Source organism: Cuculus canorus, chromosome 5 (genome assembly GCF_017976375.1).
Source record: "Cuculus canorus isolate bCucCan1 chromosome 5, bCucCan1.pri, whole genome shotgun sequence".
In the NCBI taxonomy this organism is placed as follows: domain Eukaryota; kingdom Metazoa; phylum Chordata; class Aves; order Cuculiformes; family Cuculidae; genus Cuculus; species Cuculus canorus.
In genome coordinates this window covers 29,105,730-29,249,908 of record NC_071405.1, presented here as the reverse complement: position 1 = coordinate 29,249,908, position 144,179 = coordinate 29,105,730, and the positions used below count along the sequence as shown (strand labels likewise).

The following is a 144,179-nucleotide window of genomic DNA, read 5'->3' as shown; positions in this document are numbered from 1 at the left end:
CTCTTTCTCCTCTGGAGACTTTTATTTGTTCTCCCTTTCTTGGTGAATTTCTCTAATCTGAAGAACAAGATGTACTTAATGAAAACAGATGTTCTGCTCCCTTGCATATGGAAAAAAATTAATTTCCCCAAAATAGAATAAACCCAAAGAATGCAGAGACCAAGGATGGGTTTCCACAAAGTCAAGAGAACAAACCTCTTCATTAACGACCTGATCTGGCTGCTCGGTTCCCGCCAACATGCTGTGGAAGCTGTTGATGCAAAGGTCCATGGTAAGAGCTTGGTCTAAGAGAGGGTGAGCTGTGTGCCTCTGTAAAGCATAAACACCGCACTAAGCTGGCTCACAGCTTTCCTCATCCATGATGTCCCACTGCGAGATCCTGGTGAATGGCAGCTTTTGTCATTGGCTTCAGCATAACCAGGAATTGGTTCCAGTATTTAATTTAAAGCACAGCACACAAAGCCCCAAAATCATAACATCCCTGCTACATTTATAGAGCTGCATAAGCCACTGATTAACAAACGGATGAGATACTGAACTTTGCTTTGCCATCTGTCTTTAATTACATAAAATAACTTGAAGCAATTAACAAGAAAGAAACTGTGACACAAATAAATAAACCTTATTAATAGAAACAGATGAGGGAATACTTAGGAAATTTGAATATATGGATAAAAGTCACTAAAGCTGCATAATCTGCACCCAGTGATATGACAAGTATTATGTACTGGATTTACACAGCCATTGCCAATTGTTTTTTAAAAATAATGGTTACCTGCAGAGATACAGAGAAACAAAAGAAAAGCTCTATGTGAGTGTGTGACTAGAAAAGAAAACATGTAGTCCATCCAACTGCTGTGATATCTTTCACAGATAATAGAAACTCATATCAACAGAAAAACACACAAAGCATGAGGTTTCATAACTGCAAACCTAAAACCACTTAAGTCTTCATGCTTATAAGTGTTTCGGCACCAGTGGGGATTAGGCTCTTTAACAATTTGCAGGATTTAGGTTCTAAGGCTATTTTTTTCAGCATTCAAATACACTTGTTTGCCTCCTTTGGCTTAGGCACTTCAAAAAAAAAATGAAAGCTGTACAATAGCTATTGAGTGACTACTGAATGGATTAAGAACTGACTATCTGACAGGTGTCAAAAAGTAGCTGTCAGCTCTGGAGTCAGTTTACAGAAATGGGTGTTATGCCTGGCAGGCTACAAAATTGCCCTTAATGATTGAGAGATAAGTGCATCCCCAATAATACAACGCTGAGTAATTTAGGGAAGAAATTAAAGTTGGTGAAATGAAAAATAAATTATGAAGATAGAACAGCCCAAATTCAACGAGCAAGACCTCTGCAGACGAGCTGAGTTTGAAGGCATGCAGCAACAGTGGCTGTATTGATGCACTAAAACTGTATCCCAAGGGTGGCACTTCAAGAGGCCTTTGTATCATTGTGGGGAAGCAACTGGATACGTGTGAAAGAGGACTAACGTCTTTAAATGAGTCAGCAGGGACATATGAGTTGAGCGTAATGCTGACTATCTGGCAGTGGTGTGTTACAGTGCTGTGGGTGCTAGAAATCTGAAAAAGGGTGGGAGAAAAGGCATAAGAACCACTTGTAGATTGGAAAATACTCTTTGTTTCCCTTTTCAAAATGACATGACTGGATTACAGTTATTACTACCTTCACAACAAGCAAAAAATTCTCTTGCATCAAATGAATGCATTACAGAACTAGTGGGTGGAAATGTAAGCCAAGCAAATTTAAACAAGCACTGAGGCTTGGATTTGTAGCAGCAAGTGTGCTGAAGCAAACTGCCCAAGAAAGTGATAGCACACATATCAAAACTGGATCCGTTCATGGAAAATACGTGTCAGCCAAACAAAAATTGTTTGGCTCAGTATATGGGACATGGGGCAATGCTATAGTCTGTGACACAGAAGAGGTTAGACAGGATAAGTTAATGGTCCTTTCTGGCCTCAAAAGTCACAAATCAAGGAAAATACCTCAAACATTTTGGCCCAAATTCGTCTTATTTCATACTGCTAACTCATCCACTAATTCCAAGGAAACTCTGAAGCAAACAGTCTCAGGACTAGCAAGCCATATGATCTTGGAAGCTATAAAGCACATGTGCCTTTCATGTTAATATGCACCATTTTACATTCCATGTGTTATAGATTCAGGGACCAAGGCTGAAGGCTGTGGTCAGCACGCTCCGACATAGTACTCAGAGAGCAAGGAAGCACACCTAGCAAATGAACCGAGAGATATATGGACCAGGTGGGAACACAAGAGAACGGATACAAGGAACACTCAATATGTAATTTGCTGCTGTTTCAGAAATTCACGCTTTAATTGTTTTGGCGGGAAACACTCCAGTGTAGACTGAAACGAGAGAAAGAATGTAAACAAAGGGCAACGATCAATTGCTGTGTTATCATAGCTTGTAGAAATGTCTTGTGGGTCATGACGGGGACTTTTGACAGACATAGTTTTATTTAATATCTCTACAGTAATCTCATAGTAGAGGTAAACAGCGCCATAGTGAAATGTGTTGATGATACTAAACCAGGAAGGAATGCAAACAGGCGAGAGCAGATAAATGTTATCAAAGGACAGGCAGATATTCGAAAGTTGGATACAAAGTCCCTCAAACTGCTCACAAAAAATAGAAGAGAAAAAAAAGAAAATGAAAAAAAAGAAAATAAGATCTACTGGAATGTACATGGCTGGCCATCAATATTGCAGATAGAATTTCAAAGTATATTGGACAGCAGATCAGATGGCAGTGAAATGTGAATTTACATAGTGATAAAAGCTATGCACTTACAGGCATGTGTCATGAAGCAGAGAGGTAACGGTTCACGTGCAAAGCTCTGTGTTATTACACTCAACTCTGTGTTCAATATTGCCAGCCACTCATTGACTGGAAAGACTTGGAAGAAATCCCACAATGACTCAAAGGCTAGAAAAATCACTTTAGGGTAAAGACTGAGGCTCAAACACAGCTTCTCATTAAGCATAAACTTAACGTGCACAAGCTGTGCTGCTGATTTACAACTCCCTTTATAGCTCTGCTAGGTGGCTTTAACAAAGGAACTACGTATCAGCTTGAATGGTGCACATGTTTAAGCACTTCATTACACTGAAGCACAAAGGACTTGGTTAGACCTACAAGAAAACATGAGAAAAGCCCTTGACCACAGGAAGGTATGTATCGGCTACAGAGAAATCAGCAGGTAGTCACGTATTTCCATGAAGCTGGGCTATTGCATTCTTATGCACGTCAGAATGGTCTGCAAAGGTTTAAAACAGCCAACATTATTTAACTGTAAGGGAGGAAAGGCAGTAAAATCAGGCCTTTTTGGGTTCATTTTTTTAAGGTGAAAATTTGAAGGCTGTCAGGTGATCTTTTAAGGGGAGTTAATATTGCTGAGGGTTTTAGGATAGGTTTGAAAAAAGCCCAGAAGATTGCCTATAAAACACAGCTTTATGTCTTTACATTGGAAGGCTGGGAGTTCTTCCCTATCCTAAGAATTCCTGATCATATGGAGTTGCCACAAAAGCTCCACAGTTCAAGGTGGGAGGAATGGTTCCCTCCTGAGCTCCGAAATCTCTGCAACTGTTCATAAAATAGTTCCTGTGAGCCTGAATTCCTGATGCTGATTTTTAACCAAGGAAAATTTATCTTTAAAGAATAGGGCTGTGAAATGCTGAACTGGCCTCACAGATACAGTGGGAATATCTCTTCTGTGTAACCATTTATTGTGCTTATAACAGAACTATCTGAAACAGAGAGCATTTGTTCTCTAAGAATGGTATTTGGGAGGAGATAATACTTGATTCTTTTTGAAAGTCAAGACAAGGTGAATAGTCAGCTCTGCGCGATATTCCAATCATTGCCACAGGCTAAGGAGGGTTTTGTTTGTTTGTTTGTTTGTTTTTTAAAATTTTCCTCAGAAATAAGAGAGAACTACTCTTTTCTGAAAAAAAATTAACACCTCACTTAAATAAGTGTTTCATTTAAATAATTATCCTAGACTTATAATGCAATTAGTATCACATGATTTCATAGTCAGTATTAGCAAATCACTGTAAAAGAACATGTAATATTAAATTTTATCTTTTAATAGTGAAATTTAATTTAATAGTGAAAATAAAAGTATTGACTTTGGCAGGGATTTGGTCTTGGAAATTCAGCAGATGCCCTTCTGGGCACAACTAGTCAATACCCATAAGAATTTAACAAAACCCCTGCACAGATTATGAAAAAAACAACAGGGGAAGACCAAGGGAATGATAATTATGGTGGAGCTTCCTTTTCAAATCTTGATTGAACAAATACTTCAAAGTCATGTTTATGATCACAGGATAGAAGTAAGGATACAGGGTTAAATTATTCATGAGTGAGTATCTGCTGATCCTTCTCTTTTTTCTTCTTTCTTGTTACCCTTTATAGTTCAGTTTTATACTATACTACTTCATTCATTCCTTAGTGCTTTCTCTGTCCTGATAGGACGACTTTATAAGCTAATTGAAGTCCCTAACTTGCAACCCATTGATCTTCTCATACAGCTACATAGTTCTAACAGTCAGCACTTAGTCCCCTCTCCATGCTGAGTTGCTACAGCAGTTGTTAAAATTTTTATGTGCAGTACAGTACAAAAGCTACCAAAAGAGGGCAACATATGAGCCAACAATGAGAAATGTATCCTGACAAGTTTACAGTTGTGTATTCATGACACCCTCCCCCCTTTCTTTTTAATAGAGCAAGAGACTTTAGCAGAACTGCTCAGGAAACATAATTTCCATTCTATGGAAAATTCAAACACTGGGAAAAAAGTAAAGGTGCTGAAGTTTTCACAGGTTGAAAATTCAGAGAAAATATATTTGTCATGGTGAAAATGTTCCATAAGTGTCAAATCAAATCATTCTCACACCAGAAAGCCCAAAAGATATAATGACATTAAAATATTCAATTTAGTAAGAAAAAATGTTAAATATACGAATGTAATACAGTTCAAAACAAAGTTAAATGGAAGAAGGAATGACTTAAATGTTTTCACTTCACAGAATATTTTCTATATTATTGAATGAACATATTATTTTAATTTGTCTCCATGTTGTCAAAATAACATGCTTTCAAAAAAGCAAGCTGATTAAGACCAATCTGTATTTCCCAAAAGCATATATTTCCTCTGAACATCATTTAATTATGTTTCCCTTTGGTGAAACGCCTGAGAGAATTTCAAAATATTCTTAATAATCCTGCAAAAGACTAAGGTAAACTGGCCACATCCCAGGACTGTCCCAAAAGCTATGTTTGTGAAGCCAGACAAAAACACTATCCCAAAAGCCAGGCATGTGAGTTCAAGAGCAAGTAAACCCTGGACAACACCTAACTGGCAAACAGTTTATTATAAACAAAATTTTTTTCCAAAGTATTCAATAATATTCCAAGGAGTTAGTCTTGAATGCATGCCAGCATGGCAATGGATACAGTAAGCAAATATCTACCCTCTATTACGCTAAATATTTGACTACAAATGTACTGAGAGCTCTTTAATTTTTTGTACACTTCTATGATGAGAACCAGAGGAAAGGCAGGGGAGATGTAAAGACTGGAGAGTGATTTTTTTCTTATCAGCTGCCCAGATAGGCTAGCTGCCAGTCAAATTAAAAACCTCACTGGAGGAAATGAATGAAGGCCTGTAGGTGTAGAAATCTGCTGTTTATACAGCTGCACCAAGTTCTGCTAATGATCAACCAGAATCAGCCAAGTCTTCAAGGAGATATGCAAAATTCTTCAGCAGTGTCCAGGAGGTTGACTACAGAATTCAGGACGTCCTCAGGGTTTGTGGGTTTTTTAACTCCTTTACTTGTCTCATATCTTTTTTTTCAAAACTAACTTCTGTTTTCTGCTTGCTTCTATTATGGCTTAAAATGCTGGAAAATATCTGTGAAGGAGCAGGGGGCAGACCTATGAGCTATCTGGAGGGCTATGAAACATTTTGAAAGTTTGGAAGTACTCACCCATCTCGAAGACAGGATGTTCTACTTGCAGGACCAACACCGTATCTTCTCTCATTTATCCACATCCTGCTTTTGCATCTGTATTTCTGTGGATTCAAAAAGAAAGAAACATTTATTTTTCCTACCCAGAAGCGAGTAGAGGTTTCAGTCTGGAGGGTTTCTCCATTGTCTCATCTATCACACAGGCAACAACTTCACATCATTCACCTGATGAAGGGCTGCAGAATCACAGGGTATTAATTAAGATGTTCAGTATGGAATGACAGCTGTGCATACTGTCTCTGTGGCTGGATCGAGTGTATTAACTCTAATCACAATGTTTCCAGACAGCTCCTGTATTCAGGAAGCTATTAATGCTTATCTGCTTGCCCTTCATTTCTTATATTGCACGTCTATCTTTGATTAATGTATTAATACTCCCTCCCAGACAACGATGCTACTTTTGGGATACAAACAAGGACAGTTATAGAATATGATGCGTGTATTTTAATGACACTGGGAGGTGTGGTTCATTATCTGGTTGTGTTTATTTGTAGGAAAAAAAGGTAAATTGCATCCTTATATAGCTTTGCCTCATGGATTTGAGCCTACACATGTCTGACTGCCATCTTATATTGCCACTTTACCCAGCAGTCCAGTGACTGGTGTTTATTTAGGAAAGAATCGGCCCGTGCACAGAAACGCACTGATCCTCACAAGTGGTTCTGTGTATGCCTTTGCTTCTTGACTTCTGCCAAATTCAAGTCTAAATTCTAGGAAGCAACAATAACACTAACAGGAGTCATGTCAGACATGAAAGAGATTGCTTTAGCTCTGTGAACACAAACCAGACTTCTTTTTCTTCCTTAGAAATGATTTTTAAACATGCTTTGGCTTCTCTGAGCTAGCATAGTTTTGCCCTGCAAATCAGATTCTGAAGAGGGATATGTTACTCCCTTTGCAGATATAGTACACGAGCCTAGTTACATCACATTTCAAGGCAGAGGGATCTCTGAAGGGAACTACAGTGTCCAGTCATGTGCTTTCTGTCTCTTGTTATTGATTTTTGTGGTTAGTCTGTTTCTGATTTTATTTCTCTGTGTAGTTTAAGGGCAAGTCTGTGGTTTCCCCCATGTGCCCAAGTGAGGGAGTAAGGGCACTGAAGACTGCCTGAAAATAAATAAATCAGAAACAGATAGACTAATTACAGGGACAAATATCAAGGGACAGAGAACACACAGCATCCCCATGATTAGATACACCTGGCCTGTTGGAGGACATACGGATGTTTCACCATGCAACATAACTCTGTACCACACTGGAGAAGAGAGTCAGAGTGTCCTCTTCCTTGCCTGGCCTCTTGTGTGGTTTGCCCACATGGCGTGTCCCAGCATGTGAAGGAACAGCTTCCCTGAATAAGAGGTGGGGAGAAGCAAGGCTAAGAAATGAGAGGCTGCTCTTGCCTCCATAGTGCCTGCCCCAACATCTAGCAGGGCTAAGCTAACATGAGGAAGGATGTAGTCTACGCCTGGTTGTTCTATGCTCAAAGCACACTGCCTCCTTCCATGGAATAAGAGGATAGTCATGGATGCCGTTGTGACTCATGGTCTCCTGGGACAGCATGGCCCTGTGCCATGCCTACAATCAAATGACCTGGGGGGTGAATTAGGAAGGCTTTTGATGTCATTCTCTGAGTAGTGCACCACCAGAGACAAAGACTTCCTAATGTAACGTCAGGCTCTCTCTTAAACATGAGCATGAAACTAACTCTGACTTGCCAGCAGCTGGTACAGGCAGTGGCCTCCCTACACCACTCTGGCACTTAGCATAAGAAATGTCATTATGTAGGTGGATTAGGCAGAACTGTCAAAGTTTTGTGCGTGTTCTTTGGCTGTGTTTCCTTCCCTGGGCTAATAATGCTGAGGAGATGGGGAGTGGGTTGACACATTTTCTGGCATGTGTCATGTAACCCAGTAAAGTAGAGGACATGTCAGCTGCAAGACTTTTCTGCTTTAGTAAGATGCAGGCAGAAGTGACATGCTGCAGCGGCTAGCAGTCTTAATCCTATATGTATTCACATTGCCAGCATCTTCATCATGGTTTCAGCTTCCCCACGGCTCTCTGATGGAGCCAGAGGTATGTCTCGAGGAAAGGGTAAGGAAATGTATGCAGACAGATACTGTTTAAACTCAGGCAAGCAGCAGTAGGCTAGGCATTTGCATAACATGTCACCTACAGTCCCAGAAGAGCTTTACAAGTTGACTGACAGGATCTCCATAAGAACCACTGAATTTGCCACTGATAAGAGGGGGAAATATTAATGGCTCTTTTGTGGTGGGTAAAATGTTTCACACCAGTTTGGCAGAGGATAGAAAGAATACCTTAATAAGAATACCTTAATAAGAATGAATTTTTAGGACAGAAGATGCTAGAATAAGAAAACTAAATACTGAAGAAATTTAGGACATGGTCACTGTTTCTGGCTCCCTCAGCTGGTGTGAGGAACATTTATATGAGTACAGCGCAGAAGGAATTTCGAAAGTCTGGTTTTGCACAGATCCCTGCTTAAAGTCTGTGCTGAGGAGACGCAGTTTAGTCCCTAGGTTGAGGCAATACACCAGCTGGGCTCCTCACAAATCACCATCAGAGTAGCAGAAGATGGTATGAGCACTTCTACCTGGTATGACTGAAATGCCATCTCCTGTCACTGCCAGTATGTTGCAGGCTGTGTTTGGTTTTCAGGAAAAGACATATTGGCGGAGTGTCAGCTGTGTCCCACAAAACACACAGGTCATAGGCCTGATATGATCTATAGCAGGGACAGCACCCAATTCACAGGGAAGAGTTACTGTAGGGTGTTTTCCCTGTAGCTTGTCATTAAAAAAATATAGGCACGTAGGTGAATGACAACTGCTACTCTGTTGTAGCACCTCAAGGTAAGAACTGCCATGCCCAAGTTCTGGTTCCCTGTAAAACTGAAAAGCAGTAGTTGCATAAGCACATATCCTAAGTGGTGAAAATACAGCTTGGTGGGCATGGAGGCAGCCCACAAGGACAAGGGAACTGCACAATAGACCCACAAGGGAGCAAGAGACAGAGGATAATGCCAAGACAGAAGATGACTCTGCCACTTAATTTGTGCCTGCCTGCACTGCTTGATGTTTGCATGAAGTTTGAGACAAGCTGCATCAACATGATGCCTGACATGGAATTTGTATTGTCCCATGATCAGGATGACCCCGCTCAGATTAGCACATAACGTCACATCTCAAGTTGCATAACACACCAAGTTCTCCAGGTCCCGGGCCTACAATCATTATTGAGCTGACTGTTTGTGCACTGGGGAGGGAATTCAAATATTGTTAATCAGTGGAAATGTTAGCTACGTGTCCTTTGTTGGGAGTAAAGCAACCTGATTCCTCTTATGTCCACATAGTGAAAGTAGTAACTCATTGGAGAGAAAAAATATGTGTCAGTAGGAATAAAAGAAGAGCTTTCATCTGTGTATGAGTACCTGATGTACAGGGTACACAGCAGTGTTTAGGTAGATACCAGTGTTATGTAATTCAAGGATCATGTAACTTTTTTTAAAAACAAATCCACTGCCACCATGACTTAAGCTAAACTCTGCATGTTCATTTATTGCTTTTACTTCCTTCTACCTTGTTCATTTGTCTCCTTCCTTGTACAGTAGAGTAAATGCTGTTCGGTTGCTTGTTTGTTTTTATTTGAAAGAATTTTGCATGTAGTTTTCTGAACTCTTGCAGAGGAGAGAGAAAAGTAAATGCCTGTTTATGCACTTTCTTGCATGTACAAAAACTGAAAGATAGCTAATAAAATGCACAACCCTGTAATTCTCTCATGCTTAAGATCCCCAAGAAGTTGTGAGTATTCAAATAAAATAGAACCAACCCAAAATATATCTGTCTAGTTTAGATAATAGCAGCCCCCAGCCTCTCCCTGCAATTGGAAATCTGTCAGTTGAACAAAGAGCAGGATATAGTGTTAATCAGGCTGTCCTAAAAGCTTTGTGTGAAAGACACACTTCATGGAGTTAGTTCCATTTCTCTCACATTTCAAAAGCAGTCTGAAACCCTAATTATCATGAAGACAAGTTCCACAAAATAATTTTTTGTAGTCAAGTATTACAATGTGTTTTAACTGTCAGAATATATGTTACAAGAACATAGTTTATCCCAAGGCTTATGGTTTAGCTGTACAAAGTTTCTTCTTGTTGCTTCTTTCTTAAAAGTTATTCCTGAAAAGTCATTCTGCAGTTTTCTTGTGTTTTTTTTTTTTTTTTCTGTTTTTCAGGGAGAAAAAATATAAATGAGCTGTAAAGCTCGTGTTGTTCTGAAGTCCTTCTCTCCTCTTTCACTCAGGAGTTCATCAAACAAAATTCCACAAGAAACAAATGTTATTATGAGATTAGCAGAATGAATGCCAGAGTTCAGATACTAAACATTTTTTTTAAAAAACAGTGGGCTTAATGACGTGAAGGAAGTTGTAGTTTAAACATCAAGGTCAATTATTTCGTTAAATATTATTTAAAAGTTACTTGCCTTGAAACAAAAACAGAACTATCAATTTCCCAAAAACACAAACAGATTATTCTGCCCCTGTTTGTCAGCTTCACTGTGTAACTTCTATTTGATCTTCAAATGAAAACAGTTTCTGGTTCAGATTTATACAACAGCCTGCCTCTAGAAAGAAAAAGATCTTAAGGTTGGACTGCTGTTTACTTTCCCTTCTAATCCTGTGAGAAGATTTGCATAAGAAAAGCAAGTAGATTTGAGTCTAGGTTTTCTGTCTACATCAAAAGCACGAAGATCAGCTAGTCCTCTCCATTTATTCAGAAAGAAAACGTTTGCTTTTGTAAGCCAGGTGAGCAGGAAATCTTTTAGTAAGTTCAGCAAGATTCTTCTAAAAGTAGCAGGAATTACTTATCAAGAGTAAATGGAGCTTAGTTAAAGCATTGTAACAGCCAAACACGGAGAGTCTAAAACCTACACCTTTCAGTTCCAGGTATGTTTCCTGACACTGTGTACTTATCTTTAAAACAACATCCAGAATTGATATTTCCTGGGTCTTGCAAAGCAGCCTCTTGTATTTGTGGGTAGTCTTCTCACGGTTTCTAACAGCATCGGTCTCATTTGGAACCTCAGTGAGCAGAAGAGTGCCAGGTGGTGATGTGAGCTCTGGCTGTCATGACTGAGCAAGTGTCCACAGCTCTAAGCTTCAAGTGGGACTCCTGGCGCAAACCACTTCACTCTGCTGTAGAATGAGAATATAGACTCATACCTACAAGAGTGCAGTGAAGCAGAATAGTTTAATGTGTGCAATATACTTGGAGACTCTTTTGGTATTCATAAAGGTAAAATATTTCATAAGAAGAGGATTAGAAGGGATGTTTTGGATCATGGGGTCAAGTCTCTCGCTGTAGGTGCTAACCACATCTCAGAAGCTGGTTCACAAACCAGTCAAAATCCATCTTCCAGCTGCTTTGATTCCTTCCTCCCTGTGGAAGGCCTTTCTTGGTCCTTACCACTATGGTGAGGTGAAGGTCCTTTTCTGTTTCCAGCTTGAATTCCTTCCTGGTCAGTTTTACCAACACTTGCTCTCGTAATTATTTTATTTGGGAGGAGGGGAGGGAAGTTGTCTCATAATTTTAAGATTCTCTTGAATTTTCCTCTGAGCCCTAGGTACCTGGTGGAAAGATGCCAGCAATGCTGTAGGCTGGCTGGATGTACCAATAAAAATAAAATAATTTAGAAAAATAACCCACGAGTAAGAAAAGCACCATTCTTAGAAAGCCTCCAGCGTTCCAGCTTCAGCACAAGCAGCTTCTTATTTGGGGCTTTCCTCGGGTAAATCAACAGCCCTGAGGCTAAGGGGCCGCAGATCTTGTGGTCTCACACAAGCCCAGACATCCCCCTCCCCCCGTGTCGGGGAGCGGGACACACTGGGGAGGGAAGGAGAGAGGAAGAAAAGGGGAAGAAGAGGGAATCATCCTCAAAGTACGGCTGAGACCTCGCCCGAGGGGTCCGAAGCTCCACTGAGTCGAACCTCCTCGAAGAAACGCTCTGGGACGCACGTCCCTGCCCTCCTCTAGGGTGCCCAGCTCCGCGCTCCCTCCCCGTCCCGCAGGGGCTCTGCCCCATCTCTGTCCGACCCCCCCGAGGCTCTGCCCGGTGTCTGTCCGCCACACCGGGGCTCTGCCCGCGCCCCCGGCCCCGATGAGGCTCAGTCCCTCGCCGCCCCCGGGGCTCCGGGCGGCCGGGGGGGCAGCAAGGCTCGTCGGCGAGGCCGAGTTCGGTTTTCCCCCTTGGCTCGGGTTCCCCCCCGCCCAGGGAACAGGTGCCTTTGCTGTAGCTGCGCTCCTCGGGGCTGGGGGGTTATTTTTCGTTTAGTTGGTTTTGACTTCCTTCCGCCGCGGTCTCCCGCGGGCCGTCCCGTCCCCGCACGGGCACGAAGAGGAGCAGCCTGCGGGATTGAAACGATGGCGAGCGGGAGGAATCCGAAGGCTCTTTTCCCCCCACCGTGTTGGGGGACAGACAGTCTGTGCTTGTCGCTCGTCGGCCCGTGATCCCGCTTCCCGGGGGTGAAAGCAGCGCGTGTTCCCCGGGAAAAGGCGGTGCGGCAGCCGCTTTTTGCCCCCGCGTTGCACTCGGGAACAAGCGACGGGGAGCAGGTTGGAGCCCGGGGCCCGGTGGGCCATCGGGAAATGCCACCTTCAGCCTCGGACCCAAGAGCTTCCAGTCCGTGGCTGCCCTCGGCTCGTCGGGGAAGCAAACGGCACTCCTCATCCCCCCCCTAACGACTACATCCTCAGCGGCCCCCAAGCCCAGTAAGACTGAAGGAACAACCACCAAACACCCTCGAAAAGCCCCGACCAAAGCTCGGCACTCCCAAAGAAAACTGACACCCCTAAAAAGCGAGCGAGCCATCAGCACCACTGACGAGCACCCCGGGTTCGGGTGTGCGGAGAGAGCCCGGCAACCCGCACCATCCCGGGGAACCCTCGCCCTCCACCACCGTCTGCTGGTTCTTAATTCCTACGAATTCAGCCAGATTCCCCAAGGAATATCGGGTGTGGGATGGGGTTTAACCCCCGAGGCCAGTTACAGCAGAACCACAAAAAAGACAGATGCAGTTTAAGATGAGACCGCTGCGACGGGCGCTGCCGCAGGACACGGGGAGCCTTGTTTCGCGGGGTGCAGCAAGGCGAGAGCCTCTCCCGAGGGCTGCGGGAGTGAGAGGAGAACGGGGGGAGTGGGGTCCTTTCCCCCCTCCGCAACTTCGCCTCCGCGCATCTGCGCGGGTTTTTCCAATCGCTCCTGGTCGGCTCGCATCGAGCAAGAGACTTTCCGGGAACAGGCTACTAAAAGCTCAGCAGCGGGAGCGGGGTGGGAGGGTGGGGGGAGGAATGAAAGAAAAGGCTAAAGAAACAGTGTGATTTTGGGACGAGGACCAAATCCTAACGTGTTACATAAAAGCCACGGGCGGTTCTTATCAGCAAACCCGGCCTGAAGAGGAACAATCCCCAGGAGCGGCTCCAAAACAACCCTGTTAAAGGAACAATTGTGAAATGCCAGCTTCCCACCAGTGTATGAACAGCAGGAGCCGGGCATGTCCTGTCTATAACCGGGCTTCTGACAACCAACAGAGGGGGGGGGGGGGGGGGGCGGGGGGGAGATCCTCTCTTGACAAGATTTATCAAGAAACATTTAACTGGGCTTTAATCATATTAGCAAGAGCCCAATTAGGGCTGAGAGCGAAGCGAGGCGGCCGGCGGGCTGGGGACAGGAGGAGGGGGAAGGAGGAGCAAGCGATGGAGTCACTCGAGGATAAAGTCCTTTCATCAGGCTGCGCTCTCGGCAAGCAGAGGAGTGCGAATAATCAGTGCCCTTCACTGGGGGGACGGGGGAGGGAGCGGGCGGGGAATGTGTGTAAAGGATCATTAAGGCCAGGCAGAAGGGGGTTTTCGTTGTTGTTGTTGTTTCTTTTAATCATTACGGCTATTAAGGTGCTGTCTCCGGGTTCTCTCGGGAGTTGTTCTCAGGGACTCACGAGAAGAAGCTAAGGAGCCCGAAGGCACCTGCTGTAACGCGACGACCCTCTCCACGTGTGCAAATAGGGCTCTCCCTCCCGGGACCCCGTCCCTCCCATCCCCCCTTCCTTCCCCGAGGGAGAATTTCCTTAAAAGCCCTTTCCCGGGTCGCCTGTCCCCGATGCCAAGCGCTTCCCCGGCATCACCCGCCTCCCAGCGCGGCTGCTCGGGGTGCACGCAGCCCCTGGGGGGTGCCAGCCCGGTAGCCAGGTCTCGCCGAAAGCCCCGGGAGAAGCTGGGCAGGGGCAAGAAGGTCTTCAAACTTTCCATTCTTTCGTGTGGGCGACCTGCCCCGTGCTTAGGGACTCGCCCGCTCCAGCTGTCGGGGATGGGGAGGGTGACAGCAAAGAAATGAAGAAAAGATGACGGTGGGGACAAAAGAAGAGGCTGGCGATGAGGTGTGTGTCGTGTCCCCTCCCGGGTTAAGCCACCTCGGGGACAGGCAGGTGGGGAGAGCGGCAGCGGAGGCGGCCGTGACTGCCGCGGCTTTCGAGACACCGCCGGCAGCTGCCAGCAGCGCCCCGACTGCCCGCGGTCAGGAGCGGTGAGATAAGGCCGTTGGGCAACGATACACCTTTCGCCTAAGAGAAGCCTGATCTTAGCAGAGGATGCGGGTGTTTTATTTCTTTTTGCGGGGCAGGGCCGGGCGGCGTTTGCTACTCGCATCCATCAGCATCCCCGCTGTTTGGAGCGACCCCCTCACCTCCCCCGCCGTCGGGGCTCTCGCCCCCTCTCCTGGCTCCTTGGGGCGGCGGGACCCCTCTCCGCGCCCCGGGCAGCCGCACCGCCTCCTCGGGGACACGGAGCAGCGCCTTCCCCCGCTCCCCTCCCCCGCCCCGTGCCCTTTTCGTGACCGTGCCCCCGCCGCACCTTCCCCGTCCCACGCTTACCTCTCCGGCCCGGCCGCCGAGGGGCTCCCTCCCCGCTCCCGCCCCCCGCCCCGTCCTCGCCATCCCCGCCGCAGGGGTTGCCGCACGCCTCGGCTCTCGCCTTTGCGAAGCGGGAGCTGGCAGCGCCGCCGGGTTCACACGAGGACAGCGGCGGCTCCGCGGCGCGGCTCGTCTGGCTGCCAGCGCCCCGGCTCGGCTGCCGCTGCTGCGGGGGACTCGGGGCGGCAGCCGCCCGCGGAGCCGATCCGCCGGTCCAGCGGGGAGCCCCCTTCCTTCCCCGGGCACCGCATCCCACTCCTCCCCCCCCTCCCCCGCCCCCCCCAGCTCCATTCCCAATCCCTGCTCCTGCAAATTTGGAATAAACGCCCGTTTTCCCAGCAAATATTCACCCTTCCGACACCGAAAGGGAGGCAGCTCCCGCCTCCTTGCTGGGGTCCGGCCCCGCGGTCGGCAGCGCCCTCCCCAACGTAAGTGACCACCGGGGCTGGGAGGGGGTGGCCGTCCTTCGTGTCCCTGTCCCCAGGCATCACCCAGGGGCTGGGGCCGTCCCTCATGTCCCTGTCCCCAGGCATCACCCAGGGGCTGGGGGCGTCCCTCGTGTCCTTGTCCCCAGGCATCGCCCAGGGGCTGGGGCCGTCCCTCGTGTCCCTGTCCCCAGGCATCACCCAGGGCTGGGGTTGGCGACGCGTGCTCGGCTTAGTCGGACTCGGTCCCGCCGAGCGCCCTCCCCGTCGAGGTGACCCGGAGGGAGTCCCCCGCGTTCATTCAGGCGAAGGCAAACACAATCAAAAGGCAGCTTAGCGGCGGGATCGGGGAGGAAAAGAGGGACTGAGACCTGGAGAGGGCGAGTGCCAAGGGAGGAGCATCATCATCGGTGTGATGCTTGCCCTCGTTGATTGTCTGCCCTGTTTCGCAAACAAGCTGCAGGGTTTCAGCTGCATATGGTTTCCATGGAGTCCGCGTGGCGTGTCCCAGCTGGAATGTATGGCAGATGTCTTTATGGTGAGCGTGCAACGGCTCTCTGGCTTCTGCTCAGAGGTCCCAGGTGGAGCTTTTTCACTGCACAGTTCGGCACCAGCGATGCCTTTGAGAAACATGCTTTGTGCATGACATCCTTGCTCTGAAACACATTTTTGAAGTGACGCTGTGGCAACACGTCTTCCAGTCCACTCTGTTGGTTCTGTGCACAGTTCCAAAAGCAGTGGCTCCCTAAAATTAAGGGACTATTGAAAGCTCTTTTATTAAGAAACTTGAGCTGTGAAGGCAGTGGGAATGAGTGCTGTTCTCTGGATACAGGCTCAAGTTTTGAGTGTAGGAAGAAGGCATGACTGGGCCTGTACTAAAAAATACTGCAAAGCTACTCGTCAGAAATGTGCTAAAATGATAAGCTGTGGACTTATGGACAGGGTTTATCTTGTCAATACTTGAACCTTAAGTTAATTTTTAAGTCCAAATTTCAGTCCTTTGAGAAAAGAGAGGAAAAGGAGGAAGGGACTGTTGTAATAGAAATGCTGACACTGCTAACCCTGACGGTGTGAATTCACTACTATAATAAGACCTCAGCTAGCAGCCTAATTCCAAAGAGGTGACGTTATCCAGTAATAATGTAATCAGTTCGTTGGCTGTAACATAGGAAACTGGGAATTGGTCTATTTTATTGCAATTTTTGGCCAATTTTTTTTCTTTTGTTAAATAAAAATCTCTCAGATGCTAGGATCAAGGTTGGAGAACTATTTTTGCAATTTAAAATAATAAAACAGAGTTCTTGGTGAACATTTTTTTCACTTTAATGCTGTTTTACAAAAGCATATTTAAAAAAGGGACAGCTAATAAGAATGCAAGCTTTCAAGCTAGGGATGGAAAGGTCCAAGGGTGGAACATTGTCAGAAGTGTTCAGAGAGGTCCCGAAAGCACAATGTTCACTTTACAAAATAGAAGTTTTCTCCTGGGCAATGACTGGATGAGTTTGCATTGAGCCACAGCTGCAAATTTAAAGAAAAAAGAAATTAAAAAGGCAAATGCCCTGTCAGTAATTTAGAATTATGCTGCAATCATTAAGAAAATTGCATCAGATATATGAAAACTTGGAAATGACCGCTTAAGATTTAAGCTTATATATTCAGTATTGTCCAAACCCCGCATCTTTTGATAATTATTTGTAAGGAGCAAACATTCTGACAATTTTCTAGGTGACTTGTTCTCAAATTAGAAATCACAACGTAAGTGAATTAGCTTGTAAGGTGTATGTATCAGTGAAACCTTATCGGTGAAATCTGTTGTAGAGGGTTAGTCAGTGATGTTGGCAAGGTCAGAATTTCCCCCCACTGTGAAGGCTGCATTGTTGCAGAAAATTACAAGGATAGAGACAGACCATATTATCTCTCTAGTCCAGGTTTAGATTTTGCTATTGCTCTTGATGGTGCGTGTGTTTAACCTGATCCAAAATTCATTGATACCAATGGGACTCTTTGGATTGGGTTCATTAATTCTTTGAAGGATGAAGTCTTAAGCTTATTCCTGTTGCTATGAAGCCCAGCAGTTCTGAGACCAACGTGTGTAAAAGTCTATAAAGACAATTAAAACCAAGTAATGAGTACAAGTAAAACCGTAACTGCCATTTTAACAAAGTGCCTTGTGAAAAACAGAACCCTACAAGAATACGTGGGTGTGTCTGAGTCAAATCCTTCTGGAAATCCTATGATATGCAGCTGCAGAAACTATACAGATTCTTGAAAAACTGTCAACAAAACCTGAGAGGACCCTAAGGGGTTTCATTCAGATTTGTTGAAATTTCTTGAAAATCATGTTTCCTGCATAATATATGAGCTCTGTTCTGCTTACAAATATATCACACGTTGTCCGGTAACTCTTGAAAAGTAGGTTAAAATGACTACAGTGATTACCTTATTCATCTGATCATCTTAAGGCAACATTAAGCATCTTTTTAGACTTAAGTTTAACAAAGCATTATCATAAGTATTGCAGTCAGTTGTGAATATATGTACCCGGGGATGTGGAAAATCAGAGGCTGGCATTGCCATCAGGCTCACCTCCAAAAACATACCAGTTAATTTGCTTTATACAGCCACTGGCACTAGAGTGATGAATTTGAAACAGTATTTTGGGAAGCATTGATGGCTCCAGAACTGCCCTTTAAACACTTGTTTAAAGTTAGAAAACAGATGTGATGTAATGACAGTTGTTTTGGTTTTATTGTTGAAGATAACAGCAGCTTGTGATTACTGACTGGATGTGAAACAAAACTTTATGGGGTATATGAACGGGATGTAGCATGTCTGCAGTCAGACAGGATGTTAGTGGAAGCATTGAGTGTTAGTTAAAAGAGTAGTAAGAAGAGTCGAATAATTATTAATCACTGTTTCTGACAAATACGAAAACGAGAAGGCACTGAAAAATTCATTGAGGAAATTAATGCATGGATGCAGAGTATTGTTATCTGGATGCCAGATGCCACACAGGAAACCCTCAAGCCACTCTCAGATAAAAATTTTAAGACCTTATCAGGTTAAGGATTGCTCCAAACAATGTATTTTCACATTATTTTCCTAAGTGGCCACCACAGAGAGATTACGTTAGCTCAGTAGAGACATTGTTCTTGAAGTCCTATCTCCTTCTTTATCATTAGTCACAGTTACTTAGCTTTTTAATTCTGACACTAAATGTCAGCTTTATTATTGACAAATTGAGTATGAGTTTAGTAGTGTAGCGCAGAGGTGTGTCCTTGTGTACATAGGAGAAAAAGAAGCCAACAAAAGAGTAAAAGGGAGAGAAGAGGGTGTTTGGGGACCAGAGAAGGAAAGTAGGAAATGTGAGACTTGCAACGGAGTGACTGGGGTTGCAATGGGACAGGAAGAGAATGGACTGTTGACCGTGCAGTAAGCAGTGTTCAGAGACTGTGGCTTGATTGAACTACCCCTTATTTAATATGCACTGCATTTCTTTGTGGGAATGCAGCTTGCAACCTATATGCAAGATTGAAAAAGTAAGGATAGAACAAAAAAGCAAGAGGCTATTTCCTAATTTGTTTCTTCCCTATTTCTAAAGTCTCTCTAGCCCACACATTGAGTAGAGTACAGTGAGAGAGAATCTTGGACAAAACTAACCTGGAGCTAGAATGAAGTTGGAAATAAATTCCAGTAAGTGTAAAGATGACCCAGAAGGTATTTAAAGTCCAGCAAAATCATCTATCTCTAGGCAGATGCCTGACAAGAACATGGTATGTGTATCTACTCAGAAATCAGAGTTCAGGTTATACATATATATATATGTAGCTGCAACTCATACTTTGTCTTTCTGATATATTGATGTAGAACTTTCACAATGTCATTATTTCCCAGTTTCTTTTTCACTCATTTTTTCGTTTTTGCTTTTGGGACAGAGAATACCTCATGGAGTGTGGTCCAGGTTCTATTAGATGTCTCATGCAGGGCAGTATCTTATTCCGTGCATGACTCACTCATGTTGCAAAAGACGGGTGAGTAGTAGGTGCTGGAATTTAGCTCTATATTGTGTTTTGCATCTGGGGTTTCCGTAATAGGTTCATGAAGTTCAAAGACTACTGCTAGTAATTTTTCTACCTCCCATTCCTGCTTTTTTTTCTGTTTCTCCAGAAATTTTTGTGGTCCCAGAGAACTTTGCGAAATGATACAGAATTATATCAAAATTGTCCAAGCTCTGTATAAACACATACAATGTATTTGTGATGCACAGAGAGAAAGAGCAAGGTGTGACTGGGTACGAAACCTTATGGTTCTAGGTCTGTGGGTCAGCATTGCACCCTTAGCAGCAGCAAGGTTTGCAGCCGCTGCAAGTCTCATAGATGCACTGTATGTGTAGGGAAGTAGTGCTGGATTTCCATAGCAAGTGGGATGCCTTAGATGGTACTCTGCAACATCGCCCTTGGGTCCATCTGCCAGAAGAAATATTGCTTTCCATGTGCCAGTGATGCTCTCAAGTGCATGCCATAGGACTCCCAAGTATAAGGCCAAATTTGAAGTTAAAAAAAAGCTATCCAATGCACTAAATTGCAAATTTAGTGCTCACAGTGAGTTATAGTCCTAGTCTAGATATAACTGTTAAGACTACATGCAGATTCTCAGAAAGAGCTGCAAAAACCCCAAACAAACACAAGCGTCCAAAATTGCGAACAACTCATTATCTCATCTGCCAGTCCACACCATTTATGCCACACTCTGGACTTAGTGGGTTTTCTTAGTGATGATTCTGCAGCCTCCCAGCATTCCTGGGGCCAGGGGAGATCTAGTGTACCAGGGTGTGTTTGTACAGGGATCTCTATTCAGTGCAAAGAAGTGGTGGCAGAAGTGGTTGTTAATTGTTGCTATATGGATAAAGTTTGAGTTTGCTGTGCAAGTGAGTCTCCTCTGTTCTGCTTCAGTTCAAAGTCAAGCCATCTCAATGAAACTATGAAAAATGTTAATACAGGTAGTGCTTAGTCTCAAAGGAAGAGAGGGAGAGACAGGGAGGAAGGTAAGCATCAAAATCTGTACACAGGAATGATAAGTCTGTTAGGTTAAGCCCTGACTTCAGACCCAGAGTGTGCATGCACTATAGCTGTGCTGAGTCCAGCCCTGTGTTCTTCTAATCAGATAACAGTCAGTTGTGAAAAAGGGTCTAATGCTTTCCAGGCTAACTTGGCCATTTAGTTTGTCTTTCTAAGTAGTCAATAAAGCTCAAACAATGCTCTTGCAGAAACTCTTTGTATTAAAATTGCCTTATTCTTATGTGTTTCAGTCAATATTTGGATGCGAGTAGTAGGATCTTGGACATATATTTAGAGGTCAGTTAAATTTTGACACAGGAGCAAATCCATTATTTTCCTATTAAATTATGTAAACAAGCTTTTGTGTAAGGCTTTTGGCACTGTAAGTCTGTTTGAAATTGAGTTGTGGAAGTGCAAGAGTTCATAACCCTTCTCCTGCAGCAGCTGTCAGTGCCATCTGAATACTGAGTGCCTGCCTTAGGGAAGGGTGGTGAGGTGTTCCTCAGCTGCTTGGGCAGCACCCTAGGAGAAAGCAACATTGCTGCCAGCTACACGACAAAGGACATACATAGTGCATACAACATCCTCCTCTTACCTCTGCCAGGGAGAATGAATGAGACACTTTATTACTCAAACTCGTACCAAGGCTGGGGCTTCAAACTCTCTAATGTGAAAATGGATTCAGAAGCATGTATTTATAAGTGCTTTGCAGCTCACTGCGTTCCACTTTTGACAGCAATAGAAGAGTTTTCCATTGCAAGCTTTTACTTTCTTGTTTATTTAATATGCATGAATCACTGCTGCTGGCTTAATGTTAACAGCTATTTAAATAATGGTCTGGTAAATGCTTTAGTGTATGTACGGATTATAAAATACTATATCTTATAATATATTATCTGGCCAGTCACTTTATGTTAAGATTTCATTAATATGCTTTTCCTAAATAACAAACAGCCCCTGCAGAGCTTGCTAGCCATGTGAGGACCATGCGGTGTAAGCAGTTATAAATACAGCAGTAAAAAACATTCCAGAGATTTATAAATCACTATAACATTCAGCACTAGTAGGTCGATGAATAGTATCTTTATGAACTTACTAACCACTTATCAAATGATTTGTCTTGTACTTGAACTTAATTTTATGTTCAGTGTGAATTTTATATAAAGCCTGCCTTTGTTCTCTTTTGCCAGATGTATTTATTTCTGAGTCAAAACTCGGCTTCTTTTGCGAAAAGGAGGAAAATCAAAGAGGCATGATAATCAGCCTAAACTCATCCAAAGCACTTTAAAAATAGCCAGCCCACCTACTGCAGTGGTAGATTATATAGTGCAGTGTACAGAAGTACAATGTGGAGTAGCTAAGGAACGGTAAGACATGTAAGCTTTTGAAAATGTATTTGAGGCAGTGGCTGTCTAAACAGTACCAGATTTGCTCGACCTAGGGCATCCAAATGCAGGTCTCCCATTCCATTACAGCTTGCTGCCGAGGATGTTGAATTCTGCTTTTCATGAGAAATTGCCCTGCAGAGATTCTTCTTTCCAATTTGGTGGCTTCGGGAGAGCTGTGGCAGAAGGTGGTCAAGAAGAGTGAGACGGTGGTGGTGTTCAATCACTGGTGTGGTGGGTGGTGGTGCACTGGTGTTGTCACTTGGGCTGTTACACAGGTGGCCAGTGTGAACTTGAGAAACATTCTAGCAGATAGGTCTGTACAAGGACGTAGGCACACAACTGCCCTCTGTGGGCCTTGACAGGATCCACAAAATCACGCCCAGCTGTCATCTGACTTTGGAAGTGTCTTCGCTCTGCCCAGCAGTGCATTGTAAACTGCCTGTCGGTACTGGTTGGGGTCTCAGGTCAGACCTTTCATGGCCAGTTTTCTCAGCAGACCTCTGTACAAAACTGTTGGACCCTTTGGGCCTCTGATCATACTATTTCTTGATGGATCCTGTGATTATCATAGTGATATGTAAATACATGTTGTAAACATACACTGATTAAAAATTGGTATAATTTACAGACACCATTTTTATATTTTTTCTTTCCATCAAACTTACTATCTCATTACAAATCCCTGCTTGTCTGTTCTTCTAGCAGGCTTTTATCAGTGTTTTACCTTTAATTGCTGCATACAGTTGGTCAGTCTATCTAATTTCTCAATGAGGAGTCTATTGGTGAAAGATCTTTTGGCATGTGGACAGCATACATTGCAATTGATGCTGTGGGATAAAGAGTGGCATGTATGTCTGTTACCACACTATGGCTTAGGTCAGGTTGTCACATCACTGTATATAAGGGGAATTTTGCACCAACATAAACTTCAAAGGGAAAATAGAAAATCCAGTCTCATGGTTTTCAGTATCACTGGTTTTGAAAGGGTTAACCACCTGCCAGTAACTGCATCTGATTAATGTAATGTATAATGGCATTTCCTTTGCATATCTCCATTACAGAATCTGATGAAACAGCTTTTGTTTGTTCACACTTGTCTCTCTTAATATTTGTATATCATCAGTAAAAGTTATTTTTTCTTCAACAGCTTGCACTTTCTTCTCCATGCAGACAGAAGTCAAATAATCCTGTTGCTTTGTATTATCATTTTCTGGTTGCTGATTAAAAAAATAAATATGTAGACTACTACTGCTCCTGACAACAAGGATTGTAACCAATTTATATGCTGAGATTTGTTAATTTATCTGTCTGCAGAAGCTGGTCATTACAGGAATGGAGGGGGACCTACAACATGATGTTTGGCCCTTACTGCAATTTCGAATGCATTTTATGCAAGTAGGAAAAAGCAACTGATAGTGTGAATCCAAGTTAACACATGGAGTGGCCTTCATTATTTTTAAAGGGAAGGAAATTCTCTACGTCTTTACAATATTTTGAAGAGTTTTGGTGCCCTTCGGTAGCAAATATGTTCATAGCATGGGGGTTATCTAGACTGTGCACTTTGGATTATTTTAAGCACTTTAGCTGAGAGCTGGAGTTCCTAAATGGTTGGTGGGATTTGAAAAGACTTCAATGTGCACAAGGAGAGAGGAACCTGCTATAGCTCTTTTGGGTCCTGAGCTGTCAAACATATAAATAATGGATAAGCATGTCCCACTGACTGCAGAAGAAATTCAAATTAAGCTGTTTCAGAAGTTTTTTTCAGAGTTGAGATTTTAAGCAATTACTGTGCGAGGCTACAGTATAGAAAAGAATATGTGCTCACACAGTGAGCTTCCCTAAGCCAATGCAGAAAATCACATTATTTGGTTAATATTATAACTTGAAATATAGTCAATATTTGTGTAGTAACAGTAGAAGAAAAACTCTATATGTAGAGAAATGGCATTAATTAATCCTGTTGTAGTATAGGGTAATAGCCACTGCATTTTTTTTTCTACCAGCATTTGTTCCTTACTAACCAAATAATGTTTAGGAATGACCTGTTGTACTTTTTCAAGTGCCTTTTAAGGGTGGCAGAGAGAAAGTCTCGCAGGGAGGTTGTTAAGCAGTAATTGCTGTGTATCTTCCTGTTTGTAAGCCTTATTTCTGCACTCGTTTTTTGTGCTTTTGTTTAAATCCTTGAAAAGATGACATTCTCTCACTGAATGCATTTTTCCTCCTAAACACAAGCTGTAAATACATACATAGATAATATTATGTGATACTTTGAGTCAGCTGCTTGCAGTTCTTGTATTCTATCCTAGGCAACTTTAGAAAATTATCAAACCTCATAAGCTCAGATGTAAAAGCTCCTTGACTGGTCTTTGCCATGGAAATTGCAAGTTTTAACATGTAAGTGTATACATAAAAGAAAAATCCCAGAGGTAACTGACAAGTAGAATTTTGCAGGGTTGTTATAGACACAGTGACATCTGTTTTTTATTGCAGTTAATGATTCCTAATATTATGTGCCATTTTGTGTTATGTAACCACTTATTATTAAACTGCATCTCTTATTACAAGTCAGTTTTCAACACTTCTTTCCTAATGATCATATCTTGAGATAATATGTGGGTATATATTTATGCTTACTAAAATAAAACTAAAGGTATTCTTCTGTATTCAGGGTTTTTTTAAAGTACTTGGAGATGGCTTCTGTGTTCTCCATGAAGTAACTGTTGTCCTAATCATTACCAGGAATTGAACCTGGAACTACCAGAGCTAGAGGATAGCTTGACAACTTGAGCTCAAAAAGGCTAAATCTTCTGGCTAACAGTTGTAGGAGAGTCATGCCTTTTGTGGCTCTGGCAGAAGTTACTAGTTGGAGAGGGAATTACGCTTGTGCAACTCAAAATTGTCAGTGAAAACCAAGGGAATTTGGGGGTTTGCAGGGAATGCAAAATAGGGCCCTTCCAGGAGCTTCCCAGTAAGCATGAAAGAGGATTTTTTTTTTTTTTTTTTGGTATGTGTGATGGGTAGTGAGAAATCCTACTGTCTGACATCGTTCTGGCTAAGTGCATTCTTCAGTTTTCCATTAGTGGTGGTGGAGTCCACCAGTGAATCCTTTCAGGAGTAACCAGCTGGCATTTCCTAAACCCTTGTCTGTTTATCATGTAAAGCTTGGTCCTACCACTCTAAAGAAAGACCTTGAAAAGTTCAGTGCCATTGGAATTTATTAATGTAGGCCACAGTGTAAACTGTGGTTAAGTTGAGCTGAGGCCTGCTTTAGAGAAAGAACCTGTAATTGATTAAACCCTGCCTCTAGCTAGATAAAAATTAGTTTGAAGTACATTAATATAAAAACAGTTAAAAGCTTCCTCGTTGTTGTCAGTTTTCAAAATGAAACTTGTCAAGAGTTTGGCAGAAAGAGCTCAAAGGCAGATCTGATTCTAAACTGAGAAAAACAAACCCAGAAGAGCAAACAGCAGTATGGAACTTCTCAAGTTTGGTTGATTTAAATGGATTTTCTCAGTGAAGGCTGTGACTTTATGGCCTTCATTTTCACTTGCCAAGTCATTTTTCTCCAGACTACAGTCCTTCGTGAGTTGTGTCTCATAGCTTTGTCTAGCACAGAAATTCCTTCTATACTGCTTGGCGTATCTTTTCTTGGTCTTTGTCAATCTCCTCTGACATTTACTGTGTGTAATTATCATAAGAACATAAACCAAGGGCAAAACTCAAAAGATAGTCTTGGATTCAGTAAGAAACTGTCTGAGAGAGAATTTAAATGGAGACAGCTCAGGCTAAGAGCTAGAATGATGTCAGACTTTTTGCTGGAATCTGTTTCCATCTTCAACTTTGGATGGCACGTGACCTGTTTGTGCCACACAGACAGTTTGGCCAGCTGCAGCACAGGCACAGTTTGGTGACAAAGTGGTGCAGTTTACTGTTACTGATTCGGACATAACTTCTGTGGTCCCAATAATGAATGAAAAGTGAGACTCGTAGATCAATTCCAACAAATGCCACCGAAGTTTATATCAAAAAGTGATGTTGATTTTACTTAATGTCACACTGGAAAGTAATTTTAGAGCATGTTTGGGCTTTGACACCCTTTCTTAATGTTTTTTTTCCCATCTCCTTTTTCATATACAACTAGGTCACGTTAGTGACCACAGGCATGAGTCTCCATTCCATCGCACTGGTTTCATGCCAGAGTAACCCCACTGTTTTTCACAGTATAAAAGACTGATGACATGTGGTGAAAAATTGATCCCATACATATTCCAATTTCTAAGTGACTTAATATTTAGCGCTAAAACATTTTCAGCCCTTAAAACAACACTTCTATCAGTCATGTTACAGATTTAAAGTTTGCTGTCTCATGACTTGCCAGAATTGCAGCAAATGCTGGGAAATGAGCACGGCCTTTATCATGGCAAATTATGGCATATTTGATCTTAAACTTTGACAGTCCTGTAGGAGGGACAGCTAGCACTCTTGTATATTGACCTCAGTGTTGAAACATGTACCTTTTCCTCTCTATTTTAGGGTAAAATAATAGAATAATTTCCATAGATGAAGGTTATTTGTTCCTTTTAGGTTGCAGTAGTTTGAAATTTGTGTCAGACTTGCCACGTTATGGACTAAGAGATAAGTTAATGGAGACCTTGAGAAAGTAAATGAGGCAGAAGTTAGATGCAAGATGTTTCATTGCTCTGTAAATTGTTCCATGGCTACAGAAATGAAACTTAAGTCTGTTGTTTCAACAACATACATGTTATAAATACATATGTTTCTATTATTACATACATACATACATAGTGCATCTAATTGGCTACTAACTCATCTACTGCCCTCTTTGCAATACAAGGGAAGCGTTGTGGTATCTTTAAATTTCTGAGCATAACATCCCTGTTCCCATTCAAATTGCAAGGCTCCAGTGGATAGTAATAGGAGTAATGTTGTTATTTTCAATGATCATAAGATAATACTCCTGACAACAAACTTAGGAAGCCAAGACAGACCGTAGTCTCAAAGAACAGATCATGGAGGAGGTACTGGTGTGTAAAAGGGATGTAGGGGTCTGTTGTATTTGACACTTCGTTACACCACAGATTACCGCCACGATTGTAGATTAGTTAATATGGTTCACTTATCAATCTTTAAACTGGGCATAGCGGCCTCCTTACTTCAAAAGGGGTGATATGCTCAGATGAAGTGATCAGTGGCACATTTTGCTGTTCAGAGAGATTTCTCATAAGACTCGGGCATAAGCTTGGCTTGTAATAGTTGGGTATGTAGTCCTAGTAGTTAATTATTAGTTAATTAGTTCAAATAATTAATAACTGTTAGAGTAACAGCTGTTTCTGTTGCTCATTATGTAAGACAGTTGTGAGTCTTGTGATGCTTCTAATGGCACTGCAGTAGGGCTGCAAAGTAATGGTGCTGCAAGTCAATTATTTCTTCCTTTTTACATGTATATTCAAATTGCTGCAGATTAAAGACATGCTGTGTATCAAATCTCTTCCAACTTGAGATATTCTGTGAATCTCTAGGTGAAATGTGGTAAGTGTGTAAACATTGAGGCTGTGGCGTAGGAAAGACAATGAAACTTGGTTTAGCCTGTAACAAAAATGGTTATATTAAGCTGCATCTTCTTGTTCTAGTTAAAGGCTGAGGATATACAAAAACTTCTTGATTCAGCTGACATGTGATAACTTTTTAAGCCTAGGTAATTTGACCTGAGCTTGTATGAAGGCTTAGATAAGAAACTGTGGTTGATCTTTCTGGTATCAAAACCTCTGGTTACATGAAAACAAGTCTGGCATTATAAAGGTCTCAAGAAGATTTATAGTGGTTAACAGTATTCCTACTTCCTTTTCTCCCTTCCAGTTTTTACCAATTTAAACAAGCCAAAGTACAGAATTTCTGGCTCATGGGAAATACTGTTTTCTTTAATTTTTGTGTGTGGGCTTTTGGTTAAAATTTATGTGGGGAAAAAATTATCATTTTCTGCCAACCAGAAATGTTGAGACAATTTCATTCTGGAAACAAACCCCATTTTATTTCTGAAATAACTGTGCTTCCTGATTCCTGCAGCTTCTCAGTGAAAATGGCATTTGACAGGTGACTGATCAGCAGCTCTGTAGAGCAGTTGTAGGGCTGTTTGGGATCAGTGGTGCTTTGGCAGCCCTGCTCTGTGGGTTGCCTGGAAGTCCATTGTAGGGTTTCCAAGCTCTCAGTTGATGTTTACTGGTAGGTGATTGGAAAGTCTGGAAATGCTGGAAATTACTGGGATTTCCGTATTTTCTGTATCCTAAGTGGAAACTCACTCCTTTTAAGGTCACAGTTTCAAGGACTTTCATGGTTTCAGCCACTAAGATGGAAGCTTGATCTTCTCATGCTCTGGGATACTCTGTTGAGAAAATCTGCCTCCCGATTCCTTACAAAATTCACCTTCATTTCGAGAGAGCCATTTCCCACCTTGTTTTCCAGCATCAGGGTGTCATTCTGTGCTGTTGGAGGCAGAAAGAAGGGGCTTCTGTCTGAATATTTAATCCTCTTCTCACTGGAAATGTACCTTCCTTGCTTTCAGCTAGCTCGCTGGGGTATGGGTAGTGATCCAGCTGTGGAAACGTGGAATTTAGCGTGGGCTAGTTTCTGCATACAGTTTACCCAGCTTCTTTGGGTGCGTCCTGCATGGCTGCTAGACCACAATGGAAACTACCCACGCAGCTTCAAACAGCTAATGAAGTGGCCTTGCACCCACCACACCCAGCGTCTGGAAGATTCTGGCCAATCTTGCAGAGTAACACTATGTAGAGTTACAGCATCTGGCTTTGGCAAGTCTGCAGGCACAGACAGTCTTTGAAACAAAAACAAAACCATGCATCCTCACCACCGTTTCTTCCTTTACTTACATGACTAAATGCTGCAATGCACACATGTGGAAGAATGCACCCCATCGGTGATTGTAAAGGAACTGTAGTGGCTCAGCACGCTGCAGGATCTGCTGCTTGAGCTGATCCACAGCTTTTTCTAGCCAAACCAAGTTTCACACATCTTAAGCAGAGTTGACACTTGCGGTGTGAAAGCTACGTCAGAGGTGTCAGATTTGGCCTTCAAAATTGAAGGAGTTTTATCAGACATTTTTACAGGCAGATTGCAAGTGCACCTATCCTTAAAGCCTGCATATCCATACATTTCACCAGAGAAGCAACTCCTTTCCTTGTCGCCTTCATAGATGAATGATATTTATCTCCTTTGATTGACATGCAGGCACGGAAAAAATGGATTTCTCGTTACAAGTATACTTGATGGGGAACTGAGCACCTTCAACTCCTTTTATTGCCATGGCTTGCACTTCACAGTTGTTGGTCTATAGGTGTCTACAGATGGCAGGAGTAGCAAATGTTTTAGATGACAGAAGAGAGCAAGAATTGTTTTTAAGTTCTCTTTGGCACAGCAGGTCATTTCCATCTGAAATGCTTTGGCAGAAAGCCTTACCCTGGGAGTGTTAACACTGAGTGTACCTGGTCTTTCATGGTTCAAGTGATTTCTACATGAATGTATTGTATTCTCCTTGTGCATATACTTGTACCTGTGAACAGATTGGATCTTTCCAAAGACTGTTTTAGCTCATCAGTTTGTCTTTGAAGATGTCTGCCAACCTTAGGCTTCCACAGCAGGAATCTTGCGTAAGACCACATGTGCAAGAAAGTAATCCATGTAACATTTAAAATCCATTGTTTCTTCCATTAGTTAAGAGGAAGCACAGTTAGACTAGTTTCTTACTGAATGTGTTTTTTATGGCCTTCTCTCAGCTTTGATGATCTTGTAGGAGCCTGTAATCATAAATTATTACAGGGAAATCAAAGCTACTTGAAGATAAACACATTAGTTGTCTTCTTAAGGGGAAATATGTGTGTGAATGGATCAGTAGGATTAAATCACTGCAAGATGCCGTAACCTGCTGTTGTGATTGCATATAGAGAACCTGATAATCTTAGTTGTCTCTGTCATAATGGAGCAAAAAGATATTTTTGTGCATACATTTTATTATGAAATGAAACATGGTGCTCCAGGTGCTAAGCGGAGTGAGAGAGTGTGTGTAAACACATAGGTACATACTCACGTATACACATACATTCTTTCAGTACATGCATGTTTTCTTCCAGATACAGTTAAGAGTCCTGGCTGCTGTGAGTGTTGGGCAGTTTTCTTTTGCAGTGTGGTTGTTTATCATTCTGCTTTGATTATTCATGTTGTGATGAGTTTCCTCTTGGGTGCAATTTTCAGGCACATGTTCCTGTCAACCAAGGTCAATGCTGAGCCAGAGAAGCAGTGCACAGGTGGTATGTCAGAGTTAGCCTCTTCTTTTTGGCTGCAGACAGTGGCACTTCTTAATTTAACTTATGATTGAACCATTGCCCTGATACAATACCAAAAATGTTAAGTGTCTTTCTGCCTGGATTTCAGAGAAATAGTTCTTTAAATAAACAGGGGAAAAAATGAGTGATGCATGAAAACAGGCTCTCAGGACCTGATGAGCAGCCGGTTGAAGTCGATGGAAAGACTCCTTGGACTTCAGCAGGCTCTGCTTCAAGCCATTAATACATGCTTGGATGTCTGTAATCCCAGGTAGGATTGGCTTTTCATTAGGCAGGAGGTGGCTTCTTCCTTTACTTTTGTAAGCAATAGTGCTGGTGGCAGCGGAGAAAGTTCAGGGTGATGGGAGAGTTCATGGCAAAGAATGATTTTTCTCTGTTTAGGCAGCAACTGGGCTCTAAATAAAAAAGCCCTGAGTGGAGAAATGCATCAGAGTCATTACAACTGTCATTTGGCAGTTACTAATGTATTCTTAAAAGAAACTGTTAACATAATTTTCCTGTTTCTTGCCAAACAGCAAGGGCAAGCCGACTATGTTTTGGAGCCAAAATTGGACTGCAGGCTGTAGAAATCCTGTTTAGGATCAGCTGATCAAAAAATATGGGAAACTGAGCATGATTAACCCTCTGCAGAAATCCATGCTTGTTCACTCTAAGACACATGCTATATTTCTGTCAAACATCAGATCTGCAGTAGGAAAGTTACATCAGATTTTTACCTGTCCTTGGATGACAGTAATAATAACCTGTGATGAAGTAATACTTTAAGATCAAGGATGCTGATGTTGACTTGAAAGTAATTTATTCAGCTGTTTAGACTATATAATGGTTTTGATTCCACTCGGAGTGGATAAAAGCCAGATTTCAGCCTTGTTGCTCAGATTTTCCTGTAGCACCTCCTCTCCCGAGTAAAGGGATATTTCTCTGTTTGTCCTATTTAGGTTGGAACAAACAAACCAGAACTTGCCTCTTACTGTGTCTAAATTGCCAACATCCGTGACCTTTTAGAAATTCAAGGCCTGAGAAAGGACGCCATTCCCTGGGGTCTATCGCAACTTGGTATTCGCTGTGACTCCATTTGGCAGTACTACTGCCGTGCCACGGCTAGTAGCAAATTAATGGTAGCCTGGAGATTAAAATCAGCAATAAAACCTGAAAAAAGGACAAACTCTCTATATGGCGGCAGAAGTAATTATAATGTTCCACTGAAACTGGACAGAGACAGATATATAAAAGACAGGGTGGAATCTAACGCACTGTGTTTTCCCATCACTGCCTTGATTCACTTGGGCAGTTTAACTGTGATTCTATATAACTAAGTTGCATAAAATAAATATTGCTTAGATGCTTGACTTCTGCAAGTTCCGTACAGTCCAGTTCAGCCAATACAGTAAGTGACCTCTGTTGTTATAGAACAATTTTCCTATTGCTTTGAGCCACTTGTTTTGGTGAGACTTAGTTGGTACTTTTTGTCATGCTTTTGAATTTGTTTGGAGCGTCTGACTGACAGAAGCTGACATGGAAGCTGAATTAGTTGAATTTGCTGATCTCTCAGATTATTTCATATGTTTCTTGCACACATAAAGAAAAATATAATTTACTTGATGTCATTCTGGAATAAATCTCCTTTAGTCAATTATTTTAAACTACTAAGCCATGCTACTGCATTTTATTACCTGCTTCATGCCAACGATGAATAATACAGAGAGTACTAGCTACGTGATTTTAGTTTCAGATGCAGGATGTGTGATGCAATCCACTACAGAGTTTAAGCACATATACACTAAGCATATTTTTGAGCTACTGTACTTTGAAATCTGTGCCAGACATCTATGCAGCCAGACAGTAAACAAAGAAAAGGATACCTTAGGCCAGGAACCTTCAACAGCGCAAAGGGCTTACCTCAGAGACTGCAAATGGGAAGCGTAGCGTGTGTTAAACCGCAAAGGTTAGTAGGCCAACTGAGAGCAGTGCCGTGCCTGTGAGCAACACGTATGAGATCTGAAGTCAGTGGGAGTTTTGCCACTGATTTCAAAAGGGGGAGGACTGTCCCAAGTGTTTCTACAGCGGTTTCTTTCCATTGGCATCCATGGAATTGCTTCAGATTTAGTCAAAGATGCAAAAGGTGAATTTGATCTGCTGTCAGGTTGTGAAATTTTATATTTATTGCTTCATTCAGAAAATTTTCCTCCCACTATCAAATACTTCATGAACATTTTGCATTAATCTATGTCAAAGTGCTTTTAAACTAAACTCATATTCTGATGCCATTGAACACAGATTCCACTGGCTGATAAAGTATTGTTAAAGTATTGTAATTGCAAGGGATATTAACTGCAGACTCTTTCAGATCCCAAAATGGGACTTTCAACGACAAAGTTTTGATATGTGGTTTACATGTTCCTGGAAATTCTGTGAAATTAATAAAATGATTGAAGAAAACATTTATTTCCCCCCCCCCCCCCCCCCCAAAAGCCAAATATAAAGTTTAAAACTAAACTTGAAGCAATCTGGTCTGGCTGCATAATTCACTGTAGGCTTCAAGGAGGCTTGACGAACTAGTTCACATTCCTCAGTTGCAAGTGAATATAGCAATGAAGGAAAAAAAATATTCTGGAAGTGGGAAGTCAAGCATAAAATGTATTCAGAGAAAACAAGTGTGCTGAACTATGATAATACTTCTGACTTTGGTTTTTTTTTTTTTTCTGTGGATATTTTATACTTAGTTTTCAGGTAATTAATTTTTTTTTGATCTACTTGTGATAATGATTATTATGATATAACTAGAGTAATGTAGCTAATTATACTGTCTTCAGAACCCTCAAAATCAAGTTGTGATGCCCAATGGGAAATGTAGTTTCAGATCTTTTCTCCACATCGTAATGAAAAACACTCATAGTGTCAAAAGTTGTTTTCCTTATGTGCCAGACAGGACAATGGAGAAATTTGGGGAGTGTTTAGAGCTCTTGGCTTCTTTCTTTGGCATATCTGTACACTGGCTTTACTGAAGCAGGAAAACTAATGTTCTTAAGGAGGTAGAGAACAGACAGCAAAAGATGCTGTACCACAGAGCAGCCGTATAGGAGGAAAACTACAAAACGGGATATCTTCCAGTGGATGATGTCCATAGTCCAGAGGGTTCAACCTCTGAACATTGTCCAATATCTGAGGAGACGGGAAGACTGGTGAAGGGTTTGTGCCAATTATATGCTGGTTGGAAAAATGAAAATTATTACCGAGAACTGGTCCTTGGGTAGTTTTGCAGAAAGAAAACTCAGATCTGTAGGTGACTAATTTAAAGATATTAGTCATACTAATATTGTCCTATCTTCTTCTCTTTTCTCCCTGTATAATATCATTGCCAGAAAAGTAAAGAAAATAATGAGCATGGGTCTGTCTGCCTGCTTCACTGGACCGGAGTGTGCTGTAGTCAAAGGACTGGTGCAGTACTGTGCTCAGAGAAACCAGCTCTAGAATCGAATCTTGAACTGCCAGCTTTAATATAGAAAAGGATTTTTGCTTTACAGTGGTGACCCCCTATGAAAGGAATTTTCTGAACAGAGTCTTGTGTTTGTGATTATACGTTTTCCTTAAGGTTCGTCCAAGGGGTCACACATCCACAAACTTCAGCAGGAAATAGCTAGATGAGACCTCTTAAATCCAAGAATTGGGGTTTGCAAGAAATGTAGATGATCGTATGACGTTCAAGACCAGAGAGGTGGCTAACCTTCCCAAGGTTTTGTCAGCTGCATGGGGCAACCGACTCTGATGATGTGAAGAGAAGACTTCTGCTTCAAGGGCTGGATCTGCTCCCTCCCCTGCAAGCTAATGGTCAAACCTCTTTTGCCAAATTGAGAGCAAAGTTAATTCTGAATCTGAAGCTTCCCTGCACTTTATATACATTGGATTATATGATGGTCATATATGTGGGTTACTGTGCTGTTAAGCACAGTACAAATAACAGAAAACCAAGGGCTCACAGGCTCTTTACAGGAAGCCTCTTTGGCTAATACTAATGAAGTTTTTCGCCCCATTTTAAATAACATGGGTTCAAGTGTGTTTTAGCTGCTTTCATTATAATCGCCTTTGGCTTTTTTCCAACCTTTGCCCTTTGCTTTTATGATCTCTGTTATTTTTCTGTCTGTAGTCTCCTTTCCTATGTTACCCTCATGTGGATTCCTTCCATCCACTACAAGAATGGATACTGAAATCAATTTTTGATTGAAATCCTGGCTCCCTGGCTGTTTCCCTCTACTTTCTTTAGTACTGTCAGGATTCAAGATACATTTGTTTTTCTTTCTTGCCATTACACAAATACTGCTCCGCAGTAGGACTTTGAAGTTCGTATTGTATTCATTAATAAGATTTTAAATCTTTTCAAGACAGTCCCTCCTAGCCCTTCTCCACCAGCAGGATGTGTAGACCATTGCACATGAATTGGTTCCGGGAGTGGAGCCAGGGAGCATGTGATGGGGGCTGGGCCAGGAGGTGGGAATAGCTGCTTCTCTACATGCAGGAGAATGGATTTGTGGGTCCTAGCTTGTAAGGGTTGAGGCGGGAAGAAGCATGGCCATCTGCTTTGAGCACGAGCGGATCAGCTTCCCAAAGAGCTGCCAGCACTAGTGGGGAGTGGGGTCTGCTAGGACCCTACGAGGTTCACAATTTGTGAACCAGCTGTGATTTCAAAAGTTAGTTTGACTGAACCGGGACAAACTGTCTCCAGCACTGTTTTGGCTACCCACAACCTCTGTTGGCTTAATCCCGTATTTCTGATGCCAGTGCATTGCCTAATGATGTCAGCGGGTGTTTTGGGTTTGCGAGGAATGCAGGAATGGGATTTCTGAAAATCAGAATCTGTATGTAGAAATGTCCTAAACCAGAAAGATGTTTTGCAGAAACTTACATTACACATTTTTCACAAGAAAACTGACCTTCTTCCAGTGCCTTGGCCACTGTTTTTATGAATTAACCTTGCAGGTAGCTCACATTCTTCTAGACTATCTTCATATGCTTTTGTAAAATGCTTCTGAGGGGAAATAACTCAGGAGAATCTTTCTGGATTGCCTGGACACCACTGAAGTTTGTGAGACTTTGGAAGCTTAAGTGTTTTTCTGACATGTCTTGGCACTTCAGCATAGCTATTCCTTTGGATCTTTTGTGGAGATGATGCTGTCTCTCAAATGTTAAAGATTTTAGCCTTACTTGATTTTTGCCCTGGAATTTAACCGTATACTCTTGTGTCTATGCAGGCCTTTGCTAGCCTTGATGCTTGCATCACTTGAGTGGACTTGAGTCACCAGACTTAATTCTTCTGAGGGTATTTCCTGCCATAGCCCATAGCATAGTTGCCTTTACATATCTTCTCATTATGTAAATTCTTTTGGAGTAGTCTTCCTTTCTTTTTTCTTGTTCTTCGTCAGTGACACATAAGGTCTAATACAGAGTTGGGTTCTTTGTAGTAGCTGTATAATACACTTCATGAAGTAATGTCTTTGTCAGTGGGTCTGTAATGGGCTCTTTGGTGGGATTCACAATTGACAAGTGCTTTCTGTGCTCTCAACAAAGAAATGATCGTAGTTTGATCCAAAGAATAAATATTCACTTTTCTAATGTGACACTCTTTGTGTTCAGGGATTCCTTACTTATTGTTTGATGTGCTCTATAAATTCACCAGTTTATAAAGCATCCACAGGTAGCTTCAGGATGAAAGCTCCTGAAACGTAGCAGTTTGTGAGATGATAGATTTTATACTCAGGATGTGCTGGGCACCAGAGAGTTTTTGCTGTAACAGTGTCTTAAATAAATCTCCATACAGCCTTTAGCCACTGTTGTGTATTGACTTTTGTCAGACTGTGACAACCCCAACGGTTTTCTTACCTTCTGACAGAGAAATGTCATTGGCCTTTCCTGACCTTGTCCTGTGGTCACACAGGAGATTTTGAAAGGTCTTTTGAAATAACTTGGCTTCTCCCTCAGTAAGATAATATTGCAGAGTACTACTTCCTGCATTTTCCTGCTAGAACATAACAGTTTTTACAGGGTGAAGTTTTAAATAGAGTTTGAAATACTTGGCATCAGGCTAGAAGGTTTTGCTTGCAATATATTAGTCAGTGTGACTTGTTAAACCCCTGAAAAGAGTGGCTTGTGCAAGAAGCTGCATATTCCCTAGTAGATCATAGAAGTGTAGGAATGGGAGGGAGCTCAGGCAACAATTCCATCTCTGTTTTGTGGCTGAGCCAAGGACTATTTTTGACAGTGATTTGTCTAACCTTTCCATAATGGACTCCAGTGATGATGATCTTCAGTGACCTGTTCCAGTGTATGGCTGTTTTGGTTAGTTATTTTGTCCTAATAGCTCACAAATCTTCTTTTGCCACACAGTAATTGGAACTATTCTCCTAACCTTGCTGGACACAAAGAACAGTTGATCACTGTCATATTTATAACAGCATCTTGCATATTTGAAGATTTACGTCTTCCCTCAATCTCTTTTCTAGACTAAACAAACGCAAATCTTTCAACTTTTCTTCCTAGATTGTATATTCCAACCTGCTGTGGGGGTTTATTATGTTGCTCTATTCCGGACTCTTCAGATTGTCTGCATAAATCTTGAAACATGTTGTTCAAAACTGGATTGTGTTTTTGATTTGAGGCATCACTAGTGCCAAGAGGTGTGGGCTAATTACCTCTCATAAAATGCCGTATTTGCAAGAGAATCATACTGCTAACTCAGTGTGCACATGGTTGCATCTAAGATCTTTCTGCAGTTCTGTAGCTAACTTCTTTTTCTCTGCTTTGTAATCGTGTATTTGATTATCCTGCTGAGGAGCAGAACTTGTCTTTTTATTTCATTTCACAGATTTCAGAGCCAATCATTAATTGAAAACTCTTTGAACCTATGAAGATTTTTCCACTCTTCACAGATAGATGCACTGCAAATTTGTATTCCATCATTCTACCTCTAACTGGGCTTTAGTAAACCTTTTCTAAACAAGGCAATAACAATACAGTTTTCATCCAAGAATCATATAGTAATGTGTTCAGCAGAACTTTCTTCTACTGATGAAAGCGTTGGAGGTGTGTTGTGCAGCATGTGCCACAATCTTTCTAAACTTGAGATCCTGTCTTCTGTTTCTCCATTAACCTGTGGGCCATAAACATGGAACAAAACTGTGGTCTGACATGATTTATTTTTCACCTCCATTAGGAATGTTTGCCAGAATACTACCTGTGTCCCTGTTTCCCCCAGCCCTTCCCTAGAGACACTAATCACTTCTGATCAGTCTGGTGTGTCACATCTGACATTTTTATTAATGCTCACAGGCAATGGCTCAATCACGAGCTGAATCTTGGCGGTATGTCTATAATATCATGGATTTAGTCTTCTGGCAGGTAGGTAGCTAACACCCTATGATGCTAGGTGAAGAACAGATGTCTCTGTTCATCTCAGAAAGAATTGTAACAGAAAAAAGAAATCTTACTGTTATAGCCATCAATGAAGCAGGCACAAAAAAAATTACCTAGAATCTAGTCTATTCAGTAACAGCAGTAACAGGTTTCCCAGCACTGAAATGATCTTTTTTGCTTTCCAGATTATTTAGAAGCAATAAACATACTCATCAGCTGACTTGTCCTCCAGCCACTTTGAGAAAGTTTATAAAAGGCTGTTTTATTTTCCCTCGCTTTATTCCTGGCAAATGCACCAATATCTCACTGAAGTCACATTCCTTAAACAGAAACTAATAGAAGCGCTGGTTGTACAAATAGTTCAGGATCTGGTCACAAATATGCACTAAATTGCTGGTCCTCCTTGGGTGAAATTCACCTTGGACAGAGACAAGAATTGCACCTTGTTAGCTAAAAAAATGTAACTATCCTCCTTGTATTTTAGTCAATCCAGCAAGAGTGAAATGGGAAAGCAGATGAGAGGTATATTGAGTGTTGGCCTGCTGACTTGGTGGCTATTTATGGCAAAAAAGAATTTTTATAAAATAACGTGAAAATATTTTGGCCTTAAATTAAGTTATCCGAAAGTCAATCGTATATATTAATGAAAACATGATTTGTTTCCCCTCTTCTGGAAGCTTGCTATGCCAGCTGCAGTATTAAACATACGTCCTTTGAATCACTGGAGATGAAGAACAGCCATATACTTGAGCTTAGGTCATTCATATGGGTTTATAACCATTTTGTATCTTTCAAGCATGCAGGAAAATCCAGCCCACAGAATTTTGAACTATGGTTCTGGCTACAGAGACACAACACATTCTTTTCTGTTTTTAATAAGTCTCTCTCTTTGTGCATCAAATCCTTCTAAAACCAATGAGTAGCAGCTAGAGGAATTGCTTTGGCTGGACAGAGACTAAGGGATTTGTACACCCAAATTTCTATTGTTTTTAATAGGAATTTGGTTTCAAAAATCTTGCCCTCATGTGTATTCAGTCTCTAACAACTGGAGGTCTCTAACTATGCATACCTATTTTGCTGGATCAAATCCTCCACTGGCTGGTGCACCAGCCGGGTGAAACCAGGTATGTTGTTGCTCACATTCTCCGGTAAGAACCCTCCCTTGTCAGGTGAACTTTGCTGCTTTTCTGAAGAGCACCTACCATCTGCTGGCTGGAGCTTAGAGCTGAAGGAAGGAGGAACCTGGATGCCATCAGAAGTGCAGAGGTTACTTAATAATCTTAAGGTTTACTACGTTATAACATGGATTAGTTTTTTTCACACTTCTAGTGGCTTTTCAGAAGATTAAAAGAGACTTTATGAAAACACAGGGCACTCGTGCATTTTACCATTATTCCATATGCTCTGGCATACTGCCATTCTGATTGTGCTGTGCAAATAACTGAGGAAATAGAAAAAGTAATGGAAAAAAATATATCCTTGGATAACAACGGAAATTGACTGTTTCATTTCAGTTCAGATGGGAAACCTGAATGAAAACCTAGAAGCTTAAGTATATATCAAGAGGATGCTAATTTAATTTCTGAATCAATAATCATGTAGGTTATTGATTATTGATAACTCTGTACTTTAGGATTATTTACAAGAGGGATAAGTGTTGCTGTTACTTTATTGTATTCAGTTCATCAGTGGCTTATAAGTAAAGAATGTAGCTTGGTAAGGTGGTTGCAGGCAAAAGGGAAATTTTTTCAAGAATGTTTGCATTTTCTACCTTTTGAAGTAACTAATTTATACAGAAGAGGACTAGCTATATAGGGACAGAATTTGCTGTCAGAATATGCCAGCGAAAATATTGCAATGGAATAGATTCCTGAGTAGAACTCTAGTAGTGGTGCCATTAGATTAACATTTGTTCAGTGTAAGTTTATTAGTATGGAGAATGTCAGAGAAATGAAAAACTCTGAAACCTTGATCAAGGCGTCGAGACAACGGGACACATCATTTTGACAAAGGAATTTTTATGGATCACATAGAACTGGCTGTACTCCAGAATTAGTTCCCCGCCGAACTGTAATTCCATTCTGTATCTTCCTTTGTGTTAGAAACTTGAGTAGCGAGTGGTTATTACACTGAACTATATTACGTGCACTATTTAAGCACACTGAGTACAGTACATGATTGCAACTCTATTTTTAAGTGCACTTCTCTTTAATGTGTTTTTACTTAGAATGGCTCTGTAGGTTAATGTTGGACTCGACCTGTACGCATAGTGCATGTGGTTCTAGAGGGAAGTTGTATTATCTGCCAGTGTTGAGCACAAAAAAAGAGGAGAAGTTCTCTCCCAAACTGTTTGAAAGGAGTGTATGAACAGGCATCATATTTTTGCTTTCCTGCCCTTTGCAGCTACTGCCTTCATTTGTAAAAAATAAGTGCTCAGTGCAGAAATAGTGATGGGTGAAATTCTCCACCTGTTCCCATAGATATGTAGCTTTCTGGCAGCATAGCACAATTCTTTGTATGGGCAACTAAACCACTAGAGCTAGTGGGCTAGATTAATGGAATTATGTTTAAATGTCTCTTTAGCACTTAAGGATGTCTCTAGGCATCACTAGCATTCCTCTGCCTGTCCACCTACCTTCTCTCTCCTTCTGACAATTCTTTCTGGGCTAGTGAAATTCCCACAGGACCCATCAGTCTGTTTCTGAGTTTCTGCCACCTGCCTGAGTTCTGACCACATCAGTCCATGGGTCTGTAGCCCACAGTTTAAAACTGAAAGAAACGTGTTCTCATCCCCTTTCTTTCCTGTTTCACTTGTGGTTACAGCATAAAGAGTGTGGAGAGAATGTGTACAATTTTATGAGAAAAAGACCTATTCTTACCTTTCAGAGAGGAGATTTCAATTCAGATCTTTCATCTGTTTCGGTGGATAAAAAAAAATCTTTTACCCGGGAGAATGCTGTAACATCAGCCAGGGCTAGCGTTTTTGTACTTGGCACTCTCTGATGTTCCTGCTGTATTTTCCCTATGCAGTATTCAGAGAGTAAGGAAAAGAATGAGTTGTAGAAAGTCTATTTTAGGACAATCATTACAGAGGAAGTAGAGGTAGATCTCTCTCTGCTGAGAATAATAGGCAACTAGAAAGCAGAACAGGTTTTTTTTGAAAGAAAGAAAATAAAAAGATGTGTGTGTATGGGGGGTGCGCAGGACAGTGGGAACATGCTGTGACATGTTAGTGGCTGACATTCTGCTGGAAGATGTAGGTTAAGATCTCTCAGCCTCAGGAAGAAGAGGAAACCAAGGCTAAGACTGATAAATGTCTTTACACTTATCTTGTAAACTACAGTCTCCAAGTCAGTTTGTAAAAATGTGTGTATATGTCTGTGTGTGTATGTGCGTGTATGTGTGTGAGATACTACACTTGCCTTTGTGTTTCCCACTGGCTAGCTTAAGCAGCTTCCTGCTTAGTTTGCTGCTGACTGTGTATCCCATTTCAATATGCCTCAGGCCTCTGATTGATTTATGTGTTGCTGCCAGCTTGAGACAACTAATGTGGTTATCACCTCTAGCTGTTTACCCCTCCCTTAAAGTGCTAAATAACTCCAGTGGTTCAGCAGCTGGTTTGTGAACAGCTCAAATATCAGTGCAGGGAGGGTGAAGGGGACACTCGGGCACAGTAATCTCATCGGCTGTCTCAGGTTGAGCCATCTCTTTTTGTCCATGTGAAGTGGTCTCCTCTCGCATGTCACAGACCAGGTACAAGGCAGAGCTTCTGTGACCAGCTGCCCTTTTGAATCTAGGTCAGATGCACAAGAACTATATTTTATAGTGCTGAATGTATCCCTTCTAGTACAGTCTTCTTAATTAAATGCCTAAACTCTATGCTTAACCAGGATTCTCATTTGACAGATGTTATACTGGGAAGAGCTGTTAAGACTGGGAAAGCTCATTCTGAATGTACCTGGAACCAGGCACCTCCAGAATGTTACTTGGAATGAAGACTTCAGAGGCTGGGATTCATTTAGCTAAATATGGCTCTACTTCTGAACCATTTTTTTAGCCTTTACAACTCTAACAGGAGAAATGGATGATCTTTTGTGGTATAAAGCGTGTCTAGAAACAGATGTCTCAAACAGGCCAGATGAAGTGTGCCCTGAAATGGCCCATTTCTCTCCATTGCCTATCAGGAGCCAAGCGGTCTGCCTCAGCTGCAGACATTGCATACCACAGGCTCCCAAAGTGAGATGGGATGAATCCTTCCTGTAGGAACTAGAACTGAGATAAATAGATTCAACAGGTCAAAATTTGGGTTTAACCCTTCTAACCAAGCACAGTTCCTCTGTGTATCCAGGCCTTCACATCTTGCAACTCTGAGAAAGATGAAATATTTCTGCGTGCTGGGAGTACTTGGAGCAACATGGGTTCATCTTCCTGGTGTGTCTTAGTGGAGGTTGCTCTGTGGCAGGAGAGGGGTATGAAATCTGTCCTGAGTCTTTGCATCTGCTGAGCCTCCGCTGCCTCCCTTTGCTTGAACACATATGATGAGGCATCAGGACATGGTGACTGAGCAAGGATGTAGGTCCCTCAGGTCCCCCTCTCCCTTCCATATTTTAAGTACTACACAATGTGAAATTCCCTCTAGTCTCCTAATTGGGCATCCTAGCTTCTCCCTTCCTGCCCTGCTTACATAAGAACTCCCGAGAGGAAGCTGTGAACAAGTCTATCCAATTTTTTGTGCCAGCTGTTTTAGAGGAGGCATGCTGGATTAGACTGAGCTCCACCTTCTTTTTCAAGGTATGTTATGTGAATAACAGCATAAAATATGGTTCAGTCAGAATGATAGCCCACTTAACCTCTTGGCACTCTTTTCATTAATATTTTCTTGGATCAATTATTATGTTTTGTCTGTCACAGAACTGGGCTGAAAACTCCTCTGGGCATGGAATGTGTCATTCATTTAAACAACATCAAGGCACACTGTTCATGTTTAATTATGACTTTAATGCAAGTGCTAAACTGTTTTCAGTCACATCTAACAAACATGTTTTCTGGAACTGGTTGCTGCCTGACCTCAACTAAGGGCAAGTTAGGCTAAGCCTTGAAATGCTGCATCAAGCTGTCATCTCAAATAGAAGTGAGCTCATTCATCCTTACGTGAACTATTATACAGATGAACTGATGGAAGCAGGGTATATTAACTGCCCACCAGAAAGGACATCACAGTATGCTGGTTTATGATGAGTAAATTCTAGAGTAATCCTACTGATGATGCTTAAAAACATCTGTTCACAATGTTGCAGTAGCTAAGCTAGCAATATTGTGTAGTAGATGAAAGCCACCTGTTGATGAAGGCTTTAAAAAAATATGTATAAATATTTCTGTCAGTGCTGTTGCATCGATTCTTTTTCAGGATATCCATTATGGCATGACAAGTTCATTTGGAAATGGTCAGAAAATCTATAGGCCCAGGTCCAGCAGAATGTGAGCAGGTGATCAATGCTCTTGCTTTCAGTTGCTCAAAAAGCCAGTTTGATGCAACATTTAGAAGTGAATGCCATGTTAAAGTCACTTTAATAACAGAGATAAACAGAAGTCTAAGTAGAATTTTTTTCAGGATGAGGTGCATATAGAAAGCAAGGTCTAAGCTGTGTATATTTGAAAGATCAGTCTGAAAGATTAAGGACAGAAAACACTATGATACCTAATGCCTTGGTAGGATAGGATTTACCAAGTTTTGATATATTGTAAACAAATTACATTCTGAGCAATGAATTTTGGAACATCCACAGTCACTTCATAAGGCTGACACATTCCAATTTTAAACTGACTAAATCAGAGGGCACATCCACTTCAATTGACCTACCATTCACCCAGATCTCATCATCACTCTATAGTGACAGTTGACTAATATAGTGACAGCACTTATATAAAGATGTAGACCTGACTTAAAACTTCCTACAGCCATGATCTCAAGCTAAAGCTTGAGTGTCCGCTTTGTTTATAAGTAACATCTGTTGGGAAAATTCATTATATCTGTCAGTAGACTTGTTTTGACATCCAAGACCAAATTTTCCCGGTTTTCCTTTTCTTTTTTTTTCCTTCCTGACTGTCTTTCCTGTTTCTCCACTGAACCACTTTGCAGTTGGTGCTGATGCTATCACTATCCTTCTTTCCTGCCTGTGGCATTGGGAGCAGCCTGCAGGGCTTGGCTTGACAAGTACCAAATGAAGCATATATGTGCCAGAAATGCCTACCTGTGCTAGTGACAATCAATAGCTTACCAGATATGACCTTCTGAAAGAGGACTTACTAGAGTGAATGACTGTGAAACCAGTTGTCTTTTGCTGCTCTTAATGTAGAACCATTAAGAGTTTTAAAATTTCAGCTTAACTTTTGAGTTTGAAGAAAGCTTTCTTTGTAAATTTCCTGGCCCACAGTGTCATGCTTTTGCCATGGTAGTCTGTTGGTTTGTCCTGGTTCGAAGGAATAAATCCTGTTTTAAATTTCCTTGGTTTCTTATAACAAAGGGCTCTGGAGGAAAGAAAATCTTTTAATCCTCCCAGCAATAACCTGACATGACCTTCTAAACACACTATTAACTCAAAAATATTAGCAATATTTTGTAGCTGTCTTAAGAAGAGATTACAATAGAGATGGACCAAATATTTAGAAGAATAATTATACTTGGATCTGACGAAATTAGTATCCACAGCACAACTACATGTTTAGAAAGGGCTAAATGTTAAAAACTACTTAAAAAGCTGTGCAGTGGGGTATTGTTCAGTAGCACTGGCAGAGCACAGACTGTTTTCTGCCTGCTCTTTCTAGGCTTGTGATTTCCTGACTGCCGTAGCACAAATTACTTGCCTTCTTTGTGTTCTTTAGTTACTCCAATGTTTTGCCTTTCCTTCATAAGTGCTAAGCTTTTAGAAGATGTTCAGAGCTATTATTTCTTTAATATTCTCAATATGAGATATTTCTTAGAAAATTGCAGGAGGGGACAGTTTTCTGCAAATTTGGTCTCCCTACTATGTCAGCAGGCTGCCAACAATTGCACACAGCTTAAATGTCAAATAGGAGTTTTGTAAAAATGAAATGGGGTTGTACTAATGTAAGTACATTAACCTAACACATCTGGAAAGAAACTGCTGGCACTAATGCATCAGAAAGTTAAGAACTCAGAATTAGGTAGGTATCTAACTCTACTCTGACTGGAAGGAGAAAGAGATATCCTAAGAAGGGATATCATATCATAGGAGAGAAATTCAGAGAAAAGTCAGTTGGAAAGGCTAAAGAAAAGAAATTCAAGCTCACTTTCTGTGACTTAAGATACCTAAATTCAGAGATTCATGTCTATAATGGCCTGTTTTCGCAGTCCACGCCCTCTCTTATGGCAGAAGAGAACAGTGTGGAGGCTGGAGCAGTGGCTCCACTGGCTATAACTCTGGCTCTGACATAGTGTGGCCCTGTCATGGCTGGCAGAGTAGCCATAGTATCCCTGTTTGTGGCAGGGATGGGCGGTAGTCTGGTTGCCAGATCAGATCAGATCAGTGTGGCCACTGCTCCCTCAGCCTTTGCATGGGTTTGTTCTATATGTTGGGCAAATCCTGAGTGCATCTTGATGTCTAAATCTCACGTCTTTGTGCACTTGTACAGTTGAGTCATCTGCTTGCCATTAAAATGATTGAGATCTTCTCCAGTGTCTGGCTGGCAGTGAGTGTGCTCTCCCCTCTCCTCGCATGCATTTGCATCTCCTCTCCATTCTGCATTTTCAGACAGAGGAGGTACAATTGTGAAGCTCTATTTCTTGCAGAGTGCCTTATCTAGCATGCTAAGAGGTCATTTAGAGGAAGGTGTGGCAGGGACGTGTTTCTGCCCTGCTGACACTGTCAGCTTTGCAAGAAAGACCTCTGGGGTCTTACCCCCCTGATTATTCCCTGTAAGCCCTAGTAGTGACTCAGTGCATGGTCTTACAGGTTGCAACTGCACAGAGGAGATTGTAATAACCATGTCCTTGATACAGTATTACTTAATTAAAGTAATATTCCATTGATCTTAATTTCTCTGAACATCCTCAAGTGTTTCTTTATTCAGTTCCAAGTCCTCCAGCACTTTGCTCAAAAAGCTTTCTGCTTTTCTTCGAGGGCCATACTGCTGTCTTCATTAGCCTCTGTGGACTCATCTCTGGGCTGTCGTCTTCTGTTCTTGCATGTTTTTTGCTTCTGACAAGAGGTGGTTGTTACAGCAAGAAAAATGCAACTCCCATTTCTGTATTTGACTCTGGGGAAGATCCCTCAGGCCGCACAACCCAGCTCCACCTCCAGCCTTGTCGTGCTGATTAGTGATTTAGCCTGTAGCTTCTATTGTTGTATTTATTGCTAAACAAAAGGAGTGTTTTCTTGTTCCCTTGCCTAGCCTGAGTAGAAGATAGTTATGTCCACCAACTTCCACGAGCTTTGTGGCTGCCAGGTAATCATAAGGCTTGCTTGCTGAGCACCACCTCATCTCCAGCAATGCAGTATGCAAAGAGCTTGATGGCTTGGCAACTTCAGTAATTTTCCCCAAGGCCTTGTGTATCTTATATTATCCATGGCTTCTGATGGGCTGCATATTCCTCACTGATTTAGTGGTTGACTTATGATGTTTTTGGATGAGTCAAATCTCTGTAATAGTGACACTACATCTATGTATGTGGTAAATGTGAAAGAAAACAGATGTCTATAAAAATCACTGAGTCTGATTTGGAACCGTGAACAGTATTATGACTAACTGTAGCTGTGCAGCTAATGTGTAGTATCTTTACAAGATGGGGTGGAATTGTCTTCCTTCATACCTACATGACTTTTACTTTAACATTTGGATTTCTTTTTAAACACAGCCCAAAATACTCTAGAGTTAATATAGGACTGTTTATTTGGGGAGTAATGGTACAGTCATTACTGTGTTTTAAAACTTCCTATACAGTCTCACAAACTTAAATTTATTTCTACATTGAATTTTTCTGGCAATATCTGCACTGTGCTCACATATAAAAAGAAACACCAGGAGCCACTGAGTTGAGTGTCATCTAGAAATGTGGAAGGACAGTGTAAATGTTGTTCCCCAATAGGTTTCTTCCAATAAAATGTAATTTTATTTGGTGCTGTTCTTATAAGGTGTCTCAGACCAAAGATGAAACATTCAGTGTATGATAGATTAAGGGTAGAATCCTAATCCAGACTTAATCAGACACTTTGAAGCACAGAGTTACAAAATTCCTGAGATCAGAAGGCAAAGAGTTTTGCAAATAAGTATCAGCCAAGTCCTATTCCTGTAAGACTGGAGGCTGAATAATGAAAGAGCAGTGGCAGAAAGTAATAGTTGGACAAAGGAAAATGAAGGGTCTGACCCTATGAACTTGATTTAAGGTCAAGAACAGGATCTTACAAAATCAACAGAAATTACTGGAAGAAACCAGAATAAAGTCTTCAACACAGGGCATGTGTGATGAGTCAAGTCTAGTCTAGTGGTATATATATGCAAAATTCCAAATAAACTGGATTCTGCTAATCAAATTCACAGACAGTTTAGGGAGAATTTCTATAACGAAGCCTGTAATTTCCTGGAGGGACTTCTTTAGATTGCTAACTATGGTTTGGACAAATCATGAGGCAAAAAATTCCCTTTTTTTTTGCCAGCTCTTTGTGCCCAATGACAGGATTTTGGAAGGTGGCTGATTAACCTGTTTTGTTGTCCGAACTGAGTATCTCTCATACTCTGTAGAACCCTCTTAAGACCTTGTCCTCTGGTTTAAATAGAGATTATAGAATATTCTAAACGCAGTAACAAAGATCGGCTTTTTTTTTTTTCAGAAGTATGTAAGGTAGAAGTTGATAAATGGACACTGAGCATAGGTGTTACAAGTCTTTAATTTTTTGGTACTAGTTTTTCAAAAGTGGTGTTTCTTAGAATAATGTGAGAAGGCTTGGAACACGGATTTATTCCCATTGGAAGATCATTCTGTAATGTATTCAAATTGCAGTAATTTAGATATCTTGAGGTTCTTTCTATATTGGGATTTGTACATTCAGCAAGTTTTTAGCACAAACATATGAATCTTTGGTAATTACTTTAATTCATGAATAGAACTTTAACTGAGCTGAATACATGAATGTACCTTACAGTGTTCAGGCTTTGTGAGACATTTCTGCAAAATCGGCTTATGAATTTCCTTTTGATGAGCTTAATTGTTGACAGATTTTTCAAAAGCCAACAACAGCTTGCTTTTCTAGCTAGTATTCACATGAACTGTATAGTCTTGCGAAGTCCTTTATTCAATTTGCATAATATTTTGCTTCTACTGTAAGATGAAGTGAAATCCTTTGTAATGAACCTAACAATATCAGACATTGTAAAGACATCAATCCAAATAAAGTTTTAAAAACCACAATAATCACCCTCCCAGCTTGTCCTTCAAGACCTCAGAGTATGAAAACACAGAAAAAAAATAGATACTTATAATTTTTTTTTTCCCAAAGGATTATTTAAACAAAGGTCCTAGACAATGAGAAGTGATCTCTTGCTCAGTGAAGATATTTTGGTGGTTTCTTCAACAGAGCTGTAACTAAGTTTTTCATTTGAGTTCCCTCAAGTGAGAACGTATTGCAAATGCTGATACCAACCAAGAAAACAATCAAACAATCTTGTCCTTTCTGCACCTTATCTATTCAGAATTTTTTGTTAGTAATATTTTAGAATTTCTATCTTTGAATGCTGTTTCCTGAGAGCATAGGAAAAGAATGAAATTTAAGCTAAACAGTGGGATCTGTAGTCATAACAATGGTTACGGATATCTGAGTGAAGTGAAGCATGTAGAAAACTTGAAAATAACTGACCCTATTTTCCTTCAAACATTTCTGAAGAATTCTGGTCCGTTAATAATGCCTTAAAAGTAATAAAGATTGAGTTGTGTGGATTCTAACCAAATGAGGCCACATCCTACAGTCCTTGCTTTGTATTACTGAAGTAAATTTCCCTTTCGCTCATGATAGGATGGAGAGTAAGGACTGAATAAGGGTGGCAGGATGGGAACTGGTTTGTTACCTCTGATATTTTGTTTGGAAACTGCTGGAACTACAAATGAGCTCAGTGTTTAGTAAGATGGTAGATGCCAGCATGAAGCTTCAAAGTGTCAATTTTAATTAAAAACTGCATTTTCAAATCAAGTTCCTAGTTAACAATGGGTGGGAAATTCTTCCCACTATGTAAACTTTCTGAATGCCGTATTGACTGGCAAGACGGGTGCAGCTTCTCCTTCCACAAAAGTGCTGTAACCATCATCTTCCCCTTCACATCCCCCACCAGAAGAAAAAGACTACATTGTTTGTGGAATCTCTCCTTGTTCATGTCCTGCATTTAGGCCAGAACAGACAGATTTTATTTTGTCCTCCCCACCCCCCTTCCTTCATTGTTAACAATGGGGTGAACACATGAGATTAACATGGCTCTTGACATGGCTCAGTTGTTTGCCATTTGGAAACTACAGATTCTTCAGTTGTATAATTGCAAAAAAAATACCCAAAGATTCAGTAAATTTCTTTTTATTCCAAAGATGGGGAGAACAGAGTAGAAAGGAAGAGATGGGGGAAGCCAACAACAAAAAACAAATTAGTTTAAGAACCAGCATGTTCCCCTTACTTTAAGGAACACAGTAAACATTTCAAAAGTGCATGCCAGCTCATTATCTAACTCAGTCTTCATTGACTTCATGAAAAACAGCAGCAGTTAAGCAATGTTTGCCAAAAGCAAATTTGGGTACAGGCATTGCTAAAAAAATGACATCCGCTCTGTACAGGTTCCTTGACCTGCCACACAGGACCAAATCAACATTTCATCATTCTCATTTCTCTCTGTTGTTTAGTCCTTTCATGATGGCTCTTCTAGTCTATTTTGATCATTGTTTATCCAATACTGTGGTGTGAGTGTGACGTATGATTTGAATTGTCGGCCAGAAATGAACCTCTACAAGTGTTTAAAGACATAGAGATGACTTCAGTAATATAATCCTGAATGTAATATCTGTTTGAAAGTATCTTTTATACAAAGCTTATTGTTTAAGAAAAGCTTATTGTAAATGGATGTGAGCTATTTATGAAGTACTTCTTTATGTAAGTTTTATGAGTTTGTAATTAATTTCACTTTTTTAAAAAGTGAACATTCTTTTGTAGTTTATAATTAATATAGGTAGCTTTCTTTTCCAGTCAGTTTGGTGTGGCACCTGCCATTTACAATTACATTGTTGAAATTACTGTGACAACATGTTTGAATATACTGTATATTTAAATGTTGTCATTTATTATGATAAAGAAATGATACAGCAGATTCCACAAATTGTTTAAGTTCCTCTTCTTTGGGAAACTCATACCTATGTTGCATCCAAAACATATAAGTTCACAAATATTCTGAATCCTACGGGACTTGGTTTCCTTTGGGAGTAACTCTTTACTGAAGAGAAACACATGCATCTGTTGAACAATTTCTTTATTAAATAGTTTAAAGAACAGTTACCTTTGGAAACCATGGAGGCTTTCTCCCATAGCCCTCATGTTGTCTGGTGTGCATGTTTGTGTCCTGTGGGCATTGATTTCTTTCATCCTAAGTCTCTCGCTTCAAAATTAACAAGCCGTTCTAGTAAGATTTATTTCACTTTGGAATCTACATACTCTTCCGCCATATGTTTAAAATTCAGAGTTGCTATGCAGTTGTGATCATTAGCTATTCTTTTTGCCTACAGTACATTATGATCTTACTTTTTATGAGTAAAGAGTGTTGAACAAATGCTTGTTTACTTGTTTTTTAGATATACATTAAATTTTTTTTTAAAATCTTTAGATTCAGAATTTCGTAATGAAATGGGGAATTCTGTTGGCAGAAAACAATGTCACTTTCTTATGTTTTTTGAAACGTTTATCTCAATTTCCTTTGGGCAAAAATAAAACAGCTGGTGAAATTAGGATTTCAAAATGGGGAAAAAATTGCTTAAATAAACATCCATTTAACATTTTATCAAAAGGTGGAAAATGCTGGTGAACTTTAAATCTCCTCATCTTCCCTATTTCTCTCCTTCTTCAAACATTCCCTTTGTTATTGTTGAAACCATAAATCCTCAGGAGGACCAGGTGACAGAATGCAGATTTTCTTTTTCTCTATCAATATGTTCCAATATTTATTTCAGGCTCTTCTTTGTTGTTAAGCAAAGATTGCTTCACTCCTGTGGCGTGGTTACTTCAGTTAGAGCAGTACGATCTGGAAAGTACATTGACATGGAAAATCAGTGTTACACTTTGAGAGCAGTTTTTAAACAACAGTAGAAAGGACATTGGCATTGCCAGTCAAAATAAAATAACCTTAACTATTAGTGTTGATCAGGGAAGTGTCAGAAGAAGAGCATAAGGGCAGCAATACACACTCATACCAAAGATAACTTGTACCTGATAGCCACCTGTAGAAGGAGCTTATGGAGAACTGTAAGAAGCAGGGCAACTACAGAGTGTTTCTTCCTGTTTGTGTGCTTTCCCAGCTCCTGACTGTCAGCAGTTTTGGGACTCCCTTTGCTGAAGTTCCATCTTAACCATTGTTTTTATGAACCACTGAGTGTGGAAGCAACAATAGGAACAATGGATCACTGTTCAGCATCAGTGGCAACTGCACTTAGAAATAACTAACAGTGCCACTTCAAAACACTTGACATGGACAACAGAAAGAGAAGAGCCAGGAAATTATGGCAGTACTAAAGCCACACCCATGTCCAGAGGCAGCAGCTCACAGCTCCTCCAAGTTGTGAACTCCTTGGGAGCTGAGAATCCCTACTGTGCAGACGTAGGAGCCAAATTCATATAATGCAGCAACTTCTGCCACTATGGGATCTTAATGGCACATGGTGTCTTGTTCTTCAAAGTAGGCATTTCTGCCTGTGTGTTCCTGCTGATGTTTTTGTTTGGTGAGAGTTGGGTCACCCTACCTCATACCCGATGCCACCAGTCAGCTGATCTCTGGTGGCAAGACAGAATTCCACGTTTTCTCAGTTACTCTCTCTTTCTTGAGTTCCTGCTCAAGCATCCGTCCTATGCAGGATGTAAGCAATTCCATGTCATTTCCTCTGTCAGCCCTCTTTGAGGGCTGTCAACAGAGGTCCCCAATAAGTACCTCTACAACAGTATTCCAGCACAATGCTTGACCTAATATGTGATCAGCCTTGTGTTTCTTTCCACAGCAAAGCATTTAAAAAATGACAGAGCCTGAAGAAAATGGGAATTCAAAGTCTGACTCCAAGTTTCCTCGTGAACCGTTCTGCTCCTTTGCCTCTGTAGAATGGGACAGGTAAGCTGCTCCAAGAGTGCTCTGCAAGCCCCTGCTCAGCGAGCCCCACTGTTAGCCAGTCTCTTGACTCTGCGTGAGGCAGTAATTCCTGCTGAGTTCCTGTGAGTTTTTTTGCATGCAGTACTTCTCCCTGCAAAGTGGCAACATGCTGGGATACAAAACAGACTGTCCGTTCCTGGTGCGAGCACTGCAGAGAATGGAAGGGCAATTGTGATGGAGAAGAACAGAGTGGTGATGGTGCTGTGGAAGTTCCTGCTGTGTTTTGGGAACAGCATGTGCATGTTTGAAGTTTACTTAGGGATGCAAAGTAATATGCCAATACAGGTTTCTGAACAATTCCTTGCTGTAGAAATATCCCCATTCATTTCAGCAGACGGTTCTAAGTGTAGCTCAGATGCCAGAGTACACTTGTCTGCCTATGTGGCTTTTCCTAGTTTTACTTACTTTTGCTCTCACAAAAATGTCACTGAACCCCACAGAAATTTTGCTCAGGTGAGGACGGTGTTGAATCATCAAAAAATTTCAGGAGCTGAGATCAGATAAGAATGAAAAATTTAACAGCGCCCACAGTGATCACTACTGAAACCAGTTTTTTTGCACTGTCACCTCTTCCTTTTCCTGATGTTGTGATGTTATGAATGGCAGACCTTGTCTCCTTTTGCAGTCTTATTATTTTTACTGCACCCTTTATCTTTGCCTCTTGGAAAGAGCAAATATAAAGAAAGCTTTGCTTTACATTTTCGCTTGAAGATAAACATGAACATCTTTACAGAGTAGCTTTAAATGGCTGTTTGCTTTTGCAGTGGTCAGGGCCAGTACTCAGGGCTACAGGGTTACGTTCCCATCCTCTTTTTCAACAATGTAGGCGTCAATGTTTCTGAAAGCGTGGGAAGGATGGCGTTGGTGCAAAGCAGTGAATATGGTGCTCACTTTGCCTGAGAGAACTGCAAGACTGAAAGAACAAAAGTACTGATGTAGGTCAGTCTCAGGGAAGAGGCAGAACACAATCTGTGAATTACACTGATGTACACAGATACTTTTTTTGGGGGGTGGCTTCTTTCTCTTTTTTTTTTTTTTAATGGATAATCTTTCACTAACTGCTAAATTTAGACTGTTAAACTCATTTCTGTGAAGTCAGAGCTGAACCACACCCTTCAAATATGAAGGGCTGTTGCGTTAAACCATTGTGCCACACAGAGGGCTCAGTCAAATGAGGGCAAGTTTGCAGGCAGGTGCAATTTCCTTTTAGAAAATTGAGAGATGGTGCTTATGAATTCTGTAATGTGTTGGTTTTAGTCTATACAAAATATGGCTTGCATTCTGTTGTAACTAGTAACAAATCACGGATCTGGAACAAAGAGGAATGTAACTGAGCAATATATTACATGTGACTGCAGTCTGGTTGATATCCCCTGGTTCCTTTGAATTTAAACTGTGGAACAAATGCGCTCCCAGTCTTCATTTTTATAACTTGTAGCATTTAGCAAAGGTCATAGTGACCCAGAGGAAGCTTAGGAGGAATATGTTGTGATGGGTCTTGGAAATGGAGTTTGACTGTGATGGAAGTGGGCGTAAAGCCAAGCCCAGCTCTCCTGAATGTTTTTTGTTTGTACTCTTTATTTTAACTTATGCTGGGCTGGATTCAGTCATGCAGCCACATCTATGGATGAGGCAGAAGTCTACAATAATTAGTATGTCTTTCTTTCCTGATGGCTTTTTTTCAAAAGAATACTTAAAATTGTTTACTTTTTCTGTGGTTGGGTTGTTGAATTAATAACAAAAATGTAGCCACTGTTGAAAAGAACAGTCTTCCAGTGAATGCCTGAACATTTAATTTTGTGTTCAGTAACCACCACATTATCAAATCTGGGGACAAACTTTATCTTAATGGGGATATGTCTGCTCAGGTCGCTGAATTCAACACTGTATTGACCATTTTTTTTTTCATTTATGATTTTATCTGTTAAATTTGCCTGCTTAAGGGCTGGCTGAATAGACTCGTTCAAAGCTCTCTGGGAGTAGCCTAAAAGCTAGTATCAACTACTAATCACTTATGAACGTTATAGTGTTTCTGTTTAATGCAGTGAACATTTTTTTAACAAAATCTGTAAAAACTACTAAGATATGAATCAGTAGAACACCATTAGATATTTTGATGGTAACTTATTTCATGGTTCAGAATGCCAAAGCTATACTGATATCCAAAATTTTCAGACATAAAACCTTGCTCTTATGAAAACTGTTAACATTTATTTCACAGACGTTTCTGCTATGCTTTATACCGTCTTATCTGAATATTATTATTTTGATCTTTTAAATAATCACAAATGTAAATATTTACTTTTGTTTTGCTTCTAACTGCATCATCTATGTCTTCTTATTGCATAGGAAGTACACTTACTACTATTACTGACATTGTCTTGTAGTGGTGTTTCAAATTAAAATTGTAGAAATTCAATGTGTGATTATATTCTTCCTATTCATGCACTTAGTTCTGATCATTATTGTATAATCAGTGCAAACAAAGGTCTAAAGCCCTTTAAAAACACATTAATCACATTAAAACTTCTTACCAGTCCTGTTCATAACAGTTACGGGACATATGCATCAAATCATAGTAATATATTTTTCCAGTATGTTTCCCTTTCCTCCCTCCCTCCTGGAATTGTGATTTGTATTTTTCTACAAAGGCAACTGTTATCTCTGATCAAAGTAAGAAAACATAGTATTTGTAGTTTCAGCATGCCATAAATAATGGACAGTATGTTTCTTGTTCTGTGATTAGTTTGTAATAAAATATATTATAAATATAGGTCTGGCATTATCTCCATTTAAAAAAAAAGTATCAGGCCCTTTATTTACTAGAATCACACCGAGTAAAAATTTAACTAACACGTCAAGGCTATGTTTTCAACAACACAATAAGCAAACTTATGTGAATTAGAGAACAAAGTACAAATGTGTTTGCAACCAGCATTTCCATAAGATAATTCACATTTCACTATGTACTTATGGAATGGCGTTGTGACACTTGGTTGATGTATACACTCTGAGTAGATAAGGAAGGGGTAATCATGCTGTAACATAATTTACTTGTTGACTCATGGACCCTTCAGTACACGTTATCAAGTCTTCTATCCAAACACAACTAATTTCTGCCAGTTTTAAGCCTAATTACCCCTGTTTCAAATAGTGCATACAATTAAAAATGTTAGATTTCCATTTATCTGCGACTGCGGAGCCTAGTGTATTGGCCATTAGGATTATGGTAGTCACGTTGGCCATCTCACAGAAATCACCTCTGGTTCACTAGCAGAGTTGCTATGCAGTGAAAAGAATTTAACAGGGATAGGATTTATCTCTTTAAAGCCAATGATGGTTATTGCTGTATGCTCTGATAGCTTCAAAAATTTTAAGACCTGTTTCAATCAGATTTGCTTTCTCAGAGCACCACGTGCAAACGAGTCTCTTCTCCAGTAGCATTGTGTCCCTCTGGATTTTGGGATGAAGGGGTTCACGTAGGGGCCAAGAGCATCTCATTGAAAACTCCCTTTCTGGAATATAGAAGTGGACAGGTGTTTCTGAGAATAAAAATAAGAAGATGCAACATGTTATCGGGTGTATTTTATAATTTCTGATTAAGGATTTAAGAATCTATTCCTAAATATGGCACTTCTTTTAACTAAGTGTCATGCCACCACATTGTTTTAGAAGTAATACAGTCACATTTTATTATCTTGCATGATTCTGTGGAACAAAACGTTTTAAAATCTTGCATGATGATCTAAATACTTCTTTTTTAGTTACTGGTATTATTGAAATGCCAGAACAATCACAAAAGAATTTTAATTTATTAAAGAAATGTATTTTTAAAAAGATTAAAGCTTTGCTTCTGGTTGTTAATGCGGTATTAAAGCAGGGTGGAAATGTGTTTGTAGTTAACTGTCAGAGGACTTGATGTCAGAAGAAATATCACTCTTTATTTTCCTTTTTTTCAGGAAGGTGGCCTCTACCAGATGTAAGCTCAGAAATGGCAATTGTCGTTCACGTAAATGACTAGCAGGTTTATCATGCCAGTCTCTAGGGCCGTCTTGAATTTTGGCAAGAGGCAAAGAGAAGGCCCATAAAAAAAAAGTAGTCCTCATGGGAACAGTAAAAATGTGTTGGTATTGTTTAATTCTTTCATAACATACTAAAATAATTTATTTGTTTTTAAGCCTTTTAAAGTATAATGCCATCAGGGAATGTGTTTCTTATATAGTTCTCTTACAAATGTATTAAAGTTTTAGGGAGAGTAGTCTATGAGTAAGTCATTGGTCACCCACATTAGGTGACTTGGAGACAGAAGACTTGATTTTTTTGCTGCTTTACATTCTGTATAGTAATAGGCATCAGTGCAAAATGATCTTATATCTACGTTTTGCCATCTCTTTACATACATGTAGACAATTGTAGAACATGCAGAGTTATGGAGTATCAGATTCACGTTGTTCATAAATTCTTGCAAAGCACCCTGTCATACTTACTGTTTAGTAGATGCTTTTGACAACATCTTTCATGTTTAGCTAGTAACGTATAGTTCAATAGTGATTCTTCCAAACTACTCAAACCACTTCATAGTGTGCTCTGGACTAGGCTATTAATTCTGAGAGGTGAATAAAACTTACTTTCAGTTAGCTCCATATTCAGTCAGATTATCTGAGTAGGAGAACCCTATTATTTAATTAAATTGAAGTAAATCAGAGGGAAACGTATTCTCTATTCAATATACAACAGGAAGAAAGGATATCTCTCTGACTTCTCTTCTGCTTATATGTAGCGCTTTTTGATCTCTGAAGCTGTACATGTTAAATAGGAAAAAAAACCCCAGATTTTTCCCAGGTTATTCACCGTCTTTGCCCATCACTCTAAGCGGCTTCTGTCCTCTACCATGTATCCTGGCAGGTATTTTGAAGAGAGAAAAAGAGTAGTAGTCATTGAAAGCTCCTGGAACTGTCAGGTTTCTCCAGATACTATCTGGCTGTCCACTTATAATCTGTAATACTTTTCTGTGACTCGTCATAGATATCTAGACATGGAGAAAGCCAGGGCATCAGTAATTTTTATGAATACTGTGAAGATCAAAGTTAACCTATGGGTCAAACCCACTTCATTTATTTGGAAATATAGAAAGAAATTGTTGCTTATACACAGCTTGGCAGATTTCCTTTAGAATCAGTGGAGCTTTGCGAATTTATGTCATGCTTCTTATTTGCAAAATATTCCTTACTGAGTCCCCGACTTTGTCTTTTGATTTCCTCTTGATATTGTCATGAAATGAAAGTAGCAATAGTGCGAATAACAGAAGTATATACATTACAATGAAAGCAAGAGTCTTACAAATAAACTAACAGACTGAAATTAGAAGGACAGATTTCTTATGCATTGTTGAATTTAACTTCTAGGTTTTTTTCTGGACAGTTAACGTATCTTATTTCTCTCTGCCAGAGCTGGTAACAAACATAATAGTCTGCATCTTGCAACTCAAATCTTTCCCAGTATCTTTGTTGCTTGATCACCCTCTCACCTACTATTCAGGCCTTTGACCTGGGAAGTCATATTCAACAGAAACTTACTTCTAAGTCATGACTTTCAGAGTTTGATGTCTTTTTTACACAACTTCTCTAAGATAAGCCTTTCTTATCTATCTACATTCATCCAGAGCTGTCCTGCCAAATGTGAACATTTTTCTTTGGTTTTGTGGCTTTTTGTATCTTCAGCCTCTGTCTCAGTATTCAGATGCTATCTTCAGGATGGCCTTCCAGCTGGCCACTGATGCCAACTTTCATATCTTGTTTTTGATTTCAAGTAATTACCTTTCTGCTTTCCTTTCTGCCACTCCTAATGCTTGAAAAGAATTTCCTGTAAACAAATCTGTACTCCTACTCTAAAACCCCTAAAATCTCTCTTTTGCATGGTGATAGCTAAAAGAAACCTTGGCAAAAAGGTCACTAGTAGTAGATCGCTATAGGTGGAACTAACTGGTGGTGTGTTGTTGCCTTTAATATATGTTTCTCACCATTCCTACGCCCTTAATGTAATTTCATTGGAGAGAAGCGATAGGTGTTCTGCTTATGATGCCACAGCACCAAGCACAAAGGAATGTTATCTCTCAATAGTGTTCCTAAGTGTGAAGCAAGGTTAGATAAGCTGCAGTGTGTCAGGAAACGTCAGAATGTGAATCATCACTGATTTTGAGCACGTATCCTGCAGAAGCCATTAGCCTACAGAAAACTAGTAATCACCTGATACCTCAACTTCTTTTGGAGGGGCAATAGATAAGTATGTCACTGAACACTTGTGTTATGTGGGCTATTTTCAGGCCTGAGATTTTAGGTCATACTTAAATATAAGATGACTGTGGAAGTATGCTAACAATATCTCTGTCAACTGAGTTGTGGGTTTTGAGACATCTATCTGAAATTATAGAACATCTGGGAAAGAGATATAGTGGGACTTCTCAGAGCAGCAGCAGCAGCTGCTGGAGAAATCCTGCAAAAATGTAGCTAAATATTCAACGTGTAAGAAAGAGATAATAAAATTAGGATTAGATAATCCTTAGTATGTTTAGGGAGCACTAGTATTCAAGTGGTGAAAAGTGCATGCTGTAAAAAGAATAAAGGTTAGCTGCAACATCAGGCTATGCTTCAATGAACTGAGAAAAATGTCCCAGTCTTAACTATATGAGATGACAATTTCACTCCACGTTTTCTCATTCCTTACTGCAGAACAAAACTCCAGGACTTTATGATAGGAATGTAACCTGCAGGTGAACTTTATATGTTTATAAATAATAGATGCTTCCATGCCCAGGTTTAGTGGTTTTGCACCACCCAGACAAATACTCGCTTGGGCATAAAACCATTCCAATGTTAAGAGAAAACTGACTGAGGAGCCTGAAATCCAAAGGCAGTTCCACAAGAGGTGTGGAGATGTGAGATACTGAGTTCAAAAGGTTTGGCCAAAGGATGCTGATATAAAGAAACAAAAGACAGAAGAGACAAGCTAGAAAGGCTGATAATTTGAGAGTTTAGTTTTCTGAAGGGGGGAGAGAAGGAACTTGAATGTAGATGGCTAGGTGTTACAGAGGGTGGGAATGGATGGGAGTGGGAGAAAGAAATGAGGAGAGTGTGGTTTTTATTTTTTCTTCTGAAATGACTATTTATAGCTTTTCAGTGTTGTGACAACGAACTTATATTTTGGGTAAACCGTTTCAGTTTCAAGTAATCCTAATTTTTAGGGAAAAATTTATAAGAATGTTACTGTTGCTACATCCAGTCGTAAAATGCATAGTCAAGCTCTCAAGCAGTAGTATACCTGAGATCATAAAAACATGTATGCCTCTTCAGGAACACGAATCTTAAATTTACTGTCTGTATTTTTCTGTGGTCAGGAAAAGCAATGGCTAAAAGTGGAATTTGTTTTTCCAAACTGTGGAACCAAGTAACATGTTGGAAAATAAAACAGATTGCTTATATTTGAGAAACTTTAAAAATACTGTAAAATACAAAAGAAAAGCACCCATTTCTTAGGACTTGCAAAGCCTTTGCCTTTTTTCTGGTTTATAACAGACTTGTAAAACTTAAGCTCCTTTAATTTAAAGCTCCTTTTATTTATTTTCACTCAGTTTTCATTAGAGCAATAAATTTTTTCATGGGCTTAAGAAGTAAACAACAGGTCTTAAAGCAACAAATTCTTTTAAACTGCTGTTCTGAGATTCCCACCTTGAGTTAGCTATGAAAAGCATGAGTAGTCCTTACAACACAGACGGAAAGCAACACCCCTGCCGATTATTGGTTTGTGATGTAGTGCACATCAGTTGAATTGGCTTGAATACATTCTGTAGTTTAAACTGTTATAATTCACTTTAAACTGTAAAGAGTCAAATACTTAGGAAAGAAACCCCAACAAACTGTAAAATGCTTTATTACTACTGTCAAAACTTAGTCACCAGAAACCAGCAACAACTCAGATTTTCCCTTGTGGTACACTGCTTGCAAGAAGAGTGCAAACTTTGTCATGCACATCTGAATCACCGGGAATCAACACAATGCAGTATGGAATCACATTGTCCCTATACTAGCCTTCGGGAAGGATGGATGTCTTGGAGGTCCTTAGTTCAAAGAGACTGCAGGGAATGAGTCCAGGTAGATCTCATGACTGAAGCAAATATTTCTCTAAAGCCTTATTTTCTATCTCTGTCTCCCCTGTTACCTGCTTTGGGCCCACTGAGACGATCAGGACATAGAAAGAAGTAGTCCCTGCAACCCTGGGTACATGGGACATACAAGACTAGATTTTCTAGCAGTATGCAGGAAGAAAAATGGCAGGAGGAAGCATCTTGCTTTCACCTCCCTCCCCTTGCCAAAACCCACCACAAAACCCAAGAAATACTGTACACAGGCCAGGGACAAACTCACTATTTATTTCAAGCTACTGTTAAGAAGCTGTAATTTATTTAAAACTTCAAATGAAGTTACAAAATCATAAGCATAAAAATCAGCAAAGGATGTGCCGTTTCCCCCCACCATAACATAAACCACAGTATGACAAATTAGCAGGGGCCTGCAGCAAAATGAAAAAAAACAAACCTTTGCTTTTTCTTCGCAGACATTTTTAAGAATAAAACCCATAAATACTGAAACTACCCAGGACAGTAGTTGAAGGAGCATAGTGTCACTGCCAGAACCTGGCTTTCCCTTGACTGGCCTCATAGTTAATATTTCAAGCTGGATCCAGAGAAGACTTGTGCATGAAAAAAATCTCTTCAGCCTATAGGCTAGAAGAGAAACTAGTAGAGGAGTTATGGTCCTTCAGGACGTGGGTGTCAGGCTGAGAAGAGGTGAAATTTCCCTCTCACTTTAGCAGTCATGCTGGGTAGACCCTATAGACTTTGGTGATAAAAGAAGAGAAAACGTCTTTCCATTTGAATAGGCAGTTTCGCTTCTTGCCCATTTGGCATTAGTTTCCCTTGTTTAGTGTATGGCTATCATACATGACAATGGGAAAGAGAGAAATACTTTAGAAAAACAAACAAACAACTCCTCCCTCTCTCAAAAATAAAAAAAAAAAGAGGGGAAAAAAAGGAGGAACAAAAAAAAAGAAAAAGCAATAAGAGACTGTGGTGGTAAAACCACAAAAACTGGCAATGAGGCTCCAAGGCAAGTGCAAGCCTTGAAACTTCTTTTAGCTCTTAAAAAAAGTCCAGACCAAAAAAACCCCAAACACAACAACTCTCTTTCCATAGATTCCAGCTTAATGACGCTCCCTTGTCCCTCCTTCCTCCCCCCCTTTTTTAAGGAAGATTTGAAAGATTTTTTTTTTAAAGCTTTGGCATAAGTATTTTTCTGCTGCTCTGTGTTCTGTAAAGGATGTTGAATGGGTTTTTTTTTCTGTTTAGTTTTTACTTAGAACTTTAAGAAAGGCCATGTCTTTTCTGTTATGGTTTTCCTGGTGATTTTCTGGGTATCTCGGAGGATAGATATTGATTTATTTCTCAACAGACTAGCAAGACTGAAAATATTGACTCTTTAACAAAGAAAATCTTAATCAAAACCTGTGTTAGTTGCTGAAAACAAAGAGTAATTTAAATAGAAAAAAAGGAATCAAAGACTTTGGAATAGTCTCACTTCGCAGTTTCTTTTCCCTAGTTGTTTGGTTTTCACTCTCTTGACTTCTGTAACATCATGTGGTCAGTCATGAAAGTCGTTGACTGCAGGCTTTCTAATACAAAAGGAGAAAAGTAAGGAGAAAGAAAAACATAAAAGGATGGCTAATATTTAGAGAGGAGCTGTTCTTTGTGCAAACTCTGCATGTAATACAGTCTGTGACCCTTTCGTACTTGTTAGGTGAAGTATGAATGAGAACACTTACGCTAATTTTTGTCATAGTCCACTGAGATACAAAGGTGTAAAATTCTTCACAAATTATTCTTTCTGTCTGTCAGAGAAGTAGTATTTGATTCTGTTTGTATGTGAAGGGTGACACAGCACTGTTGACCTTTGTTGGCACCCGAAGTACACAGACTAAACAAATTGTATCAATGGGAAAAAGTAAATCTGATAATTTTAAATGGTGTCCCTTAGGTAATCTGGTTTGATTTTAGTGATACAAATAAAAATACTCTAGGTATTAATATCTTCTTCCTGTAAAACACCTCCTTTTCGTGGCTTACTAAAGGGATGGCAAATAAAAAAAAGGTATTTTCAGTTGCATTTTGAGGAACAGTAATCAGTTGTGGAAATCTTGACTGATAATCAGTTGTGGATAATAGTGGGCATGGTAGGAAAGGTAGTGCAGGGCAAAGTGCATTTTTGACTGTTGACCATGCTGTTTTTTTAGTACAAGTCGATGGAAATCTGTAAACACTGAATGGGGCGGCAGTCGCTCCTAGAGGCCAAATAACAAAAAGATCCCTTATAAAATGTGGTGATTCAACTGCATAGATACTCTCTAATGGCATGAGTCTATAGTACATTAGTCTCAAGGAGCCTAATTTTAAAATAATTGTAGCATAACTACCATGTAATCAATGACTCAGGACTCCAAAACTCACTGTATTATGTCTGAGGTCAAAGATTCATTACAAGCACTGCCGACAGTAATGTAAATGCTGCATGTAGTTTAATGATCTTTATTCAAAAAAATCAAATCAATTGTAATTAAAATGAGCTATATACTATTAGAAAAGGGCTGAAATTCCTAAAGTGGGACTTAGATAAGAATTGTCCAAGTGAAATGAGATCTTGAACTCCTTTCTGCTCTCTGCTCCTAGATGAAACTGGAGGTTTCTATATCTCATGGACAGTGATTTATGAACATGGATTAAACTGAGATGTTGAAATGATAGACACCCTCAGCTGAACCCTGTGCTCCACTTTTCTCATGGAAGTTGCTGTCCATCTGGCAGTAATAGCTAAACTGCATAGGTAGCTTCTGCTGAGGAGCCAAAGATCATTTGCAAAGCAAGTGGTGACAAATTTCCAGGTAGCAGAGTGTGAACAATGTGACTTACAGTTGAGGAGCTGCTTCATGGACAATTTGATCATCTGTGCCACTGTGGGCAATCATTTATTTACAGACAAGGTGGGTAGGAAGGAGCAATAATAATGGGGGTCTTCTGCCATCCAACTTCGACTCACCACCGTCCAGGGATAAACAGTCACTGACTGCTTTGTCTATACATTCCCCAGAGTCCTGAGTGTTGTCTTTTGTACACGCACCTTAATATGAACAAGGAAAAGCAGCTCAATATCTGAATCACATACCAACCTGTTAACATCAGAAGACATGTAAGAAGTTTAAATTCAAGACACAGATGATGCAGTAATACGGGAAAGGCTGAAGCTGGCAGATGTGTGAATTTCAGGATGGACAACTATTAGAGTTGTTCACATGCTGAGAGATTCAAACATTTCACAAAATAATAACATGTCAGCTGTTGATTTATTTCTAAATGCCACCACAAATGGTTCCATCTAGCCTTCTGGTTGAGATGCTTCAGTAGAAAGTGAGAAAGTTTCATTCTCCTCTGTCTAATAAGATGAAATCCTACATCTTTCACTGACTGAGTTATACCTAGCTTCTAGGCTGTAAACTACCGTTGGTTGTGTAGCAGGGCATTCTTCATCTTACTCCTTGAAGCTTTGCTGCTATGTACGCAGTAGCTGACTCTTCACTTTGTCAGAGGAAAAGAGTGCACGTGAGGAAAAAGGAATCCCTGGACACTCAGATTGCACAGAGAGACTGTGTTTCTTCTGTCTTCTCCTAAGATGTTTTATGCATCTTACATGAAATTGCTGCTTGATACAGTGAAAAGCCCTGGTAGCAGGGGAAAAAGGGTACCCCCTTACTTCTGAGTAAGTTATCTACTCATATTGCTCTGCTTCAGTTTTTGATTCCATTTTGGGAACACAGCTTCGTGACTGTGCTTGAGGCACTGAGCATACTTGTAAGTAGGAAACCTGCTTTGGAGATACAACTTTGAGCTCTGTTTAGCAAAAGGAAGAAATAAGATGCTTACTGCCTGGGCTACCACTAGGTGATTATATGAAGGCAGGAATCCATCTGCTTTCCCAACTTGTTTTTAATAGATAAGCACAAGACACGCATATTTTTTTTTTTGAGAGACAGATGTGTAACATGAGTAGAGGCTTCTGGACTCCAGATACCTTGTAAATCAAACTGCCTTCATGACTAAGCAGGTTTTAAGGCACGTTCTTCCTAATGTTTGCCTGTTACCAGTTCTAGGTGATTGCCTCCTGAATGTGTTGTCATCAGGTGCTTGCATGACGTGCTGGCTGCTTTGGATTAAATTTTGAGGCACTAATTTATCCGGTGAATTGAATAGAGAGCTTGGCACTCCATTCCCTTTTTGAATTTTTCTGTGGGCTTTCTGGTACTGAAAGATAGGTGTTATACTGCCCAGCACTGAAGCATCAAAATCCATTATTGGATCTTGTCCAGTTTAGGTACCATGCAAATTAACATACATTACTTGTGAAGGGTGGCTGGCAACTTTTATGCACATTTTAAAAAAGAAAAAGGTCTTAGTAATCAATATGTTAGCAAGAGGCTTGTTCTGTAAAGATTCCTGAACGATTACGTTGCAGAAGAAGCAAGAGAACCCCATGAAACTGTCAAAATTTTCATATAATGAAATATCACCATGCAAAAATATAAAAGCAAAAAACTCAAAGGAGAATCAACAAACCACAACTGTTACTGGCATTCTTCCTGGAGTACTTTTTTTCCTTGTCCTCCTCATAAAAACAGCTATTAAAGAAGGACAAGTATCTTACCAGATTCAGTGGTATGCTCTGGGACATCTTTATGGCAAGCATCAGAGTCTCAAGAGCGTGCAAGTGAATCCCCTTCATATACAAGTGCATGCTGCAAGAATTACTGTCTGGAGATCTGTTTTCTCTTGCCTTGTACCTCATATTTCCCTTCCTACCACTAGAAAAATCATGTAAATATCAGAATATAAGCTATTTATATACCAATGTAAATCACTGCACAGAAGGAACTGGCAAATTTTACAGTCGTGATACCCCTAATGGAAATAATTATCTCAAGTTTAAACACTATAAATCAGAGTTTAAAGAAGTACATGTTTATATTGGGTTTATGTGACGAGGTTTTGATTGTGTGTGTGTGGGGGGGCTACAAGGATGGCTTCTGTGAGAAGCTGCTAGAAGCTTCCCCTATTTCCAACAGAGCCTATGTCAGCCGGCTCCAAGATGGACCTGCTGCTGGCCAGGGCTGAGCCTGTTCGCAATGGTGGTAGTGCCTCTGTGAAAACATATTTAAGAAGAGGGAAAAATATTCTGTGCGATAGCAGCCAGACAGGGGAGTGAGAATATGTGAGAGAAAAAACTTTGCAGACACCCAGGTCAGTGAAGAAGGAGGAGATGGAGGTGATCCAGGCACCAGAGTAGAAATTCCCCTGAAGTCTGTGGTGAAGACCATGGTGAGGCAGGCTGTCTCCCTGCAGCCGATGGAGGCCCATGGTGGAGAAGATATCCACCTGCACCCTCTGGAGGACCATATGCTGGAGCAGGTGGATGCCTGAAGGAGGCATCATAGAAGTAGGCTCCCCATGGAAGTAGGCTCCTGGCAGGACCTATAGACCTGTGGAGAGAGACTGAAGCAGGTTTGTTGGCAGGAATTGTGACCCCATGGGAGACCCACTCTGGAGCAGTCTCTTCCTGAAGGACTGCACCCCATGGAACAGATCCGTGCTGGAGCAGTTCATGAAGAACTGCAGCCCATGGGAAGGACTTATACTGTAGAAGTTCATTGAGGCACTCCATACTAGAGCAACGAAAGAGTGTGAGGATTCCTCCCCCTGAGGAGAAGGGAACAGTAGAGACAACGTGTGAAGAACTGACCGCAACCCACATTCCCTATACCCCTCTGCTGCTGAGGGGTAGGAGATAGAGAATTTGGGAGTGAAGTTGCACCTGGGAAGAATGGAGGGGTGGGAGGAAGGTGTTTTAAGATTTGATTTTATTTTCCCATTACCCTACTCTGATTTGATTGGCAAAAAATCAAACTAATTTTCACCAGTTTGATTCTGTTTTTCCTGTGATGGTAATTGGTGAACAATCTCTCCCTGTCCTTGTCTCAACCCATGAGCCTCTTGTTATATTTTCTCTCCCTTGTCCAGCTGAGGACAGGTGGGTGATAGAGCAGCTTTGGTGGGCAACTGGTGGGCACCAGCCACAATGTTAAACTAGGCTTGCCTATCTAGCACAGGTCTGCTTTCTGTCAGGAGGGTGTGTCTGTATGGTAGGCTATCCTGCTACTGCTTTTCTTCATTGGACATGTATTACTTCTTCCCAGCTTGCCTTGTGCTGAAATAATAGTAATGCTAATAACAATGTGTTTGGGAATAACCAGATGTACTAGTTGTCTTAAACAACTATACCAGTTTTTCCAATTTTTCAGACTTTGTTTTCATTTCTTTATTAACTCACTGGTGCCAGGAATTGGATCTTTCCTGTACATAAATCCCAATTAGTGAGCTAGAGGACTGAGCACTCCATTTTACTACTGATGTGTCATTTCCCTTCTGTTCTTGCTTAACTGGCATTTTGAAAAGCCAGCCGTCATGTTTTTAAGGGTAAAAACAGGAGTCTTTTGAGACAGAAATGAAAAGCTCATAGTGGGATAAAAAATGAGAAGAAGGTGTAAGCTGGATCAGGGTCATCTTGTCATTCTGGGATTGCAGGGCACAGAGGCCTGCAGACTGGGAATGGACTGAACTCCATCGTGCTGTGCCCATGTTGCTGTCTGCTTGCCATGGGCACAGATGAGTTTATTAAATGTTGGAAGCCCTGACGGGCATCTACAGATTTGTTGCGTAGAGCAAAGGCAGCGTTTGGAGCACTACATCATGTCTGAGAGGTGTGAGAGAGTGAGAGCGTTAAACGTGGCAGGGAAAGGGAATTGGGCAAAAAAGTGTTTCTTTGAATAGATGGAATTGTAAGGAAACAAAGAGGTTTGTGAGGTTCTGAGATTCACCTGAGTGGCAGAAGGAAGGTAAACAATTTATGAGTGAGGTAAAAAAGTTTGTAGGTTCTTGATATTGATATGTTGAAGACTTTTTTGTGGACCGAAGAGGTCCATAAAAAGATAAGATGACGATGTGGGGGTTCCTGCCACCTTGTATTGGATGGTTTGCATCCTGGAAGGGAAAAGGGCAGAGTGTGTGTAGATGGTGGTGCCCTTTTTCAGCTTCTGCCAGAGTGCTATAGAGGACAGAGGTGAGGGAAGCAAGCCTTCTACATGCAGTCCTTCAACTTATTGTGTGTGCCAATTGGTAAGGACGGAAATAAATAGCAAGGCTTTCTGTCAGCTTGGAAGGGGTAACTCAGTTCAGATCTTACCCTTCTCCATAAAGGCCTGTCCAAAACTTGAGGCTGTTGAGGTTCAGGGAAGGATGATTAATTCCTTTTTCATTTCTTTGTGCTAATGCATTAATTGGTTCCAGGCAAACTGGGAGCAGCAGAGCCAAGATACTGCAAGGAGGGCTGCAGTCCAGGTAGTTCGAGGGCTGTCAGGAGGCTGAGAAGCACCAGAGAGTTTGTGATAAAACCTGGAGTCTTTCATTCTCCAAAACGTTTCATAGGTCCAGAAGGTTTGAATGCTGCCATGTTTTGGGGTGCTCAAAGACAAAGACAGACAATAATGGAAACGTCAGACTACTTTGGAGTTATTCCAGTACTGCTGTGCTGCCTTTAAAGGGAACCTCAGGAATTTGCCTCCAGACTCTGGGGACCGTATTTCTAGCTCCCAAGATCATTCCCCTAGCTGGGCAAGATCAGTCCTTTGTACTGCATATCAGCATTCCTTGTCCCAAGACATAAGCATTACCTTTTCTTATGACCCAGTTGAGTACGAGCATTCTTGACTGCAGGTGGGTGGCCTTCTTCATTAGCCAAAGCTTGAGCCTGTTATCTCTTTACTACCCACTTGGGTTGTTGCTGGTTTAAAACATGTTACTTCATGTAATTCATGCCTACCAGGTGCTCTCTCCTTTTAGCTGTCTGATTTGGTGTGTTCTCTCAGAATGAATACCGGGAGAAAACCAGCATAATAACAGTCTTCAAGGGTTTGCATCGCCAAATCCTGCCCTGCCAGTCAGCAACAGAACAGTATCACCAAACCACAAGAGCTTTTATACGAGGCTTTTATTATACGAGTAAAAAAATGCTGGCTTTAGTCATATTAATTTCTCCTTTTTATTAGCTTTTAGGGAATGAGCAACAGCTCAGTGAGTTGTGTTTGTAACAAATACAGGTTATGAAATAAGTGTATTTCATTATTTGTTCATTTTGCAAGTCTCTCCAAATCTGCCTTCTAAATGGTTTAACTCAATGTTAGAATTGATGCTGCCAAATACTGACTGTTTCAATAGATGATTCCCAAATGATGACTCCCAAATTCCTCTTTTACATGGCGAGTGTGATATAGAACAATGACCTCAATTTTCAGCTGTGTCCTCAGATTCACCTCTTTTTTGGCTGTCTCTGTTTCTCTTTCAGTATGTTATCATAATTTTTCAAGTCCTGAGGGTCTGATAAGGCCACTACTGTTTAATAATTAGACACTATAGCTCTGGTGGATCTCCTGGTGACATCTTTTGCAACTAACAAGTATTTAATAGAACGTAATTAGAAGCTCTGATCCTTAGGCTTTGACCTGTCTTGACACTGTATACAACTAAGACAGCCCTTAACACTCATTAGGAGTTATCTGCACCCCACAATACAAAGCTATGTGAGGAAACTGTTTAGAATTTAGCCTCAAGCCACCTGCTTTGTAATCTGTTGCTGTGCACTCAGTTGATCCCACTGTCCTTACAGTAACTGGAAAGCTACCAATGATTTCATTTTAAAGCAAATATTCTAATTCAGGAAGCACAGAATGGAAAGCTGTTTGCTATATTTGTCAGCATGTAACCCTCAGAAAGCATGTAATTAGGAAAGATTACTTCAGTGCTATGATTTAGTAGTGAACAGGTATGGTTGGACAAGAAGTTCTACAACTCTATGATTCTATGGAGAAACTGGTCACATCATTGTAAAACAGAAGAAAGGCATCTAAAGAAAATTAGTGAAATCAGCTAAAATGTATTTTGATGCAGTATATTCAGCTGGGTTATATTTGATAGTGCTCTCTTTACAGATAATATATTTGTTCTTATGTCTGAGTCCCTTATATCTTTGAAGTACGTTTATACTTTTTACTATTGGTTTTAAAAATGTAAATAAAAACATATATGTGCATTTCTGAAGAATAGCCTGTTGGGAATGCCACTAAAACACAGGGAGCAAGTTTCTTTCTTCTTCATTAGATTTTGAATGTATATGTACCTATATTGTCAAATATTGTTACATATCCTTTTAGCTGATCCGTAGACCAATTCCCTCTCTTTCTTACTTTTTCCCACTTCAGTTTCATCCTGATGGGAAAAACTAGTTGTTGTCTGGGTTTTTAACACAGACTTTGGAATCCATTAGCATCCCACATGTCTAGGGTTTTTTTAAAGATAAATATGGCAAATCATGTAACAAAGGAAAGGAAAAAATAATTTCTTAAGATTTCTTTGATAAATTTTCAGTGGCTTAGGAAAAGAATCCAAATACATCCTTAATGCATTTGATCTCGAGCCTTTCTGGAAACTGTTATACGGCACCAAAATCATCCATATATAGAAGACAGATTTTATTTAAAAAGTGTCCAAATGATCTCGTTAATGCTAATAAAAATTTCAATTATTTGTCTTTTGGTCTGTTTTGAGATGTTAGTTGCAAATAGAGGAAATGAAGTGTTTATGTAGTAAATGATAATTTACTATGTCTGGAGAGTTCTAAAGTAAAACATCTGGATCAATCTGTTTACAAAGTAGATCTGTAGATAAAAAGCACTATCTCTCCAAAGCATCAGTTTGTTCTTTTTCTGAAGAATCATTAAAGGAAAGTTGGCTATCATCATACACAGAAAGCTCCTGGGAATTTGTTTATTAAGGAATCTAAAGAAAGTTTGAAATCCTGTTTCATGAGAGATCAGATAGTATTTGAAATCGTGATGCAGTTTTGTGATCTTAATTTAGCCTGACCTGCCCTGTTTGTCTGCTTTCCCCACACCCCTCATCTTAAAAAAACCAATACATTTTAGAAGCTGAGTGTAAACACAGCATGTTAGAGATATGCCAGAGCTGGATGTAGAATGAAGATAAAACCTTTGGCTTTATGTGGACATGAGCATCCTAGGATAACAGAAGCATTTTGTGATGCAGAAAATAAACCTTTCTTTTAATTTTGAAGGTCCAGCTGTAGGTGTTATGAATTCTATGGATGGTGTCCCCCAACTTAGAGAAAGACACGTATAGTCTGAACCTGTGCTTGAAAAGCTCTGTGGCAAAAGAGCAAAACAAGATCTCTTTTGTATTCAGGTGCCACAATCTGGAAAAGCTCAGTACTACCTTTGCTGATATTCTATGAAAGGTATTTCAGATTTCCTTCTTTAAAAAATTATAGCCACAGCCATTAGTATGGCTTTACAGTGAAGTTTGCCATGCTTTATCACTAGGTTAAGTTACAATGGTAATTTTATTTAGAATGCTGGTATACTCTCCTCTTGGCACTACAGGTGCTCTGAGAGGAAAGGGGTCTTTGAAAGTCTTCTGTGGCAGTTAGTACAAGCAACAGTTTAACAATGTTAGCAGTTATTTATGGCCATAGTTCTCAAGGTCTGTACTTGAATCTTGTATGTTTTCAAGAGCTGCTTCATGCTCTTCCCTTATTTGTGGTACTTTTTCAGATATTTTCTGCATTTACAGGATTTTATCTTGAAAAGTGAGCCTGAGCCATGACAAAAAAAGTGTTAATGGATATTTTTTATCTAAGAGGACACTTTTTACAGATCTAGTATGTGACCTTACTTTCTTCTTTTCTAAGTTTAGCTTTTATGCATCGTTTTAGTTAGCAAACTAATGCAAAATGCTGATGTTGAATTTTAATTTTGTTGTTAGAGATTTGACGTGCTCAGATGCCTGTGTTGCTTTTGTGAAAAGATCAGAAACATGGGCTGATACTGTCTGTATAGCTATATTATTTTCAACTCGAGTGGAATGTCTCTCCTAGTACATCTTTTCTGCTGTTGAGAGAACTGAAATCTCCAACCCTCCTTTGGGACATTATCCTTTGTGCTTCAAGTGAATTAAACAACCATGTAGAAGAAGAATGTCTCTAGGACAGAATATGGGTCTAATTGCATCCTAAGTTTGGTCATGAATCTAAAGGTTGTGGTTCAGACAAACTTCTGAGCCGTATAAATTCAATTGCAACTCAGCATCAGCATCCACAAAGCCCAGCTGAGAGTCCTGTTGTTGTTGACAGTATACTGAGCTTATAAAGAATCTTGGCTCAACACAAACAAACAGGATCATTATATAAATCAAAAGAAGATGAAAGTAGAACCCACATCTTTCAGCTTGAATACTAAAAGTCTGCCAGGAAGAATAAAAGATACTTCCTGTAATTGTGATGAGTTGCAATTTCCTTCTGAGTTCTGTTATTTTACATAGTAAAAGAGAAGGGGAGAATGGCCTGATTCAACCATATGGGTAAAGTTTTTTTCTCATTCCAACATGCAGGTTTGTTTAAATTTAGCATGCAGTTCCTAATATTCTTAGTTCATTTTATGACCATTGTACTAGCTCTGTGAAATGATAATGGTTATCTCTATCCTATAGTTCTGGAAGGACAAAAGAGACTACTTGTCTTTCCCAAGAGAACACAACAGTCATTATACTTGTCTGGATTAGCTGCCTTGCTGTTTCTTGATCATACATTCTTTATTTAATGCTGTTTTCTCTTGCTGAGGAAGTGTGTTTTCATAAAGATGCTGAGTAATCTCCTTGTAGTATGGAGGTCATGGCAAAGATGTGGAGTTTTGTGCAGTGTTTCTGTTTCTTGGTTGGACAAGCGAGGTGTGTGCATAATAACTGGTTAATGATATGTGTTCATATATTTGTTAATAACAATTAAGCAATAGATTTTATGATTTGCTGCAGCGGAGTCTCAGAAGTCACTACATATATCTTTTATTATAAAGTGATTTAGTCACACAACCCAGTATTTTTGGTTTATTTTGCAGATGTGTTTACTTTCATAGTTCATTTAAAACCAGAAAAGCATTTTAATACTTTATTTTGTTGATTAGTGAAATAATCTTCTGGTCTTCTGGTAATTGCTGAAGAAATTAATGGAGGTTTTGGAAAAGGTTCTATGATAAGTAAGAATTTGGAGTGAGATCCAAAAAAGCACTTAGATGTCTAAAGAAAAACTTAGGTACAATCTAGGTACCTAAATCCAAGGCAGTGACTCAAATGCCATGAGGAGATATAGAGACTCTGCACTGCTGAGACAGCTTAGGTTGTTGAAAACCCAATGTCCTGCTAACACTATGCAGTGCTGTTGTCCTTGTAGAGCTGAACATTGAGCCGTCTTTTCCCTTTCTAACATAAGACAGTAGTGATAAACTAATTGTCCTACTACCTGCACCTTTCATTGGAATTTAAATCTATCTGCTACACAGCTTGTCACCTGTATACTAATAGCATGGAATTCACAAAATATGGTCTTAATGTGCATTCAAAATGGAGGCCTCTCATTTGGTACTGAAATACAATAGGATTGTTGCCAACTTCATATATTATTGATTAGAGATATGTACGGTATCTCTCTAACAATAATAACAACCACATTGTCTATCCATACCAGAGTTCAATAATTTAACCAGTCAAAAGCAGCTGTAAGAGATTTTTTTAGCATGCTGCCTGTCCCTGAATTTATCTTGATCCTTCTGATGATATTCAGATGTTTATATTGTAAGTAGTGTAATTACTTTTTATTAATGCTAACTTAAATAAAATTGAACTTGAACTGATCTATCTCAATGGAGGATCCCACAGAATTTGCTGATTTTGACATTGGCAAAAAACTTATAAATTGCTCATCTTTTACTTCCATTTTGATCTTCTGTTATTCTGGTTTAACTCCCAAGTTTCTGCAAAAAGACACCTTTTTATGGCTTCTTTCTACTGTAGACATGAGATGGTTGAAGAGAAGTGTAGTTTTAATGAAATATTTTTCTCCACCTGCCAGATGAAGAAAAGAACTAATTTCCAGATCAAGGCTTGGGGATCCCCAAGTGTATTGACTTGGAGGTCAATACACTTACCTTAAGGACTATATTTACTTTGCAGTATTTGACTGGTTTTCAAAAACTGGAAAAGAAAAGGCATACTGAGTCACTTCTTTTAGGCCATATCTTTTAGTCTTTTAAAAAGGAATGAAATGATCCTCTACACTTCCAATCCATTCTTGGAGGTGTAATGGTATGAACCAATTACTATGTCCACATCCTTGAATACAAAGTGTTCCCATCTCCTGCTTTTCAAAAGCAAGAGATTCAATGCAATCCATAGTGCTCAGCATGTGTAATTTTGCAGGGATGGGTAAAATAGTTCTGTAATATATCAGGTCTTGTTAGCAGACTGTCATTAGACCTTAACTAATTTTTATAACCAGAAATTTATAAATGTTTCTCATTTGACAAAGTGCCTTCTGAGTCTGCTCTGCAGTATTATGGGCAGCCTCAGATTATTGTATTTTCACTGTTGTGAATACTGGTATTTTATAGAAACTGAGCCTATTTTCAGTGGTTTAGCAGAGCAGCCGGCAAAAGTATGTCTGGAAAATAAATCCTTCATAAAAATATCTGCTCTAGTGCCTAGCTTTCTCTCACATACAGTAGACAGGAAAATGGATAGATACCACAAATTTTAAAAGGGAACACCTTGGAATTTGAAACCTGTATTAATTTTTATGTACATTGGAAATATTATTTTGGAAGCATTATTTATGCAATCCATGATTTTACTGCGGTTTTAGTTCAAATCTGAAAAGGGGCAGTCAGAGATGTGGCAGGGTAGTACTGAAATGGCTCTGGTAGTGATAGGACTGAATGAGCAGTACTAGGAAGATAATGGAATTCCTTGTATATAGTAAAATAATGGAACCTTTCTTCAACATATTATGGGAATATAGTATCATCACAAGAGTATAATAACATCAGGCAGGCTGCTTCTGCTCCTAGTATACAGTATCCACCAGACACAGCAATCTAAAAATGGCCATGACAGCGAACAGCATGAACTTAATCCATTGCAGCTTCTGAAAGAGTCCACTGCAGCCCAGCTGTGTCCTTGATAATCAGATTGGCTATGACAGTTATCTGTAGCCATGAAAAGGTGAGAAGAGCTGTTGTATGGCAAAGAAATGTATTGTGACTCGTCCCTTAGCTCAGAGGGCAGGGGCAGAAGTGAACGTCCAGAGCTCCTCTCTTCACTCTGCATGCTGCTGCTTGCTGGGAAGAGAAATTTGCGGTACGGTTTGAATTTCTACAGTATTCAGCCGCACAGAATGGATTTCCATTGATAGGGTGAATGAATAACATAGCAGATTTAACTGACAGTTGCTTTGATATACTCAGGCCTCTGAGAAGCACTTGACTGAGTCCCACTTGGCATTCTGATTTTAAAAAGATTAGCGTTATGCAAAATCAGTGTAGTCCATGTTGCATGGATTAAAAAAGTATTTTGCTGATAGGTCATGGAAAGGAATTATGGAGTTGTTCCTTCCCTGAAGAGAGTGCTTCTGGTGCAGTCTGGCTTTGAATTTCTTTATCAAGACTTTGGGATAAAATATAATGTTGCAGCTGGTAGAATTTGCAGATGAAATAATAAAGGATAGAGAAGGAAATATGATTTTCACTGCACTTGTCTTAGATTTTCTTTCAGATTCTGACTTTAAAATGCTAACTGAAATGTTATGCACGTCTGTTGAGTGTGGATCTCATCTCATTGTGCTGCCATTACTATGAGGCACTGTGGTGATAATGGAGATAGTTTATTGATATGCACAGACTGAAGGTTTGATAAATACATCCCTCTGAACAATATGGATCAATATAGGTAAACTAAAGGTCGTATAGCTAAACAGAACAAATGTTGCTATGCTTAGAAGGTAGAACTCTGTATTAACTATTCTTGAATAATAGTCAGAATAAATTGTATATAAGTAATTGAACATGAACGTCCCCTGTAGTGGTGTTACTGAAAGGACTGAAAATCATGCTTGGATAATTGTAATAGGGTTTATCAAACAGAGTAAGATTGCATTAACTTTGGGTATGGCATCAAGGAGACCATTCATAAAAAACTGTGTCCAATCCTATAATCATTATTTTTCATAGAGAAGTTGGAAGGGGCTGAACAAACATATGAAAAACGCTCTTAGAATTTCTAAAACATAAACCTCTCAGATTAGTCTTGTGAATTTAGCTGTGTCTGTTAAAGGTGTTACTTCCTCTGTCCATTAGACAAACAATCTAGAGTGCTAGTCTCAGTAGTAATTAATAGTGAAGGAGCAATTTACCTAGGTTTGTGATGCATTTTCCACTTTTAAATCAAGAGCGAGTTGCTTTTTAAAAGAGATCTGTAGCACAGATGATGGCAGTGTCCAGGTATAGGATTAACAGAGGTACTATGAAATGAACTGCTATACCTAATTAAATGTGGAATATCTGATATAACTACCTCATCACAATTTTGTTCTTAAAGATGTGTGATGCTAGATAATGTGTAGTCCAAAGAGTTACTGCTTCTTTCCAAGTCACAGAAGCTTATGCTTTTGTTGTTGCAAGGTCTATTTCAGCCTTAATGAAAAACAGAAAGGGAAAGAGGAACAATTTTGAGGAACGAAAATAGTGAATTCTTAATGTTTTTACCCTCCTATTGGCAAGATTCAGTTCATGATGTTCAAATAAAATAAAATTCACTAATCAGGTTACTTTCAATATCCAGAGAAGTGCTGTTCTTATGCACTACAAGCAGGAAGATGCTTAAAAGTGGTTCGTGGAACTAGGAAACAGTAGCAAAATTGTCTCAAAAACTACACTGAGATTTATGTTTTCTCTTTGAATTTTGAATACTGATATTTTAAATTTTACCTGTCCACTTGGGGAACAAAAGTTCCTTGGCAAAGCTCCATTCATACAAACAGTTTTATTCCACCCTGTAATAGTTACCACAAAATTCATTTGTTTGTCTGGAACAATCCCTGCTCAGTCCATTAGGTATTACACTATTTCTCTCACTGATGTGTTGGTTGCATCTCATTGACATGTGAGAAGTGGTTAATTCTTTCACCTGAGTTCTTCTAGGAATCATGTTAACTCATGTGCATGAAGTTCAGCTATGAACTGTAAAGACAATACTGCTGGATGAAAACATAAATGTAACCCGCGTAGGGAAACCTTTTGCTTCTTAATTAGTGTACCTTAGGGGGCAGAGTCCAGTGGAGATGAGCAACTGATGTAGGTGACAGCCCAGTCAGGTATAGAAGCAGATTTCGATGTACAGCCTAACAGCATCTGAACAATCAGTGCCAGGGATTTTCTTATATGAAATTGTTTCAGAGTGATTCCTCCTGATAGGTTGTCCCAGATTAATTTCCTGCATAGATTCTCAGGTATGACTGTGCAAGAAAAATAATACCAGGAGTTGCTATCTCATCAGGGGTTAATCAGGAAGATTTACATTTAAATTCATGCTCTACCTTAATCCAAATTAACATTTGTATAGCTGAGCCTTCATGTGTTTCAAGACCCTTGAATTTCCTTTTCTAGTTTTTCTTGCCTTTAGAAAAAAAAAAAAAAGAAAAAGGCATTAATAAGCATAGGTATTCCTTCTCCCCCATCCACGGCAACTGGAACTAGCCACTAGAAAGGGTAATTTCTGGTTTTAGAACAGATTATGTGGTACCCAAGGTTTTGATTAAATTACACTGAATGTTAAATTAACTGGCACTAGAAGTTAGCAGCAGCATTATAATGAACTCCTACTAGATCAGGCAACAACCATAAGGCATTTATATGTGTGTCCTGGTCCTGCACTGACATGGAAATTGGTCTGACCCATGTGACCTATGTTAGCAGGGAAAATGCTATATTGAAGCCAATCGCCAGACTTTGCAGATGCCAAAAGCAAACCTCCTCTAATCCTATAATCCTATTTCATAATATAGACTTCCATGTAGCATGGAGCACAAAACCAGAATGCATCTTGCTCAGTTAAAATATTTAGCTTGGTCTTCGTTCTGGTGGCTTCACTGCATTCCAGCTGCAGGAGACAGGAATTTGAAGATGGTTTAGTTGAGCCAAACTTTGAAGTCTTTAATTGAGCAAAATATTCAGAGGGCAATATAGTTCAATATCTTCTCTCCTTGCCACTGAATTTGAAGTGCAGTGGTAGGCAGAGCTCTACTTCTCTGTAATTTCAACCTGGGAAATACACAAGGCTCTCACTGTGTAGCTGTATTTTCATAAATTCCCTTCCCAGATTTTCAAAATATGTATTCTTCCCTGGGAATTAGATGAGATACTCTGTATGCAAGAGAAGGTTTAAGATCTGACTCATTAATCTTGTTCTGGAACGCTACTGCATGTCTGTGGATTTCAAGGGAACACTTGAGGACAGCAACACATACTCATAAATTTCTCCCACCTGCCTTCCCAGTCCTTGACAAATACCTAAATCTGTCATACTCAGTAAGTCTTACTCCTCATCTGTAAGAGATTTTAGGCAGCAAAACATGGATAGCTTTTACGAAACCCTGAAGATCAGGGCTGAACTTTTGGGCTCATTTAATGTTCCTGTATAAAAATATACAGAGGAAAGAAAACATTCATTAAAACATCTGCATTAATCACTGTTGATAAGTCAGGAAAGAACTAAGACTAACAGAAGCTAAAAAGATGCATAAAAAAGTTTTATTTACAAAATTAAGCAGAGGAAACATTGAAATGATGATTCTTACAAGCAATTGTTTTGAAAATACAATTCCTGGGAACTTCAGTAAGTTTAAAATCTAGTTTACAATTATTCTGAGTATGTTTAACCCCACCTGTCTCCCCCATTCTATTTTCTTTTAATACATTAATCAGAAAGGTGACTATATTTTGGAGTCATTGTTCTATTGACATAAAACCAATAGCCTCTTACATTACTCTAGCTTGTCGCTTACTACTGAGGATTTCAAAGCATTTTACAAACCATATTGTATTTGGAGCAAATGGTTTGCTTCTGCTGACAAATACCCACTTCTGAGGCAAATACAGAAACACATGGCAATGAATTTTAGGGGTCTGTTCTGAGGCCCAAGGGGAATTTGTTTTGGTAGGAGGGGCAGAATTTCTTATGCAACTGAATTTGAGCATGAACTTGAGGATACAGGAGAGACAGGAGTCTCACGTCCAGTCTCCTTCTGTCACATGCAATTTTGAATCTCATCCGTTGTATGCCACTTTATCCGTAGATGAAGTTAGCCATGCTGAGTATTCATTGCAGAAGTTGGAGTGTATCAGGTGTTGTGGTTTTGCTCATGTAAGCCTTCTTGAGAACTAAAACATGAACTCTTCCTTTACTTTGGCTAATGAAGTAGGGATAGGGTAGAACAGGGAAAAATCTTGCCGTTCACCCAATTTCTGCATATCAGGAGGACCATGGGAACAGCACACACGCACGCTATCTTAACTGCTGGTTAAAACGTTTTACATTAAATTACATACCTCAGAAAATGTAAACCAGTACTGACTTAGCTATTAAGTGTGTACAGCACAACAAAGTGATAAGGGGAGAGCATTCTTTAGGATTCAGGTAGCATTGTGACAACACAACAATGCATCACATTCACTGGTCCACCTAAATGGTTTGGATTTTAAACCAGTAGCAACGCTTTATGCTGGAAGAGTTTGGTTGGTGTAGAACAGAGAGCTCCATGATTGCAGGACCTTGGATTCTGTGAATGGGAGGGCTGAAAATTCCCAGGAAGCAATTTGTTTGTATTCAGAAAGAGTACACATGCTAAGCGTGGTTTCTGGTTCAAGTTGTATTGATTATGTAACAGCAGGTTGTACCATCTGCTTGGCAGCAGTGTATCATCCTGCTTGTTGTTACCATACATTTCTCTTGCTAAACTTACCGTTGGGTTTCAGTTTAGATTTGGGGTAATGGATGTTCTAAGAGAAAAATGAACCATGATCTTCTCCGGGTCTTGCTTACATTTTCCTTAAGTGTCTTCTTTCTATGGGATGGGTGGACAGCAGCATTTTTAACAGATGTTTTTCACAGGCTATTGCATAATTATTTTTCAAGTGGCTTCTAAAAGCAGATGTTTCCATGCCTTTGTTCTTTCCCCTCCTGACACTTTAACACAAACAGCAGATTCCACTGCTGCTGTCCTTTAGATCTTGTGAAGAAAATATCATAGCAGTAATGTTGGGGGTTTTTTTCAGCCTATTTGGCAATAATAAATGCGTACAGACACAATTCTCCTCCCTTCCTCCCTCATCACTAGCATTGCTTACAGATACTATCTCAGGCTTTCTCTTTAAGAAATGCTCTCTTTCTCCATGACCTTTGTCCGCAGATTAGTATTTGATCTTTACTTTCTTCCAAGACTTTGTTTCTAGTAGCATCCTGACTGAGTAATTTTGAATCTTTCACTCCCTGGGATGTCAATGTATAATTTTTTACTGCATGCAGGGGTAGATCACAACTGTCACTTGTGGCATCTCCATCACTTTGAAGACCCTTCAGTATGATTTTAGATACTTTTTTGTCAAATAGCCATATTTCCTTTTCCTGTCTCATGAATAGAGATTCAACAACTGGACTTCTCTGTTTTCTATAGAAACAATGCTGCTTTCCTGAAAACCATTTTGTTAGAGAACTTCCTAATTTGACTGCTTTTTCCTCAAAGACCAAGGGAATGCAGCTAAGAATGAACTAAAGGGCAGGCCCAGACAGGTTTCATCCATCCAGAGTTTATCATTACAAAAGATGAACTTCAACTGTCAACTTAAAATAATGATAAATACTTGGATCAAAAAGTCAAAAGCTTTTAGTAAATCTACTTTGTGTCTTAATTTAAACCTTACAGATTTTACCTCCCGCATTTGGAACATCATCTGATGACACAGCTCCACAGCTACATGACAGTGTTCATCTGGTTCTGCTTCTCGGCTATTTACTGATTGGTGTGGATGTAGTAACTGCTTTCTTCATTTTCATCTTCATTTTCATCTTCGATTTTACTGGATTTTGAGGAAAGCTAAACATTTTTGCAATATGTAAGATATTTTAAATTTCATGACAGATTTGCCTGGAGCACAGAATCACAGAATGCTTGAGGTTAAAAGGGACTTCTGCATATCATGTAGTCCAAGCTACTTGCTTAAAGCAAGGTCAAGTACAGAAGGTTCTTTGGGGCAGTGTCCAGTTGTATTTTGAATGTCTGCAGAGGTGGGGACTCCTAAACCTCTCTAGAGGACCTATTACAGTGGTCTACCCCTATCACAGTGAAAAGTTGTTTTTCTGTATTTAAATGGATTGTCATGTGTTTCGGTTTGTGCCCGTTGCCACTTTTGCTGTCATTGGACACCAAGAAGAAGAGTCTAGCTTTTCTTTACAATCTCTCAGCAGGTATTTATACACACAGGTAAGATTCCCCATGCCTTCTGCTATGTGAACTAAATGGTCTCAGCTGATATTTTAATAATCTTTTTGACATTTTAATGGATGTATGCCTATGTCCTTCTTGTCCTGGGGAGACCAGAACTCCTGGTGTGTCTCACCAGTGTTGATTAGAGGGGAAATATCATCTTCCTTATCTACTCGTAGCACTCTACCTAATACAGCCCAGCAGGCTGTTGAGTTTTCCCCTAAGGGCACATTGCTGGCTCATGTTCAAGTACTTTTTCCCCAAGACTCCCAGGCCATTCTCTGCAAAGTTGCTTTCCATCCCGTCTCCCTTCAATCTGTACTGATGCAATGCCTTGTTCCTCCCCTGGTGCAGGACTTTGCATTTCCTTTTGTTGAACTTTGTGCGCTTGCTGTTGTTTTCTTGGTTGAGGTCCCTTCAAAGGAAGCACAACCAGCTCCTCCAGATTTTTTATACTGAGAGTGCACTCTGTGCTATCATTCAGGTAATGAATGAGGATGTTAAACAGGATTGGATCCTGCAATGCATTCCTGGTGATTGGTCTCCTCCATCTGGACTTCCTGCCACTGATCACACCACTTTGAGCCATTCAGCTAATTGTCAGCCCACCTCCCTGTTCATTTATTTAGCCCATATTAATCAGTTTTTCTATGAGACTATTATGGGAGTGTCAGAAGCCCTTCTAAAATCAAGATAAATAATAGCCACTGCTTGTCTACCAGACTAATCAGCTTATCATAGAAGGCTGTCAGGTTCACTGATGTGAAGAAGGCATTGAGTATAAAATCATGGAGTCACAGAATCACAGAACAAACTATGTTGCAAGGCACTTTGGAAGAACACATAGACCAACCTTTTGTTTAAAAGGAGATTAACTAACACCATGTTCAGTTGTGTGTTGTAAACCTCCAGTGATGAGAACTCCAACACGTTCCTTAGTAGATTGTTCCAGTGATTGCTTGTTCTCACTGTGAAGAATTTCTTTCTTACATCAAGATGGGTATAGTGGCCTATTCCATGTAGCTTATCCCATTCAGCAGCTACCCCACATTTTCCCAAGTCTTCCTTTTGCTGCTGATGTACTTGTAGAATTTGTTCTTGTAGCCCTTCCTATCCCTCTCCAAATTCAACTGTTGGTGAGCTTTGACTTTCTTAACCCCATCTATGTATGCTTAGCTGTGTTTTTCCTCCAACAGATAATTGCGTTAATTAGAGTTCCCAATGAAGGCTAAGGCCAAGTTGTTTGCAGGTGGCCTCATCTTGAGGCGTTCGTATTGATCAAGTGGTCAGTAGCAATTAATTATGTGGCCTATTTTGATCAGCCCTGTCACAAAAGCCTATTTTAATCAGCCCTAAGTCACAAAAGCCTCTTTGAAGGAAGACAGTAGAAACTTGATCCTTTGGAACTTTACAAATATACTGGACAGACTATTAGGAGATGTGCCGCAGGAAAGAAGAATGCATTGTAAAGGAAAGGGACTGGGTGACGTTTTTTGCCATCCATTTTCTGTCTTTCCTGTTGAAACAGCAGTGTTCATCATTACTATTACTTTTGTTGGTGGCACCAGGCACTAGGATGACAGCTTGGGTGAATGTAGGGACTTCACTAATAACAGCAATCTTTGAGCCTTCTTATTTTTATCTTTTCCAACTCCCCCTCCCTCCGTTTTGCTTCTTTCCTGTGTTCTGCCTTGGTGATTATCTTGGTGCTTTAGTTTTCTGGCAAACAGTAAGAATCACTTTTTCTCCAACAAAAACATTTTTTTTTATCAGTTTTATTATGACACAGAAGTTTGGTGAAAAACGGTTTAACATTTGACTTTTCATGTTGTTTTCTTTTCCCCTGAACTATTTCTCCTGTATCTGGTTGTTTATCCTGCTGTGTAATAAGTCCTGATGACCAGAAAGGGGTCAGACATGACAGAAACATGTAGCAGATGAAGATACTTTTCAGTTCAATTTTTCTGTTCTCCAGGTGTCTATTGAACTATCTAGTCAGCTGCGTACTCATTAAGATGTCTTACTTTATCTTATCTTCCTCATCTGTTTTTTAAGGCTTAAATTTATTTTTAAAGTGCTGCTAGGCACTCTTAAACCAAAAAAAAAAAAAAAGACATATTTACTTCAGAAAGTAAAGGTATAAATGTAGTCTTGCAAAGGGGACCCAGTGGTCAGTCTTTCAGTCTTGTATAACCACGGCGAAACTTCTTGCAAATTACAGAAAAAGAAAGAAGAAAATTTGCTAATTGCAGTATAACTGTTAAGTGTGTGAAACAGTCCAACCAGAATAACAACTGTAAAAAAATAAATGAGGAGATAAAAAAAAAAAAGCTAGTGGCTGCTGCAATGCAATATTTCCCTGTTTCCCAAAACATAATCCAACTTTTTCTTGAATTAATGCACACAAGTCACTTTAACTCCTGGCTGTGTAACTTTTGGCAGTTTGTTTGATATTCCAGCCAATCTTTCAATAAAGAACGGTCTGAATTGTTTATAGGTTTGTCCTTCTGCCCAGAGTTTATTCCCTGATCTCTTACTTTGAAAACAACTGTACTGACAGGGATGCGATTGAGTAGGTTGGGCCTTGCATTGAAAGGTTGTAGTTAGTGGGCAGAAAGTTCACAGAACTTCAAATCATTGGACATGTGTTCATCAACAGTTAAAAAAGGATAAAGCAAATGAGGCAATTCCATCTAAATATTCCCATTCGGTATTCATACTGTGTACTATGACAATAATTTACGTTTTCACAACAAACTTTGTTTTAGTTTCTTAGAATTCCTGGAAATGCAGAGTCATTAAGAAATAGTAAGTGACCTGTCAAATTACTCTCTCCACATTCAATATAGGGTGAAAAAGGAACAGAGTACAAGATGAGGATCAGTATGACTCTGGCCATTTCGACTGATTCTTTTTCTGGTTTCAACATATGTATTATGTTAACAAGGTAGCTAGGAGGTTTTGGACTCCTATGATGACAGAGTTATGGAATTTACTATTAATCTGGTGTCAAGACTGTATACAACTGTCTCAGCAACATTTTCATGTCTTCAAGAATATATGTAGATGAACCTTGGCTTTTTGTCATCTTATTTTAATGTGGAAAGGCAGTAGATGGAAGGAGTTGCCATTTTTTAATCTTATTTGGCTCTAGGTGAAATCAATGATGCAGCAATGTGCAGAAAAAAGCCTGAACTATCTTTGAAGAACTCTATTCCCCATCTGAAACATTGATGCTTATGACGTAGTTTTCTGTCTGAGATAACTAGCTCTGCAGAATAATAGGTTTAATTAGTTTAGATGCAACATTTGTCTGATGCATCTACACTGCTTCCAGAATTCAGCAGCAATTTCTGCATAGTGCTAAACTCTTTGGAGAGTGGAGATGTGTACTCATTGCTTCTTAGTTACCAGAGAATCTGAGCATGATATTTATTCCTTGTAGCCGTAACACCAAATCTGTATGTGAACGATTCAGCTTTGTTCCTGGGTGATAACACAGGTTTCTAAAAAATTTCAGTTAATTCCGCCAGTTAAGATGTGTGAGGAGAGGTTTACAGAAGGGGTAACTAACATCACAAAGGAAAACACTGAAAGAACTCAGGAAATTGCAAACTGAGTAGTCGTGTTTCCCTGCGTACTTTCGCTAAGGTAGAGATTTTAACTGCATGGTATTTAACTAAGTTAATTGTTTCAGATTGTCTGGAATTTATGTACTACCTTTAGAGATATTTTTAAAAAAAAGCAGTCTCAGAATAATTAGTAATTGATAACTAATTGAAGATAGATGAGGAAATGGTGATGTCTACTTTTAGAAAGGAGGAAAAAAAACAGTTAGAAAGAAAAGACCAATCAATATAAATACAACTCTCCCCCCACCTCAAATGACAAACAACCTAATTTTAAACACATAGATGATAAAGGTAGAATAACACTCACATATGAATAACAGTCAGAAACAAATAGTGTCAGTTGTCAAACTGTGTCAAGCTAATCTACAGCAGACCAGCAGGCTCTAGTTACAGAAGTATTAGTCAGTCTACCCTGATTTTATTAAGATCTTTGATATTGCTTATATGACATTCTAATAAGAAATTAAGGCAAACATTCTCAATTAAACTACTATAGAGTGAGTGAAAAATTGGCTTACTAACTATGTCTAAATAATATTTTTCAGTAGGTGTTTGATGAATTGAAAGAATATCTGTTGAGGCCTCCCAGTACTCAAGATTTTCAGTAGTGTCTTTCATGATGGTTTGAGCAAGCTTATAAAATTTGCAGTTGACACTAACTCTATAGACACTAAAGAAAATAATTAGAATTCAAAGTTATATTTAGAAATGAAGTTCAAAGGCTGTTTGAGAAGCAAGTGCAAGTTATTGCACTTAGATAGGAATAATCAACTGTGTAAATGAAGGATGGATGACCCAAGTAAAAATACTGCACTAAGGTACAGTGGCTCACAAGCTGAATGTTAGCCAACAATATGATGTACAAGGAGAGATTTGAATGCATTTAGATAGATTAGCTTAAAGAGGAGAAGACTGAAGAGAGGACATGGTAGGAGAAGAATTTCTACATAAGCTGTAGCAAGAAAGGTTCTGATTAGAAGTAAGGGAAATAGATCTAATGGCAAGGGAAGTAAAATGCTGCAAGTGATTCCCTGATGAGAGCTTGGAACATCCATCAACAGATGAGACAAACATCTGTTAGGAATGACATGGTTATAACTAAGCCTGCTGTAGTGTTGGAGGAAGGGAAATGGGTAACCTCTAGAGTGATTCTGTGTTTCTGTTTATGTCATTTTTCTACAGAACTCTTAATAAAAACAAGCATTTGGAAGTGGAGCACTAGTGATTCCTGCCTTCGGCACACAAGGTAGTTTCAGTGCAGTGCATATAATCTGAAGCACTCTGACAGCTGTTCATTGTATTTAGCAGGTAGGTTTTTTTGGTTCATTCACTCGATTATGATTCATATTGTGCAGTGCAGCTTTGACCCAAAGTCCATCAGCAGGCAGAACAGTTTAATAGACAGGGCACCAAGTAGAAGCAGGCAACAAAAATCTTCCTTGCTTTACCGCTGGCTGTTTTTGCAATCCAGTTTCAATTCCCAGCCTCCCTTTGGATTCTTTTCCATGTTCTGTTTGCCATATTTTTTTTTGCCCTACATGGTTCAAAGTCTTGCTTGATGCAACTCTGGTAAGAAGGGATTGTGACACTGTGGGTGTTTGTATAGCACCTGGTATTACAGTGCTTGAGCTTAATTGAGTCTTCAGTAGGCTACTGCGACACAAGTGATGAGCAACAATAACAGACACTGAAGCCCATACGTCTTCCTGTTGACTCCAGCAGAATTAATTGAATCAGGCCTTGAATGAATGAATGAATGAATAAGTGATTTAAAAAGGAGATTCTTGGTCTGTAGCCTTTCTGAACGTCTTCATGTCCTTATGCCATCTTACTTTCCTGTTCTCATTTGATTGTGTGAGCTGTTGTCTTACTCTGATTTGATGTGTCCCTGCTGTAGCATTTTGAAATACAGAATGCATGAAACATGGTTTTCGTATAAACATACATTCTAGTTCTGCTCAGACATGTCTGTGGTCAAAATCTGATATTCTCTTTCTAGTCATAGAGTTCAGAGACTACTCTTTTAACTTATCTAGGAAAGCAAGTTTTCCTAGGTAATTGGCTTGTACATGAAGTACATAGAGAATGGAAGATTTAAAAAATTTTGTGTAACTCATACACAAATGCTGGCCTAAAAGCAGAAGTCGTAGCATGTTACATTTAAGAATCTTTTTTTTTGTTTTGTTTTGTTTTACTTTTACTGTCATTTCAAATCAGTATTTCTTTAAGTTTTACATAATATATTTTTTCACTAGGGAAAACAAATCAGAGTCTAGCTAATGGTGAGACAGCTTAAAAATAATTGTAACTAGGAACTGGGCCATGATTAAAATTGTTCAGCTGTTTGTTTTATTGTTTGTTCCCAAAACCTTAAATGCACTCTCTGAGAACAATAACAACAGTTAGCATGTAACTCCGTATGGGCCAATTCATGCAGTCCTCTTTCAGTCCTCTCTTACTTCAGAAAAACTCCTGTTTAGAAGGCTTTGTAAGAAATTTAGCGTTGGAACTATATGTTCTAACTATTTTGTAGTAGTAACACGGAAGGTACCGTGGAGAAAGAAGAAAAAAGCAGAGAGAAAGGAGAAGCAAAATCAAGTTTACCCTACTAGCATATTTAGATTCAGGGAAGCTTATAGAACAGAACAGGCTGTGATGTTCCCTTTGGATAATACCTATATCTCAGCTAACCTCAGTGAGATAGCTGGGATATTTGCTGTTGGGTTTGCTATGAGAGGGATGAAATTTGCTCTGAGGGTTATAGTGATAGGAACTACAAAGAAAAACAAAACACAGAAAAAGATGATGGCCACTTTCTACAGTAAAACATAAACTGGTTTAATAAGTAAGAAATTGTCTTTGTTGTTCATAGAATCATAGAATGGTTTGGGTTGGAAGGGACCTTAAAGATCATTCAGTTCCAACCCCACTGCCATGGGCAGGGACATCTGCCAGGTTGCTCATAGCTTCATCCAACATGGTCTTGAACACCCCTATGGATGGGGCTTCCATTACTTCCCTGGGCAACATGTTCCAGTGCCTCACCACCCTCACAGTAAAAAAATGTCTTCCCAATATCTAATCTTAATCTCCCCGGTTTCATCTAAAAAGCTGTTGGTTGACCTCAGCCGATGCATGGGTGAGGTCAGCTTCTTGAGGCAGTGGCTGGTTGACCTTCATGGTTGCTCAGACCTCTAGATTGGTTTGTCATCCTTGAAACCTACAAAATCTTGGCACTTCATTTGTTAAAACCAGATTTTTCTCCTAGACATCTTCCAAAATCTTGGTCTGTGTTTTGACCTGAAGAACAAGATTCTAAGATTGCTAGTGAAATGTAGGGGATTGTAACTTGTTATGGCTGAGTTCAGATCTGACAAGCTGCTTTTAGGATGGGATTTTCAAAATTCCATTGTTTTTCAACAACTGTAGGAAGATGAAGTCTCACAGGTATTTGTGAAAGTCACACCTAGAGAGCCTATTTATAGCTAGCTAGAGTCCATATGAAGACTATATAGTTTACAGTGCTTTTCCACTATGAAACCTCTTTTCACATCCTTATTATTTTGACTTCACTGAACTTCATTTGGGTTACAAAGTGTGCATGGAATGCACAAGTAGGCCCTTTTATTACTGAATTTAGGAAGAGCTACCGTAAGCATAATTTGAAGCTTTTCTCTTGGGAGAAGTATTGAAACCTCATACGTGTTTTAGGATGAGTAAGGATCCGGTGTCACTCACAGTAAGAGCCTTATTTAGAGCCCATTGATTGCAATGGAAACACTTCCCTTTGCCTCAGTGGGCTGTGGACCAGGAGCATGCAAGAGTAACTCAACTAAGGATTCCACTGACTGTATCATATAGTAAATGCTGTACAGTTTTACAAGAATAAACACATTTACTTAGCCAAAATACGTAACATTTAATATAGAAAACATAATACAAAAGGAATGGATTTTTCTTTACTGATGTTTTAAGCTTTAATTTAATGTAGCATAGTGTAAAGGACACCAAAAATATTCTAGTTTCATATCATTAGAACCAGATGAAAATCTTTGGCTACACTAGAGTTGGGAAAGCTTGTAAACTCTGGCTAGTCTGAAAATGTGCCCAAAATTGCTATATCAGATGATATGCCCAGTTTTATAATGTGAAATTCTTTGGCTATTTTCCTGATATCCTGGTAAGGTGTTCTACAATTTAAGCAATTATAAGAAATTTTTTTGGATGCTGCTGTCATTATTGTTCTTCTTTGGAATTGGATGAACAATAAAATTGCCCTAATGCAGTGAAGTGGAGCATCCAGGAAAACAACACATTGAAGAACTAATGAGGAAAAAAATTGTTATTGCTTATTATTGACCATCATTGTGTTTATATGACAGGTCAAATTCGTTTGTCTTAAACTATTTAAAAAAACCCCAAAATCCTCCCAACACGAAACTTCATGATCTTCATCTTGGAAGAATGATAAGTCTTTTCTCTTTACCATAACAGCAGTGCTGCTAATGAAACATCCTTAGCTGAGAATGATCAGGCAGAATATTAACTGACTAACTCCAGAATGGACTATTAAAGTAATAAAGACCATAAATAATGACATATGCAACTTAACTGTTAGAATTTACATCAATACGAACTCTGCCATGGCAGTCCTGTGGCAATCCTTCTGCATCCTGGAAGATACCTCACCTGTAGCCAGCTACTACCTGTGCTATTTACTTGTGTATTCTGAAGAGTGGAAGGAAGAGGCAATTTCAATGAGGCAGACATGTAAGAAATGACAAAAACTGCTCAAAAGAAAGAGAGGTAACCTGAAATGCGTTTCCTATTGCTAATACAGGTTGTGAGAAAAACAACTGCTCATAATACCTCCAGTTCAGCTATATTTAAGATCAGATATAACTTTTAAGGACTTCTTTCCTGACTTATGTTAAAAGACTGCCATTTGCAACCAATGTTGAATTAGAGCAGATCTTGATGGTCCTGATGATATTGTACAGTAGTCTCATACCTTGGGCATTAGGAAGGGATTCTTTAAACTTTTTTTTCCTGTGATTTCCGACTAATCCCTCTCAGGTGAGAACTTCTTGCCTCTGCTGTATTAATGGTTTTATTGTCTCTAACCAAGCTGTTTGCATGCAGGAGGCAAGCAGGATTGGGTTCATTGTGCAGGTATTTCTTAACTTCAATACTGAAACATGGTCTTGCTCTAACTTTTGCAAATATACATCAAGCTGATTCCAGTGAGGCTCATCATTGAACAAGGGCTGGAATGGAAAGTCCTTCTGGGAAGTTAAACTACCTTTTAAAGTAAACCACATTTAAAACCACAGTAATAAGAGGGCTACAGCAGGCAGCACATGGGCTCGATTCAGCTGCATTGTGTCTCTTAACGAGCCAAGATTCAGTTATAACTTCTGTATGACATTTAGTTTCTTTCTGACTGCATGCCCAAATCGCTGGTAGCTCTCCTAGCCTGAATTTTTTTCCCCATGCAGATGCATATCTAGGTATGGGTGTAAACACTTATTCTCATGCAGGTGTCTGCTAGAGGTTATGAATCTGTATCTGTGATTTGCAGAACAAAGTCAGGAAGGTACATATAACCCTGCAAATATTGATGAGGTGATATGTCCTTTGATCTTCTGTAGTTTCACAGAAGGGTGCTGGCTTAGGATTGTCTTTGCTTTTTAGCCTTTCTGGGCTCAGGACCTTCCTTTTCCTTTGAACATTAAGGTCTAGTGAATCTGGCTCCCAAGACTTCACCCATGAAAAGTGACAGTTTTCATGTGTTAAGAAATCTTTCATATGTTAAGAAGTTTTATTTCCTCTATATGCTCAACCAGACCGTTCCATAATTAAAGATTATGGCTGCCATTAGTTCCCCCTCCCAAATTATAGTTGTAAAGTCATGACTTCCACCACTCTCTGTACAAAATTATATATTGTTTCAGCTTTTGCCTTATTCAGCATTAGAGTTTACTTGGAGCTTGTATCTTAGCAGTTTTTGAAAAACTTCATCTGTGTTTCAAATTTATAAGGCAATTTGAAGAAAGAAAAACTTAATGTGACTTTGGGTTAATGTTTCTCAACAGTGTCCATGTCATAAAACCCAAGACATTCATTTGTATAATTTGGCCTTAGGGCACAGGGAGATGTAGGGGATAGAGCGTGGAAAATATACTGGAGGAAGAGTAGAGATCTGGATCAGAGAGGCTGTGGCAGGAGACTGTGATTTGCAAAAAGCTCTGTGTCTTTAAAAAAAAAAAGATGGAAAGAATCTTGACTCTGGGGGCTATAAAATATTTTCTTTATCTGTGACCTGCAAACTGTTACTTAATAAAATACCAACTCTTCAAGCCTCATGTTGTAAAATTACTCTGGCAAGCAAAACTCAGGCAAAGAGTTTGGAGCTAGCAATGACTTTATATTAGAAGATATCTGACTGTTGGCCCACCGGCTGAATGATGTATCCAGAGAAGTCACTGCAAAAAATAAAATGCTTCCCTTCAGAGTTAGTGTGTCTCTTTGCACTGTGGCCCAACTCCTTGGTGCCACTGGAGCCAGAATAGGGATAGGGCCATGATCCCAAGAGTTGTACTTTCCTCCTTGGCTTCTACTATTGCTCTAGAGAGCAATGGGATACATTCCAGTCAAACGATCTCTTCTGCCAGTATATCTGCTCAGTGCTGCAGGTCAGCTGAAACCCCGCCTTTGCTCATCCCACTCTAAGTTATAATGATTCCTCATTTTTTTTTATTTTGCTACACCAGGGCCAGAGAGCACTTGCTGTGGTCCAGAAGGGCTCTAGAAGTTATGACTTACCTCTGCCAGCCTAAAGTGTCTGTGTTGCCTATGTCCTGTGAAACAGTCTGTGCATGGAGAGAGGCTGTTGGAAGTATGTCATCCAGTCCCTGCTCTGAGCTAGAGTCTTGTACAAGGTAAGTCAGATGCTGCAAATGCCAAACACCCACAAGTCTTCTTGATAGCCACCTCAGGCAAACACAAATGACAATGTATGCTATACTGAAAGGTGTAATTACTTGTATTTGTATGTGGCTGCATATTCAGAGTACTTCTGCTGTAAATGCAGAAGATATGTTTGAAAATATCTTAAAAGACATCTTGTAAAGTAGGTAGAGATCATTTTCCATCTGCTCATTCACTTTATAGCTCCCCTATGAAACGTGAAGAGAATTAGAATTGTTGATCTGGCAAATTTGACAATTTTAAGAAAAAACAGTTCTTGCAAGAGAAGAACAAATAACATAATGATTTACTTCTGGCCCCTGTTTTTCAAATTTACATTTTGGAAGTCAGGAAACTTTAAGCTGGTGCTACATATACCTGTGCTTTGGTCCTAGAACTAACAAATAAAACACATGGTAAATACCGAGAGTATAGGTTGGAGTCTAGGAAGTAAGGAGAGAGGAAAAGGAAGAACAGACTTTCTTTATAATATTTGCTTTAAAGTTACCTTGCACATTTACTCACAGTGAGATTTTGTAGCCCTGCATATGAAGAAACAGTTAACTATAATTTCAAATCAAATGAGAGGAATATCCATTAATTCCCCAAGCTGTTCAAATCTGTTTAATACCAAGTGGTGAAAAAGACACCCAAAGCCATGGTAGTGTAAAAAGCTGGCTGATATATGCCTGAGGCCCCACATGAAGTGGTAAATGCACCCTTACAGACAAGGGACAGGTACAATTAATTTGAAAGTTAAACCCCAGCATTGACTTCCTAGCCAGGAATTGCCAGGATAGTGTGCAACAGAAAATCTTTCTCTGCTTTGTATGATGTGACAAAATGACACCATGCTGTGAATACTAACTCAGGTGTTGAATTTGTGCCTTGTAGAAGTTGTTGGATAACAGCACAAACAGGAATTTTTGTGCTAGTGCATTCATTTAGCATTGGGAGGCTCAGTTCACATATCCAAGTCGTAACTTCTAGGGGCAGAAGGGACCACAGTGAGTACTCTCTGGCGCTGGTGTAGAACAAAATTTTGAAGAGTGATTACTGCTTCCAACATCTGTTATGTGATTCTGTAATAGCTCCTATTCCAACGCATATCCACAGACAGGATGGTTTTAACATGCAACAAGTCAGCTAGCCAGCCAGATGTTTTGAGATACTTAATATAATTATTGATATGGAAATCAAAACAAGGTACCATATAAAGGCAGCCACTGTCAGATCATTATGGATGAGACCATCAGTCTTGTTGCTGTAACAAGCCCTGTATTCATTATTGTAGCTCAGGGCACTTTTTTCTTGGCCAGAATTGGATGTTCTCTTAATGAATATTGCAAGTCATAACCCAAATTATATGCCTTAAGCTGTCTTAGTTTTTGATTTGCAATGAAGAACTCAGGAGCGTGATTTGTGTCGTGGCAAAGCATTTCCCACTCGAGGAAGGGGAGACAGACATGCCGTGAAGGGGCTGCAGAATTCTGTGTGAACAAGCAGTAATTCACACCTCTGATAGGAAGTAATCTCCATGCTGTGTTTGGACTTCATCTTGGACTCTCTCTCCTATGACCTCCCTCACAGGAGTTAGTGCTGACTTTGAGAGTGTTTTGATAAAGACCCAACATGTTTCACTAAAGAGATTTATGCAGTAAACATGTAAGTCCAGGGGCAACTGGCAGTAATATGTGGACACCTGTTAACATCTGTTTTCTATGTATCATTTACTGTCCAAGCATGACAACCTCATTGTCATATTGACCTTAAACTGAAGTCACTCATGAAATAAGAACAATGACTCACAGTAACTGCTTGGATCAAGCAAAGGACCAAGAACTCTTGGAGCTGTTCACCTTCAGGGCATGCTTTATAACCCAGCTTCATGAACAGATATCTAGGGAGTATTGGGAAGTGTTGGCCTCTATGAGATGGGGAGATGTTGTGCAATGGGATGTTCTTGCTGGCTAGTGCTTTCATGTGGGTGTGGTTTTGTTGCTCTTATTTTTATTGTTATGGATTGTGAGATGGGGAATTGTTTTTCCATCAGAAAAGGCTAAACAACTGCTTTCAGTGTAGAATGACCTTTTAGATTATAAGCATGAACCACAAACAAAAAGAACACAATGAAATACTCCATGGGCAAGCATAGTGAGCTTGACTCACCACTATGTTACTCTAGTTCTGCACCAGATTGGTTCAGATAAACAAACATAGAGCTTTACCACCCATACTATCTGAGGGGAAGAGGTCTCATTCTGGTCCTGACTAGAGTTCTGTTTTACAGAGAATGAGCCCCTCTGAATCATTGTGGCGAGAGAATTACTGTCCACGGGAATCCTTTTTTTGGCTGCACTGGCTGAATGTCATGAAGGATCAAGATTATGAATAAAAACTTGGCCCAGAGTACTGAGATGGAGGATGTATATCATGTGATACATGTATCACGTACACAACATGATGTAACCTGACATGGCATGATATGTTTAAGAAGAATGTTCTGAAATATTAGACATCTATGTCAGTTCTAGGAAATAGGCCTTCTAATGGGTAGTGGTTGACATAACACATATGTCACACTTATCCTTGTTAGGATGTTTCGAGGCTTTCCTTTGAGTAGCTCCCTACCACAGAAATAAATCATCTCCTCATAGAGAGGACATGAACAACAACATGTGAAAAAAGGATTTATGGCTGTGGCTGCTTTTGTGAATGCCTTAGGTACCCTGGACTGCAGTTCGATAGTGCCTCCTAGAGGCACAGACTACACGAAGGCAGGAAGCTGCAGTAGAGCTGATACGTTGACACGGTATGAAATGCCAGTTGCATATTTATCAGTGTGTTGGCTGATTTGCTCCGCAGCTGTTGTGACTTGTGAATATTTGATTCATTTAATGTAATGGAAATACTCAGTACTTGGCCTGTGAACCAGTGTAGACTGCCTGTTACAATGAGCTAGTGCTTTATGGTTTCTGGCTTGCCTTTATTTCCTCGTTATAGGTGCTACATTAATAACTGTGCCTTCCAGGTGAAAAAAAGAATCCTTGCTTTCCAGGAGATGGTGAATCTAGGTGAGAATTATGCAATACTGTGAAGATGACTCTCAGAGCAGAATATTGATTGACTACTTCGTAAACACACCATCTTCAGTCAAGATAACAGCTTGCAAACCCCAGAATAATTTGTTTCTGACAACTGATTCAGGTAGGCTGTAGTCTTGAAAGCAAAGCAAATTGCACACTAACTATATAAACCATGGCTATTCTTGAAATCTCCAGATAGCTGTTTGTTCCAAACCTTTTCACCTATATTGACACTAAGTTGACTAGTAGGCTAATGTGTAGTATAGAAAATAATATTGAATATGGATTTAATATAGGATAGAAAAGGATGAAGTTGGACATTCACCTTGTCCCTTGTTTTGACGCTTGATATCCAGAGGGTACATTTCTGGCATTTGCATAATCCGGGATTATTTCTGCAACTTGCCTTATTCAAAGTGGATGGGACTGATATTACATGACCTGCCATAGCCCCAGGAAGTCCACTGTTCTGTACAGACCATTAGGAATTTCTGAGATGGATTAAGTCATTTAGTGTGCTGCAATGTTTTCAAATACTTTCTGAGAATGACCCATTTCTGAACAGAAAAGCTTCCTTTTGGACACATCCTGTCTGTTTATAGCTATTTCCATCATTGCTTCCCATCTGTGGTCCTGTTGTCCATTTGCAGTCACATCGTTTCCCTGTCCTTGTTCAATGCTGGATGCACAGTGGGACTACTAGGGAAGCAAATGTCTTCCCTCATGTTTTGTTCTTTCTGAACAGAAGCTAGTCATTCTAGGTAATGCTACAATTAATTTGACTGCCTTCTAAGTTCATCATGCGTTTGTTGTTCATGCTTCTCCAGTCCTTGCTTCGTGTATGTCTTGGTTCCTTGCTTTTGCTGATGACTCTAGTACCTGTTGCAGCTCCTGGCTCTTTTCCAGTTGTTAATTAGGGTCCTGGTGTTGTTTTCTTATCTAACCAGTATCAGAAGAGACATCTGGACATTTGTCAGGCAAAGAAGCAGAAGTACAAAGCAGCAGTCACTCAGCTATCCAATTTTATTTGTACAGGACCATCAGAACCTGATCTGTTATGAGTTGAAGATGCAGTAATAATGAGATGTACTTCTATGTAGAGGCTAAAAAAAAATGCATTGAAAGGATTTAGCTTGTTGTTGCCTTACTTACCGTCCTCTTTGACTGGAGTGAGAAGTCCAGTGTGTTTAACAGTCTGAGTTGCTATTGAATGGTCTTTAGGCATCATAGCTTGGATGGGGCAGGTTTTGGTTTTTTTTTGGTCTTTTTTTTTTTTTTAACATTTTAATGTATGTAGAGGTTTGATGAGCAGTATAAGGGGACAGACTCAGTAGAAAAAAAGTACAGGACCTTGTGAACACATTTCTGTGCCAAAATGGTATCTGATGGCAAAGCTTTGATGCTTATGGAGACTTTGTATTTGTCAGGGAACCAGTTCAGACTAGGATCATGTAAACATACAGGGCTGTTTTTTTCAATGAAATCATCTGGTATCATTAAGGCTGAAGGGAAGACTAGACTGACTTCTGCATTGTCTCAGAAAAAAACGTTTCTGTTGGTCATATCTGCTCAACATCCAGTTCTTTACAGGGCTTTGTGCAGGCAGACAGCAATTGGAAAGAAAATGGTAAGCAAGACTGTATATTGGAAAAACTAGAACCCAAATGCAAATTCTATCTAATATAAGTAAACAAACCCCAACCAGTATTGGGAACTTGTAGTGCATAAAACCTGATTGTGTGTGAAACCAGATGAGTCTGTAGCACAAACTGTTCTGCTTCTGAGGATGTTGAAAATCTGCCCTGATTGCTCATAGCCTACTCCCAAGGGATGTTCCTCAAGTACTTCTAGAGCTTGGGGCAATCTCAGGATTCCCCTGAAACATCTTGTTGTCCAATTTGATTTAGGAAAAAAACCAATCAACTAAACAATGAAATGAACTTACTTTTCTAAAACTGAATATGTTGAAATTTTATTCTTGCAGGAAACTTTGAGATGCAATGTTTTGACTCCTGTTTAGAATGAAGACTTATTTGGAAATGTGGGAATTTCCTCCCCATAGGACAAAATGTCCGTGTTTTTATCAGCTGTTGAAGAACTGTGGCACTCTCTGACAGTGGAGACTTTATGCCAGATCAGTACCTCAAGGGCAAGAGAAAGAGATCATCAAGATACTTAAGCAGACCATCTCACATCTTCTCCTGCTGGCTTGGTCTTCTTTGACACATGATTTATTTTTAAAATTCTGTTTCTTTTCCTTTCCTAAGGCAAGTTTATGAGCATACAATTATTATCTTTCTGTGGGATCTCAGGCAGAATCCAGGTGGCTGAAATATCTGCAAGTAGCTAGGTGAAGTCAAAGTTATGCCTGAGTATTGTGTTGACCTCATCTAATATGCTTTTGAGTATTTGGTTATAGATTAAATAATGTGAGTATTATTCTGTAATAGAAGTGTGCTTCTTATTGTTAGTTAAGAACAATGTCTTGTGTCACTCCCCGTAAGCTCAGAGAAGGTTTTAGGTAGTGGTGGGAATGGTTTTGGCATTCCAAAATCTTGGGGTTTTGTTCACTGAAATTGGATCGAGGATGGCATTTGAATGTGATTTTTGATATGCTGAAATGTGTCTGAGGTTGGGATTGGCAGGTATAAGGTATAAGATGCCTGCAGTAGCCGCTAAAGGACCGGTGGAATATATTCCTTTATTGACTCTATGCTGAAGCACTTTTCCCATGAGACTGCAAGTGACATACTTACCCTTACTAGTTCTCCAACTATAGAATTTCCCATAATTTCTCCAAACTTCACAGTGCTTCTTTTGAAGAATTATCTATTAAACTATCTGCAGCCAACTGACAGCTTCATCTTCTTTTTATTAGATCACTCTCAACAAGCCTTATGAACAAATTTCACTGTAAATTTTCCATTTGTGAAGTGTTATATATATTTTCTGATATTTTCCTCAAAGGTAGTATAATCACTTTCTTCTTTATATGTCTATTTCCAAATTTATCTGTAAAAGAGTTATGTTACCAGCATCCATACTGTATCAGGCATGCCTCGGGTTCCACCACCAAGGTTGTTGGCATTTTTAAATAGTTACAGAGTTAAGAAAGAGCAAAATATTCTCAAACAAGTTACTGTACATTTGGTTTATTAATGGTAGCTGTCATGCACCATTATGGGATCTGTTCATCTGTCTATGTGTTTCAGTGATGAAGCGTCTCTGTGATCTGCTTGTACAGGCTTGGTTTTGTTACCAGAATTTACACAGCTAAAGCTCCGCGTTTCAAAGCTCTGCGTTTATGAATACTTTTTTCTGCGAAGGGGTACTTTTCTGTGATGAAGCAGCCGACTGAGAGTATAGTTTTCTCTAACTTAGATGAAATCATCGGTATCCAGGAAGATTTTCCCTGGAAGTTTTTCAGCACTGCAAGGATGGAGAGGTCCCTTGGAAACTTCCTGCAGACACATAAGTGAGGCTGCTGATAGCTGTTTGCCATGTATTTCCGTAACTCCCATGATCTGTAAACTGCACTAGTGTGGTCAAAGTCTAGCTGACATGGAAAGGAGTGTTTGTGAGCTTTTGACTGGACTAGTTGCAGCTTCACAGAAGAAAACCAGCTTTATCTCCCTAATCCTTTTGCTGGCAGGCAGGACATGAAAAATGAATGTAAGACACTGCACCTATTTATTGCTTAATTTTTTTCCCATAATTTCTAACCTTGTGGTTAAAAAAACCAGCAAAATTCAGTAATTCTCAAATGTAAACAAGTAGAAAAATAATACTCCAGACTGCAAGAGCTTATAAGTATCCAAACCCTAAATATGTTAACACAGCTGCATGTCATGTGACCCACCACAGTTCTGACACAAAAATACATGAAATGTTTGAAAATGTCCAGAATATTGCAAAGTTCTGATGATTCCCTAATTGAACAAGAGCAATTCAACTGTTAAAAATCCAAAGGGAATAAATGAAGAGTTGTGCTGAAATTATATAAACAACCCTTTTCCTTAGCTAATATTTAGAAGCTTCAGCTAAAGCCCTCCCACAGTAATGCTGTGCAAGCTAAAGATCTTGCAGTGCTTGCTGAATGTACTCTGCCTGGTGACTAATCAAACTGTGTTTTAAGGCATTCTCATGATCTGTTTGAGTTTTTTGGGAGATCAATGTGCCACAGTTCACTGAGAGACAATGTCACCAGATGGTGCTGAAAAAGATAGCACAAAACAAGAAATATTATGACTGTGCCAGTGTAGTATTGTACCTGGTGTAATTGTTGTTGCTGGTTACCCTAATAGCTTGTCTGTCTTGATCAGGTATATTCTGAATGCAGCTCAGTGAGTGAAGCTGTTTGTGACTCCTGGGCAATGGCCAAATTTCTGTGCGCTCTTGGTCTTGAACTGGCTACTGTAAAGTATGTCCTTAGGCATAACTGGGTTCCTGCGGTAGATAAAGTGGTGCTGAGAATACCAGCTGCATGTGCATCATTGGGAAATTAAAATTCATCTTCAGTCAAGAAGCTAACCGTAAATCTTGCCTAAAATGAAGTCAAAAGCGTATTAAAAGTCATTAAAAAATGACAGAAAACAATAATTGCTTAGAGAAGTATTAGTGGAATTTACTCAGTCATAAATGTTATCTGCCTGCCAGGTCTCCTTTCAAAGCGATAGGTTTTTCATTTTAGTTACCGTTTAGTAACAAGCCTAATAAGCTTCTGCAAATAGCTACATGCCCCAAAGCAGGCTTCAACCATAGTGATAACTGCAGGAGATTATTGGTTAATCCTGCACAAAAAAAAAGAAAAAAAAAGGAAAGTAAACTGTCTTCAGTAACATTTTGGAAAATACTTTTAATTCCATGCAGTTTGAAAAGCAATATTTCCATGGATTAGTAATTTCAAAGAAAACATAACACAACATTCACTTTTTTTTTTCGCATTTTTCATTCTCATTTCCAGAGAAAAAAGGTTGTCATTTATTGGTTTAATTCAGTTCCCCATTTTTTAAAAAGGTATTTTGTGAAGAAAACTGTTCTACTTTATAAAATTTCTATTTATCTGTTGTGTGCCCAACCTGTGATGCTGAAAGTAGGCTGTTACTTCCTAGTTATTTGTTGAACTCAGAGAAAATACTGCTAAAGTATATGGCTGTTAGAGCTGACTTTCAACTGGTTCTTCTGTTTCTAAAATTTGCAAATATTTTAGAATTGTGACTGGAATATCAATCAACTAAATAGTTTTCAATTTTGTTTTCCTCAGTCAGGAAGAAGAAAGAGGAAAATACAGATTCAAGTGTTTTGCAGATGGTCAGTTTTCCTCTATCTCTTCCTGGACTCAGAATATATAAAGAATATTTGGAATTCAAATTTCAACAGGCTCAGGTATATACCTACATTGTGCATTTTTTCTTAAGTTAGGATCTAACTTTTGGGGCAAGGACTGCTTTGATTCATCCAGTTATTCAGCAAGTGTGAGTGACTAGTATTACCTGAAAATGTTCAATATTCTTTCTATATCGTATTAGAAATTATTCTTCTGATAAATATATTTGCAATATATATTCCTACTACTGACTGCTATTATGGTATCTCTATAGATATATAAAGTTTAACAAAAAGAAGGTCCCTTGCTTCACAAACTTTCATGAATTCTGACATCCGAAGCTGTTTTGTCTTGCCCAGCAGATAGTGCCAACGTGCAATAAGGGCTATAGACTGTAGAAATTAATAGGAATGGTGTGAAGGCTACTGTATCCTACGATTTTCTCCAAGACTTTCCTATAAATTGGGCAGCTGATCTTCTGAGCTGCCATGCCTTGAAGCTTCAGGTATATAGGCATTTTCAAATATGTGTACTACCATTAGTATGTATGTGATCAACTCTATTTGTAATATCTAATATTTTTAATCTAGAACAGCTGGGTATTACATTTACCAGTCTTCTTGCTTTGCTAGACTGAAGGATGTTCCTGTTTGAAGAATTGTCCTGTTTCAAAAGTGCTTGTACATCTTCTGGGACAGTAAGTGAAAAATTTGTAATCTAAAAAAGGTCACTTCTGACACTGAGCAAATTATTTGGGGTGATATGACCCTTATCTACCTGAAAATTTAATCTGAGAAGTATGCTAGTGGTGGCGGGAGGGAGGTAGACCTCACCAGAGGTGTGTTTCTCTTCAACCTCTTCTCTTAGTTGTTAAGCTGATAATTTGCAATGGTGGATGCCGTGGTTTAATTCTGTCCTCTGCTCTGGAGATATAGATCTTGCTGTCTGGTCTCTTAGAACAGGACATGAGTAATTATTAGCAGCAACATCTACTGCAGTGTGTTCTCCTTTGTTCCTCTTTACACTTTTTTTGTTTCAGAGGATCAGTCTGTTAGGCTGATGCCCTTTGTGCTAGATGATTGTGCTACTCACCACTCTTTAAAGATGTTCTCAGGCTTGATGGTGGCCACTTAAGAACCAAGTGAACCCTTTCCAATGCAAGGGATGAGAACCTACTTCACAATCTTCCAATACCTAGTCACACAAGCAAAGTCAGATCAGAGTTCAAACCCATACTTTGATCAAGGTAGGGGGTTGACTTTGGTCTCTAACTTCTTGTATGAATGTCCTAGCAATTATTCTTTGGATTATTCATCAATGGAACAGGTCCAATAGGCCACTTCATAGAAAGTACTTCAGTAATAGTTGAGAGTCAACAAGGAATAAAGTAAGAATGACTCTGCAACCTGATGTTAATGGAACACGCTTGGGAAGCTGGGGCAAACCCTCTCATAGTCAACAGTAGGAAATAAACTATCTCAGTATAGTGAAGGAGTAAATCGTGTATAAAGAGTCACAGAGAACAATCCTTCTGTAACAATTTTGTAAATCTTGTCTCTTTTATGTTTGCATTTGCCAAATGTTTGCGTTTTCCAAAAATATTTCCTCTTGAGACATATGGAACAATTCATGTTAAAGGAAGTACAGTGGGCTGGGTGGGGATGGTAGTGGTTTTGGTGTGGAAACCTGGAAAAATTTTTAATTCGGTTGAGTTTGAACCAACACTCTTTTTCAACTGTTTGGTTTGGCAGCTGAACTGAAAAACTAGTTATTTGCACAGCCCTAAGCCCTCCTTTGCAGTTGGACCCCTGCGTTTTACTAGGAAAATGGGAGCATAGTCCCTGTAGCTGTTCATCCATGGCACAGAGGCATGAAATGGAAATCCCACTAAAATTTAGGAGTGTCTGAAGTTTTTGGAAATGGGGGAACTCTGACATGGGATTAAATGATGGCATCCACACTATGTATACTACTGGACTCTCCAAAGACACGCTTTGGTTTTCATAGATTCCTTCTGTCACGTGCTTGTCAAAAAGATACCTCAGATGCACATCCTTATGGGAACCCTTAGGAAAAGAACTCTTGACTTGTGTGCATTGTTAACTGGGAAATGAGGCATCTCTTTTTCTAACTTTTTCACTCCATGATGTAATGAGAACATTTTAAACCAGGACAAGCAAATTGCAAGGGTCAAGCTTTTTTCCTAAATGCTGCTTATTATCAAACATACCCATCCATGCTTTTAAATACCTCATAATTAAACATGCAAAAATGGAGACTTAATTTGAACATGTAAATTAATCACATGTTGTAACAATTGAAATTCATAACTGAACATCCATTAGCAGACAACGCTGTTCCTCATTCTTTTGTCTGCATGTTTATAGTAATCACGCAATAGGATTTATGGTGCATGTCACCCTTTGTAAATTAATTCTGCATCAACTTAGGAGATGTGTTCCCATTTCTATTGTATAGCTTTGCTCTATAAATGCAAATAATTGCAAATTAGGCCCCAGATGTCTAAAGAGCAGCAGGAGTGACCATTACTTGATGTATGATTCACATCATGTCATTTCTGTGTCAGTCCTCTAGGGGTTAAATGAGTTTCATGCTTTGGACATCTTAGGAAAATAGTAAACAATGTAGCTCATCCAAAAAACATCTGCTCATTTTTTTTTGTTGAGTAGAAGACAAAGATATTTAAGATGTGTTTTCAATCGCCTGCTAAGAAAATAAGTTTACATAAAATAAACCTTATTTGCATCCTGAAAAATTGTAAGTTCAGCTTCTGCAGCAATCTAGAAAAAGCTAGCATTCATCCGCATTGTGTATTTAGCAAGTAAAGAACTCAGTTGCTTTGGTGGGCATTAAACATAGATGGATGAGAATGAGGTCAGTGGAGTGAACACAAGCTGTACCCCTCAGAGCTAACATGCATGCACATTTCCTTAGAGTTGTTTACCAAATGGATGTCTTTATTTCCATGCATGTGCATGATAAGCCATGAAGCCTTCTCCAACAAGGATTTGTGAAAGAAACATCCCTTTCACATTCTTATTTATGTCGAACACCAGCAGCACTTAAACTGATTGGTGTAGAGTTTACTTGACTTGGTTGAGATCAGGTTTCAGTGTAGGGCTTGGTCTTTCCATTATGTAACGGAGACGCTGGTTGATAAAGCCTCTTCATTAACTTAGGTCAGGCCTTGGAATTCCTCTCTACCAGATAGTGCTTTCTCAGTTGACAGTATTGCCTTTAGATTTCTCATCCGCGCAGGGAAAGTTCTTCACAACTGAACCTCTTCTCTGGTTTTATTACATAAATCCAGCTTGATCCTCAGTGTTCTGCTTCTTAATGTGGTAGACAGCTGTCTTGTGCTCTTGGCTTAGTGCCATCTTCATGTTATACCTCCCAGTATGTCAGCAGCTTCCACTCTGTTGTTTTGTTAATCCCTTTTAAATTACCACTTTTTTATAGTGCTACTTGCAGGAAATACCTCTCCAGTAATACCTCAGAGTCACTTACAGTATAAATGTTGCCATATGCATCTCAAACTTAAAGAATCCTGTCTTGCCCTATTCTGTATAGTGGCATCATGTATGTAGAGACTGCAGTGAATTGTTCTGAAAATCAGGAGGAATTTTTTAAAGAAAAGCCTCTCACCTTCTTGCCTGTGAAGTACTTAACTGTGATGGGAAAAACTTGGATATACATCAGAACTTGAACTGGTCAGCTATCAACCTGGTGCCTAGATAGTGAGAGGGAGCTTCACTGGAACAAAGTGCATGAAGGTTGAAAATAGGGAAGTATTTATAAAAATGCAGCAAAATAGGTTTGTGATAATTAGTGGAAAGGAGGTCACAGCCTGTCTTTCTGTCCTACCCAAGCCTCTTAGTTATTATTGTGGCATGACAACATATGGCTCTGAGTTTTTAGTGGACTAATACCATTTCTCAGTTGTTTTTGCTTTCTCTTTTCTCACAGTAAGATGTGACTTGAATTCCTAAATTCAAAACCGCCAAAAATTCATCCCACAAGCCTCAGTGGTATTTGGAGTTTATGTATTCTTTAACCAGAGGCCTTTACATAATCAGATCCTCGTACATTCTTTAGTGAAATTCTTGAAGCTTTGGGCTTAACCACTACTTCTTGTAGTGATGTACTTGAAAAAATGTCAATTATGTAGCTGTACTGGAGGGTTGTGCGGTTGAGGTATGCCCTTTTTCTCAAAGTGACAGACTGGTGTCAAGGTCTAGATTGAGGTAAGGTCTTGGTTGTAGCTCAGACTGTCCCACGGTGACATCAGAATTTTGGCATCTATATTTAAAGTTTTTTTTGTTATTATCGTTATTGCAGAGAAAAGCTGAAGATCTGGCGTGAATGAATCCACTACAGGTATAGCTGCTGGAGTAAGCAGAGAACTCTAAAGGTTTGTGGTTTGGGAATTGCCTTGTTCATTTTTCATAGATTAATACTGAAACCTTTGTGTTGCCTGCAGCAGTGAACTTTGGTGTGTATGGGAGAAGTTCTCCAAATTGAGGCCAAAGAGATTTAATTTCTGGAAGAAAAAAAAAGAGAAAAATACAGCAAAATCCTTGTTGGAAGGAGAGATATAAAAGTGCTTAAAGAGGCTTGAGAGAGAAAGAAACAGACAAAGAGTTTACAAGGCTGGAGTTAAACAAAGATAAGTAGGATTTAGAAATTAATTTAGAAAAAATAATCCTGAAAAGGAAGAGAACAACTTCTCTTTCTACCCAAAATCAAAAAGGGACACTTATAGAATGTTCTTAAAGTATTTAGTTTCTTTTAACAACACTCATGGTACACTGGGCGGTCCAACATGATTCTATTTGTATTGGCAAAGGATAGTAGCCTTTTGGATACTCAATATTCATCTTTGTGTGTTTCAGATCTATGTGTGATAAACCTCATTTTCTATAATGGGAGGTTGATCTACACTATAACATAGCAGTTGTGTTTCAGGTCATAAACTAAAAAAGATATGAAGGTGTCAGGCTTCTTGACTCTTAGTTGACTTGTTACATTTTCCTCACAAGTGTGGCATATATGAGAAATATCATTGTGAGGACTCTTTTACTGAAATATTTCTGAAATGACATGATTGCTTTTCTTGTAAATCCTCAATATCTGTATTGTTATTCAGTTCACTCTGGAAAACTACTGGGAACACAAAGAAGTAAAATCCAAGATTGGACCTTTCTTTCTCGTATCTTTGACGATATCCATGTTCTGATATCCTGAATGGGACCATCATCAAGAAGTGTAGGGCTCAACAACCAGACCCTACAAAAAAATGCTATTCTGGGCAGTAGATCCTTTATGGCTTTAGACAGACAAAGCACATGATCTTTCAATCTCAGCTTCCCTTTCTGTAATATAGGGTGATGAGAGTAATTTCATTCCTATCTGACACAACATTTTTATTTGGTATAGACAGATGAAATAGTATGGAAATAGCCTTAATAAGGATTATTCAAAATCAGTGCCTATCCATAATTCATCATTTAATTGTTTCAATTTTATTTTTTTAATGAAGGAACTTAGTTCATCATTGAAGCAACCAAAACATTTAAGGTTTGGATTTGTATTCTGGACAGCATTCTGAATTTCAAGAAAACTACCCCCCCCACTGTTTCATTATGAGAAATATTCTAAAGGCTTTCCAAAAGTTTTGTCTTTTTGCAGAACCACAGTCTGTTTATTTCTTCATGCCAAAGTTGAGGTTTGGCACAGGATTGTTCCATATCCTTGCCAAAAGCTCTCCTAAGAGCACACTCAGTTAGTTTATATTACTACTTTTGAAAAAGGAAACATTAAAGAAACCATATTTTTAATACAGTATAAAGGTCCTCTGAAGGCTGAAAATGCCTCTCAGGCCCCACCTCACTGCAAAGGGCTGGAGGAAGTGAGGTAAAAAGGAGTCCTAGAGTCAAAGATCTGCCTCTGTGTGAGGCCTGGGAGCTAGGACGGCATTGCTCTAACTCTCATTTCCCTGCATTTTCTGTTTTCAAAAATTGTTTCTAAGTCTGGCTGCCCAAGTCGAGACAACTGTGGCTTCGTTTTCAGCAAGTCTGGACACCCTTGACACCTGTTGATTTTACTGTGAACGGTCAAGGGAAGAACAGTCCAGAATGCCTCAAACCACTCTCTTGAACTACTGCAGGTGCACAGAGTACACTCTGCCTTGGTCTGTCTCTTTCCATCTGTGAGCCTATGTGCACTACTGCATCCCCTCTGCAACTTCTATGGAAGATCGGAAAGCCAGGGAACAGCCATGCTTCCTGTATGTCCAAGTTGCATTTTCTTTGCTATTAAAGTATTATTACATCTAGTTGGTGTTTGGAACTTTGGGTCTTTCCCTAGAGGGACAGAGCAGGCATATTCTCTAAAGTTTGACTTAATATAACATCGTCCTACCTAATGGGGAAAAAGACTTGAGAGATCTGGCTAACTATACTGCAGAGAGAGCTGTTGTTGACTAAACTGTTTCATTTAAATGCAGAGGTGTAATATTTTACACTTCTAAGCAGTCTTCAAGTCTGATATAATATATAGTTAAACTATAGAAGGCTATTGTCACTGAAATACCTGATTATGTAGCTGTATTATGCTGTGAGTGAGAGAGCATTTCAGATGATTATTCTAAGATGTGTATATTGTAAATGTGAGAAGAATGTATGTATGTGTATCCATTATCCATCCATCAGAACTCAGGTTGTATTTTTAGAAACTAAAGCCAGATGTTAAAATCTTCATCCACCTAAATATCTCTCTCCTCTTGGAACTGTCCATTCAGGCCATTCATTGTCTGCAGGCTGCATAGGCTAAGGGTAGTTGGCTGTCAGAAAGAAATTGGCTAAAACATAGAAGACAATTTTATTTTTGCATTTGAGTTCCCCTCAATCAAATGGGACCCAAAATTTCTCCATGTAATTTTCAAATATGCTTTTTTCCTTTTTTTTTTCTTTTCTTTTTTTCTTTTTTTTTTTTTTTTTTATGAAACTGCGACATCCAGAATTTCTTGTTCAACCACAATGGGTTTTCCTCCTAGGGATCAGTCCAAGGAATTTCCATTAAGTGGCTGAAAAACTAAGTGTTAGGGAGGTATATGTAAAATCTGTAAATTAAATGTGAATCTCCAATCTTGCATGGGTGGGATCCTTATATTTCCATAAGCATATATGTCTTTGAGGTCTGTCAGATTTGCACCAATGTGTATCAAGTTCCAGGATCAGGACCTTTAAGGATTTTTAGTGAACATTATTTGATTTACAAAACATTTGTGCTATCATATGAAAATGAAACTACACTGAAAATATTCAAAGGAGGAGTTATTTTATATCTTCAATTGTCTTCAATACTGATGTTCCTGTAGAGGATAAATGTGGCAAGCTTCAGCAAGTAGATCCTCCTGTCATCACTTCACAATGATACTCAAATGGCAGTCCTTGAAGAACTTAATCCATTTTTATGCTGTAAATAGATATTTTGTTTAGTTAACCTGCTGGAGGATTTAAAAGGAAATCAACATGTTCAGCAGACTCACATAAGGGGGACTGTTTATTTGTACATTCTGATCTCCTGCACATTACAGGCCAAAAAATGTTATTTTGTCACATCTGCATTGAGCCTAATTCCTTCAATGTATTGATTGATGTGTTACCTGTAAATGTAAACATGTGAATAGAATTTCTTATCTACTATTGTTCATTTTGAAAAAAAAAAAACCCAAAACAAAACAGGCATGATTGACATGAATAAAGTCTTCTTTCCTATAGCACTAGATTCTCTGGTTTTCTAACAAGGCACAAGCTTTAATTGGAGCTTTTCCAGTGGCTAGGAAATTCCTGACAGCTCAATACTAGTGGATTCTCTGAAGCCTACTAGGTTATGTTCAAGCTGCAGCCTTTCATTTATTTGGAACACTATTAAGGCTGTCATGTTTACCCACTCCACTATTTTTCCTACATTGTGTTAAGAATTTAATTGTTTTTGAGGTGTCTTCTTTTATCAGATGTGATTGGAGTTGGTGATTAAGTCCAAAACTTATTGAAGGGGTAATATGCATGTGACCACTCATGCAGGTGAAGCTTGACTGCGTAAGATTAGTTTCCCTGGGAAATCTGGCACCTGTACTGCCGGAGATATCTGAACCCCTGTGGATTTTTATCATTCTATTCTTACTGTTCATTAGAGAAGGAGGGATAAGAGAGTTTCATCAGATCTAAACCAGCATTCGCAGAGGATATTGGCAATGACCAATGGACTAATTTTTTTCTGACATTCTCCCTGTTTCTGGGGTTGCTTTTTATCACAGTAAAAAGTATGTTTAAAATACACTGCCCGGCTAGACTGGAAATGAAAGTTAGTAAATATTTTTAATTTTTGTCATATTTTCAAAGTACTTTGTGACGTCAACAGCCAATAGGCAGGATGCAAGTGAAATGTTGAGGCTTTGTTTACCTTGAGTTCTGTTTGTATTTGCTATATCTGAAAATGCTTCTAGATCTTAATACAATAGTACTTTTCATTTAGAAATTTGGACCTCCTCTGATGTGAGCCCCAAACATTTCCATTTCTAAGTGCAAGAAGTTGATCCCTATGTAATTATAAAATGGTGCCAGGTTCCAACCGCACTACCTTACCTACCCTAGTCCTCTGGAAATGTTTTACTTGCAACAAATTTATATACCAAACCTGTTTGTTTAATAAAAATTTTGTTATGATAACTATAAACAAAAATTTTTTTATATGACTGATGTTTTCAAGAAGTTGCTTTCATTCTCTCAGGTCACTGCTTCCTTTTCCAGCCTCACAAACAGTTTTCTCAATCGTCTTGGGCACTGACTTGGTGCCTCAGCACTTGGATCTGTGTCCTATGATTTGATCTTTTCAGAGTGTTCTCTCATTCGTCCCTGTCCACATGCTGTTTTTCTGACACCTTTTTTTCTTCTTGTGCCACTTTATGACAGTTTTTCTCCATCATGTGCTGTTGAAAGAGATGACATATCCAGAAAAATATTAGACTCAATGTGAAAAACTAGAAGCAGCTGGCCAATAAACTACCTAGAAAGTAAGTAATTTTTCTCATTTCTTGTATGTGTGCGTGCGCGTGTATTGCTATGTTTAAATCTACATTCATGACTATCTACAACATAGGGCATATATTGTAAATGAGCTTACACACCCTATTGAATTGCAACTATTCGTAAAAATTCTCTCTTTATTGTTATGCATCACACTAACAGAGTTTGGTATACTGATTATAAGAATAAAGTTCATCTGAGGTAACAGAATTTATTCATTTCTCAGGCATCCAGCCTGGATCTCAGCTGCAAAGTAAGTACCTCTCCACGTCTCATTACCGAAATAGCAACCTTCTTAATCCTTTGCTGTGAAGAACAAAGGTTCGATTCAGTCTCTGGAGCAGAAATACGATCTTATTAATGCACTGGCAACTACAGTGTTGTTATTTTTGTTAGAAAAGGGAGAAACAGGAATTTGCTGATATGTGTTAGATTAAGGGCTGTTATTATTTTGAGATTAGTTGCGTTGCTAGTTGGGCCTTTCCAATGGCAGCTGAAAATGTACAAAATATCTTGTAACTGAATATTCTGGATGAGTTCAGGAGCTACTTCTTGGAATTTAATTTCTGTTCTTTGTATCTGTTCTGAAAGAATCACTCAGGGTGTAAGTTAAATGGAGTTTTGCTCACTGTGCTAATGGTGGAAAGAGGAGAAAAGTTCTGTCTCTCTTGCCTAGAATGCTGGTCTTCCTGGGCTCAATCCACTTGTCTTCCAGTGGATCAAAGCTGAGACCCAAGGCACCAGTGAGGTATCTAGTGCTCAGCCTTTGCAAAGCACTGACTTAGAAAAGGTCTGTGATTCAGCTGAGTGTTTAGGCTTGAACAAGTTATAACTGACGTGTGAATTCACATTTTGAAGTATTAGAGCTCTGATGATGTTTTATGCAGTCTTTTCTTTCTTTTGAAAGATTTGCTGTCATGTAGTGTTGGGCTGCAACGGACTGTGGAATTTGGGATCCCTGTGGAGTAGGCTCTCTATGCCTCTGGCAGCTCATCAGGATAAAGTTGAAATTAGGATTGCAGAGAAGAGCCAGAGGAATTTCACTTGGTGAATTAAATGTTATTGAGCTTGAGGACCTGGAAAAGGGTGAGGTAAGGATCTGGGTGAGCTCCCAAATTGGTATGAATGACTGGCATAGGAGGTATTCCTTAGGGGGAAAATAAATGCTGTGTAACTGATCTGTTGAGACGAGCAAACTGTTTCTGGAAATGACTGGTGCTTGATATTTCTTAGCGATAGGCAAATGCCATACTCCAAAATACGTGTGGTCCATTGTGCAATTCTGTGTGGGTGTGGATCTTTGCAGGTTATTGGCCTATGCCCTCTGGCACAAAATGTGTTTGCATAAGTCTTAGCATGTAGAACTTTGAGTGTTTATCTTCATGTGTATGTGAAAGGTTCAGGGTTAGGGTTAAGCAAGGGAGAACTATCCCAGAAACTGAGGTCAGCAGAAGAATTCTGGATAACTGTTACCAGGCATGAGTACTGTCACAGAAAATGAAGACCAGTAAGATGGCATTTGTAGTGAACTGAAATTCTCTGCTTCTGCTCTTCATGGTTAGGACAAAGCCTCTATTTGGCCTCCAGGAGATATGACAAAGATATCCCTATTGATGGAGTATGTAGGCTGAGACTTGTGGCTTGCATGTGAACTTTTATTTGTGAATTGGAAGAGATTTCCAAGCAATGTCTAAGGCAATTATGCTGTATTAATTACTCTTTTATCCTGATTGTATATGTTCCCAGAAGGCTTTAACTATCAAGTTTTGATAAAACAGGAATGTTTCAAGTGTCAGTGGAATATTTGAGTCCAAGCCTTTTCTCTGTTATACCACTGTAAAGCTGGGGTAATTGTATTGACTTCTGAGTTACAGTGGTAGAGCTAGAGTAGGACTGGACCTGGGAGAAGAATTTATGTGTGTATGTGTGCCTTGGGCAGTGAAACAGTTGACTGAAGAAACAGCTCATGTACTGCTTCCATTCCCCCTTGACGATTTCCAGCTGTCCTCTGTCATACGAAATGACATTAATTAGATTCAGCTTACGAAAGTGAATGAGAAGCAGTGTCTGTAACCCACCTTATAGCGCTGCACATAAACTGTGCGCTACATACAACGAGCTGTGATCACAGATACTGAGTGACCTTCTAGTTATTAAGCCAGGAGCTAAATAAAGAGAGTAGATAGAATAAAGAAGTTCTTTGGCAAAGCAGTCATAGGCTATATGGATTCTTAGACTGTGCAATCGAAGAAGACTTGCTCACACGAAGGAAATCAGTGCATATTGCACTGTCACAGAATTCATGCTTTTATCACCACATTTTTAGTATGATTGACACAGGAGAAAGGAAAGAGCTAAATAGGACGGTAAAAGAAGAAGGCAATATTGCAATTTTCCCCAACCGGTAAGCACTTACTTATAGGATGTTGACAGTTTTAGGTGTTTGTTTTTACATTTCTTGCACATTTTATTGATTAGGGATTTGAGATGACTTCTTCAGAAAATATGAATAATAAGTAAATATAAAATGTATTTGAAGAGTTTGCACACCTAGATTTTTCCCACCTCTTAGTGTATTGTCACCATGCAAGACTGAATGAGTGATATTTTTGTGCTGCTGCAGCAAGACCTGATACCACGTTACTGCCCAGGTTGGTAGGAAAGTATTATGAGAAACTGACTGAAATCAAGACTTGTAGAAGAAAACACATTAAGCAAGGCATGGAAGTCACAATTTCTTAATGCTGTTGCTGGTCCCAAAGGCTGGAAAGAATCGGATAGGCTGCTACAGACTGTCTAGAGCAAATTGGAAATTACAAACTCAAATTTAAGTGAATATTAGAGACTTAGTGGACAAAATGCAAAAGCTGTAATATGTTCAGAGGCTGCAGTCATGATGGAAGAGTTTCTGTGCAAAGGAGAAAATGGTGACAGGTTGGTGTTGCCCAACTCAAAGTGTTGTATAAGCCTGGAAAAATTATCCCTATGGTTTAAAAATATGAATAATGAATGAACTACAGATATTGCTGTGGACAGTAATGAGTCTGGACAAACATACTACTTAAAAAAAAGTTTGATTAATAAGAGTATTTGGTAAATGAATGGCCTATTGGGGTCATCAAACAAACAAAATTAGATGAATTGTGGTTTAAATGTGATTATTTTGTTTTTTTTTTTTTCTTTAGCTCATATGATGTAGCCATGATGAAGCTCTGTTATGATAGGGGGAACCTTTTATCCTGGATGTGTTTGGACAGTGCAGAAAGCAGAAAACCTGCTTGGAAGGGTAGGAGGAACACCTGGCTTGTATGAATTTTCTCTGCCTTACACTTAACTTCGGATGCATACTGAGATCAGAAGTGCTGCAGATCGTCAAGCAGGTTGTTTCCACTTAATTTAGTGCATTAACCTAGCTATCCACTGGGTGGAGACGGCATACAAACTTCCTATTACGTGTTTTGCTATAAAAATGATGGGTGGAAGGTAGCCCAAGATCAAGATAAGTAAGAGACATGGTGGAATTGCACAGGAGGCTGGGGCTGGAGATGAAAGAGGACAAGTTTCAGGATCAAACCAGGTTTTAGTTCTCACACATGCTTTTTACTCCAGGAATATAGAACAACAGGATTTGTGTGCATTGTAGAAAGTTTAATTTTATCAAAGCATCTGATGTTTATCTCATGTCTAAGACCAATGCAGCTGTAGGAAATCACATGTATTGGCTGACTGCCATGACCTTAACCAGAGGACTTTCAGACTGAAATGCTGAATTTAAATCTATGTATCTCATCCACTCAGTAATACTTTACTGTTTTTTCCTGTGGACCTACCACCTTACAGAATCTGGGAAATTAGATCAGTAAAAGGAGTTTGGTGGAACATAGATTGGTTTCACATTTTCATGAGGAGGCAAATCCTGAAGGAGCACATGCGTCTGTACTCAGCCTTCATAGTGGAGCAGGACTCAGTGTGAAGTTGGGAAAATGTTAAGAAGGAAGAGTTTTGCTACACAAAGTAAGGAATAACCACATCAGTTCAGAAAGCAAAGGAAACTACCATGCTCAGACAGGCTTTTCACACTAGTGAGCAAGGACAGCCTTTACACAAGATTCATCCTGCATTTCTACTTCTAACTGCCCGAGTCACTGAAGGTATGTCTACTCAGGGTTTGGCGGAGAGATAAGAACTCACCATGTCCGTGTTCCAAGCTGGCTGGATGAAAGCTGGCTCTGAATAGGAAGCTGTGTAGCCATCATTAGCATGTGGCTGAGCCTGAAATAATAAGTCCTGCTGGGAAGCAGAATATATTGGCTTGGAATCAGCCTTACAGGGCTGCAGTTACATGACTTTGGGATTAGAGGTAACTTCTATCTGAGCATCTTGAAGCACTTGCGGAGGGAATTACATTTGCTTGAAAATCTGCCATGGAAGTGCACCCTGAATATTTTAGAAGGGTTAGCCAGACCTGGTGATCTGGAAAAATGGTGCCCAAAAGGCTACTTATTCTTTTTAAAAAAAACTTGAGTAAAAAGCCAGTGCCAAACTCCAGCTTTAACAACCAATTTCCTTTTAGATGGTTTCTGTTGGGTCTGTGCCTTGATGTATGCTAGTGTTAAGAGTTAAAATTATGTTTGAATGGAAACCCAGCTGCTCAGTGGGAAGGAATATGCAGTCATGACAAACGAGCACCTTACAGTAATATCTGCCTAAGTTATATGTCACTCCCTATACAGTTCGTTACGCAAAACACTTGCTCCCTTGTTACAATGAATGGAAAGTGCTAATGACAGCTTATTTATCTGATGTATGAGACTCCAAGGTGCTTCGGTACTTTTCAAGACGTTCTCTTTCAAATTACCTTCTGTAATTAATTTCCATGCCCCTGATTTTCAGAAAAAAAATGTTTCTAAATAAAATTCATGGGCATTTAAACCATTATTTTGTCCTTAGCCTCAGGAGTCCATTAGTTGCTATGTTCTTGAAGTAAATTAAAACAATGCATTCTGTAGGATATAAAACTATTCTGAACTGTGGCAGTGGATCACTGCAGTCATTAGATTAATACCAACTATTATCATCCAGGATGCTCATCTGGTTTTATTGAGCTTTGTTAACAAAATGGAAATGTATGATTAAAGTCATCCTGTCTGTCCCTCTAAAGTTGTGCCTGAGAATGAGTCACAGTTTTACAAATGGGTGTTGCCAGACGCTGATATTGAATATGGCTCCAGCCGTCAGAGCTCTGGGTCCAGCACTGCATTCTTGAAGTCCAGACTGGAACACTGAAATTCCCACTGAAATCTGTGGGAATTCTGTTTGGTGGAAGTCCAGCTACCTTTATGTCTGGCTGTGGCAGCTGGGAGAGAGATGTAGTACTGTGCAGTAGGCATGTAATAGCTTGGGGACTCAATATGAATTTCATGCATCTCTTCACTTAGTCACTTGAAACCCAAGATGGAATTGAGAATACCACATTCCACTTAAACTTTGTTTGTTTGAGGTCAGTTGGGTGCCCTCTGCTGTCTCTGGACGTGACACCTTCTTCTCCACTGGCAAAGTTACAACTGTGGTTTCCATGTTCACTTGGCATGAGAACAACTTGCACAGAGCAAGTCTTGGAGTGTCAGTCAGCTTACCTGCCCTGCCTGCTGTGGTGGCCCTGGTCGGCCACAGGAAGAGTGGCATGTGCTTCAGCCTTTTGGCAGATGTATAGCTGTTTGCCTGCCCCAAAGATATTTGGGTGGAGTTGCCCACAGAAAGCTGCATCTTATGGGCAAGGTTGACCCAGTAGTTAATTTAGCTTGTTTACTTCACATAGGAGATAGAGTTTGAATAGTCCTGGCCTTGGGGAATTTCACATCTGGACTCAAACTCTTTATGGCTACTGTCCCCTAATCTGTGCCATGGGCTGTTCCCAAGTCCTAGTTCAGTACTTTTCCAAGCTTTGTGTTTCATGTCTTCCCCCCAAGGGGCATTTGTAAAAGTGGGAGGGCCAGATTGGTGGTTGTAAGAAAGAGAAATATCATTATTGACGTCAATGCAGCTCTGCCACTTCACATTTGCAAGGGATCAGGATCATCTACCAGAGTCACAGGCTGCTGGGGAGGAGGGGAGGCAGCCTGAAAAGTGTTGGGTTTGTGCTTCATGAAGTGACAGAGAGTCTAAGCACTGTAGCCAGACACATTATTAAACAGGCTGTTGTAGAGACAGTCCTCTGTGGAGGCTTGAATCTTGATTTACTCCTGGTCATTGTCCTGATATTCCAGAGCTTTAAGACAATTTTAGAAAAACTTAATATATGGACTTCCACAGGAGTAATTGCTGAAACCCCTTGTGTGTTTTCTGGGTGGTCTCGTGGCATAGGTGGTCAGTTTTGGGCATAGCTGCTTTTGTGCCATTGGGTAAGGTTGTAGTGGAAAACCCAAGGCTGGTTGCTCTGTTATTACCAACTGTAATAACCTACACATAGGTTTAAAGTAACTTGAAGTGTTCAAAACCTTTTCCCATCTTAAGATATTTTAAATATTTTTGAAAGCATGAATTTAAGGGAATAATCATGAATTGTAAGGAAAGGAGATTGAAAGCTCTGAATAAAGCAGAAGAGACCAAGGGTTTTCTTGGGTGCAATGGGGAGTGAAGGAGGGGTGAAAAGGCCCCTAGGAAATAACATACCCTTTCAGACATCCAGTAGTGCTCTTCCCAGAACACTACCTGTTTGGTACATTTCTTCTCCTGTGCTTTTGCTCATCTGAACAGTCTCTCCAGAAGTCAGCAGCTGGGAACACGTAAGAAGTCATTGTCTTTGCCAGGTAAATGGGAACAATAGTGGAGTGGGAAAGAATGAATCACTGCCATTAACAAGAAAACTAGGGTTGCTCTCATCTTTGACACAATGCAGTGTCTCTTCTCAAATGTCAGGGTTAATAACTCACCATTTACAATTTAATTTAACCCCCTCCCACACAAACCCACATAGTCCTTGCTAGCCTTCAGGCTTAGGTCATAGCTGCCTTTCTCTGAGGGCCACCAGTAAAACCTTCAAAATATATCTCTTCCAGACAGTCTGGCTGCTTTCAAGATCAAATACACCTCCCCTTTTCCCCTTTGGATTTTGTTTTAGTTACAGCTACATCACTGAAAAATGCTGAAATGTATTTGAAAACCTATTTAAGGCCCTAATTATCCTTAATGTAAGAGGACCATTATGGTCTACAGATGAAATGAATAATACAACAAGTAAAAAAGATTCCAAAGTTTTGGTTACCTTAATAAATTCCTAAACGTGAAAGAACTCACAGATCTTTGTCCAACGCAACCAGAAATTATTAATGCAGGTGGGAGTATCAAAAGCTCGAGTGTTTCAGCTGGCATCTTACAACATCTTCTGTTGAAATGGGGTTTCTCATCCAGTGTACTGAAGGATTGTATCTATAGCTGCCCAGAAAAGATGTAACGAGGATGCTAGTTTCCTAGATAACCATCATGTAGGCGTAGAGCGTGAGATTCTGCTAATTTCAGATGCTCATCAGCATATTAATAGCCTCCTTACTTTGAAAGAAATGGACTTTGTTTAAATTCCTGGTCCTGAAATATAGGTAACATTCAGGATATGTTTTTCAAGCAGGATCACTTTTAAAGTGAAGCTGGAACAGGTAACTGGAAGAAAGGATGTGAAAACAAAACTGGGATTGATTGGAAAAGTCAATTTAACTGATTTTGCTTGCCCAGTCCAGCGCAAGCAGTTTGTTATTAATTAATAAATCATTCTCCTCTCTCTGCAGATTGAGAATTCTTCAAAGTGGTTTACATGCAGTTCTTAGCACAGCTGCTTGCTGGGGGTGTGTGGTCTGTGTGTGGGATCTATCGGCAGCCTGGCTACCTCTGTGTGATCTTGGGTAAGGCCTGGAAAAAAATCAAAGGCCAGATTGTTCTGTTTTACCAAATGTGTTGCCTGGGGCCTGCTAATTAATAGAATGTCTAGGAATGTCATACATCTATTGAAAAAAAAAAGCGTCACTTGAAAATTGCTATTGTTTTAATTGAACGTTGTCATTTTCACATAGTGACCGATATCTCAGCCTATGAGTGTTTTTGAAAGAACAAACTGGAACATGGGAAAACAGGCCACTTGTAGGGAAACACTGTCTGGTTTTAAGTTATTTTTTAACGTAGGTCTCACAGAGCCATAAATGCTCCCACATGTTGACTGGGGGCCTTATCCTGAAATCCAAACTTATGTTTCATTCTTATGAGTTATTCCATCATAAGTCAATGCCGGAGGCCGACTGTAAACAGGGGTTGCAGAATTGGCCCGATTTTGACCTAGCAATAGAGCATAGCTCTGGGAACATTTGCTGGCAATATGGCACTGTAGCATGGGCAGACCAGCCGAAACTCCAAGGCTGTGCATGGCAGTAGGCATGCAGAATTGTCTACCAGTAAGTGTTTGCAGGATCGGGTGGTAGGTGGTCCTACTTTATTTGCTGTTTTAACAGAAGTCTGGTACTTGTTATGGAGTGAGTTAGTTCCTCTGGGAAAGGTGGGTGTAACTTGTCAGGACATGAAGGATAACTAACCTCAGACATTTGGGAAGTTGTGTGTGTGTGTTTTGATGCATATGATTTTGTTACGTAAAGTGGTGAGGCTCACCCCCTTCTCTGCCTGATCATGCACTTTTGTGGGTTTCTGAACAGTTCTTTTGAAGGAGAAGGGTAACTCATATGATGAGGTGAGAAAGAAGATGAATGGAAATAGAAACCAGGAAGAATCAGATCTTCAGCTAAATAGTTATAAGGGCTTCTAGCATTCAAAAAATGTACTGTGTCACTGGCCCTAAAGGGGAAAAATGAACATTATCTAAAGGTTACGTCTTGATTTTTACAGAATAATTTGGCCACAATTTAATTTTGCATGGTGAGAGATATTTTGTACGATATCCCACTGTAAGTATTCCTCAAATGAATCCCTATGCTGTCAGAAGAAACGAAAATCCTTCTTTTTCTTGTCTGTGTAGTTGTTGGATTGGCAGCTGGTTTTCATGTGTTTAGTTTCTATCAATGTGTTACAGCAAAGGTGTGTGCTTTGGGCCATTTTAAAGTTTTCTTACAGTTGGCAAATGCAATTGTAGTATCTCTGCAACACTGTGTTTTAAGTACAGTATGCTGGTCTTGGCTTTTATGAGAGTTCTGGAAGAGCTTTTTGCGCTGCATAGTGTGATTGACAAAGAGATTTTCTGTCCTCGCATGACCTTCTTTTCATGTTAAAAAAATTCAATAAAAGTTCAGCCACACAGCAAGGGATGAATTTAAAGACTGCACACCATGTGACAATGGTAAAACTTTCATAATAGCTGTCATATTTGTTGGTTTAAAAATCAACTTCATTGTCATAGTTAATAGTTTGCAGCTGCTGTGGAACAGAGGCAAATTGCTATGTATGTGTCAGTCTTAAATGCGAATAAGATCCACCGACTAGGATGACTTGGTAAGTTTTTCCTATCTATTGGTAGTATTGCTGATCATCATCGCTACGTGATGAGAGGAATTCATTGCCACATTTCAGCACTGCTGAGCTGACTATGTGATCTTGCAAGTAAAATAAACTTGTTTTCAGTGGCCTGCCAAAATATACTCCATGACAACCCATTAAAAAGTCTTCTAGGGTCATGTATAAGTAGGTGCAGTCTCTCTGCAAATCTATGGAATTATCACCAACATTGATTTAACTAATGAAGGTAAGTTACATAAGAATTATTACAGAATCAGAAATTATGACCTAATGTGAATCTTAGGAGTAAAATAAGCCTTGTTGGAAAATCATCAGGTAATTACTTTGCCAACTTGTGACTTATGAAAAGTAATTGTAATTAGCACAAGTCCATATCAGTTGGAAGTGGGAAGCAGGTAGAACAATCCCTCTCCATCATGCTGGTGATGTGTAGAAGGCTTGTAAAGTTGGAATGGTCCAGTGGCTAAAGTGTAGCAATGGACTGAGGGCAAGCACTGAGGCACTTCATATGCTTAGGTGTATATCAAGTGCTTGCTGGTCATCCTGGACTGGGGACCATCCAAGAAAGCCTCACTAAGGTGTTGGGAGCTGTGGCAACTGTGGGGAATTATGTCTAAAGGGATATATTGTGCCTTTAGGCTGAACAAATATGGTGCTATTTAGACTTATGGAGAGTCTACTTTGCTTTTCCTCCTCCCTACAGTATCTGCTATCAGAGCAGAAGAGAGCTTAAGCTGTGGACCTAAAGCTGCAGACTAAAATGTAAGTAAATGTGCATTTACTAAAATGTAAATGTAAAATGTAAGCCCTTTTGAGCTATCTCAGAAGGACTGCGGTTATTTAAATCAGAGCATCCCTTGGTGTTTTAGACACCCGTCTCTATTTTAAAAGAAGTTGAGGAGTTCAATAAACACAAGTCACACTCTCTGCGTTGCTGTGTTCTCATGGCTGAAGCTCAGTTTTGCCTTCAAGAAAGTAAACAGTAGAGGAGTGAGAAGGTTTACTGTTGCAGTCAAAGACTTAGAGCCCAAAGGATGAGAAAATCATCCCAGGGAAAAGACAGCCCCCACAGTCCTGCACTGGAATACTGTCAGTGCTACTTCACTCATTTGAGTGAGGTTTTTGGTGTGTTTCCTGGGACAGAACCTGACCCTCAAGTCTCATTTACCGTTTATAGAACTTCAGTTTGGCATTTCTGTGCACATTGTGTAATTGCAATAATTTCAGCTGTTGTTATCCCTTCAAGCTTGGTTAATTTGTCAATGTGCTAGCTTGTTTTATTTGCATAGAGACTAAGACTAGCACTGAAGTTTAAAATAAATACGTGAGATCTCTAGTTAATCTGTGTTTTCTTTTTCCCTTGGCCTTCTGTCTTTCGTGGTTTGTGCAGGTTGCTTTGCTTTACCAACAAATGGAAGTGTATACCAGAAATGAGTGGAACTTTCAAAACACCCTATTCAGCCTGTAGAGGGCTCTAGAACAGTGGCTCCATGGAGTCTGGAAATACTTACAGAATTAGGCACCTCCGCTTATTCCTTAACTGTATTTCTTCATCCTCTTGATGGAGTTTCCTAGCCCTGAGAAGTGAGGGACAGCTGGACTCAGTCCGGGTGATTTGTTAGCCAGTTCACAATTAGATCAACTGATGTTTCCTCAGCAAGAGTGAAGAGGGAAGTGAGACATACTCCTCCTGTTAGAAAATGTGGGAAAGATGTCTGCATAGACAGCTGTAGATATGTTGGAACTACTCCTTTTTGATTAGACCTGCCTGTATTTTCCTGATCTTGGGTTAGAGCATCTTGCAGGTTTTTGACCAATAGTTCTCTGTCTCTAACATCCATGACTGTTGCCTGAAGATTGCTGACAACCAGCCATGTTGTTTTCCTGTGTTGGAAGTCATCCTTTCTGAAGGAGAGTTCTTCATGTGCGTCTACAGAGGCAGAAGAACTCTGTGATTAGGGAAAGAGAGTGGACTTTTCTAACTAAAGGTAAATGCATAAGTCTGCCATCATGGCAATCCCTAAACATCATTTTATGATCTGTGGATAGGCAGTCAGTATAGTCAATGGACTCTAGGTACCGTCTCTACTTGCTCTAAAGCATATGCATAAAACATGAGATAAATTTTGTCCGTAACAGTGCGTTAATCTGTTGAATAGATCAGAGACTGAGGCAAGATGGTCATCTCCGTATTCTTTATCTTCTCACTGTGTTGGAACAGTTTACCGTGGTGGTGTATTTCTTTTACCTTCTCAGGTTGCCTTCCTGACAAGAGTTTTTCAGGGCAGGTATGACGTAAGTCTGTTGAATATAAATTTTGATTTTTCTCATTGTAGCTTTGCCTAGGACACCACTAACATTTTGGAACTCCTGCAGAAAAACAGTATTTCCCACAGCAAAGATCTTGGAATCGTTGAAATCAGAGTGGAACAGTCCTGGTTCTTGCAATTTCTTTTCTTAAGGTATTTTTCCTCCTATCTGATGTCCAAAAAGGAGTCTGGTTTTCATTTCATGTTGTCCCAACCCTGTGGCATTTCTGACATTGGTTATAAATGAGAAGCCTTGAGTTGGAAAGGTGTCATCAAAACAATGACTAGATATACTTGGAAGAAAGCTTTACTATTTGGCTTGTTGCCACTGAGAGCTGCTAATTACCAAGCAATTATGACCAGGGATAGTTTTTCACTGTCTAAAGCTGCCTTTTTGTGATTAATATCTGACCAACAACAAAAGGTAGAATTATTTTTTAGGAGTTAAAAAAAGCCAAGAGATGTATAAATATTTCCTCAGGGCATCTTTTGCTACCTTGGACATCAAGGCCAGGACTTTGGCTATCATTGCCTCCTTAGAAAGCATTCTTGGCGCCAGTAGTCTAATCCATCTTTTCTCTCCTGGCTTCTCAAATAATCAAATCATAAAAGTAGTTTGGGAAATACTTTTTGCATCTGGAACTCCTGTGATCTTTGGATGCTTCGGGAGTCAAAACTCCACATGGACTTGCCACAGCTGAGGGCTATGTGTTTGACCTAAAAATCCTTTTGCACGCAAATTAGAGGGCAACCAGTGCAAAACAATGTGGTTATAATGCATTAACTAAGAAGGAAGCATGGAGATCAGTCTCTGCTGTGTCAGGAAACAATTTGTCTGTGGAAATGGCATGGCACAGTGCTTGGGAAGACAATGCTGCAAGGAACAATCAGTAGGCTGGCTGCTCAAGAAGGTCCTACAGGGGCACTGTCAGTGAATCAACAGGCCTGATTTATCACTGTATTATATTAATCCTACTCTAGGGTGACTCCATTCAAGACAGTGTATTTATCTTAGGGTAAAACTGGGGAAAAACAGCGCCTCATCCCTCTTGCTTTCTGCATGAATTTCTTACTCAAAGCCACACATTAATATTTTCAGTTCTATCTTCTTCAGGGCCCAGCTATGACAAGGTGAGAGCTGGAAGCCTCTCAGCATTGCTGAGAGGAGTCGTTGTGTTATCCTGGTACAAGCAGAAATTTCTGAACCCCCAGTTTGCCAGCTAATCCTTAAAAATGGTTTCTGATGAAGATAGACGAGTCCTACAGTGTGGTTCTCAAGAAGTAAGGCACTTCAAAAATAGGATTTACTGTTGGGACGGAACACTAGAGGCTGTCACACCACTAAGCTGAGAATAAACAGAGAAGGAAGCCTGGATGAGCATGCCATGAAAATGGATATAAACGAGGGAGGGAAGAAACTCTTGCCTCTAAACAAAGACTTTGGCATTTGTCTGTAACACATGCAGGTACTTTGCCAGCATGAAGAATAGGACTGAGAACTAGAAATCTATGTCTCCATGTTTGTCTTTCAGTAGGCTTCCAAGCATACGCATTTTCATTCAAAATCACTACCAAGCTGTTTATGATAGATCTGTGCCAACTGCACTGTTTTATGTAGCCGTCTAAGCCAAATCATTGTGACCTGATATGACTCAGTTTTTTAAAAGGGTGCGCCTTCAGAATTCTCATTTTCTTCAGTTCAAAGTGAAACACTGGGAAAAGTATTGGAATGGATCTGAAAACAGTGCAGCATTCTTATGCAGAGGCAAGAGTGCCATTCAAGCAAATGCTAGAAGAAAATCTGGCTTGGGTGTGTTTTCAAAATGAGTCTGAAATGTTTGTTGGAAAAATATCAGGAATATTAGACTTAAGTGAACTAACTCACATGCTCTGATTTTGCCTATATCTGTGGTATTGGGAAGTGAAATAATAGATTCTAAGTGCTCCATTCCTGAAATTTCAGCTCAGCTTTCTCTGCATGCACGTTTATTTAAGAGCATATGTGAAGTCTCATTTTTCCTCCATCTTTCTCTTTCTCCTTCTCCATTTTTCTGTGAATATAAATCTTACACCTCTGCGTGAATTTAAAAGCTGTTAGAGATACGGAGAACCAGTAAGTGAAAACAGATCCTTTCTTTGTCAAATATACTACTGTTTTTGTTGGATGATAGAATATCCCTCATTTATATATTTAGCTGTTTAGATGTGTTCTCACACATAGATAATAGGTGATTACAGACTTTTTTCCTGTTCTCTTAAATACGACTGAACAAATCAACAGTAAAATTTTCAAAAATTCTTAACATTATGGTCAAATGCTTTCAGGCTTATAAATCCTCTTGGTCAGTTTAAGATGTTTTGATACTTACTTGAAATTTGTCACCATCTTTCTCTTAAGTACCTCTTTCCTGATGTTAAGCTTCATCTGAGATTGAGCTAAACATTTTAACATTGTCAGAATTTATAATCAGCAGTTGTTGGTTTTTTTTTTTTTCTGCAACATCCCTTACCAGTGCTGCTGGGTTGATTTGTTTTTCAGAAGTTCCCACTACAACAGACACAAATAAAAATGGCTGGTGTTTTTCTCATGCCAGTCTGAGAATTGTTGCTTGTGTTGTTTTTTTTTTTCTAATACAGTGGTTGATGAGACACTTCCTTCTGATGAAATTAGATTCAATAGCATAATTGATGAAATACAGAGGAGGAGATTACCCAAAGTGACCTTTCTGCCTTAATCTTTATTTGAATGGGGAAAAGATATTTTTGAATGTACTTCCAGATAGTATCTAAATTTCTTAGAAACTTGCAGGGCTTTTTGTGGGAAACCCCCAAACTACTTTCGTGTGGCTTTGGCCAAAAAATATTTGGTTTTCTCTTACCAAATTTCAAAAAGGTTGAATAGTTGGCTTTTCTGAAGGAAAAGCGATACTTTCCATAATGAAAAATCCACATTTTCTTTCTAACACTGCTTTTTTTTTTTATATTCTGACAAGTGAAAGAGTACAAAAGTACCTGGAAGTGCAGCTGTTATATCATGAAATTTCAAAGAAAAAAGAAAATATATGTAGTCTTTCAGTTTTTGCCTGCTGCAGCACCAATCAGTGCCAACATATTAGGCTTCTTAAGTGCAAGCATAGATTAGTGTTTCTGCCACTTCATCATTGCAGATGCCATTATGGTTCATTGCCCATGGTGTGTGTCACTGAGGAATAGAGGCTGTGGTCGCCTAACCAATTTATACTATTGCCAAAAGGGGTCAGCTGCCCTATTCAAACACCTCCCTCGTGACTGCTTGAGTGTTTATGTAGGTGCAAAAGATATCACTTCACCAAGTGAAAACCAATGTCTACTAAAGGAGGAAAGTTAACGCAGGCACAAGGGAGTGGCATGAACAGGTAGCAGAGATTTTGATTGAAATATGAATTTATATTGCTTTGACATTGCAGTGCAGTGATGTTATGTGCATGAGATTATGCAGTCTTGGTGCCACAGTGAATCACATATGTTCATTTGCACAGGGCAGTTCTGTTTAAAAACATAGTTTGGACTACCTCTGCTGGATAGTGAATTTTATGGGCTGTTTTGGCATGTCAACGTAAAATGACAAACCTGACCCTAAGTGTGACTCTTGGGTATGTGAAAGAGGTTGTGAAACTGAGGGTACAGATGTGTATTTTCCACCTAGATTTCTGCCTTCTCTTGTCTTTCAGTTCCTGTAGAGGCTGACCAGACCATTTTTGCCAGTCTGTATTATACATCCTAGACAGAGTGAGGGGGTGCTCAGGAGCTTTTTTCCTTATTCTTGTCTCAGTAGATTGTGGGGGTACTTTTCTTAGAGCCTGAAACTGCTTTGCAGAAGGTTAGAGTACAGTATTGCTGCAATTGCTCCTTCTTATTTTAAAACAAGAGATTGAATCTCCTGACTTTCCTAAATCAGGGTTGGAGCCTTCAGTTATGACTGAAATGAAGATAAAGGATTAAATACAGGGATTAGATAGTTAAGCCATGGGTTTAGAAAATACCCTTTTTTGCCATCAGATAATTTTGTGATATTTCTGTAAAGAAGACTCTTCAATGAAAACTGGAAGAAATTCAACAGTAAAGAATTCCAGCAGTGGGACTTTGAGATGTTTGGGAAATCAGGAGCAAACTGAAACTGAGGTCTTAGAAATGGTGGTATTTTTTTTCTGGTGCCAGAAAGCAAGGCAAGTTATTTTGTCCTGAATAATCTGTAGATTTAATCTCTCCTGAAGTGCCCAAGGGGTTCTCTGACAGACTTTTGGAATCTGTGGTTCTACTTGGTGCTGTGTTTTACAGCTTCGTAACAACACTCTGAAGCTGATTTTTGCAATGGATAAAGTGGAGTTCAGTATATATTTGATCTCTTTTCATAAGTAGAAGCTTAATCATTCTGTAAACAAAGTCTCAGCCCAGTATGCCTATACCTAAAAAAAAAAAATGTTGGATTGTGGAAGGAGCGTATCTTATATCTTCTTCACTTATTAAAACATAAGGCCTTAATTTCAGAGCTAAGAATAAGAAAAATGACAAAGAATAAGCCTGGACTGGAAACTATGCAGCCTGTGCCTAACTCCAGAGAAAACAGTTATGGCTGAGTCATTTTGATGAAAGCATGTATAGCAAAAGATCTGGAATTCAATAAATATATATGTATTTGAACATATGGAGGCAATCATTACCTGTGGAATACTTGAGAATAATATTTTAAGATTTATGACTTATTTCATCTGCCATGAAAACCTATACTATTGTATAGATTTCCTTCCTCATGGTCTCAGTCTAAGAAATGTTAAGGCCAGAAGCAGCTTATTCTCTGAAGTCCCATTAAAGACTGAACATGACATGTCTTTCTTCAAAATCCAGCCATTATCCAGCACATCTGCCAGTACTGGACATTGACCTTCTCTTTCCTGCTGTGGGCAGACGTCATTTGGTTCAGGAAATATCAGGAAGATGACACAGAGCTGGCTTAGCTCAACAACAGTGACCCTACAAGACATGGCCTTGAAAAACCTTATTGTGCTGTAAAGTCAGGTTCTCTGTTTGGACATTTCTATTGCATACAGTCTTTCGTGTGGTTAGCAAGGTTAGTGACAATTTAATCTTTGTGCTTTCCTTCTCTTTTATCAATATGTGAACTAGCAGCAGGAAAAGCTAATGTGCACGTATAGAGCAGATATTTTTGAACATTCAATAACTCTGAGGGGTTTAAGTAAACAGAGCTAGGGCAAAATTTTTATTAAAATTTTGTACCTTTTAGTAGGAGAAATGAAAGAACTGGAAAGAAACAGAAAATCTCATGTGATGAAAGCTTGTCCCTTTTCCCCAACTTTTACATTATTTGCACTGATGATATCTGCAGCAATATAAATTCCCCTGTGTTTTTTTTTTTCTTGTTATTAATTATTTATTAAGTTTAAAGACAGAAAACAAAGTAATTTAACTATCTGCATTGTGTAGATGTTGCAATACGAGGCTATCCTCAGTGATTTACTTTTCTGAAATCTGATACTGTGTTTTAGTTTGTGTATCTATCACAAAAAGTATTTGGAATAAATAGCAAGGATTTGGGGACTATACTATTTTACTAGAAAGGTGTATTCTTGAATGTGTTTTCAGGTGAAGATGAATAGTGTGATGTATGTCTTAAATTCTCATATTTCGGGAACTACCTGAAGTTATGTGCCTGACCCCACAACTGCTATGTGCCATCATAGAAATCCTGGTTCACTGAAGTGTTAAGTTTACTGCTATTGAGGAAAATGTTTCTTCAGATTCCATTTTCTCTGTTTTTAATAAATCTTGGTTTTGGCAAGGATCACTCTCGCCTAGGTAATTTTACAAAAATGTCTGTAGAATGCTGAGAAGCTCATCAGTTTTATGAAGAAGACCTTAAGAGTTTCCAGAAGTTAAAAGTTCCTCTCATTGCCAATCACTAGACAGGAAAGAGGTTATTCTGTTATGTTTTAGTAATTTTTTCCTGACATCAGGCTACAGTGAACAAATGAAAAAATGCAGATGCCCACAGTCTAGGAGAAGACTGAAAGTTGGTGTTGGTCAGTGGCAACATGATATAAAACAAGATGAAAAATACCTAATTTCTACTTGGCTAAGATGCAGTATGTGAGGAATGTCATCCCTTGGACATCAGGTCATATAGAATGTCACAAAAAGAGCTATGTGACTTGCTGATATATCTGCACAGGGGAAATCCTCAGAGGATTTGTTATGATGCATCCGTGGATGCTGGACTTGCCAGAGCAGCGTGGAACCACCAAACCATCTTGGAACAGCAGCTTTTAATCTGGAGTAAGATATCTCTGGCCTATGAAAAAGCTCAAAAATACTGTACTCCTGTGCTGCAGGTTACATTTCAAATGCTGTGATGTTTGGGTGCCGTAACTCTTTGAAATTTTTCTATCAGTTTAGCCCAGAAATCTGCGTTTGCCAGTTACGGTCACAGATGAAGTCTTTGATAAGTTGTTCTAAGCACCCTCTTGACAGTGGCTAAGACAGAAACTAATGCCTTCAGAAAACGAATATAAAAGCATTCTTATTCATTCTGTTATACAAAAGATAGTATGGCTTATTTCCTATCCATTAAAAAAATGTCTGAATAAACACAGCTGTTGAATATCTTGAAGTTGAAAAGAAATTTCTTCTTCATGTTTTGTGATTTATAGCCTTAGTATTTCAGTCTCATTGCATAGTAGTTGACATGCATTTACCACTAAGCCGGGCTGCATAGTGTTCTTGAAAATGAAGCTTAGTGCATAAAAATGATCTCTTCTAGTGGCTCCTTCTAGCCTTTTTGATAATCACTTGTATGGGGCAGAATGCACAACATAATTTCTGGCAGGTCTTTCAGCAGTAAAACTTAACATCAAATTCATAACTTTATTAATATTTTTACTCCTATATGACCTGATCCTCATGAGACCAGGTAGGGTTCAGGTAGGTTTGTAAGGTGATACATGTGTTGTAAGACACATAGGCAAGCCGATATGCATGTGCAATATGATATATGTGAGTTGGAATAGATGTGTAAATGTCACATACAGAGAAAATCACACTTCCTAAAACACAAGAAGATAGAAATTAGTTTCAGTTCTTTTCTTCTATGTATCTACTTGAATATAGACACAGAATTTTAATGTGAAGTTAGTAAACAAATAAGATTTTATTTGTACTTGGTAGAGAGTTCCAGCCTCATCTTCCCAGTGATAACTTTGCCATTAGGCCTGTATGAATAATTAATTTTTCACTTTACTTGCTGAAGTAAAAATTTAAAAAAATATTTGAGATTGACTACAAGTGAAAAATTTTGTTTATCACATTGTAATTGAAAAAAAAATGTAATGCAAAGAAAAGATTGTTTCTGCATAAACTGAACATTTTATGCATCAAAATACTTAATTTCATGTAACTGGGTTTCTTTAATCTTCTCTTTAACACTGAGTTATTAAATTTAGAAACATTTTAAAGGAAAACAATTAATTTGAAAAGACAAACCAAACCATTTTTTTTGAAAAAAATATTCAGTCAGAATATTTAAATATTTCCAAGGCTTTTATGGCCCTTTTTGCTGTTACCTCAGCTACATTTTCGAGCAAACAGTCTACTTACTGTTCTTTTAATTGACTTACTGGTGATTCCCTTAACTGTCCTACTCATTTTCTGATGGCTGCTTATCACAGTGTGATATGTCTTGCAAATTTTCAGAGCATTGTGATGCATATATTTTATATATCTGAAAAATAAATATGGATAAATACATGTGAAGGCCCTTCCTTACTCATCTGTGGTTGGTGTAGGTTGCTAATTAGGGCCGTTTTAATCTTGGAAATCTTTAGTTTCCATAGGGTAAATGAATCTTTAGGTTCAGTTTTCAGAACTTGCAAGGGAATCAGACATCAGAATGGTGTTATCTTGTCCTCTGTTTCCGCATTAGTTGACTTTGGGAAACGTGAAGTGCTTGAGAGGATTAGAGAAGGCAGAATAAGAGCAATTTGGAGCATGTATTGAGTAAGAGAGGTTGTCTGAGGAGAGAGATTTTGGAGCTTGTGTTTATGGACAACTGCATCACAGATTTCATATGAATGGGCTGGGGTTCACAAACCTGTGTAGCCTGGAAGGGGGGGCCCAATTGAATGGTTCTGAATTTCAGTACAAACATTTTACCCAGCTGTTAAGATAACACTTCAAGAATTAGCAGTAACATAATGTTTTATTTTCACTTGTAAAGGTCTAATTTGAATTGACAAGCACACCTAAAACTGCAGATGGGCTCAAGGAGAAAACAGGGGGTGTGAAGGCTTTCCAAGTTCAGGTAGGTTGGGATCCAAACCTTCTCCTACTGTTCTGGCTTTTGGTTACTTTTAAATTCTTCTTTGGTTCTTTAGTACGTCTTGTGTTAATCTAAGATGGTGGGAACAGTTAGTCACAAGAGTTTTCCAGTTGTTTAGGTGGATATTTCATGAGAACTCACTCTTTTCTCAACTTCAGTCCTGACTCCTAAGCCAAACCCAGTGTCTGTAGATGCCTGAAATAGTCTTCTTAGCTCATATCTCCAGCTAGGATAAGTTCAATTCTACTAAATTTTCTATTATCCAATCAATCTCTTTTCAAACACTTTGCGTGAATTGTTTCACAGTGAGCATGGTCTACTCTCAACCCTGATGTGATGACTATAAGTGAAGAGGCCTCACAGTTGCTCCTTTTATTTTTGGATAGGGTAGAAAGATTATTATTGTTATACACACATAATGCCATTCAAAATGCAACTGTATGCTATAGGACTGGCAGTCTTCTGAGTGCTGCTTTTCTTACTGAACAGTACTAGAGCCGTAAATAAAATCTGTCCTGGTAGCCAGAAAGTCTGTAATGGAGTGACACATACAAAAGCTTGTTTTGGTCTCAGTATTCCTCATTTGACAAGTGTTTACCTAGACAGTGTGTAATCAAAATGCACATTGTCATTTTCCGCAACCCCGAGTATCTGATGTGTCAAAATTCTTGTGAAAATAGATAAACAAAATCTGAAATTTCCAGATGGACAGCTGTAGTGCAAGCAATCTACCCATGATCCGGGTTTGAAAACGCTATAAATCACTTGTTGCAATACAAGCACATGTCTCAGCATATGAGGACTTTTATCACAGCAGACTTACTGTAATCATGAAAGGAAGCTCAGTGTCTAGTCAGATAGGGTACGTATTTTGATTTTGGTGGATCTGATTTTATGTAGTCTTCCATATTGTATTAGATACCCTGTCAGACGAAAGCAGTACAAAATGTTTCCTGATGAGCCCAACACAGGCAGATAGACCAAAACTGTCTTTGGCAGTGGAGGTCTGATGTATTAGTGTTCTGGAGAAATGGGAAAGGAGGCTGTTGAGTACATTTCTTGTGACTTATCTTCTAAACTACTGATACTTTTCTGTCAATACATTTAGAAGCAGCCTGAATGCCCAAAGCTTGATTTTTCAAGGAAAGCTGTATGTACCTTCTAGTTGCTGTCTTTGTGATTTTAGATACTTCCAAGTGTAGTCTGAAGTTAGTTGTAAAAGTTGCAGTTGTGTATATGGTTTGAGAGATGTGGATACTTAAAGTCTCAGGAGTGAATCTCAAAAGTGTAGATAACCAGAAGCAGAAAGTGTAATCTACTTGTGCGTTTTTTTCCTTCATTCCTATCCAACTGTGTAGCTCATACGTGCCTACTTAGTATAAATGCAGAAAACCACATGTAATGTTCCAGTTCCGTATTAACTCTTTTTGAATGAGTTATACATGCTTCTTAACTTCCCTTATTACCTGGAATTGTCAAGCTATTTGTTGTGTAGGCTGAAGAAGATCAAAATGACAGTTTTGAATTTAACTGAGGTCAGAAGGGCATATGGGCAAGTATTGAGATCCTGACAGTAGCCATGAAATTTCAGCAGCTTATATAATTTTGTGTATTACTGATGAAAATATTATAATAATAGCTAAATATTATAATAATAGCTAAATGTAGAGAATATCCTTCCTGTTTATGAACTCAAGCATGTTTTCTTTGCAGATTTTAGTCCTCATATAAGGAGTACAAAGGAATACTCTTATTCCACGTGGAAAGGGAGAGAACTGCATCACACTGAAGCCTCAATCCATATCTTATCTCTTGTCCTGTCCAGCAACAGCTGCTACCCCTGCAGTCAAGGCAATCTGAAATATCCCCCTGCCCATCTGCCAAAATGAATAACTGAAAGTGAGAAGAAATTCCTTTCTGACCCCATACTTACAAACAATGAGCTTATTTCCTGAAAAATGCAATTTTGATGCTGAACTCATTGTTCTACCTCACAGAGCTACAGAAATTATTAGTGGTCATAAGATGATTCATTCCTTTTGAAAGTCCACTGACTCACTGACAACTAGCAAAAATACATTCCACAAGTCCAACATAGATAACACAAAGAAATCCCTAGTGTGTTTAAACTACTGACACAAAGCAATATGTTTATGCTAAATTTCACTTATATTAATTGTCTGGTGTGAGTAGATTGGTATCTACTGATTAAAAGCTGCATCTCACATGTATTTAATGATTATATATGGACATTGAACAAGGCAAGGGCTTTACTAGATCATTAACTTCAGTCTTGCATGTTGAGGATAAACTGAACCAGATAATCCCATTCCTAACCTTATTCTCCTTCATCTTTGGCCAATGAATTAACTTAGGCTCCTGCACTTCTTTCAGGAAGATGTTGCAAGACTTTATGCAGCTGATTGTAAGGAAACTCATTCTTTTTCTTTCCTGAATTAATTCAGGCCAATTCATTCCCCTCCCAACATGATCTAGTTATTCCTCCATTTCGCACCTCATGCTAGCACAAATCATAGAGAGCAACCACATTTTGTCTGTGCTGCTGTTTTTGTTTCTCCTCCCATGGTAGACTCTCAGTTCTCTACAAGGATGACTAGTCCTTCTTTGTACCTGTTCTTGTCCGTGTTCATCTTTGCACACAACATAACAGAGAGTACTGCCTGCAGTTTATTGTTAGCTTGTATAATGATAATAATACATCCCTATTTCTATTGTAAATAGTTTGCTTTTGCTGCAGGCTAGTATCACATTGCACTTTATCATTCTACTGGTGATTCATTGTAATCTTGTGATTAAGTTCTATGCCCAGGTCGTTTGCTTAATTTGTCATTTCTAGCTGACCAGAACCTTTTTTTATAATGGTACTTATTAGTCACAGACAATTGGTGAAGAAATATGTTGGCGACCACATTCAGGAATAAGTGGGTCCTACCATATTTGGTAGTATGTTTTTCCCATTCTATGTCTGAGAAACTGATGTGTCCACACAATGATAGAATTTCTGATAGCCATTTTCTTTCCAACAAAATATTAATGAGATCCACGTCCAAATTAAAATTTGACCCATGTGAGGCAATGGCAAACTTCTGACCCTAATTCATTTTACAGCCCTTCATTCAAATTGATTTTGATCTTAAAAGTGTCAGGTTTATCCATGATATTGCAAATTTTGTCTTGCAGAACTGGTCTTTATTAAACTATGGCAGCATTCTCCTGATTTTATTTCTAGCTTTTAGAACACTATCACGTATTTCAATATCCATGTTCCAATCGTCACTGATACTTCACCATGTCTTGAAATGGCTCTCCTATCTAATTTCACGTCTTGCTTCATTGGTTCCACTTACTCTGATTTGTAACTTTGACTACTCCTATATTCTCTGCTTATATGTTTGTTTGGGGTTTTTTTGTGGTTTTTTTGGGTTTTTTTTTTTTGTCTTTTTACTGAACCCTTTAAACTGCTTGTCTTCTGCCTGTGTAATAAAAGCAGGTTTGGAGAGTTGAACACAATTTTTTCCAGTCTTTATCCCTGGGATGCTTAGTTTAAAACTCTTCTGAATGGTTATGCCAATTTGCATCTTAGAAAATCAGTAATGGTAATGGGCATTTTAAGTGGCCATTTTCTCCCAATGGTTCCTTGTTCATTTTTTTTTATTGTATTATTTTATTGAGAGTATTTGTCAGGGCTGAATCATAACAATGATTTCTTTTCCTGTGGCAAGAGGTTAAATTGTTTGTAGAAATATCATTTACCATAGAGGGATGTAAAGAACGAATTCCGTCCAGTTCAAAAAACAGCCCCTGTAGAGAGTGTATAAAGTCAAGAATATTGATTTGGCAGTAGAATTATTCAACGTATATCTCACGCAAGCCACAAAGCCATTTTGGCTGCCACTTCTCAGAAAGCTTCTTGTGGATGTGGAGTTTATGCTGACAAATCTCCTTGCCTTGTCCCAATCCAAAGAAATGTCCCTGCAGAAATACTTCTAGAGAGACATACAATCTTCAGCTGGCAATCCTTTTTCTTTGGATGCCTGGCTTTTTGCCAAGAAAAGCCATTTTTGATTCATCTGAGGGAAACATGTATTTGTCATATTTCTGATTTCTCCAGCCACCTCTGACTGTTCATTCCAACTGACTGAACAGCTGGCTTATTCTGCACAGAGCTAGGTAATGCTTCTCTGTGGAACAGATGTCATTGAACACCATCACTGCATTCTGTTAAGTCTGCCAGATGTCTTCTTAGTCAACAATTTTCCATTTAATTTAAGGGTCTGAGAAGGTATAAAGGGTCCACCAAAGTAGGAAAATAAGTCCAAAATAGAAGATTTTAAAGTCATATTTAGTTTCACGCCCTATATCCAGGCAAATCTCGAGAGACTTCTACTATCCCGACTATCTGGCATATTTGGATGGCAGCCATCCAGTTAAGTAGTTGCAAGAAGGGTTGCTGGCTTCGATAGATGCTACTTCTCTGCCAGTGTTAGCAGTGGGTCATCAAATTTTAGAGTAATTCTGCAATAGAAGATTCTCGCCCTTTGTGATACCTTTTAACCCTCTGTCTTTAATGATAGCTTTGTTCATACAACAACTTGTGCTCACATTTCCAAGTGCAGCTATTACCACCAAATGCAGAGATCAGATGTCCTATGTGCAAATTATCAGTGCAGATTCAGGCTGAGAGTTCGAATAATGGATGACATTTGCACAGATTCTAATTTCTTCTATATTTTGAAGTTTTGACCTCCAGAACACTGGAGAACATAAAATTGCTCTTGTACTTCTTTCTGTGAAAAAGGACTGGCCATTTTCCTTTAACTATGTTTCTGTTTTTCTTCTGATCCACTTGCCCTCAGACATTTGCATGTGGCATTTTGGCAAATACTGGTGTATAATTCATGATTAATCTTTTGCATGCTTAAAAAGGGTTTCTGCCTTTGGAAAATTTGGCACTATCTATTCATGAACACTTTTGACAACTCTACTGTTTTTTTTTTTTCTTTTTTTCTTTTTTGTTGATGTTCCAATAGCCCACTTTGTTGGCCAAAGTGACAGTGTTGACACTACATTGGCCAAAAGAACTCCTGCAATTTCAACTGGCAGGGTTATTTTCCAGTTCTTTCTCTTGATTATTGAAAGGTAACTTTATACAGCTTCCTTGTTTCAGCCAAAAGATGGGAACATTATGTTGAGAGAGTGAATTGTGTCGTCTTTACCTACTGTCTATTTTACATTTGAGGAGTTCTTGAGGCAGGATGTCCTACATCACATAGTAGTTTTAATAAGGACGCTGTCAGATTTTATTTAACTGAATGTTATTAAGGGAAAAGATACAAACACTTCAGTTCAAACTTCCTTAAACATTTTTTTCCAACAAGTTGCTTCATCAGATCAATTCAGAATCTGCAAACATACCACACTTTGATTACACATAATGTGATGTAATGAAAACCTTATTAGTCTTCAGCATAAGCCAATAAAACAACTCAAAAACCTCGAATATAATTTACATGTTTTACACTTGTGTGCTTTTTCCATGCATATCTTAACATCTATTATGTGTTCTTCCTCTCTTACCTCCTCTTATTTTTTTCTGTGGTTCTTTTCCTGATGTACTCTGGGAGCTTGAAAACAAATAGGTAGAGGCAGGGGAGATAAACAGGGGAAAAAAAAAGACTACCTGTCTTATATTGTTTTCCATGAAAAGTAGAGACTTTTTGAGACAATCTTTTCATTTAATTTTTAATCTATTCTCTTTGTCATTTTTCTTAGTATCTACTTCCCTTCAGCTGACACACTGGAGGCAACAATTTACATGCCCAGAGAAATCACTTGGCACTGAGAAATGCCCAATTACTTGTTGAAACAAGAACAAGTAAACCATACTGGGGCAGATCCATTGCTCTTACAATGAATTTTGTCTGATTATACTTTTCTTTTTCTTGCCTATTTATTTTTTTGTAATGGTATCCTAGATCAATATGTCATTACAGTTCTCAACATACCCATCCTCACTTGTTTGTCTTACCTTCTAAAAGCTCTGCTCTCTTCACATTCTGGTCTCCTAATATTGTAAAAATTATCTCAGCTTGACATAAATCTCCCACATATAAACTGTTCTTGTTAATGTTCAAAGAATAAAATACAGCTGAAGAAGTCAAAGGTGATTATCCAACTACCTGCTGAATAATAAACAAACTACAGTACTTTGACATAAGAAGTTTATCTACCTACAAGAAAGTGAATGTGTATGATAGCTAAATTCTAGAATTGGGGAAGACCATGCATTCTCATTCACCAAAAAAAGTACATCATTCATTCATTACCAAACAGCTGGTATTATTGACAGTAGATTCCTTTTAAGGTCAAAATGATCTCTCTCTCTCTCTCTCTCTCTCTCACTTTTTAATGATGTCTGGGATTTCAAAAGAACCTATGGGATTTAACAAGATTTTCCCTTTAAAGGGCAGTTGGATTTGCAGTCTAGCTCTTCTAGGTTCTTTCAAAATACAAGCTGTTATTAATAAACTATCATCCAATGCCTGTAACATTACATCAGACTTCAGCTTTTTTAAATCCAGGAGACCATATGGGTAGTATATTCACGACCACTTCTAGTAACTTCTAGCTATTTTACCAAATATTTAAGTAGATTTGTTTAGGAGTGAGACCTCACTGGCAATTTGGCATTCATTCTAGGAATTCAGGCATTCATTATTTCTTGAACTACTTTATTGAACTACTAAGCACTGAATTGATAATCTGATTTAACTGTAAAGATATTTTTATAAAGAGAGATTTCATTGATTTTAATATATCTATTTGTTCATAGCTAATGGATTAGGAAGAAAAAACTACATTGTAAGTAAACAGGAGTCATATTATAAAATGTTTTCCATAAGTAATTAGGAAGTCCTGACAGTTTTGGAGACATTAATAAATGTCTTTATAATTAAGCTAAGCTAATATGAAACACTAAACAAAACCCTGTTTTAAGCCTCTCATATCACTTCTCTACGTGAAGCTTCTTTCACCAGGACATGGCTTGATTTATTGTAGAGACAAAACAGAAAATGTTTCAAGAAAATCTGTTAAATAATTTTGCAGTCAAAACATGTTCAACTGAGTTTCAGGACCAATACGAGCGTGTGCTTGTGCTTTAAAGGGATGATTCTTGAAATAATAACCTTTCAATTAAAGATTAAGAAAAATACTGATGTTGTAAGATTTCTTAGGTTAGATCTCATGGACAACAGTAGTGAATTCAGTGTCTTCTGTACGATATTACTGTGATCGAGGTAATTATTTTGTTGAGATGAGTCCTGCAAATGTTTCCCCACTGTGACTGCTACCAAATCCTAGATGCCTGCTGCCTCCTAGAATAAACATATGGTAGGAAAGCTGCTGGTGGAAATTTTGTTTTATATTCAGTGTAACAGGGTAACAATGGTAACAGTTGCCAGTGTTCAAAGGGAAATGACTGATTCAAAACAAAACCTTAACCTGGCAACTGTCAGAGCGACACAAGCAGTGATGCCAGTCAAAACAGCAAAGGCTGTACTGTTCCTCCTCCCTCAGTCTTTCTCCTACTATGAAAGGCTGTATTATGTTTACAGTGTTTATTTTATCTCTGAACCATTTGCTGATGCAGTGCTTGAGTGCTTTTTTTTTTTTTTTTTTTTATTCATTTCCTGCTCTTAGGTGGAATGTGTTAAGAAATTGTCAGTCTGTTTTGTGTGTTGCTGTTGTTCCTGTATTGCACTTCGATGCCCAAAGTTGTACTGTGTGCTACTCAAAGCTTCTGCTTTGTCTGGAACTGGAGAAGCTATTCCAAGAGAGGGGTGGGATGTAACTGCACCACATCGAGAACAGGTTAGAGAAGGAGCTGTGACAGCCCAGCAGCTGCAGGGTAAACTCTGGCAAGGCATCTGACAACATCTGGCAGCATCTGGTGAAGCATCTGACAAAAATCCTCTCATCCTTCCTAATGTATTAGGTCAAATGGGGACAGACGGAGGTTTTGTGTTGGGGCAGGGTGGGACTGCATGCCAGGCAGCTGAGTTTTTGAGTCAGGCTTTTATAGTCCAGGAGTTTGGACGCTTCAATCCTATCTTGTGTTAAAAGCAGAACTAGCCAGGTGCCATACTCTACAGTCTAAGAGTAGAGGCAGCAACAGGAAAATCAATCTTATCAACAGCTGTTGCGTAGCTCTCATGATGACAGTACTTGCTCTGCATAGATGGGATAGTGTCTTTGCTTCCCAGTAGATCTCGGACTGAACGAAGCAGTCACTGCTGTCACCCAAAGAGGATTCAGCAGGGACTGTAGCTCAGAGCAGGAGATTGAAAAGAGATGAGCACTGGTCAGATAGTCCCCCATTATCCCTTAAAAAAAAAAAAGAGAGGTTTTCCATATTGGTAAGATCACTAAGCAAACTGATAACCCAAAGAGAATCACAGACAATAACTGTGTTCATTGAAGCCAACAGTTCCCAAATAACTTTCTTAAGCCAGGAAGAAACTTAGCCAAATTGCACGTAAATCCAAAGGCCTGACCTTACCCCACCACCTCCCATACCTTGGTGAGTGACTTTGGCCAAGAATGAAGCAGAGAAACATTGGCATTTCCTCTGTCAAAATATTATTCTGCCCCCATGGATGTAGACAGTCTTTTCAAAATATATTTGATTTTTATCTGCAAAACAACAAGAAAATTTCCTCACAAGAGGAAATTTTAAAATCAGCTGCTAAGAAAAACAGCTCATTTTAACCAGACTATTTACAAATCCAAACAGATCTGGTTGGCCAGAATAGCAAAATGGAGGCAAATAAATATTGTTCGTACAGCTGCAGAGTTACATATTTAATACTGTTGTGTCTCATTTGATGAGTTTTAGAATGTCTTTTGCTGCTACTAATGTCTAATGCATTTGATTGCTGTGGACTGACCATAAAGCTGGATAGTCTGTGCAATGGAAAGACAAGAGGAAGATGTTTAGATGTTACTGTAGTTGTAGCATAGTGTAAAACAGTTAAAAACTAGTAGGGTACCTTCCTAACGTAGAAGTACAACCTCTCATGAAAGTTACTCTGTTAAGATGGAAACGAATCAGCCACTGGGGCAAGGCTGTCATCTGAAGTTGTCCACAGCTGCCTCCTGTTAGAAGCATTTCCCACTTTTCATTTCATAGACAAAGGACAATGTCCAATGCCACCTAATGATCCAGACCAAGAAAAAATTTAAGACATTGCAGCTGTACCGTTTTTAACCAGCAAAGGAACCAGTCATATGTATTTGATGTAACAGACAGACTGTGAGTGAAGAGGCTCTTTGCTTGCAAGCCAGCATCTCCCTCCTTCTATCCCCATTGCATTGATGTTGTCAGCTGAATTTTTTTGCTAGGTAGCACAGTAATGCTGTGAGTACTTCTCCTACTAGCCTTCTTGCACCTCTCTTAAGGAGCCTGTCTCCCTGTGTAAACTTTATTCTAAAAATTAGATGGACTTTTCCTAACATCTAACCTAAGTGTTCTGTCACATGTGAGGCTGATTACTTCTTGATATCTTATGATGAAAACAGGACAAATGATGACTTTAAAATTTTTAAAGACAACATTTGCTGATGGTTGTCATTCTGTCTTCAGTATTCTGTTTTTCCTGATAGGTCACATTTTATAAATTACCCCTTGTTTTTTGTTCTCCTCAGGACTCTTTCCAGCTTACCACATTTTTCTTAAAACTGAAAGACAAAAATAGATGTAGTTGAGGCTTTACTATTCATTAGTAGAGTGGGATAATTTCCTTCCATGTTTTATGTAGAGCTTTCTTTTTAATAAACACAGAATTATATTATTCTGTTTTGAAACCTTTGTCTGCAGTTGACTCATACTCAATCTGTGATCCAATTCAACCAGTGCTTTCTTTTCCAGCCTTCCCTTTTTGTTGCTGTACACTTGAGTTTCTCTTCTAATGCAGAACTTTACATTTTATAAAATTTCATCTAAATGATTTAATTTTCCACCACTCCTCTGCTCCACCCATTAAACCTTGTATCCTCTTTTTCAAACTGCTTGCAGTCTCTTCCATTTCTGTGCTTTGCCCAGGATTTGGGATTGTCTCCCGTTCCACTGAGTTAGTAATGACTTCAACTATGCTGGGACCTTCTCAAGCATATTTTTCTCATTTGAGAATGAGACATTTGCTGTCACTTTTTTTCCCACACAGCTGTATACCTGTTGTTTAGCAATAGTATCTAGATAACGTTCCCTTAATTTTCCAAAGCAAACAAATTGTTTTTGAGAGAGTATTGGTAATTTTTATGTTTATTTCCTTATGTTTGTCCTTGTTAACTATTTTTTTCTCTTGACTATAATTATTCTAAAATATATAAAAACGGTTTTCAATTTGTTCATCCAGTTTCCAAGCATCTTCAGGTTCCTGAATCAAATTCTTCAGCTGGCAGTTAATCCATTTCAACTATATGACAATTTCTTATCTGTTGAATAAGGCTCCTGGTTGGTGTCTGTTCTTTACACACTGACAAGGCGAGGGAACACGTTGTACAAAATAAAGTGTGTTGCTTCTAATAGTACATGCCTGTCTGTCACAATATCTTTCCTGTGCTCATTCAATTAGGACTATATAATTTTGGCAAGTTTACAATATTTTTTTAATTGCATTTCGTTCATCTGATTTTTTCATTGCTTACTTTCTGTTCTATCAAGCCTAGCACTTCAATTATTTATTTTAAAATGGCCACTGAAGACAGATTGAAATTTTTAGACTTACTCATTTATCAGAATAGCCTCTGGATTTTCCTTGATATGAGCTGGCTTGAAATATTCCATCATTTATTTATTGATCGATTTATTTGTTTCTTTACTTATTTATTTAATTTAGTCACCTCACATAAGATGGATAGTGCATTTCTTCCCTAGCAACAGGGAAGTTTGGTTTTAGTAAAGTTCCACAAGAAAAGCATGATATTAAAATATGTTTAACACAGAGAGGTCTATCTATTACTTCTATTGGTTTCGTTTAAGCTTCTGAATAAATAGCTGTTGACATCAGTAATGCTAGAGTATTTTCCAGTTCTGTAGATACATCTAATAATTTTTGTGGTACTCCTGTAGGGTAAGGCATTGGTGTGTAAGGGTTTGAATAACAGGATAGGGCTGTTAATAACAGTACAAGCATGTACAGATACCCATAACATGTCGTGTTTTTTCAGCTCCTAATTTTAATGAATCTTTTCTGATACATCAAATGATACTCCCACAGTGGTTGCATCAATAATCAGTGCAAAAATACTTCAACATCGGACAGAGCTCTCTGTTGCATAATTTTGTTCTATACCATGCCTTTCTCAAGTAAGATTTATTGAGAAGAGCCATTATACTATAGTGAAAATAATGTCACTTGCTAGTATGTGCTCCATTTTTTGTTAAACATTTGCTTTCAAGAAATACTATATAATATTAATGATTTGATATTATATGAAATGAAAGTTGCTCAGTCAAGTGAAAACAACCTGTGTAGTAGACATTACAAATAATGTATCAATACATCATTATGGATACAGTTGTGAGGGTATTTCTCTTAAGAATATATTATTTCATTTTACTTGCATTCTGATTTCTAATTCTTTGAAACACATTTTCTTTGTATTGAGAAGCTTATTTCACGGTTGTGAATGCTAGAGATTTAGTAATTTAATTTTAAAATAAATGTCCTGTTCTTTAGTAACCACAGGACTGTAAGAGTTGGTGATTGAAGGAAAACATGAAATGTTTATGAATCAACCCATGGCCAGAATAGTTTCTTCAATTACCATATCATTCTCAAGTCTCCTGGTAAGAATTACTTACATTTTCTGAATTTATTACCTGTGTGGTCTTTGTGTTTGACTCTTGTACTTGCCACTCAGTCTTTATTTGATCTTGAACTGTCTTTATATTGAATATTGAATAGTGAAAGGTCTAGGCAAAATTGAACCAAATTTGTGAATTATATCAGGCACCAAATAAGTAAGGGCTAACTGCTGTTTAAAATATCATTAATCTTCAATGATGTCTTATGTTTTGAAAAATAATGCCTGCTTCCATATCCACTGATTTGATTGAAACTGCAGTTTTCCAGCAAAACAGTGTTAGAGCAACTCTGTTGGAGGTCATCTGTACTCCTGAATCTGATTTACTGGATGCACTTGAATACGATAAAGGAATAAAAGAGTTAACTCTTTGTCTCATAGTAACTCAATCTCAAATTGCAATCCAAATTATAGACTCCTACTTGTAACATTTCATATCAGTTTTCAAAAATGTTGTGCTTACAATATTTATACTCTGTAATAAATATATGCTTCTTAAAAAGTTTATAATAAGCTTTTCTGTCCAAAACAGCTTATTATTTCAGTGGTGTCATATCCCTTGATATTTTAAGCTGCCTTAATTGTTTTAATTTTAAAATGTATTGTTAGGTTAAGTGTTTTCTTCAGACCACATTTATTTTTTTCAATATGTGACATTATCCTAATGATAGCCTCTACACTGAGGTCCTGTTTGACTAAGTGCTTTTGCTGAAACTGAAAGCCAAGATCAGACAAGGTTTCTTCTAAAGACAGAATTCTAGTAATTGATTCTGTTTGTGTGATATGTATTGGCAGAATAGAATGAGAATGAAATGAATAATTTATTTGATAAATGTAGATTTTCACATTACTTCAGTATGTTACTTTGAATTTTGCTGAATTACTTCAGCAGCTACTTTGAATTTCTCATTATTTAATTTAACCAATTTTAATAGTCAGAGAATTACTCTAAAATTCATTAATATTGATAATTTCCTTGAGAGTATTGACTCAGACAAATTTGAAATGAGTTTAACTCTACCTGGTTAATTTCTTGTACACAGTAAATACAGTTTCGTCTACCAAACTGGATAAACTTATGATTGCCTGGCACTGCTGTTTATCATGTAGTTTTAAAATCTGGTTCCTATGAATACTTGTGCATCAGTTCAAATCTCACTTATATGTAGTATTTGTATTGTTTGATTGCTTGAGTACTCATGGAAGCACATATAAACAATATGTCAGCATAGTCATAGTGAAGGTGAATTTGTTTAAAAATATCTGTGAAGGCAAAGAGGCTATAAAGTTTACATGACTTGTCTAAGCTTATAAACTGTGTCATTTATAGCTTAATTCTGTTCCAATTAAAGTCTACTCACTTCAATGTGGGAAGGCTTCTACCAACTGCAGAACTGTTGGGAATGTGGAAGGGTCTGAGACAGCTTTCTGCTCTCTGAGCAGATGTGATACAGGTTGAACCTGGTTCTTCCCCTCAGCCCCATGGCTTTGTGTTGCATCAGTGGAACACTGACAGCCTGTGATTTATTCCAAGTGAGGCATCCCTTTAGCAGGTCTGTGCTTCTCCTTGTATGGTCTGCATCTTAAGGAGGTTAACCAAAAATCTGTATTCCCAGAACTGGGCAGGCATTTACTGGAATTGCTAGCATTTGTCTCCCATGATGACAAATAAAAAGGACATCCTCTGTGCTTCCATCTTTTACCTGTATTTTACCAGAAGTGTGAAGGTTTAAAGTCACGACAACATCTGCCTGTCTTGCAAGGAAGACAATAGTGGTATGAATTCTTGGCCCCGTGAATTTGTTTGCCGTAATTAGATTGCTGAGATGGAGTTTTAGTCTTGTGGTGTTTGCTTTTTGAAGTGAACACTGTATGTAGAAGGTAAAACCAAATGTTCTTAAAAGAGTAACTGCTATCTGGAAAAGTTTAAAATGCAATTCTGCTATTCAGATACAGGTCAAATGAGAAGCTCTTCAAAGCTTACTGAATGGAAAAGAGTAAGTGCAGGATCTCTAAAATGTTATGCTAGAAATAATTTACCTGAGGAAAAGAATAGTTTTCCATCTATATAATGTGATGCTGCACTTTTTCTTAGTTTTAATAGGAATACTGGGGCTGCTTCCAAAAAAAAAAACCCAAAACATAATTTTTGGATCATTGTAGGCTTATTTAGGGTGAGACAGACATAAAGAAGCCCAGTGAAAGCTTCAAAGTTAATAAGGGAAAACAGTCAAGCGCACCTTTTGGTGGCTATTTTAAGATTTTCACCTGAGTTCTTCAGACCTCACCACCCCTTTCATTATTGTTAGTATCCTGATGAAAATGTGTTTTCAATCTTTGGCATTCCAAGACTGTAAGTAAATTATTCTGTCCTTGAACCATAGTGCAGATTAATTACTAGCTGGAAATTGTTCTTCTTGAACAGAGAATATAAAAGTTTTAAACAAAGAGAATATTCATTAATCTTGTGAGATATTTTTTTTGGAAGACGAGCATAGATTTCTGAGGGGAAAAACATTAACAAGCTTCAGACAGACGTCCAAATTTTCTGTATACTTGTGTATCGCATGTGTCCCTAACAAGATGTTATAATAGCTGTGTGTCCTTGTAATATCAAGCGCACTATCTGGCTACTATGAAGCAGACTATTTATTCTGAGTAGTTAAAGCATTAAATGTGCATTTTCAGACTGACCTGAACAGTCTTGTTTTCACAAGTTGTTTGAAAAAATGAATTGCTAACAATCTGAAGAAAATTATTTTTAAAAAGTCAACTGAAATATGCAATGGACAGTTGTACATCACTTTAAGGGCTGTATAATTAGAATATGTGTTCTCTATCAAGAAGTTTAATCCATATAGGAGATGAATGCATAAAAACAGACATGCAAGTGGGTGCCTTTGTTATAGTTTGTGCACTATTTTCTCAGTGTGCTTTAGTCATGTTATTTGAACATTAGATGGAGTGATGTCATTGCGACTCCGGCTTGCAACATGAGGAGTTTTGTTCCAGAAGCTTTCCAGCTTTGAGGGTATGCTCTGGATCCTCTTTAGATTGCTTTATCCTTCAAATTCATATAAAGCACTATGGCCTATGTGTTTTTCTTTGATCCATAGAGTATCTGAATTTGTTGTAGGTGGAAAGCTTGGTCCATAATCTTTAATTTTAGAACACTGCTTTGTTCTTAGAAATTTTTGGAGCAGTTTCTCATATTAGCAAATAATATGAATGTTCCAAAAATAC

At 39.2% G+C, this 144,179-nt stretch overlaps 3 long non-coding RNA genes across 3 annotated transcripts; all 3 read left to right on the top strand.

Annotated features, from left to right (window-relative positions):
- The first annotated feature begins 51,960 nt into the window (after nucleotides 1-51,960).
- Nucleotides 51,961-96,918, top strand: LOC128852407 (uncharacterized). The gene is made up of 4 exons (XR_008450236.1): nucleotides 51,961-52,061; nucleotides 91,146-91,313; nucleotides 94,373-94,548; nucleotides 96,412-96,918. It is a non-coding gene; the product is annotated as an uncharacterized LOC128852407 (long non-coding RNA).
- A 2,788-nt stretch (nucleotides 96,919-99,706) lies between these two features.
- Nucleotides 99,707-109,890, top strand: LOC128852406 (uncharacterized). Its single transcript, XR_008450235.1, has 6 exons — nucleotides 99,707-99,812; nucleotides 100,386-100,450; nucleotides 104,113-104,185; nucleotides 108,750-108,850; nucleotides 109,090-109,116; nucleotides 109,771-109,890. It is a non-coding gene; the product is annotated as an uncharacterized LOC128852406 (long non-coding RNA).
- Nucleotides 109,891-119,049: 9,159 nt separating this feature from the next.
- On the top strand, nucleotides 119,050-129,018 carry LOC128852408 (uncharacterized). The gene is made up of 3 exons (XR_008450237.1): nucleotides 119,050-119,132; nucleotides 120,707-120,832; nucleotides 128,946-129,018. It is a non-coding gene; the product is annotated as an uncharacterized LOC128852408 (long non-coding RNA).
- Nucleotides 129,019-144,179: the final 15,161 nt, after the last annotated feature.